The sequence below is a fragment of the Sebastes fasciatus genome, chromosome 4 (genome assembly GCF_043250625.1).
Source record: "Sebastes fasciatus isolate fSebFas1 chromosome 4, fSebFas1.pri, whole genome shotgun sequence".
In the NCBI taxonomy this organism is placed as follows: domain Eukaryota; kingdom Metazoa; phylum Chordata; class Actinopteri; order Perciformes; family Sebastidae; genus Sebastes; species Sebastes fasciatus.
The window spans coordinates 32,237,946-32,367,394 of record NC_133798.1 but is presented as its reverse complement, the minus strand read 5'-3'; the positions used below and the strand labels follow the sequence as shown (position 1 = coordinate 32,367,394).

The 129,449-nt window shown below is 41.1% G+C and overlaps 1 protein-coding gene across 2 annotated transcripts; it reads right to left on the bottom strand.

Annotated features, from left to right (window-relative positions):
* Positions 1-22,128: 22,128 nt before the first annotated feature.
* LOC141766664 (solute carrier family 23 member 2) lies at positions 22,129-110,307 on the bottom strand. 2 transcript variants are annotated; one of them, XM_074633677.1, is made up of 15 exons: positions 109,986-110,307; positions 100,681-100,746; positions 100,442-100,510; positions 75,587-75,659; positions 63,703-63,855; positions 56,764-56,921; positions 54,683-54,866; positions 52,347-52,528; positions 48,421-48,538; positions 38,246-38,402; positions 34,528-34,781; positions 32,313-32,477; positions 28,931-29,039; positions 23,367-23,462; positions 22,129-23,278 (listed from the first exon to the last, which is right to left on the bottom strand). In XM_074633677.1, the coding sequence occupies exons 4-15, from the start codon at positions 75,656-75,658 to the stop codon at positions 23,097-23,099; spliced, it is 1,830 nt and encodes a 609-aa protein (XP_074489778.1). In that variant the 5' UTR covers position 75,659; positions 100,442-100,510; positions 100,681-100,746; positions 109,986-110,307; the 3' UTR covers positions 22,129-23,096. The 2 variants fall into 2 exon arrangements, with proteins under 2 accessions (XP_074489778.1, XP_074489779.1); XM_074633678.1 differs by lacking the exons at positions 100,442-100,510; positions 100,681-100,746; positions 109,986-110,307 and having other exon boundaries at positions 75,587-75,881.
* Positions 110,308-129,449: the final 19,142 nt, after the last annotated feature.

The window sequence follows — 129,449 nt, the reverse complement described above, 5'->3', positions numbered from 1 at the left end:
TAATATATATTTAACCTTCGTAAACACAAACTGTTTAATAAAGTACGTTTGATATACACACCTATCTGCCTTTTAGATTATAATCCAAAATGTCATCTCTGTACACTTAATGCCTCTATGCTATTTTTTTCTTAACACATGAATGGAGACTGTGAGAGTTGACAGCTCTGGAAGCCAGTAAGTGGACATTTGAAGTTGGATTATCTTGTTACATGAATGTTGAGTGGCGCTCACTATAATGATATAATGGTGGGATTTATTTTATGGGTGTGTCATTTGTTATCAGTGCTTAATTCTGATTTTACAGCGACCTCTCTCTGGTTATCTGTTTGATAATTTCAACCAAATGTTGCATGTGACATCGGTCTCTTTTTTTTTTTTTTTACGGCTTGGGACAATTAAAAGAACAACAGCTACTTTCAGTTCCATGAGACCTGAATGAATGAATCGTCATCATACTCAGATCATATTTGTTGCTACATACAATATAAGATAAACTACAGAGTCACATATAAAATGAACACTTTTGTAAATGACCATAAAAAAAACAATGGGCCAAGTTTATTTTTATTTTTTTTTATGATGTGTGTCTCTTCTATTTTTCTATCGGGGCTTTAAAGGGACTGTTTGTAGCTTTTTAAGTGTATAAATGTACCGGGTCGGGACACATGCACGCTCGCGTGTGGCCGGAGCCTCGTCTCCGCTGCCTGCTCGCCTTCACTGACACAGCGCGCGCGTTCTCGGTCTACCTCTAGACGTGAACGCGCGCTCACTACACACTGCAGAAGAGTTAGTTTAGCTCTGAGAATATCTAGTGTACAGTGGACGTTTGTGCAGAAATAAATGCTGCAGCTCCTCCAGACCAACAGAGGTTTTCCGTGTCTTGTGAAGTGACGGAGCTCCGCAGCGAGTGACGTTATCGTCTCCCTCCTGCGCCCGCAGGGAGACACCGGGTGCCGGTGTCACGGTTCACGTTTCGAGCCCCGTCACTTCACAAGACCCGGGACACCTCTGTTGGTCTGGAGGAGCTGCAGCATTTATTTCTGCACAAACGTCCACTGTACATTCACTAGATATTCTCAGAGCTAAACTAACTCTTCCGCAGTGTGTAGTCAGCGCGCGTTCACGTCTAGAGGTGGAGCGAGAACGCGAGAACGCGCGCGCTGTGTCAGTGAAGGCGAGCAGGCAGCGGAGGAGTGACTCCGGTTGCCGGTGTCTCCCTGTGGGCGCAGGAGGGAGGCGATCACGTTTCTCGCTGCTGAGCCCCGGAGGGTGAGGCAAAAAAAGCCAACACTCAGATGATAAGATCTAAATCATGTTCATGGAGAGACCTTCGTCTGGTCAGCTAACATTACCTGCCAAGCAGGTGAAATATAGAGTGATATTGTGGTTTTAGCTGACGTGTGTCGCCTCACTGCTTTGAGCGATGCTCGTTCATGTCTATGTAGAGCGAGCACAAGCGCGAGCCCGACGCTGACTTTCATTGACTTCACGGCCACAGGTGTCGCTGTTAACAAGCATTTCTGAAAGTTACAAATCGTCCCTTTAAGGAGGCCAATTCTATTTACCGTGCCTGAGGACAAACCTCTAATGATAGGATTCGTAACACAAGCATTTGGCAGAGGAGCACCCAGCGCCTTTAGGGGAAAGTAAACTGGTTTGCGAGGGTTTCAAGCACAGTCCTGTCACCACCTGCTTCTGAGGTGGCTCATCAGAGAAGAATGAGGCGGGTGTGTGGTTTTAGTGCAGGTTATCACATATTTTATGCCGATGCTTCCGAAGGCTTTTGTAGTGTGGGTGTAGAATTTGCACCTTGGACCGAATGCAGGGAAATAATACGATTAACAATCAGAGGCATAGTTGTTCGCTGCATGACCGGCTCCCTCACGTAGAGCTGCTGTCTGAGAGGCATAATTGCATAATGTGCTTATTGTGCAAATCTGTCTGTAAAATACTACGCCTCCACTGATATTTATCAATGAATGTAATCCCGACTTGCAAGAAACAGGATTTCCTGTACTTACAATGAGAGTCCCCTGTGGAATGTCTGGAGAATCTGGCCGCTGTATCCACATTATAGCTGCATTAATAGATTTTTGGCCACTATAGGGCCCAGAAAAAACACTCACAGACCTGGCATATTATCATCTTGTAAAGCTGATGTGACTAATTTGTTAGCAAAAGTATCTTACTAACAAATCTAGCAAATACAGAGCACTAATGCACTAATATTCACTCTCCTTTTAGTTCTGTTTTTGTCTCTCGCCAACTCCAGAGAAAAAAATATCTGGCTCTTCTTTAGCTGCTATCTGCTAACACTGTCCGTCTGCAATTGGGTGCTGGGCGGATAGCATACAGTGGTCACTGCCTGCGAGCTACGAGGTATGTACGACGCCACGTTGACACAACACTGTAATGTTAACATAAAAAAATATTGATATGTGGAGCTTTAATAATGCTGTTTTGTGAAACACAACCAGGCGGCAACATCCGGTTTTGAAAAGTGAAGCCAATGCGGAAGTGCCTTAAACTGTCATTCTTTCTAACTGCCAGCAGGGGGCGACTTCTCTGGTTGCAAAAAGATGACTGATTGTATAGAAGTCTATGAGAAAATGAGTCTACTTCTCACCTGATTTATTACCTCAGTAAACATTGTAAACATGAGTTTATGGTCTCAATCACTAGTTTCAAATCTTCAATACAGCTTTTTGTAACATTCAGACTCAAATGGACCATAAAGCAGGGGATGCTTTAGGGCGTGGCTACCTTGTGATTGACATGTCGCTACCACGACGTTGTCCAGTCTGGGTGTTGTCTGTTTTCGTCGTACAACTTTAACCCTTTCACAGTGTGTTTTTTAGTTCATGAAAATTATTTGTAACATTTTTGTCATCTAAAAATGTCTTATTCAGCGTTCGTTTGTACTGAGCTCCGCCCTCTCATGTCACTTCTGGTTCCAAAAAAACAAGATGGTGACGGCCAAAATGCTGAACTAGAAGCTTCAAGACAGTAGTCCACAAATCCTCTTTGTATTTTTTATGTCCTTGCGGCACTAATACTACTTCCACAACTTTCACAGACTATAATCAAATACATAACAGAGACAATGTCAGTGTTTCCAGTCTTGAGTAAGACATGGGCCCCTAACGTGTGCACATACCGTCAATTAAATGCTTGAACAACCAACACTTTAAATGTCAGCATTAATAGCAAGCTTCAGTGCACGGTGGTCCGACAGCTACTACACAACTACACCTGCACTACAGTTTATATATCTCTCAAGTGATACACTTGAAACTTTTGTGTTTGGTTTATCTTTCACACTGCAAAACTCTTCATCTTTAGTCATTTATGGTTATTATTGATTCCTGAAATTCCTATTTTCTTATAATGGGTGTAAAAATAACTTTTGAGAATCTGGTCTTTGTTCTTTATTCTGGTGCAGCTCATTGCCTTAAAATTATTGAAGCAAGTTGATTTTATTATAAAAAAAATGGCTTATGCTGCACTAAAAGATTGTGTAACTTAAAAAAAAAATATATGACCTCCAAGGTAGCATATGAGGTTTTCAGCACATTTGATCATATCCCCAAACTGAAGCGATGTTTGAGATTGAGCGCTTGCTCGCGGCTGTTCTGTGAAGTCTTTGAATTTCAAACTAAAATATGTTATAATGCAGATTAGAGACCATAATCACTACTAGCGCGTCCTGGTTATGACCCTAGTTGTGTCTTTTTTACAGAAAGATCCTTGTCTCATCTTTTGTAGTTCATTAGGTCTAAGTCATTCCCTGCTTTGGCGTCCTTTTCCCCCACAAGGAGGTACCACACACACAAAAATAATAAATCACAGCCAAGCCCTGATAAGACACCTGCAGGTTAAAGCAAGATTCTTTGGATGCAAAGTGAGCGTCCCCATTCATCAGAGGGGTTTGCTGATGCATTCCTGAGGCCCCCCAACATGTGTTTTTGTGATCTGTAAAATGTTATAATTTCTAATAACTTCACCCAATAAAATATCATGCAGCCCTCTGGCTGTATCACAGGGAGAGTTTTACAAGCTGATAGAGGAACTATACAGGCTCATGTCAAACTGAGTCGCGCCAATTAGGATTGAGGCAACCCTCGACGGCAATGTGACACACATGCACACAGCTACACCACATGCTGCTTCAGGCAGTCTTTAAAAAAAAAATTTAACTTGCATCTCTCTGACACTGAAGTTCATTCATAAATACAGAGTTTACTTCTTTTGAGCATCACGGTGGATCAGAAAAATGCAGAGAGTCAAAACAGATGATGAAACCTTTTTATGACTGACAAGGTTTTGGAGTTGGTGTGTAAACCAAATAGACTAAAGTTCTTTTATTTTAATGTTCAACAACATTTTTGGATGAATACAAATTGACTTGGTGTGCAAAGGGCCTTCTCCCGCCAACCCAGACAGCTCTTCAGTTCTCACTAGCCGACCAATACTTGCTGTGTCGTCATAGGTTCCTGTTTAAGCTTCACCTAAAGCCCTAGTGTGTTTTTTTTTTGTCAGACTCGGGATGAATGCCAAGAAGAGATGCACAGGCCTGCTATACGGTAAGAAGCCACAGACTCGGTTGGAACGGATAGCCCAGTAGGAACTAAGTCTGCAAACTGATCCAATTATCTTTGTGATCTTCAATTGTGATGTAATGATTGATTTGGGAATATGCCTGCATCTTTATATTGCTTAATAGATTCAGCATTGTGGTTACTTGCTGTACACCCGGTTTGCACATGGTTTGCATACACTGAATGTCTGAACCCATTACACAGAGACTTAACGCTTACAGCACTGTAGCCAATTGTTTGCATAAGTAAATTAAGGTTGTTACTCAAGACGCAGCCACTAACAGCAGTTCAAGGCTTGCATGGCTTGGTGCCTTCCCGCAAGCTACAATTTATTCATTCATTTCAAGTGAGACATTTTACTGTAAACATCATTTTGTGCGTCACCTACATTCTAACATAGTGCACATGAAAATAAAGTTTTAAAAAAGGAAAGATGTATTGACGCCTTACAGTTAAATGTCTATAAATATGCCAGATTATGACCTATTTTCTCTTGTCAACAGGAAGTGGTACTGCCAGTGAGGCCAATACTAGACGAGTGGCAGGATTAACGGCACACAAATAAACCACGCTACCTTCGGGGCAGGGCAGCAGCAGGTCCTGAAATTCCAACTCAGCATCAGTATGCAATCCTTTAATTACCCCCCAGAGGGTTTTACATTCAGGTGCATGACTGACTCCCCCCCCCAAACTGAAAATAGATTATTACTGTAAGAGTGTCCAAATGAACCAGTTTGGTGCTCCTGTGCCTGAATCAATACACCACTGTTGTCGGTGCAATTGGATTATCTTGAATTAAAGCGACTTAAAACTAAAATAGTCATGAATATTCCAAAGATTGTGCGCCAATTATCTCCTCATTGTGAAGCGTAAGTACCAGACATTTGACCTCCCTACCTCGAGGGAGAATAGAGAGGCACCTGTGATAGAAATGTCTGTTATTTAAATTCCTAGAATGGTTTTGGAAAAGCTTTTGTACTTCCTGATTTCGGTTCTAATCGAGTCCTGGTTCCAAGTCTTCTCATATTATAGGAGTAAGAAAACCAAATCTTTTGAAACCAATAAACACCGCTATTTTCTGCAGGTTTAGACAGTTATTTCTCATAAATCCTGAAGTATTTTTTGATGAATAAAATAAAAAAAATAAGCTGGCCACACACTTTTTGAATGTTCACGGTTTATTTTTACTTCATTCTAGCTTTACCTGATTCTGACGTATTATCACCGTAACATCAAAAATGATGAATTCTTGCATGAAATGCTTTGTCAAGTTAGATGTATTTTTCATTTCTATGAAATTAGTCTTATGTGGTGATTTGATTGAGCTGTAAATTACTTTTTCACTTTGATGTTTGCATCATCACGTTTCACTCTCTTCAGCCTTCAGCCTCTTGCCGCTCTTCTCATTTCTCTACTTTTAGCCTCCTCATCTCCTCCGTCCTCCTGCCTGTGACCCGTAAATCAATGTCAGCGCGCCATCCAGAAGGATGTCTCAAAACCTAAAATGCATCTCAAGGAGAGAGGAGACTTGCCGGAAGAGCTATGAGCGAGGATGCACAGGTGTATCCTTTGCGCTGGTCTTTTCAGACGTTGCGTGACACATAACAACGATGGACAGATAATGCAGCTGTGCCACGCGTCATATTTAATTAACGTCGCTTTAAAAAGATGGTTCCGAAGCAAGGATGTCTCATTTTGTGAAATGCCTATTGCGTTGACTCCTCTCTTCTGTCTCTAGTGTGTTTTGAAGTTTGAGAGCCTGTCATACATCATCTGCCCTCTAGTTGCCCTCATTGAGTTTCTCTCTTCCAGAGATCACCTGATACAATCACCTGCCTTGCTCAGCTGTCCCCAAATCCCTCATCCGCCTCCTACAGCACACTTTTCAACATGCAGATTTACGATAATGACAAGCTGCTTTTAGTTGTCCAGCCATTTCCGGTGTCTGTTTCCTGCCAGACACCTCCAACAGCTCCAGGGGTGCCGTACTGTGTCTGACCCTGCGCTATGACGCCTGAAAATTAATGTGTGGTGTGGTATCTAGGAGGGGTGTGCGAAGAGATGCATTTCAACTGCCTTGTGTGAATTTGCCTGGTGTTGATTGACGAATAAAGCATCTTCTTTTCTTTCAAAAGGTCAAGAATGAACCTTCAGCATTTACATTTTTTTGTGGATATTCCAAAAGAATATCAACTACAATATGTTGAATATCCTAAAATGAAATCTGCAGCATCTTTCTGACGTGACATTTATAAAATACCTTCCCCAGACGCTGGTGTGGCGCCACAGCCGCTTGTGGGCTTACCTGTGAGATAAAAAAAAAACAGTTTTTATTGGCCCATATCACTTTACTACATAATCTACTTCTTTAAAACTGATTGCTCTTGCTGCTTTGTTGTGTTTTTATTTGGCTTGTAAACCGTTCGAGGGAAATCATCAAAGGTATTAGACTAAACTAGTAAAGTTGTAAATAGCGGTCACCATGATAATAAAAAGCACCCAGTGGAGTACTTGACCCCAATTTCTCCAAAAATGTTTGTATCCTTTGTTTAATGAAAAGAAGTGCATGCTGACATCATCGATGGTGAACGGAGGTACACTTAAATCTTTATGATTGGATCACTAATTGTCAAGTAACGGATGTGGGGCAGCAATGTATAATAAATCCATAATGGGTTTTTGAAGAAATATGGTACGTATTAAATACGGTTATTTGGAATAATAAACCTGCCCGCCTCAGAGGATCAATTCTTAGGCTCCCCAAGTCTCAAGGAGGACTAGGACTTCCACATTTCTGCCATTACTTCTTTGGCCTGTATTGTTAATAAGCTGCTTTACTGGATCAATTGCAAACCCTCCGGCCCCTGTCCACCCTGGGTACATCCCGAAATATCTTCCTCCTCTTTCTCCCTGCTCTCTCTGTAATTTACTCTCAGCTTCCCATAGCACCCCACAAATTTTCATTACTTGTCATTAACACAATCAAGATCTGGCATCAATTCAGGAAACAATACGGTCTCCACAGAGCTTTGATTCTTGCGCCGATTTTAAACAACCATCTCTTCTCACCGTCTTGCACTGACCCTGCCTTCCATATTTGGTCTAACAATGGTCTTACAACACTTAATCAACTATACGACAATGTGGTCTTTTCCTCTTTCGCTTCTTTGTAAATTCGACCTGCGAAATAGCCACTTCTTCCGTTGTTTTCAAAGTAGACTCTTCATCCAAAAACAGTTACCCCCATTTCGCCAAGCAAAAACGGATAATATCCATCATATACAATAAAATGTATTCTCTGAATCCGGCCCCGACCACACCCCTCAAAGACTCCTGGGAGCACGATCTGGGGATTGACACATCTGACAGTCAGTTGTCCCTTTTCTGTTTTTTATTTCATGTTAAAGACAATGTGTTATGTTCTACATTTGTTATGTTCTACATTTGTTAATATGAATTTTGCTTGGTCTATAAAAAACCCAATAAAAAAAAAGTTTTGAAAGAAAAAAAGATTTAAAAGAAGACATATGGTACGTTGAGTAGGGAAAACTAAAAACAACTTTTATGTTCAGATTTAGGAGAGCACTGTATATTTCATGTAAGCACCTGCTTTGCCAACCCTTTTATGGGGTTTTGTCATGGAAAAATATGCACTATCATTAACCCTTTTATAGGGTGTTATATTTTCCATAAACATCTCAATTTTGCTCATAACTGTTCTCAAATCCTGTAATTGACTGTCTCACTCTGCCTCAGCATCACGTGTTTCCTTTCCCTATGTGTGGAGCTTTGCCTCCAGCGTATTCCTCTCATGTGTATATAGTATGTCCTCTTTGCAGGTCTTCATGGTACAGGGGAGGTTTTTGTAGACTAGGTATTACCAGTTCTTGGTAGAACCTGGAAGTTACTTGACAACTAGTGTGATCCACATTAACTTAATTTCAAACACTTTCACTATGCCTGAATCTATTTAATATGTTAATATACTGTTTACTTAATATTAGGTTTGTACACTAATTGCACGTGCGCCGATTTCAGGAAAAGGGATCCCTCCTCTGTTGCTTTTCCTGAGGTTTTTCCTTTTATTGTCCCCTTCATTATGATTATTTTTGTGTTTGTGTTTTTCCTCATCAGAATCTTTATGTTTGTTTCTTCTATTTTTTTATTTATTATCTCTTCATTCTCTACTTAACTTGATTATATTTATGACCCCAGAGTCGTGATGAGAGTTCTGATGTTCATGACATGAAAAATCATAAAGAAAACTGAATATGGCCATCAGTCCAGTTTATTTTGTTATGTTTGGATTTCCATGTATACGGATATTTTCGATATCTAGAATGATATCCCTGAATGGTCAAACCAAATGCTCAACAAACCATTTCTTACTTCCTGCAACGGAAGCTTTCTCTGTTATTAAACTATATTAGTAGTATGCTTAGGCGCCACGGATGGTAAACGTGAGAAGCCTAAAAATGAGATTAATATCTAGTTACTCATTCTACTATGCAAAAAAAATAAAAAAAATAACAAGGCTAGATCATCTTGTGCTGTTTTTTTTTAATGCCACCTATCCTATTTATTTTTGTATTTCCTCATTTTCTTTCCAGTTTACTTGTTTGCATTCCCCACTGTGCAGCGTTATCTGCATTTTACTGCCACGCAAGTCACAAGATACTACTATTGCCCTCAGGGTGAGGAGGGATTTCCAGTTACTCACTTAACAGGTAAATTGCCCATTTTAAATTTGAAAGCAAGTTGTAACACACGTCCTTTAAAGACACAGTGAAACAAAAAGTGTGTTTTTATCATACATACTTATCATGTGACCCTGCATTAATTGTTCTGCTCTTGGTATATGTAAAAAAAAACAAAAAAAAAACATTGTTTATATATGGAATTATCTGCCTCCAATAATAATCAAACCACTGACTTTGACATAATCTGGAAGGCCATGTTTACCTTCCACGGCAGCTGGATTCGTGCGATGTCAAGAGATCACGGGAGAATAGCGGGATCAAATATCACATGAAAAACAATCTTTTCAGGCTTCATGTAGTGCGTTTGTGTCCGGACAGCCAGTGCACAGACACATCAGTGAGTATGGGGTCAGATCACTCTCAATGTTAACAAATGCACACAAAAGGATTCACACATGTATTTTGTGATTTATATATATAGTATATGACTCCACAAAAATGTTTTTTACTGCACACAAAAAAGTTATCATTGTATATAAATGTAAAAAAAATCCACATAAATATATAATATATTTCTGATGCACACACAAATATAGATCAAATTTAATTTCCCTTCAAAACAACCTCTCTGCCACATCTCCAGTCGCATAAGGTGTCCCCCAAGGCTCTGTACTCGGTCCACTCCTTTTCATCATCTATATACTGTATTCCCCCTCGGTCAGATCCTCCGCCATTTCAACCTGGACTTCCACTGTTACGCCGATGACACACAGATACATTTCAGCACCAACTCCCCCCACAACCCACCCCTCTCCCATCAACATCAACTCCCGCCTCTCTGCAATAAAAATCCGGATGCAACAGAATTTTCTCAAACTCAACAGCGACAAAACTGAACTCCCGAGCTCCAAATCTACCCTCAGCAAACCCAACAACCCCACGCTCACCGTTGATGGCGCCACTGTCTCCCCCTCCTCCCAGGCACGCAACCATGGCGTGATATTGGATTCCATCCTCTCTCTTGAGCCCCACATCCCTCAAGTTGTCAAAATCTCCTGCTACCACCTGCGCAATATTGCTAAGATCAAACCTTCTCTTGCACGCCCTGCTGCCGAGAGGCTTATCCATACTTTCATCTCCTCCCGCCTTGACTAATGCAACTCTCTCCTGTCAGGCATAAGCACTACCTCCATCAATAGACTCCAACTGGTACAGAACACAGCTGCCCAATTCCTATCTTGCACCAAATCATGGCACCACATCACCCCAGTCCTAAAAGACCTCCACTGGCTCCCTGTTTCTCACCGGATCAACCACAAAATCCTGACCATCACCTACAAAGCCCTGCACCAACTGGGATCCACCTCAGCTGCGAAGGGTGGACTTGTGGGGTGGAGAGGAGAGCAGCTGAGGTGGATCTGAGGGACCGTGAGGGTTGGTAGGGGGACAGGAGGTCAGAGAGGTAGTGGGGTGACGGAGCATTCTCCATGGCAGCTCCCAGGCTTTGGAACTCCCTCCTACAAGACAACAGAGACTCTGAATCCTTCACACTATTTCAAGACCCATCTCTTCTCCTCTTCTCCATTTTTAGTGTGTGTGTGTATAATTGTGCGCCTGTGTGTGTCGTTTGTCTGCTGTTTGTCTCACACCGCTTCCCGTTTATATTGTTAAGCATCTTTGAGTTCCAGAAAAGCACTATATAAGTTGAATTTATTATTATTATACAATTATTGTTTTAAATAAATGTAATAGAAATCCACAACAGAAACAATACCGCTTTTGTCCACAGGGACCGCCAGAATCAATACAAAATTAAAGTGCCAGACTAACTCTTTATATCGGTTGCACTGGTGCGCTTAACTTCTTCATTTAGGTGCACAAGCCCATCATTTTGGTGCACCCAAAATTTTTCACGGTGCCTTTTGGCAATGCAATAATAGCTACATTTTAAGTGCTTTGTCAGTTCCCATAGACCTACACATTGTTAATTTCTTAACACAATCTGTAAATGGTTATACACAGGAAAAAAAATGTGCAGATAAATGTTTTTGCGTCAGATGAAGCCGTCTCAGCCAAAGATGTTGGGTCAGAAGAGCACTGACCCCCAAACACACTTCATGCCACTGTCCCACATTGTGAACGTAGAGTAGATAAGTAAGAATAGTAAGTAAGAAACTTTGATGCTTACAGTACTACCGTGTAGAAATCACCGAGGCCTGGTTTAAGTGTGATCAACATGTAATGTCTAATGTCTGTGTACTGTGTATAACGAGTGTGAGGTCGAGCAATCCTGCCAAATGTCAGCCGCACTAGTGCGACCAATGAAAATTTTCAGTTGTACTTGACAGATATTCGCCTTTCTTATCTAATGTCTTGTCGCAGCACTTCAAACTGTATTCATGTGAAATCATCCTATGCCGTTAAACTTGAACCAGCTGCAGTGTGAGTGTTGTACTGTGGCTGGTGTGCACACATGTCAATAGTCATGCCAGGTCGATTATATTCTTACAGCCCAATATCATAAATCGCAAATTTGCCTCGAGGGGTTTTACAATCTGCACAGAATATGACACCATGTCTTTAGTGGACCTTAATTCGGATAAGGAATAGCTCCCCCCCACAAACCACCCCCACCCCCAATAATCAGGACCTCGCACACCATGTTCCCACCGAGCCGCTTACCCATCATGCAATGGTTCTGGGTCAAATAATTTTCAAGTAGTAGTGGCTTGTTATGTCTGCCAACCACACTGCGTGTCCTTGTGACTGTTTGGCAACCAGGGAGCTTGTTAACAGCAGATGTACTTCATTGTTACGTAGTATTAAGGCTTTAGTGTAAAAACATGTGTCATCTTTTCTGACACTGAAAAGATGAAAATGGAGAAACAACAGGCTACTTTATTAGGGGAGGGGGACTGTTTTTTTTTCATACTCTTTAACTCAAGCTGCTTTTGACACAGTCCAGGATCGGTCTGGAATAACAATTCAGGCTAGAAATTGCTGCCAAATTTAGGCCACTCTGCACGTTCAAACGCTTTATAGACACATAATGTCACTGTTGACTTTCCTTTAAATCAAGGGCAACAGTGATGCTTCCAAAAGCAAAATAGCACACAGATGTCTTCTCAAACTTGCAACACATGCACATTTTAAGGTCTTATTGATAATATTTTTATGTATACTCGGGGTGTAAGGATTCATCTACTACATCGATATATCGATTTATATTCCTATGATCCAACTACATCAATGGGTACTCGGCAAGTTGTGCTTCATGGGGACGTACTGTATATCGATCTAAAATCAATTTGCAAGGTAAATAATCTATTGCATCGATACTAAGAATTTGCACCTTGTATTTAAACACAACAAACATTATATGGATGAATTTTTTTAGCACTTTTATTAATACTGAAATGTTGAACGTTACTCCGTTTCACTCTCCCTGTGTATGACGAGAGCATCTCAGAAAGACGACAACAAAATGAAGCAGGCTGATAGCGAGGAAGAGCCAAACGAGCGAGAGATTTACAAGCTGTGTTTGAGGTCCAGCATGTGGAAACATTTTGGCTTTTTGCAAAAAGGGAGATGTCCGTGGTAAATCACCTTGCTGTTGGCAGAATATGCAAAGGCCAGATAAAATACAACGGCAACACGACCAATCTTTCCACGCACCTACTGAGACGCCAATATTTTTGCTCTACCATTTATTTTGAACATGAGAACAGAAGCAGGTGCTTAAACTACGGTGACCAGACGTCCCTGTTTCAAGCTGGGTCTCCCGAGTCCCGTCAAATATCTGTAAAACACTCAAATTGTTTTGGACTGGACAATAAACACTGACCACCTCTACAGGAAGGGCCAAAGCAGACTGTACTTCCTGAGGAGGCTGGGATCATTTAACATCTGCACAAAACTCCTGCGGATGTTCTACCAATCTGTGGTAGCCAGCGTCCTTTTCTACGCTGTGGTGTGCTGGGGGGGGGGCAGCAAAACTAAGAGGGACACCTCGAGGCTGGACAAGCTGAAAGGAGGACGGTCTGCAGGACAGATAATAATGCACTATACTCACTTTTAACAGTCTCTTCTGCACTATATTCACTTTTTCAATAGTCGTGTATAACAGCTGTTGCCCTGCACTATATTCAGTTTTAACAGTTTTTCTTCATCTCCTTGTATTTTTATATCTGGTATATTTTTTTGTACTTTGCACTACTAACCTTTTTACTGCCTTTTTACTAACATGTTTTCCACTATGGGACTGTGATGCTGGAAACTTGAATTTCCCTCGGGATCAATAAGTTACTATCTATCTATCTATCTATCTATCTATATTTATCCACAACTGTCTCACTTTTAGCACCAAATCTGGGACTGATCTTTGGACCAAAGTTGAAGTCATACATAATTAATCATTAAAATCCAGTTATTGCGTTATAGCCATAATACAGTGTTCTTCAACAAAAGAAATCTCGCAATCCACTTACTATCTAATCACTACTGGCTCCAGACAACTGCAAGGCCTGAGATGCCTTTGATAATAGTTTAATGTTTTACCTGCCAGTTTCCTGTAACTCACATGCTCATGTGTCTGGCAGACTGATGACATCAGATACGCACCCTGTTCCAGGAAGGTTTTCTAAGGAATCATTTTTGCGGTGGATTCCTTGACAATCAGCCAGTGTCTTATCTTATTCGCCCTTTACTGTTCACTTTGAGTTGAGTTAACCACCTGAACTCTTGTGATATCCACATATATTGTGTAAATATAAAAATTGGATAACAAATATGGTAACGGGGTCTCTTAGTTTCCTTATATTTTGTTAAAAAAAGTTTGATGAAAATAGTTATTCTTCTATTATGTTTTCTGGACATCATTTATTTACAGATAGATAACGTAACAAACATATTTTAAGCCAAAACATAAAGTTTTACCAAACCTAACCAGGTAGTTTTGTTGCCTAAACACAACCAAGTAATTTAGTTGCATTTTTGTTTTGTTTTGTTTAAATTTACAACGTTAACCATGTGTTTAAAACTGCGTCTGTAATCCGGGAAAAAATCAATTCCCTAGAAACGCAATTGAGGATGGAGTTTAGTTGTAGAAGACAGGGTTGATTCTGGTTGTAGGAGAATACAAACTTATATGACTCAACATGTAACTGGTGCCTAGTTTTACATGTAACATGTGCACCAGTCGTGGAAAAAAATCTATATCTAATCAAACATAAAGTACAAGGTGGATATCTGATGCACATTTATATACAACTCAGCAATACATGTTTGGGATCTAGACTAGTAAACTACAGTTCAAACAAAGGTCATCCACACTATATGCTTTTATCAAAATAGCACCACTGAATGCTTTGCACAGTTAATGTGATTACGCACTGACAATTGTTCAAATGTTTAGAAATCACATGTGCTACACATTATTGGATTACTCTCTGGTGCCACTGCTTGTGATGGCCAATGACGATTCACAACTGACCATTAACATTAAAGTTGTCATCTGTTATGGTTAAATATTATTAAAACACACACCCTGGCACACCTATCATGACTGGAACTGCTATTGTGAAATGTTTTCATTAACCAAGAACAGAGGTATTTAATGTTTTCATGCATCCAACAGCATTCTGGTTAGCCCAGTACATCTTATCACCCATAACAAACTGGGCAAATGTCAACAACTTGCATAATATGTTGTAATTCATGTTCAAGGGAAAGAGAGTTCCTTGAAACTGGATCTTATCTCGATGAGACGGTGTAACCACAGTGTACAAGGCCGTGTGCTTTTATAATGGTAACCAAACAGGTTGTTTGGTTAATTCCATGTCTGTGGTGATTAACTTATGAAAAACAATGTCAGCGCTTATGTAAAGACTTGTAAACACTTAATTAACAAAGTACCACACTGCAGTGGTATGGCAAAGGAAAAATGTCTGAGACAGGTTCTCTTAAAAAAAAAAAAAACGCCACAAAGTTATCATTACTTATCCCTGATGTTGTTTTCATTCTTTCTTTCTGTTTTAAATATTATTTTTCAAAGTTGTATTGCCTTTATTAGTCTAATTTAAGAATGACAGGAAAGGGAGGAGAGAGGGACTGACACGCAGCAAAAGGGCCACGGGTTGGAATCGAACCCGGACCAATGTCAAGGACTCAGCCTACATAGAGCGCACCCTCTACCGGATGAGTTAGAGGTCGCCCCCTGCTGATATTTTCTTAAAATTAGAGTTGACTATAGCCCCATTTGGCCCAGATTAACATTACATGTGGAGGTGGGGGATAAAATGTTCACCTCGTGCTACTCTTTTTTTTATTTCACGTATTAAAACCTATAAAGTAGGTTAATAAAAGTGAGTCAAATGCCGCGCTATAGTTTCCTGCCTGGGAGGCTGTCAGTGGCACAGAAAGGTTGAAAGAGATATTATAACATCAATATGAATGTGTAACATCAGGCTTTCAGTGTTTGTGTGGGGTGCAGAGTGTAAATGAATATGTAAAACAACTATACATGATACCAGGGTCAGGCCTTTGTTCCCTCGGCACCTATGATTTTTTTCCTTATCTAAATTAGGCCCATGTTACCTCACATCATCCCTGGTCCGTGTTAAAATCTGTTGATAACCTTTTATGATTACTGCGCTAACAGTATCTGACAACAGACAGATGGTCTGGCTACGACTCAACTACTTGTTGCCTTCGTTGGTCGGGTTGGTTTAGGCGTGAGGAGTGAGACTGGTTAGCGTAAGAATATCAGGGTAAGCAAATCAGAGGCAGAGTACGACAGGTCATGCCTTTCGTCATAGAAGGACAAAAAATATATTGTGACCGGAAGGTCCGATGACATCATTCTGCATAATAGTTAGCCATGTGCTTCTGTTTGTTGTATTTTCGGAGCAATGGGCATTCAGAACAATGGCCGTTTGTTTCCAGGATAACAGGTTGTCGGTCCAATGAGACATTTTCGGACTATTGGGGTTTCAGAATAATGGGCTGTCGGAGCGAAGGCATGGCACCGGCGGAGGTACTTATCTGAGGGAACATAGGTCTGAGATAACATAGGGCTGAGGGAACATGTCGTTATCAGCTACATGAGCTGCGTCTCTCTATTGTTGCAGTTGATTGGTTTGTAGACATTAGGCGTTTTCGGTCCAAACAGTTCTGGGGACTCCCTGAGAGGAACTGACCACTGGAGAGCTCCCCTGAGAACTACATACCTTTAAAGTAGCTGTCACTAAAGTACCTTTTCCTATTTCAGCTTAAATCAGCTATCGTTCTTCGGCTCAGTGGAGTTGCTTCGTGCTACTGAGTTAGACTTCGTGCTACTGCGTTAGCTCGCTGAGCAGCATCTCTCACTCGTTCTTTGGTTCAGTGGGTACGTGCTCGGTCCATTTGTCCGTGTTTTCTTCCATTTATTTTGTTATTTTTTCTTATTTTGAGGAAACTCCTGGTTTTATTCAAAGCCCGATGGGCCCTGTCCATGGTGCTGAGTTTCAGTGTGAAGACAACAGTGCATTTTTTTTTTAAAAACTGTACAAACTTAGTATATTTAAATCTAACACAAATGTAAAATATATTTATTTATTTTGTATACTCACCAAAAAATACTTTTACTTTGGTGGGAGACAAGACAGCTCTAAAAGTATTTTAGTGATTTAGTGGAGCAAATACTGGAGCTCTAACACATTTCCAGAGAAAATCAGGGAGTGAACAAATTCTACCCAAAAATGATGATAACCATTTTGATAGTGACCAACTTGGACACTTTCGCATATCAGCAGCTCAGCCTTCTGGGCCCCATGAACTAATTCAATATGGTGTACCTTGGAGTAAAGCTGCATAAAGTAGCTTAAGCAGGAGTAAACAAACCTGCACCATCTTTTGCTCTAATCCTTGATCTATTGGTCTTGGTTGCATTTGGAGATGGATTTCTTTTACTCTCCCCGACTTTCTTTCAACTCCAAATAGTGCGCCGATATCTTCAAATTTCCTTCCAGCTCACCGTGTCCGTTTCAACTGTGAACAGCGTTAAAGGGTATATATCATGAAACTCACTTTCTCAGTGCTTGTGCACACACATTTGGGTATCTGGAGTTCCATGCAGGCTCATTAGAATATACTGCACCGCCCTTCATCTGATTAACTCCACCCACAGCTTGAGAACTACCTTTGCACCACATTTTTCTCGCAAGCCAATCAGAGCAGACTGGGCTTTTTCGAGAGAGGGGCCTTAAAGAGACAGGCGCTAAAATGGAGCGTTTCAGACAGACGGTGAACACAGGTATATTCAGAAAGACAGTATGAGGAAAAAAAAGCAATTTTTGAGTATTAAAGAATGTAAATATGTTCTAGTAGAAAACCAAAAAACAAACACCTGAAAATGAGCATATGTCCCCTTTAAGCTTCAAACGTCTATGAGCAGAGACATTTTGAATTTGCGGTAGTTTTGGGCACTATAATGAAAACAAAGTCTATCTTTAGGTGAAAAATGTTGATTCTACATTTTCTTTTAATAAGTAGGAACATTTAGGATGTGTTTTTGTCGTGGTTAGTTTTCATTACAATCAATGAAAAAACTGAAGCTGATTTTCTTCTTGATTAGATTCTATGAGTTGAAAGGCTTAGTTTAGTATTTTCCACCTTTAACTTCTCCATCCAGATATCTAAAACCTTCAACCCAGAGGTGGCACGCTTCCAAGATGAGTCACGTTTCCAGAGGATGATTAAACCCAGAGCAGGTAATGCCCTGAAAGACTTTCTCTAATACCTCGAGTTCAGAACATTATGGCTGAAGGTGCCTTTTCACTTAATGAACACTTGCATCTGTCGATACAACTAAATCCTGATTAGGATTTAGTAATCCCTTTAGATTTGCGCCAACCGTGTTGCAAGGCTAGACAACCATCTTAAATTTATATCTCTGCAACTGGCCTCGACCAGGTGACAGACTTGGCACTCGTCCCAGCCACATGGCTTTCACATATGGTACTCACTGTGTGTGACACCATTTCTACCTGCTATGTCACAGTAACTGTTGGTAATGTATGTTACACTAAATGCTTCAATTTGCAAATAGTAAGTGAACATGGTAGCAAACTTAATTATGTGTAATTTAGAAAACAATAAAGCTACAAGTGACACTCCTTAATATGAGGACATTTTAGTTGTTGCTACTTTCAATCCAAACATGTGCTTGTTTGCAGTGCTTGGAGTTGGCTGCCTGATAACTTGTTGGCAAGCCAATGAAGATCTAATCTGTCTATGTCTCAACATTTTTCCTGAAAGAGATTCCTTCTAGGGTCTACGGTTATCCATAAATTACAAGAGACATTGCCATATTGTGGGAGGGCATCAATGTACTTTTCTGCATGTTTGTCTTAACCTGATATTTGACCTGTACTTTTCTTTTATATATTTGGCAGATAATATGTAGTACCTGATAACAAAGAAGCAAATCATCCATGTATGGCAGACTTTGACATTAATGCTTGCCTGCTTGCCAAAATTTGAAGAAATTCCCGCAAGGAATTCCTGAGATATCGTGTTCCTGGGAATGGTACGGATGTCCAGACGTACATAAATGTATAAAGACAGATGGACGAACACCCCGAAAAACATAATGCCTCCTGCCACGGTTGCGCAAGCGCGGATGCATTATAAAACCTCAAACTCCAATGGATCATAAGTGTGGATCAAACTAGTAAACCACCTATGATTGTGGAGACGCCATAAGGAAAGATTTGGATGGAGTATCACTTTATAGTCAGGAAATCTATGGTTAAATTATTGTGTTGTATTCATTATTAATTATTTTCTATTATTTCATAGGAACATCGGCTTACCTACGTTTCTTTTGAAGGTGCATGCCTTGTTTGATCCTAAGTATAAAAGATCCATAAATAGCAATGTTTTGCATAGTTGTTCCTATCAGAGTTTGTCATCATACTACAAAGGCACATGGCACGTACAGATAAGACAGCAAATACCACAGAGGATTAAACCTGTGACCTTTGTTGAAAGATGATGTGCCTGATCAGGAGACTGCAGAGACCTTTTTAGTCACCCAAACGTTCTTAAACTCTCCGAGACAAGGCACCCGAGAGGCAAATCTGTACGGTCCGAAGTACTATAGATCCTAAACCCAAGAAAGGTAGAGATTTTCAAGATTATCAATGTCAGTAAGGAATGAAGATAAAGACAAAACATCAGTCAAACAAACTTCAAAGCTTGTTTTTAAAAACAATAATTTTTAAAAGCCAAAAATGTAGACCCATCCATCCAAACTGTAGGCACGTGTTTATTGCTATACTTGTGATGGTCTCTTAGCTGCATTGCCTAAACCTCAAGTTAACCTTTACCTTTAGAAGCCTAATTTTACCAGATTAACCCTCTCCTCAGCCATTATATGAATCATAAAACGGAACCAAAGGCTGCGTGGCAATAAGCGGCTGCTCAAAATCAAATGTCTACGGCGCGTTACGGAGAATTGATCCACAGAACCATCCTCCAAGGCCTGTTAGCAAATAGAAAATGTATTGCAATTTTTGTCGTTAGCTCTTAACATGCCATCACAAGTCGCCGGCATTCAGCAGACACGAGCAGCCCAAAGGCGCGAAAGCAGACAACTGAGCAGACATAGCCTAAAGTATCTGCTGATATATCAATTTAAAACAATCAACCTTTGATATAATTGATCCTAAATTGCCAATCCTCATTAAAAGCAACCAAACCCCCCATTCTCAGTAACCGATGGCATGATGACCACTCAGATAGTATGTAAATTGTCTGACCTCAGACGGCTGCGGTGGAATAGTTTGTCCCCCCAGCAGGGTTGGGTCTTGCCCTAATGTAGGTCTTTAAAAGCAATTCTCTTCACCACAATTGGTGTTAATTCTAAAGTATTTCAACATTTTATTTCATTACGTTTTAAATGGCATTCAGAACAATGCCATTTGAACAAGGGTGGTGCCAATCGACCACACAGAGAAGCCTGAATATCCAGTTCTCCTCCATAGGGTGCAGCTTGATGGGAGGGAGTGTGAAATGATCCCAAACTGTGAGTGCATTTCAGTGTCAGGATGCTGAAATCTGATCGATATCAGCTCCTTGTGCTTAAACAGCTGAACATAGCAGAATGAGAGAGCAAAGTCAGGACGGATGCTAAGTCATTGAGATATATCCAAACCCAGTCTGTAAATCAAGAATACAAATGACTTAGCATTTATACTCACGGTGGTTCAACGGCACATCAGTCACCAGATTAAAGCGCAATTAAGGGCTCTTAAAATGATAATGGCATAATTATGACAATTTGTCTGTGTCTCCGTCTGAGAGGCAGATTAATGATTGCACTGGGTGTGTTGGGTAATAAGCAGCAGGGTGTGCGCGCCTATATGTATGTAGAGGTGTTGTAGGAGTTCAGGTAGAAGGGATTAACATGATGGTTGTCAACAGATATTAAATCCATACACCATGCCACTCAGCTGCCGCAGGCTATACTTCCTCTGTAATAATGTTAAATCAACAAACCCAGAAATATTAAAATGGCTATAATTGATATTTTAATAATAATATCATATCAAATGACAATGTCTAGTGTGAGAGGTATCGCTCGCTGTGACGAAAACAGACAGAATTATTACCCGGCTTTTCAGTTTGGAGTGGAGTTTAAGGAGCTTTATAGTGAGTTTCAGCCAGCCCCGTCGCCACGGGTATATACGGATGTGCCATCTAAATCTCAAGCTGGCAATCAATCATCAATCATAAAAAATGTGAGTAGCAGAGCTTTCCGTAAGTGCCGGCTGCCGGCCACAAAGCCGACTAATAATTTAAGTCCAGCCGGCAAATTTATTATATAAAGTTTTGATTCTAATAAAATAGTTTTGATTAAAGGTGCTAAATTCAAAATTCTATAATATCTATTGCCACAACACGGCTCTCGACAAAGTCAATGCCTAACCGTAATCATTCAAGTCAATGTCTCACCTTTCCCATTCAAGTCAATGCCTCACCTTTCCCATTCAAGTCAATGCCTCACCTTACCCATTCAGGTCAATGCCTAACCTTAACCATTTGATGTCAGTGTGTCGATGTTATGGTTACAACTTGTTTATACTGCCCCCAAGAGGCCAGCATGTTTAAGATTTACATATGGGATGGATTGCAGTGAAATTTTGTAGGGGCATTCATGGTTCCCAGAGGATTAAATTTACAGACTATGACGATTTCCTGAATTTTTCTCTTGTGTCACCAGCAGGTTCAAATATTTTGGTTTGGATTGAAATGTCTCAACAACAATTGGATAGCTTACCATGCAAGATTGGTACAGACATTCACATTCCCCCGCAGGATAAAGTGCAATTACTTTGGTAAGCCCCTGACTCTTCCCTGGTTTGTGATTAGATATTAATGACATTACCATCAGCCTCAGCTGTTCTTTGTCTTTGGTGTTACTTAACAAATGTTTGAATGTTACCACACTAATAGAAGATATTGAACATTATATCTCAATACCTGAATTTCATACCCAAAGAGCTCTTTAAAATGCAACAAGATTATTGAATTTCATGGATTTGTGGTGTAGTTTTCATTCTCAAATGAAAAAGTAAAAGCACACACACACACACGCACGCACGCACGCACGCACGCACGCACGCACGCACGCACGCACGCACGCACGCACGCACACACAATCATATGAATGTAATTAGAAAACTGTGGAGATAAATACTTGGCAAAAACAAACTTAAACCCAATCTAATATCGTAGTCTAATATCTAATATCTAAGTTGAAATAATTTTGAGAAGCATGATAAAAGTCTATATTAACTTCAGAATTTATTTAACAACAACCCGTCACAGCTTAGGACTGATTGAAAATTATAGTGCAAAAATTAGTAAAATTGCATATATATATTCTTAAATGTAAAAGCATCATATGTAAAAATTTAAATTTGACTTCTATACAGTGACAAAACAAAAATGAAATGTATAAAGCAGTAACCTTAATAATGAAATGTTAATGAACACAGACATCACATAATATATATATATTTTTTTATGAAAAAGCCTTTTAATTAATTAGCTGTTTCTATAAGTTACTGTTCTTGATGAGGTAGTAATTATCCTATTGAAAACGTATGGGTTACTACACATTTGTAACACCTGAACAGTGGGTTCTGTGCAGCTTCATGACACATTAACCGAATACTAACTCAGTCTTTACATCTGACTCTGAATCGGAACAGTGCACCAGTTTATTGAGCATATCTATTTCAAGGTCAATCGGCTGATGTCCAAAAAAGACGAGTGAAACATGAGTAATGCAAAGACTTTGTGCATGCTGAAAGCCTCAAAAAGCTTTGCACATCCAAGAGATGTTACATTTTCTTAAATTAACAAAATGTTTCATCTTCAAAATATCTTTCACAAATTAGACGTGTGTCAAATTAATGTCTTCACAACCTCTTTCAGGACTGATGATTATTCATAAGTGTATCATGCTGATTTTTGCTTGTTCAGGCACTACAGATGTTTTATTAACCTAGACATTGAATATTTAGTTTATTGATTTCAACTGTAAGGAGACGGTAACTCAACTTTGTTTTTGAAATTCAATAAAATGTTCAAATCAATGTTTTACTCTACATAAGGACAAAAGTATTGAACTTTGAGTCCTAAAGAAGATGTAAGGTTTAGATATTATTTGTTTAACAGAACCTCAACTACTGTTTTATAGGGCTAATAGACCAGCATCAATGCCACCCTATAAGTAAACACTTCATTACTAGGATGTCCCCGGTTGGGTGGTCTTGTAAGAAGGGAGGAAGGGCAGGTACTGGAAACATCTAAACCGTTTCAGAAGGCCGTTGCAGAAAGGGATGTCATAGCACGACTCGTCGCACATGCTTTTGCTTCCCTGTTGCACCTTTTCTTGCCAGCTTTTGATGCCCCGCTCTTTGCAAGTGCCTGAAAAAGAAAAGACAAGGTTAGCCGATAGTGATGTTGTAGCTTGTTTTTATCATGTCTTATAATTACCACAAGTATTTTGTCTTACCTGGAATGGTGTTGTCCAGGATAAACCCAAAGAACCCTCCGATGAACATGTGTGTGGTGAAGAGCACGACAATCACTTGGTCCAGCTCTTTTATTCCTTCAAACAGAGAAGAGTAAAGAAATAGCATTTGTTACCCAGTCAGTACAGCTTCTGAAATAACAACTATAAATCTTCTTAAATCTATTTGCTCCTCCACCTCCATACAGAGGTCAGAGGTTAGGTTTAAGTTCAGCCTACTAAAACTGAAAGAAATGTAAGCCTCCTCAAACCAACAGCCAATGGGGGCCTGCTCGTAAATCTTGTAGGACCAGATGACAGCTAATCCATACACAGTCCAGCTCTGATACATCTATTGGATGGATCTCAAACCTGCTTTCTGTGTTAAACCAGTCATATACTTTGAATTTGAATTCCCTCCAGATGTCCAAAAATGACATTGTCATCATTATCAAACTTTTTTCTAACTTCAATAATCAAAATGCATGCAACATTTCCTAAAGTTTGGGTATGTAACATTGGAGAAACTAGCAACAGTAAGCTAGATTTTAAAAACTCTCTACCAACTCTTTTCCAATGAAAGTAACTAGCAGCACTATAGCTCTAGCAAAAGTCGCCATGTCGGCAACATTGACAGTTCGTCCCTTCAGGCCTCCCTCCAACGGCACTCACCCAAAATCATCATCATAAACATAAACAACGAACATGGTTATTGTTAGTACTCACAGCTGTCAAGCTAGCAGCTTGTGGAAGACTCCAGTGATGCGCAATGAGTGCACGGGCAGAGAGCGCACAGGCAGGCAAGTAGTTAGACAGGCAGGTAGGCAGGCAGGTTGTTAGACAGGCAGATAAGCAGGAAGGTAGACGGGCAGGTAGGTGGACCATTCAATCATTTCAGATACCATATATGTTTTCTTTTTTTTGTTAGTGCATTGGATTTATTGATTGCTGTCAGTATGTGAAGAGAATCTAAGAAATATAAGTAAAATGTTCCTAAAATACATTACACACCTTATCGCTTTAAAATGACATATTCATGAAGCAAAGATTCCCACATCCCCACATTACATCCAGTGACAAATTTTCACTTTCTAGAAGATCTGTGCATGGCAACTACGGCATGGTTAGGGAAAGATCATGGTTATGGTAGATAAACTATGGGTACGGTATGGTTTCAGGTTAGATGACAATTACAAACATAGTTAAAGTGGTTACAGTTAATAAAATGGCAAACGTTAACTGCAGGTCTGTAATGGGTCACAAACTCCTGAATTAAAGTTGGACACGCCCATCCACAACTCGTAAATTCACAGACTTACTTTCAGCTCTAAACAGTGTCTCAGTGAGGCTTTAACACTGTGTAAAAAAACACAGACTCTTCATTCATATGAATGAGATCTTTAAGGCGGTGGGGGTGCCAACGCAGAGGGCTACTTAATCTGGACTTTCTGGATCGTATTTCATAATCTCACCAGTGCTTGAAGCAACCAACCAACAGCCCACTTCTAATCGCTCACTAAACTCTGGATAATCCACAGATTTCACTGAACAGTTTTCATTGGAGCTCAATTTTTAATCGTCATTTTGCAATTCTGTAATCACCACTAAACAAAATTCCACTCGCCTCCATTGTATTTGGCTTGCTGCAGATATCTCAGAGAAAAATATCTCGACCCTTTGCCGAGCAAAATTAAAACTATCTCCATGGCAGGATACCACTAGGGTTGTGTGAGGCTTAAGTAAGTAAGGGTAAGTATTCATGACACTTTTGAAGTGACGTTTCAAAGAGAACTGGTACATTGCATTGAGCTTCCCTTAGAGGCCACATGGCAGGTAGGCTTGCCGCGGTAGACGGTGTTACCTGTGTTGCACGGTGGTCGGGCACACACCCATTACATTACGTACCCACCGTCGTTTTGCTTTTTTTACAGAAATAAAACCCATTTAGTTCATTTTCACGTATCAATGCCGTGTTATCAAATACATAGTCGTACGATGGACGCCACAAACTGAAAGTGAATGTGTCTGCTCCGTATGGAGTCTCAGCATGGAGTCAGATTTCACACACACGGGACGAGAGAAAGTTGACAGACAAGACATCTGACAGACAAGCAAAAACGCCTATTTGCCAATATTCCAGATATAAACCCAAAGATATAAGGGAACCATAAAGTTAATGAGGTAATCGCCGTGAAGAGGACGGTGCGGTTATAGCCGGTGTGCGCAGCGGAGCAGCGCCGGGTGGAAATCTGCTGCCCAAGCAGTGAAAGCTCGACCGGAGAGGCCAGACACACAGCCACCCGACGTTAAAGATCAAAGTAAGCGGCTACACATGTTGACCGTAGTCTTTTCTTGTAAAATGTCCCGTGTGATCGGTAACACAGAAAATGTCCTCACCGTCACATCTCTAATGGCAGGCCTGGCAAAGTTACGGAGTCGTCAAAATGGAGAGCATTAGGTCAGCATTGCACGTCAACAGACGTCCATAAATTTGGACTGAACAGTTTTGGTCCAAATTGACTTCCTGTCAGCTACTGCATTAACAAACACTGCAACAGGAAATACAATGTGGCCCATTTAGAAGTTAGTTTGATCAGTTTATATTGCCAATATGTTGTTTGAAAAGGTCTATAAAGGTTGCTTGGTGGCTGAGGGGCAGCCTCTGTAATCACTAGACCACCGTGTCACCTCAATTTCATGAGTCCTAAGTTAGCCTTTCATGTGGCACCCGGTGGTTCATGTGTAAACTACAGGCTACAAAGGAGGCCTGCTCACTGTTAGGCTCCAAATAAATAGTTTATTTCTCTTTTTTTAAGGCAATGTTTCGATCTGCAAGATCTCCTTCAAGTCATGTGTGAACTGCCTAATGAAGTTGAAAAAACGTAATCAAGAGTTGCAAACAGCGCTGACATAGTTTTACAAACACACACAGGCGCACACGCCCACACATTTCCTCCCCAGTGAGGATGCAGTCAAAAGTTCAAGGCACCCACTGAGTTGGTTTTAAGTCCCACATTCTGTACATCTAAAGTAGTCTGGTAGAGCAGCAGTGTGTTTACAAAAAGCGTTGACAGGCCTCCTCCTGTGTGGCGCTATCAGCTGAGTGTTGAGGCTCGGGGACAAACTCGGGGGGGAAAGAGTGCTTTATCTGAACCGGGCAGATTACAGCCAGTGACATGGGGGTTAGCCAAGAGGATTGGAAGGTAAGCAGCCTAGACCTCAGAGACCCAGACAAACCCTCATGCCCAGTGTTGAACTCTGGATTAGCACTTTCCTGGGAGACACTCGCATCACCCGACTCATGGGATCAAGGTCTTATATGTCTGCAGAGAGGAGCTGTTTAATCTTAAGGATTGCTCTTTTGAAGGTGCTTCAAGGCGGCGGCCACAAAGATGCTCCACAGCCGATCAATGTGTCATCAAAAGTAGGGAATCATCAGCTGATGGCCGGTGATTGATCTCTGATTGGTTCTAAGATCTCTGATTGATCTGATTTGTAAAAGCTCCACATGGTCTAATTTCATTTGTTGGATTAATGTTTCGTGGCTGGATTAGCGTAATTGGGTTCTACGTGTTGCGTATATGTTTGTACGTGATTGAGTGCATGTGTGTTTTAAGTTTATGTAATGTGTGTAAAGTGGAGAATTACTTGTGTTGCAAAACAATATTTCACTTTTTTTTCTTTATTTTTTCCTCCACAGATTGGTTTTCCCAGTATCCTACTGGTTTCCTCTACCTACCTGATCAACCAGTAGTGACACTAATAAAGTGACATAATCCACGACTTTTCACCCTCAACCACTGCCATTTGTGTATACAACCAACCCAGACTAAACCCAGAATTAACCCGGATTAAACCCGGATTAAACCCAGATGGGGATGTTTGAGAATTTTGCCCTCGGTCACCCGAACACCCTAATTTTCTCCCTCTGTCCTTTTTCAAGAGCTGCCAGGTTACAAATAGATTTCACGAATAAATATTAGAGTGGTGACGTAGCAGATCATGGCAGAAGCATGGCAGCTGTCAGTCAAAAACAAAATGCATTTTCAAAGTTTTTCATGAACATGAACAACATTTTTCTGCACTCATAAATTTAAGAATTATTGGCAAAATAAACTGAGACCAGATTAAAGAAATCCTGCAAGTCAATCAGTGAAACCTGTAATCTAAAAATGAGTGAACATATGATAAACAATTATGACAAGTGATCCTACTTGTATATTATTAATGTCCATGGGGTTGCTTTTTCAAGAATGAACTTCCTTTTTTGGCAATAACCAACAATTTGCACACCCCAGCTGCTGTAACTGTCGTTTCCCCAGGTAGCTAATGTCATGTTTAATCAAGACAAGCCTGTTTGAAACGCCCTTACAGTCACACTCTCAAAGGGACTCACAACCACCACATTATTCAACTTTAAATGAATATGACAACCTCAGCCTTATACCCCAGGCAATAACAAGCACAAAGTGTGTAAAGACTCAAGATCAAGAGTGTAAGAAGTGTAAAAGGTAAGCTACAACTGTGGCAATGGTCCAGGTGAGTGTTTAGCTTTTTAAGCTATCCACCCAACAGGACCTAGAATATAGGATAAGATTGTGTGCCATGTGGTTTGACCCGACAGCCTGACCAACTGAGATACAAACCGACCGACATTTCTATACCTAAACTGCAGAGTTCAGGATCAGGTAAAACAATTAAAAAAGCTCTCCATGCCACTATCAAATCTAGGCTAAAGACTAAAGGTAACCAAGTGTTTGCCATCTGGGCCTGTGGGATTTGGGAACACCTTGGCTTTAGAAGCTTAGGCTGGCAGAACCGCTGCCACCTTTTCAAGGGTAATCTGTAAGTGGAGCTGTGAGAGCACACAGCCTTCTAACTCACTGTCAGAGGACCACATTGCTCCTCTGGATTTACAGCTCGGATGTGTCAATTTCTGGCATTGTTTGCTGATTCTATATCTTTGATTTTGGAGGGGAGACCCAAGATACATTCCTCAGCATCAGTAAAAAAGGGTTTGCACGAAATAAAGGCACACCAAATAAATATATATAAAACTAGAATGGCACTCGTAGAGTGCAGACCTCCGCCAAGGTGCCCAAGTACGATTGCCCCCCCCCTCTCCGTTCAGCTTGCGCCATCATCCACGCGTATTTTTGTTTATGTTGAGATCAGCTGTACGTAGCGGAGCATCGTAAAACACTTCTTTCAAACTGGACAGAAACACTGGTTGAACTCAACTCTAATTTCACAGTTTAATGTGAAAATATGCCGAATCTACAGTTGTCCCCCTCCCCGCTCTCTCTCTGAAGGAAAGAGGCTGGGTCATGCGTCATCACCGCGCCTTCAGTTACACTGCTTATGTGCTTTCAAGACTAAAGAAATGTGTTAATAGCGGTGGAAATAGTTGTGTAGATTTATTAACATCCTGGAGGGCTGTTCCCATTTTAAGGGGCCGGGTCAATGAGAACACTTTGTGTGCGTGTGTGTGTGTGTGTGTGTGTGTGTGTGTGTGTGTGTGTGTGTGTGTGTGCGTGTGTGTGTGTGTGTGTGTGTGTGAAAATCACCTGTGTCAATGATGCCGGGATTGGAGTGAAACCAGGTAGGTAAAACAAGACCGCTGAAGGTAGAGAAGCCGAGGATGAGCAGGTTACGAGACGAGTTAAGGTCCACATACTGGAGAGAGAGAGAGAGACAGACTTATTAATATTATAATTATTACTTTATTGTGTTATTCAGCTTCACTAAAATGTTTAGGATGATCAGGAACCTAGGGCTGCACAATTAATCGGATATTAATCTTGATTACTATTTTGGCTTCCCACAATTAAATGAACATGATCGACTGCGATATTGACTCCGCTCATAGAAAACTGTGCTGCATATAAACTCAAGCGCTTCCTAAACTAACAGCCAGCCGCCAAGGGGCGATCGGGATGGTTCGGTTTCACTTTTGGGGAGCTGTCATGCCCTGCTGTGTGTACATCCTGTAGCGTCAGCCTGTGAAAACCTTTCCTGAATTGTGCAGCTGCAGTCCAGAGTAGAAGAGTAATATACTGTATTATAGTACTCGTTTTGCTCGTCTGCTCTCTGTCGTATAATACAAAATGCTCTGAATTAAAGTAAAGAAGAAAATTAATTTGAAGTCTAATTTTGATGCAAAGATTTGTTAATTAGCAGGAATGTAGCACAACATGGAAGTGAAAGCAGTGCTCTGCTTCTTTAAGTGAAAGTGCAATTAAAAAATGGTTGTCCCTTAAATTAATGAATAATCGGGATAAAGAGTCGTGATCTTAATACTGATAAAATAATCGTGCAGCCCCCATCGGTACCTCAAATGAGATTTGTTCCAGGATTCACATCTATTTGGTCATGACAGGTCAACTCAGACCAGCCCGAGGGCAACCCTGTCTATAAATGCTCTCTGACTGATTAATTAAAGTATACAGAAGCAGCATTTATCCAGCCCCATTACACAACATGACCGTGATGCTGTATATCTGAGGGTGGGGGGTTGACACAGTTCTGCTCTACTAGCTTTCAGCTCAAACATATTTTCTTTCATTAGTCTTTCTGAAAAACTGAAATATGACACCAGGGTTTTCCGTACATATTCTAAGCTAAATCTGAGCTTGTGATTGCAAACTCTTCTTTTTTTTGTATGTATGCTATACTGTAGCTCCCATGAGGTTTTGACACCTATGACAAAGACTCAAGGGAGCTGTAGTTGTTCAATGCGAACAAAATAATCATTGAAATACGGACACTAAATCCTAGTATAATGTTTCATCTTTTTACAAAGACTAATGGGAAAAACTTGATGGAAAAAAACTGTCTGGTTGGGATTTTTGCTCTCTAAAATAATGATTTAGTGATTGCAATGTTACAAAATACATAAAAAATTATTTCTGTACTTTCAGTTTAATTTCCTGGTAAATACTCCCTTAAACTCCCAGCTGCTTGGAATCTAAAGATCCCTGCCCACTGAAATACCTTTGTGGTGCTCTTAAAGGATTAGTTTGAGTTACATTCTGAAGCCAAAAAACGTTAGAACGATTTATATTATTAAGAATAATATTTTATCAAATGTTTCTGTCAGATTTCTGCTCCAACTAACTTCCCAGTGTTTGTGTACTGGAAAGGCACGGGAGGGAAGATACTGTCAGATTTCTTTCGGAAGAGATAAGTGTAATACATTTTATTAATATGTTTATCACTTGCTGTTAAACGTCAATAAATCCCTTATCACTCTGTATGATAAAAATAAGGAACCCTGTTGACGTTTTTACCAGGAAAATTTCTTCACCTTAATCCATCCATCCATTATGTGTAACCGCTTATCCTGGCAAATACTTACACAAAAATGTCCTTTTTTCTGAACTTATATCCAAAGTTAAACATATCTTCTGATGATAACAATGTAAGAGATATCTTTGTGGGTTGTTTTAATAGGCAAGAGTGCCAAAGACTTGCCCCGGCACTCCTGCTTTAATCACACAGATATCTCGTGCCAGGAAACAGGATCACAGTTGACCATAGCTCGTTTGGTTACTTGGACGGTTTCCCAACTACACTGCCGACTAAAAGTGTACCATCCTGAGAAGACACCCGTGGATGCATTATGAACTCAACCTATAGAGGGCCAGTAACTGCCATGCTAAATATGCACGCGGAGAGAGCAATGGTATGGTATTTAATATTTGACATGCCACTGGAAATGATTTAATTCCTTTGAGAAACAGCTGAGCTTTGATCTCTGTTTTAAATAGTCACTTTGGTATTTTTTTTTCTTGTTTTTTTATATTATATATATATATATATATACACACTTATATACTGTATATATATACTTTATTTATATAAATATATATACTTTCAGCATATTATAATTCAAATGTTCTGAGAGAAAACTAAACTTCTGCACCTCCTCATGGCTCTGTTTTCAGGTTTTAAAAAATCTAGCCCGTGACGGGAGACTTTGGCCAATCACAGGTCAATTCAGAGAGAGTGTTCCTATTGGCTGTTCATTCAACGGAGGCAGCTGTCAATCACTTGCAAACTCCGATCAATTGGTCAAACTAGGCTGCGCTGATCAGAAACATCTTGTAGTGTACGGTTTAGCTGTAAAATGAGAAAGTTTGTGACCGGGTAGCCATGTTGAAATCAGTTGAGGAAATACCAAGCACCGCCCACCAGTCGGAGCAAACTTTCTCATTTTACAGCCAAACAGTACACTACAAGATGTTTCCGAAAGCATTTGAGGAGAGAAATAGGCATTACAGTAACAGAATATTGAGTCATATTTGATCAGCGCTGCCTAGTTTGACCAGAGATCGAGAGTGATTGACAGCTGCTCAGAGACGGCAGGCTCCAGCTCAGCTCTGATTGGTTGTTTTCCTCCGGTCTGTGAAATCTTGCAGATGCCTTTAGGAGCACCAGAGGACACCGGAGGACACCGAGGAACATGATTTTTTTCAGATTACCTGTCTCAAGCACTACTGTCAGGATATAGTGATCGTTTTAAAAAAACAAAACTGTTTTTTAATCATATTTGCTCCAATCCTACCCACTGCTGCTTTAATTATACTGATTTATTTTTTTTGTTTTGTTGGATTGTGATTTGCTTGTCTGCAACTATTTAATCTGTTTATTTGGATATTTTTTTGCACTTAGCGCTACCCAAATAAAGGTTATTTTTATTAATTGATCTCCATAGGAATCTTCTGTTTTTGCTTGTATTTCAGGTCACAGGGTCAGTGCCAGAGCAGCAGAACCAGCTGGAACCAGCTACTCAGTATCTAGTTTAAGGGCCCCGCAGCAGGGTGGATGTTCTGTGTGTCAGGGTCTTGATTTTCACAAGGAAGGGGGTCATCTCAATACAGGAGGTGATTTGGATAAAAGTGTCCATCAAATGAAATATGATACGTCACGATACTGAAACATGTTTACCTGGAGGTTGGATATTCCCACTGCTGCAATCATTCCAAACATAACGAGGAACATGCCTCCGATGACCGGGTCTGGGATGGTGATAAAAACTGCTCCAAATTTCCCAAAGATCCCTAGGACGATCATCAGAAGGCCGGTCGTCTGTAGAACCAGTCTGCTGCCAACCTGGCATAAAATGAGCACAGGGACTAGTTATCCTGTGCATACAAGATGGGTTAATGGGTTCCATATCATTCTCACCATGCCGGCTTTATTTTTACCCGAACGCTGTGTGGGGAAAAGCATGCAGATGTCTTAACAAGGACACTCTCAATCACATCTGTGATGGTTTTGAGTTGGATGTAGACGTCAGACAACAGAATAATGATGATTAACTTACTGCTACTCAAAAAATTAAGAATACAATTTTAATTTATTTTCATTTTTTAACTAAATAATTTACCTAAAATGTAAACCTGTACATATGTTTTATTTCTTTACAATCATTTATCGCAAAGATATGAGTGATATAATGTGCCGAGGGGCAGTTAACCATCACAACGATCTGCTACACTTAAACGGCTTTAAGTGAGAAGCATTTGTCTGTCAAGACTCAGTACATTGTTCCTGCTCTCTAAATAACCAAAAAACAGAAGCATTAGGTTTGGATGTATGTAAACAGGAGGCCATTAGCTGGTTTAAACTGTCATGTTAAAGGAATACTTCACCCATAAAATGACCATTTTCATATCAATTACTCTCCTTGTGTTACTTTGAATTCTTGAAGAAAACTTTCTTTTCTCTCACGCCTCCACAGTGAACGAAGAATCCAAAATGGAGTAAGTCTTGATGATTTGAAGTAAATGGGGGCCTCGTTTAACAACAGCAAAACTATATCAATACATCTGTTTACAAACTGTCAAATAACTCGTGCAGTATAATCCAAGTCTCATTCATCTAGTCGTATGCTCACTACTTCCCAATCACATTTTTGCTAAAACTTTACTATTCAAAACACTTCTGCATTAAGAGTCTCACACTTGCACAGGCGCACTACTCGTCCGTGTGAGTCCGGGCGAGTCTGAAGTGTTTTAAACAGTAAGGTTTAAGTGAAGATGTGTTTGGAAGTAGTGAGCATAGGACTTCAAGGGAACACTGGGTGAGGAACTGATATACAAATGGTAATTTTGTGGGTGAAGTATTCCTTTAAAGTTGTTTGAAAATGTGTGTGTAATTATTCAAGTTTTGGAGTTATTCGGATAGCATAAGGTTTTGTTTGTAGAAAAATTAAACCATCTTTGTTTTGCATTCAGCTCATTAGTCAAAATTCTTATTTGCCAAAGTCATTGTTATTCACCAGCACCAGATGATGCAGATGTAAGGGATTTTCAATTCCCACACAAAGTGATGTTAAAGCTGCACTAATCTTTTTACTAATAACTGTGAGTAATGTGACAAACCCAAACAGAATTCTAACTAACTCTGCAGCTTTACAAAGATTTTAAGCTCTTTTAACTCGTTGTTCTGGGTTCACGTAACATTTACTTTATGGTTCATTCTCATCATTAACCCCATTTCCAGCAGCGGCAGGCAGCTGCAAACTAGAGCAGATAAACCAAGTGAACTCTTCCTGCCCAGCAGAAAATTGCAGACAAAGGCTGCGGACGAATAGTATTTTTTGTTCAGGAAGGTTCCTAACTGAGTGAATCCAGGATACACTGGACCATCCTTTATGAAAGGAAAGGAGATAATGCCGTCCCACGATGTTTAATTGTGGTGGCATCCACTTGGTACCGAAGTATACTTCTTGTGTCATCCGAAGTTATTAATAAAGTTACTTTAAAAAACCAAACAAACATCCGTAGCCTAGTTTAAGTGCAGTTGGATTCACTTAGCACCGCGGTTCTCTTTTCCTTATGAATTCTCCTTCACATCTTTCCTTGACCACATGACTTTTTCCATTTAGGTTAGGGCAACTATTTGACTCGATCACAGACAAATTTAGCAACTAGCTGGTAAAGAAAGTGGAATATCTAGAAAGAGCCAGATATTTTTCTTGGGAGTTGGTGGAGACAAAAACAGAGCTTAAAGAAGAGTGAATATTATATTCATAAGGTCGGCAGAGACTCCAGATACTGTAAATAGTAATGTAGCTTGTCTAACTGACGTTCCCAACTGTTTGCTAAAATGTTATATTGTACAGTCCTAAAACACATGAGACTATTATGACATGTACCTTGGTAATGCCAAGTGCAGCGATGTTCTGGCTGTAGGAGGTGGTGCCATTTCCAGTCCCCCACAGTGCAGCCAGGATGCAGCCGATGCCCTCCACTGCGATACCTCGGTTTATGGCGTGAGTCGGTGGAGGAGGGGCGCCGGACAATCGAGCACAAGCGTAGTAGTCACCGATTGATTCCATGGTAGATGCCAAGACGCCTGCCATCATACCCAACACTGAAGACACACTCACTGTGGGCACACCCCATTGACCTATGTGTACAGAGTGGACATCGGTTAGTTTCCATATCATACAGAAACACAACTTTACACTTTAACACTGGATTTCTGCCAAAATCCTTTTTTCATCATTTATATTTCAGAGGTTTGTTCCAGCTCCGGGTGACACATTAACGGATTGTTCTACATTTAGTTTTGACTGAGGGAATGGCTAGCAGACTGCTACCAGATGACGTGAGAGGCAAAGAGGGTTCATACGATAATAAAACAAACAAACCCTTCCTCCTAAACCATTGAGGGATTTATAGACAAGCAGCAGTAGAAAACATCTGCCTGACCAAAGGTTTACATGACAAGATTTAATAACTCAACAGGTGAGTGTGGGATCACGGGTCATGGACCCCCCATGGTAACGCTTACCCAACAAAGTTCAACAATGTTTTTGGCTGGCTTCCATTTTATGACATGACATAAATTACGTTACCATAATTTACGTAATTTATTGAGCATCAGTAACTCATACATCAAGGCTTTGAATTGTAATTTCCGCTTACAGGGAAGTAACATGCCACATGGTTCTCCATCTGGACTTGATCTAGGGATGCTGCTCTCTTTACAACTTAATTTTTATGGTCTCACTTGTGGTGTGGAGGCCTCTGGCAGTGGGTTGCAATATGATGTGAATGCTTCATCTACGGTGGAAGAAGCAAAGGCAGGTACTGCAGGATCCCGGTGTATTAGATAAATCTGTTTTCATCAGCGATTATTATTACATTTCCGCCTCAGCCAAGGGTAAAACTTAACTTATTGAAATATTGAAATATCCCCTCAGGATTTTCTATGTACAAATTGCACATGAAAAAGGTGGATTGAAATATAACGAAGGTTCACTCCTTTTGTGGTTGGGCGATAGTTTCTATTTTCATATCGTCTAATTGTGGTTACTCAAGATCACCGATAAGCGATGCGATTGCCAGGGGACGCGGAGCTTTGAAATAGAACCTTTTATGCTTTTTGCAAGCAATACAGTTAAAGTTATGTGAATAAACATTTATAAAAGAGTGTGAACATTTTATTTAAATATCTTAAACATTTAAAACTATCTATTTAATACCAATGTCTCCTCTATTCATCAACGGCTCCCTTTTAAAAGTCTCTGTGTCTGTGCTTGGTGCAACTATATCACAGCTTTGTGTTCCATTTAACATCAGACTATTATCTTATCTTGAATAATCCAAATCCTATCCGACCATAACTTGGGCTCTAGCGAATAGTTCGAAGCTTCATTCATAATGTTGACATTCAAATTATTATTATTAATAACTTACAGAAACTCTCTTCCCCTCTCTCTGTCACTCTCTCAAACACACAGAGCGAGCGACGCAGCTCCTCGTCTGTGTCTCCGTCCTCGGTCCAAAAGTATAAATTAAATTGTGTAAAAAAGATAAATGTAATCGTTTCCAAAATCCACGTTTTTAATCGAACAAAATGATCTGTTTCAATCTGTATTTGTTGGCGTTTAGCCTTTCAAAAACAACATTTTCACTGCAAAGCTGATTAATGGCTTAAATCCAGAACCTTTCAAAGGTATGCAACAACATGCATTCACACAAATTGCACCAAGACACACATGAATAAACATCCATGTGTTCATATTCATAAAACCCTCTTGCTATATGTCACACATGGTAGAAGGGGTTTGGGTTCATACTCGGATAAGTGAGTGAAACCAGCAAATTTGTGTTTTATTTTATTGTTGTTGTAAATATCCTTACTCCATATCCGTTTATGCACAATGAGTAATATAACGTCCTGCCAAAAACATTGCGTACAGACATTTTAAGAGTTTGTTAACGGCGAATGTGTTTGGCCTGCTATCATATAAAAACATGTGATTATTTGTATCATTGGCACAGTTGTTCCTGTTATCATTGTAGATTGTTTTCTGGCTAAAATGAAGATTACAGGGTCGGAGTGAATGTACCATCTGCAAACAGCAGGGGCCATGTGCAAATAATCCAAAAGTCATAAAACGGATTTTGTCTGTAACATTTATGAATAAGAAAACTGACAAAAAAAAATAACCATGCAATTGAGTTTTCCAAACACCACAAATCTGGCAGAACAAAAGAAGATGTAGGGAGAAACATCACTCTTATAAGATGAAAACCACGAACCTCTAAAGGGATTAGTTTTGAAAAAGTTTCAAAAGTTGTATAATTTTATTATAGCAGCACATGCTCCATGAAAATAAGGAACACATGCTCCACATGGACATCCTGCATGAGTTGTTGCCAGTTCAACTTTAAGTCACTGCCAACTGACTAGCAGGAGGCTTCTTGTCCCAGTGTGGTTATGAAAATCTGTCATTTAATTGATCTATCATCATCATCATCATCATCCCAATTTAGAGACTAAATTATCAGGAGATGCACTTTAAGTAATTAAAGCAAACACCCCAAGAGATTCAGCGACATTTTGGCGGTTCATTAAAGAGCAGTTGTGCAACCGTCAGCTGAGCTGCAGAATGTCCTCCGTTTGCATTTTGGTTTGGACGTTTGTCAAAGATGAAATTAAAGTGAGGCTGGCAGACAAGTTGAATAAACTGTATGAACCACAGTACTCAGCAGTTTCAAACGACTGCTGACACCTGGAACACGGACGTTTATTGCAGCAAAAATTGACTGATTGTTAGTTAGTGGCACAACTTTAGGCAGCACTGATGTACCTATAGTTATTGTAAAATGCATCCTGTATATATATATATATATATATATATATATATATAAAAATAAAACAATTTAAACTTACCATGTGTGTTGCAACTAGTAAAATTACACTTCAACCAGGATAAAAAGTATGTGTTAAAGGCGAAATATCATGAAAAACTCACTTTGTCGGTGCTTGTGCTCATAAATTTGCGTAGTATCTGGAGTGTCTACCAACCCACAAACTATGAAATAAGACAACCCAGTTTTTTGTGGGCTGTCCAGATCAGAAAACATGTGATTCAACAAGCCTTTCAGATTTTGCTCCCCTTCCTATGTCACATGCAGGCTCATTAGAATATACCTCCCACAGCTTGAGAACTACCTTTGCAAATGTGCACCATATTTTTATCGCGAGCCAATAGAAGCAGACTGGGCTTTTTCAGGAAGGGGTCTTGAAGAGACAGGTGCTAGAACGGAGCGTTTCAGACAGAGGGTGAATACAGGTGTATTCCGACAGACACTATGAGACGTTAAAGGTCTCATTTTCATGTAGAAAAAATATATTGATTGTGAATTAATCATTTTAAAAATGTTGGCAGGTCCAAAATGAATGTTTTGTTTATCTCTAAGATATCTGACATTTTGTTCCCACTTCTAACGACGCTTGTGAGCCAATAGTATAACGACATTGGTATCATGGTATCTCTGTTCTAGTAGAAACCCGATACAAGTATGAACCTGAAAATAAATATGATATGTACCCTTTAAAGTATGATATGCACTTACCTGGGTAAGGCACATGGAACCAAGGGGAGTTTGTCACAGCATCCAGGCTGATGTCTGTCCTGGCTGAGAAGCCATACTCATCGGACTTTGAAGGAAAGACGTCAAAGATGGTCAGTAAGAAGCAGACCAGCCAGGCACCACACATCCCGAACAAAGCCTGGAATTAGTTATCAGATACAGAGTGTCTTAGTACATTTAAACTGAAATTCAACCAACATAAAACATTACTGAAGTTCTTTTAAAATGTTAAAGTCACCTACATGCCTAGACTCACACAGCCAACGTTATCTGATTTTTATCACAAGCCAATGACAGTCCAATCCGTCTTAAAACCAATAAATCGGTCCACTCTGACCTGCAACCAAAGCTTTTGAGTAAGAATCTTCTGGAGCATAGGTTTTTGCAAAGGAACTCCTTTATTGCATCATTTAAATAGTACAAAGATGATGTTTCCACAACCATGTTTTTTTTTGTTTTGTTTTCTTATTTTTGTTCTTTTTTTCTTATTTGTTCTTTATTTATTTATTTATTTATTAGGGCTGTCAAAGTTGATATGATAACACGATAATGCAAATTCGTTTAAACGCCACTAATTTCTTTAACGTATGAAAACAACTTACAATTTGTAGGTTGTAGCAGGCTCAGTTTTAAAGCTAGAGTGAAGATACTGGCATCGTATGAAACAAGAAAACTTAAGGAATCCACTGGTACCAACCATGTCATACTAGCTTGTCGCAAAATTTTGGCGAGGAAAATCTGGCATGGTCATTTTCAAAGGAATCCTTTGACCTCCGACCTCAAGATATGTGAATGAAAATGGGTTCTATGAGTACCCACGAGTCTTCCCTTTACAGACATGCCCACTTTATGATAATCACATGCAGTTTGAAGCAAGTCATAGTCAAGTCAGCACACTGACAGCTGTTGTTGCCTGTTGGGCTTGAGTTTGCCATGTTATGATTTTAGCTTATTTTTTATGCTAAATGCAGTACCTGTGAGGGTTTCTGGACAATATTTGTCATTGTTTTGTGTCATTAATTGATTTACAATAATAAATATACACATACATTTGCATAAAGCAGCATATTTGCCCACTACCTTGTTGATAAAAGTATTAAATGTTTGACAAATCTCCCTTTAAGGTACATTTTGAACAGATAATCGCGATTAACTATGGACAATTATGCAATTAATCGCAATTAAATATTTGAATCAATTGATAGCCCTATTATTTATACTACTGTACATATATTGTGCTATATATTGTGGCATTTGTACATAATTTACATTTTATATACTCCTTTATTTCTATTTTTCTTGTATTTTTTTATGCACATATATAAGAGCAACTGTAATGTCACAATTTCCCCCCAGGGAACATTAAAGTATTTCTGATTCTGATTGATGCTGGATTATCGCATTTTTCTGATTTCACGCATTCAACTTGAGCCTGCATGTTTCCTCATACAACACGCCTTGGGCACCGGTGTGGACTTGTGATTGCATTCATACAGGGATTATGTGGGAGCAAAGAGTTGTGAACAAGAATACTTTTATCATACGCAGGGCTCTTCGAGGAGAGTTAAACAGTAGCTCAGGGGCAGAAAAAATTGCCATCTTGACACCTTCACCTACAGGATCCAAGAGGAAGATAAATTGAATAAGATCCATAAAAGCGTCATATATGCACTAAAACGTATACATCCAAGTGGCAGAGTATGTCATATCACCACTTGATGAATAGTAATAATAATAATATATCACAGCTAAGGGGCATTGTTCAGCCCTGAGGGGCTTTTTAACAGTAGACTATGGGAAAAGGTTGAATCATACGCTTCTAGAGACTTTTAATTTGAAAAGAAATCAAATTTTATACATTAAAATGTTTGATTTTCAGCATGTATGTAGTCAGAGATGTCCTGAAGTCAAATATATCAGTCATTGTCAGGCATTATTGATTACATTTTTTCCAGCAACCCAAAAATATAATAAATGTCAGTATATGGGTGCTCTACAGTTGTAGCGTTGGCCCATTTGACCACAAAGATGCGAGTGGCGGCTGGCTTGACCGCACGTTACGGCAATACGATAACGTTTCCTGTTAGCATGCAGCTTTAGCCGTGATGTCTTGCTCTGCTTTTCCAGTCATTGTGTGAAACTTAAGGTTACTTAACGTAACCCCGGTTCTTTGATAACAGAGTGAGGTGTTTCACTATGGGAATCGCCTCGGCGTGACCAACTAAGGAAGCTCCAATGACACAACGTCTGTCATTGACAGACAGGTCGACCTGTGTTAGGGCTACGCCCCCTCATATTAACACAGTCGACCGCCCCTTACAAATCATTCTAGAACGGTTTCTTTCCGTGTCTATGCATGTAGGGACGTGCTGGTGAAACACCTCACTCTGTTATCAAAGAACCGGGGTTACGTTAAGTAACCTTAAGTTCTTTTTCTAACTTCGTTCGGTGTTTCACTATGGGAGATATAGACCACTCCCGTATTGCATACGTTTCCCGAAGCCATAAACAATAAGTCAGACAGTGAACATCACACCGACCCTGGCGTGTTTGCCTCTAGCACAGCCCGTGCCAAGGATGGCCCCGAGACATCCAGCCTGTAGAACCTTAAAAAAGTGTGAGGCGTAGCCCAGCTCGCCGCAGCACAAATGTCCTGCACTGACACTCCCTTGAACAGGGCCCATGAAGTGGCCATGCTCCTAGTGGAATGGGCCTTTAACCCCTGTGGAGGTTGCAGACCTCTACAGCCATAAGCCAGGGATATGGCCTCCACAATCCAGTGGGATAGCCTCTGGCGGGAAACTGGCTTGCCCTTGTGGGGAGTGGCCCAGGACACAAACAGCTGATCCCCTTTCCTGAAACCTGCTGATCTACTCACATACACATGCAGAGCCCGCACTGGGCATAATGTGTTAAGCCTCTGCTCCTCCACTGAGGAGAATGGAGGTGGGTGAAAAGCCAAAAGCTCCACTGTGGGACATCTGTAGGTTGACTCCACCACCTTAGGCACAAAAGCTGGATTGGGCCGTAGGCAGACTTTGGTGAGCCCTGGGGCAAACTGTAAGCAGGAAGGGCGGATGGATAAAGCCTGTAAATCACTCACACGCTTTGCTGTGGTTAAGGCTAAGAGCAACACTGTTTTAAGTGAAATAAACTTCATCCCCACCGCCTCTATAGGCTCAAATGGGTGATGAGAGAGGGCGTCCAACACGACCGACAGATCCCACAGAGGAACCAGGGGCCTGGAAACTGGAAGCTTGCGGCGTGCACCTTTCATGAAGCGACAAACTAAAGGATGTTGCCCCACCGGCTTCTCTCCAAAGCCTACATGACAGGCTGAGATGGCCGCTAAATACACTTTAATGGTAGAAAAGGCCTTACCCTTATTTACCAATTCCTGCAGGAAACATAGCAGGTCAACCACCGAACACTGAAAAGGAATGGTGTGCCTCGAGTCGCACCACTCCTCAAAAACCCGCCACTTACAACTGTAAAGAGAGCGAGTGGAGGAGGCCCTCGCACTCTGAATGGTGTCAATGACCTGTGCGGGCAGGCCTGCCGCGTTCAGGTTCCACCTTTCACGGGTCAGGCCCAGAGCGCCATGCGGTCTGGGTGTGGGTGGTAGATCTCCCCGCGCGCCTGGGATAGAAGATCCCTGCGTATGGGGAGATGCCACGGTTCGCCCACTAGAAGCTGAATTATTTCTGCTACCCAGTGCTTGGATGACCACCGCGGTGCTATCAGGATTAGCGACAAGCTCTGCTCTCTCACCCTGGCTAGAGTGGGGGAGATCAGGCTGAGAGGGGGGAATGCATAGAGCAGCACGTTTGGCCATGAGTGGGCCAGCGCATCCACCCCCAGAGGTGCATTTACGTCTGACAGGGAGAAAAACAGTCGACAGTGAGCGTTTTCCTGCGAGGCGAAGAGATCTACGGCTGCCCGGCCGTATTTCTGCCACACCTGCTCCACCACCTGCGGGTGGAGAGTCCACTCTCCGTACAGGGGGTTTCCCCGGGACAGGAGATCTGCGCCCCTGTTCAAAACGCCCGGCACATGAGTCGCTCGGAGGGACATTAGCCTCGAGCTGCTCCACATGATTATCTTCCGAGCTAACCTGTGTAACTGCAGTGAGCGAGTCCCGCCCTGGCGGTTGATGTATGCTACCACCGTGGTGTTGTCTGTTTCCACCAGGACGTGGCGACCTTGGAGAAATTGCAGAAAATGCTTTAGTGCAAAAAACACTGCCCAAAGCTCCAAGAGATTTATGTGAGCCTGAGCCAGTCTCTGGTCCCAGGTGCCATTCACTGTTCTGCCCAACATGGTCGCTCCCCAACCTGACAGGGACGCGTCCGTTGTCATGGTTACCCTGGATGACACCGCCCCTAGCGGGACACCTGACGCGAGAGCCGTCCGGTCCTCCCACGGGCGGAGCGCCAGCACACAAGCTGGCGTTATTTTCACTCTGCGGCTGAGGTGACGGCGTGAGCACAGGCGTGAGCACAGGCGTGAGCACAGGCGTGAGCACAGGCGTGAGCACAGGCGCAACGCCGCGACCCAGCGCTGAAAATCCCTCATCCATAGGAGTCCCAAATGTACGACAGAAATCACTGACGCCATGAGGCCGAGTAGGCGCAGACAGAGTCTGAACGTCACGGCTGTCCCTACCCGGAAACGGGAGAGACACTGAGTGAGGGACGCTACTCTCCCCTCCGACAGCGTGACTCGATAGGAGAGCGAGTTTATGTTGAGACCCAAGTATTCTGTACATTGTGCGGGTTCTACTCGACTCCTTGCCCAGTTTATATTGAACCCAAGATCCCCGAGATGATTTATCACCGCAGCGGAATCCCTGACTGCCTGCTCCCGTGAGTGGGAGCATATCAGGTAGTCGTCTATGTACGAGAATATCCTGATGCCGCTGTTCCGTAACGGAGACAGAGCTGCCTCCACACACTTTGTGAACACCCTCGGTGCTAATGACAGCCCGAACGGGATGGCTTGGTATTCGTAGGCTCTGCCTTGATACGCAAACCTGAGAAACTTCCTGTGTGCGGGATAAATGGCGATGTGAAAATACGCGTCCGAGAGATCGATCGTTACAAACCAATCTCCTGGACGAATAGATCGACAGAGCACTTTGTGTGTTAACATCCTGAAAGTGTACTTTCGTAGGTGTCTGTTTAACACACGGAGGTCTAAAATGGGCCGTAAGGCTGAGCCGCCCTTCTTGGGAATGAGGAAGTAACGGGAGTAAAAACCCCGCTGCGCTTCCTCGCTCGGGACGGCTCTGATCGCCTGTTTGTTTAGCAGGGATGCTATCTCGTCCTCTAGGACTAGTGCTGAATCCCCCCTGGCTACTGAAACTAACACACCGTTGAATCTGGGTGGTTTCATAGCGAACTGTAGCCTGTAACCCTGGGTAACAGTGGACAAAACCCATGGGTGAACTGCGCATGCGCGCCACTGGTCTGTCCGCGCAGCGAGTGGGCTGTGCACGCCCTGCGGTGACGTCACCTCCATCACCTGGAGGGAGCGGCCTCCCCTCAGAGGAGCGTGAGCTCCATCTGCTGGGATTATGAGGCCATGACCTTGTTTTGTTTTTATTTTGTTTTGAGGGGAGCATTTCACCCTCGGCCCTTGGCCTGGCTGTGAAAATGCACACTTTATTTCTTTCAGTGTTGAACTGGGTACAAGTGCTTGGTGACACTGTGTTACCTGCCCCCTGTTCTCTTCCCCTTGAACATGAGGGGAGAGGAACTGAGAGAGGACCTCTGGAAAACTGGAACATACCAGGGCCTCTGAAGCCTGAGCTTGGGGGCTCTGTTCCACCTCCATTCCCTTTCTTTTCTTTGAGGGAGGGGGGGAGGGAGAAGCAAGGGGTGTTAGGTCGCACGCCCCTTCTTCCCGTCCCCGGGGTGGGATGGGCGGTTTCTTGCTGCAACTGCAGCGAAAGAGCGTTTGCCCCATGGCTTAGCTTTTTCTGACCGGGGCTGCTGGCTAGTCTGTTGACCAGCTGCCTGTTTCTGCGGTCTGCGGTCCGACCCCTGTCTCTCCCTCACTGCTGAGGCTGCGGCAGCAAAGCCAGCCCTTGGTCCCTGAGGGGGGCGAGAGATGGGTCGTCGGGGTAGGCAGAGGTCAAAAGCTTCGCCCTCTTGTTTTCTGAGGGTGCTGGTCTCTCTCATTTTCTCCAGAGCTGGACCGAAAAGACCTTTGGTGGGGTCATATGCCGCATCCATACCCTCTGCCTTCTGAGCATCACTCAGGCCTGAGAGATTCAGCCACAGGGCCCTCTCACCTGAGACTGCAAGTCCCATTACATGACCGCAGCCCTGCACAGCGCCACGTGAGGAGCGCAGGATGAGGTCGTTCACAACACAAATCTCATCCCAGAGAGCAGGGTTAGGTGAACCTGAGTCCAGCTGTCCACCCATCTCCTCCAGGATTTCCGCCTGGTACGCAGAAAGCAGTGTCATTGCATTAAGAGAGCACACTGATTGCGCTGCGTACTTATACATCCTCTGGAAAACAGACGCCGTGAGGCGCTCCATTTTACTAGGAAGAGAGATGTTGGAGGAAGCTGAGAGAGAGCGACGGTTTGGGTGGAGGTGATAAGCCACTGAAGGCTCCACCGCTGGGGGTTCGGCCAGCCCCAGTTCCCCCATTCCGTGGATCTCAAGCTTTGAGTAGCCCTTGGTGGGAAGCTTACTCTTAAATGGGCTGGACCAGTACCTGCTCATTTCTTTCATGCAGGCAGGCACTGCTGGCAGGAGTTGTTTAGATGGTGGTTGGGCTGGTGGGAGCCTCTTACCATCATATAGATCTCTCTCCGCCCCTGTGGCGTCCTGGGCTGCGGGCCATTGAATCCCCAATTTGGACGCGGCCCGTTTGCAGACCTCGTATAAGTTGCTGTCCGCTGTGGGAACAGCATCAGATACGCTGGGGGGTCTGGACTGTTGAAGAGGAAATGTGGAGTCATCCTCCTCATCCTCCATGTCGTCCGTGTCGAGGAGGTCAGAGCTGGCATCGCCCTCTGCGTCCTCGCAGCCCGGCTCCACCTCGAGGAGCTCCTCGAAAAGTGGAGGCATGTCCGGGCAAACAGCGTCCATCGAGTCCGCCCAGCCGGTTGAGGCTCGCGGCTGATGGGTGCTGGTTGTGGCTTTTGAGATGGCTCCAGACAGGCACGGGTCCTGACTGCTGGCCACTGCCACTCTCAGCCTCCTTTCCAGGATCTTTTCTGGCATTGACGCACAGTGGGTACATAACTGGGGGTTAGCCAGCGATGCTTGAGCGTGTTTAGCGCCCATGCAAGCTATGCACATAGGATGAGGGTCCTTGCCCGAGATGGAAGCCCCGCATGACGCAGGGCACAGGCGGGATGCAGCCTCTTTAACCTTCGGCTCAGACCCTTTGGTGGGGGTAGCAGCCGAAGACATGGCGACTGGAAAAGGAGCGAAAAGTATAAATATTCAGCCGTATCAGGCGCGCCGCAACGCGTTAGCCTGTCGGTTAGTAGCGTTAGCAAACGGGGTTTAGCCCGAGCTAACAGCGCACCGTTAGAGTCTGCTCGCCGTGACACGTTAGCTGAACTCCGGGTACTCGGTTCGGCTAACAAGCTAATGCTAACTGAACCTAGTAGGCTCGCCTTAACGCGCTAGCCGTACGGTATAATGTTACACAGTCACCGGCTACGCCGATAAACAAATACAGGTTAGCCGGACAAAACAGCTCGCCTTAATGCGGACACTGCTCGGTTAATTATCCTGTGTAACACCACAAAGTACACTTCTCACGAAGTACTTACTCAGCAAAACCAAACTAAAGCCGGGAACTGCGTTCGGCGACGTTTTCCTTGACGGGTCGTCTGTGAACTGTTAAGCAGAAAAACCAAGCTAGCTTAGATGAGCTGAGGGAGCTATAGTTTCTTCACGGGAAGAAAAGCGAGAATGATTTGTAAGGGGCGGTCGACTGTGTTAATATGAGGGGGCGTAGCCCTAACACAGGTCGACCTGTCTGTCAATGACAGACGTTGTGTCATTGGAGCTTCCTTAGTTGGTCACGCCGAGGCGATTCCCATAGTGAAACACCGAACGAAGTTAGAAAAAGAACCCAAAGTGTTTCCATACTTTACTGTATGTGTAGTGTTTACCACGTTGGATTTAAAATGTGAGGGTGCAGGTCGTATCCACGCGAACCCTCCGCTGTTTTGTACTTCCTCGTTGCGGTCGGCTGCGGTTTGTTTTGGTTGACGGATACGGAACGGATATGACGTCACGTTACTCAGACTACAACAATAAAATACGATTCTAGCATTAAAAAATTTATTTCAAAATCATTAAACATTTTTTTTTTAAATGACGATATAAAGGTGAATCGATTTTTTTTTCTAACCTTTTTTTCCCATACACTTTTTTTTGTGTATTTCTGCTGCGTTTTCGCTTGCTCGCAACGAACTTCCACTTTACGTAGCTCTGCATGTCGTTTAGAAGGTGAATTTTTTTCGGGTTTGGTCAGCCAACTTTGTTAATTTGTATCTGTAACCTGTTCCACGTTGGCGGAGGTGATCCCCCCGTGACCCCGTCGCTAAGCAGCTATGACAACACATTAGTCTAACGTATTTTTCTCAGATGTGGAGTGATACTGAAAGTGCAAAAGAATTAGATGTCATAGCACTGGCATGTGGGTAATACATCACTGCTATGTACCAATTGGATAACATGACTTGAGCTACCCGTTATATAATACAGGGTGTTTGCTATCTGCATACAGTAGATGGACTCTTTCCATGCTGCTGTATAATCCCTGGCTTCTGCAATTTATGCTTTGTATGGCTTCATTTGAAGATTGGACAATAAATACTGATAAATAGTTTTAAAAATGTTGTTTACTGTAAGATTAAGAGACCTTCAGGGTGTTTTGTTAGCTTTTTAGGCTTTCACGAGCTGTGAGTCATTCGGCCAAAATGTGTAGAGCTGCCGTACATAAAGCATTCCAGCCCTGAAGCCAAACTGACTCAGACACTTTTAGTTCTCTGGAGGAGCCTCAGCATTCAGCTTTATGTTTTATTAACTCTTTTACACCATTATTTATTGAGTCTGCATGTTATTAGCATGTACTTTATGTTCTCTTTTATCACCATCCCTCTAATCTAATCATTCCCACAATTTCACACCCAGGAGCTTCATAGCATGGCCTACCAACATTCAGGCTGCTGCCACCACTTGTTTATTTTGGCTGTTGTTGAAAGAGAAAAAGAACTGTATTAATCCTCACTTTAAACTGAAGTCATTTACTTCACTGAAACATTTAATTACGACGACATCACCCAAATACGTCAATTAGGGGAACGAAAAAAAAACAGACTGGACAGCGAGTCCTTCTCCCCACAGCGTTCAGGCAGCCTCTCACTGCAGATTCAGACCGTGCCAAAGTAACCAATGCTATAGTATTCATCGCTGCGTATGTGTCCACACTCGATCGTAGACAAGACAATATGCCAGTATTTGAGTGCCTTAACTGTTAAAATAAGATTTATGGCAATAATGAGCAACTGCTGAATGTTTATAATTCTCAAAATAAATTAAGAAATAATTTATTTTCTGCATTTTCTTTGTTTTCCCTATTGTACAGAAAAACGTGATCCAAAAAAGAGGAACATACCGAACCGGGAATTTGTGTACCGTTAAACCCCTACTGTACACATTACTTTTTACTGGCATGTACTGTAAGATGAAAGCAACGATATCTCTGCAAAGGCTTCAGGAACGGAGATAAAACCACTTGCACTTGAAAAATATCTGATAAGTAAGGAGGTGCGATGTACTTTATTTAAAGTAAAAATCAAGTTGTACTTGTTTTGAGTATAGAAATATTATCTAGCACACTATCTGACTTAATTCAACCAAATACAACTTCCCTTCTCTTGTTTAGAAAAGTCTTAAAGATCCACATCATCACTGAAAATGTTTAAGTCAATTTTGCACGCTGGATTGACAAATGTTGGCTTGATAGTGGACGATACTTTGCAGTTATTAAAATGTATTTTTTTGAAGCAAGGCACAGATGTTATAAGCAAGTTTTATGGACCATAGGTGCCGGAATTTTAAATTGTATGTTTTTTTCCATGACAGAAAATAACCTGGATAATGTCGGCAACTCACAGAAAAGAGCTTGAAGAGTGGATACTGGAAAACCTTCCACTTCTTGTCCTTGTAAGCAATCATTGGAACATTGACTTTGCTGAGATACTGAGAAAATAGGAGGATCAGACAGACCGTTCTGTGGGAAGACAGAAGACAGAAGACAATGCATCACTCACAGATGTTTGACCCTGATCACAGCTATTAGTGTAGTTCTGCTCAAGCATGGCATGCTTCCATACATCAGGGTTAGGGAGAGGTCAGAGCAAGTGGAAACATGCCATGTTACACAGCCGGTCTGCCTACTTGATACTTGTCATCTGTAAAGTGTTACGGGTAAGGAACAGAACAAATGTGGCAAAAGTGGCCATTTGGACATTGTAAAATACTTTAATCAGTTCCCTGCCTCTGAATGGCACTTCATGCTGCGCGTGAAGCACTTTATGCTGCGCATGAAAACGCTGCACACTGTGCATGAAACACTGTTCTGGACCGATGCAAGTGTCATGGTGCATGGTGTTATTTCAGTGGGATAGTCTGCAGCCTGGTGAACACTTAGTGTAGATCTACTAAACAAAGTTACTGGAAATAATAATTATTATTCTACTTTGGAGAAAAGAATAAATTCCTTTCTGTATCTCTCAGCTCCACTGTGTTCCACATAATATGCAAGTCACTCAAATCCGATTTAAACATTCACATTGTAGCTGAAACACTGATCCAGCTCTAAACATTTAGATGAACATAACGACAACATATAGAATGAAAACTACAGTATGTGCTTGAACTAAAAAAAAAAATATATAGAAATTCTAAGACATCTTAATTGATCTTGTATGAAAGACCGGTGGCCTGAACTACGAAGCGAGTTCAACATTCCCACGGTATCTTCTCGTTATCGGACTTAAGTAACCCTAACAAACGCGATCCGATCAGCAGAGCGGCACATTTTATAGAGGAAGAGCAAACTATAATATTAGACATATACGTAGAAGTTAAACACATAATCCAGACTAAAAGCAACACAGTTGAAACTGCAAAATGCAGGAAGGACTGCTGGCAAAAGAAAAAATTGCAGACGTGTGAACGCGTACATTTTATTGATTAAACAGAATACTCAAAAGTCGGATATAGCCGCCGAGACGGGACGGTGATATTATAAAAAACTTCCAGGATACAATAGATGAATAAATCACACTTTACTATGGCCTTTGACAAGGCTGTGGTGTGTATGACTAAGTCTGTGAAACAGACTTGAGAGCAAGTAGAAAAATTAATATAAAAACATAATTCAAAGCGAAAAGCATCCACAGCATAAAGCCAGCTGTGCTTCCTGCATTTGTCAGTTTAAACTGTGTTGCTTTTAGCCTGGATTGTGACTTAAACTTCTTTGTATTTGTGTAATATTATCATACGATCTGCGCACCGAGCTTTGATTGGTCAGTAGGCATTGCTTTTATACGAGTTGATCTGTTATCTCGAACATAACCTGCTCTGGAACAGGCTAGCTGTTCAGCATCAGTTACCATGGCGATCTACCCCGGTAAGAAGTGAACCGCCATCGTAGGACTCAAAACCATGAAGAGTTAACCCTGAAGTTACCTCGCTAACCCCAAATCCTGCTTGGTAGTACAGGATCTCCTGCAGTGTTTTCAACATAAAACCCCTCTCTTATTTATTATAATGATATTAATGATATATACTATATTAATAAGAAATCATGTAAAACTTAGCATGTAACAAATAGAGAGCCATTCATTGACATCTTATTATTTTTGTAATATGTACTTCTACATTTAAAGGCTGAATTGTGTGCAAGCTTAACAGCGTTTAATAAAAGGATATCAACATTTTCTTTGATACTTATCATACGGATCATGTTTTGGAAATGGACTTATTCGTTTCCCCTGCCCTGTGTCTTCTGACTGGCAAAATCTTAGTAGTTTGTGTGTGTTGGGAGTGATGAGGGTGTCTGTGTCTCTGCGCCTGTAAACTGCTGGTTATCCTGCACACAGGCTGCTGGGGGGGAATGTCAGGGCACTGGGGCTAAGAAGGATATATGACCGATTACCATCCATATATGGCACCAGGAGGTGGATGTGCTGAACCTTTTAAAACCCACAAGGATCAATTTATGTAATGACTTCAGTCTGCATTATCTGGAGATGGCGGCGGTAAATGAAGACAGATTTCATGGGGCTGGACAGGTCAGGAGCAAAGGTAACTCAAAGGATCATTACTGTGGAACAGTGAGCTGCAGTGGCAGCAGTTGTGGAGATTAGATGGATTAAAATTGTGGACATGACTGCTTTGATAAAGAAACAAAGTGGATGGAAAGCAGACAATTAGATGTTGAATGAATACAGACATTTTGTTGCATTTAGACGCATTTAAGTTAGACGTCTGTTTCTGGTAATGTTATTGGTTTCCCATGCGTCTTATCTTACTGTACTATATTTGTAAATGCTAAAGTTGGTATGTTGAAATACATCCACATTAATCTTATCATATAAATCAAGTATTGCAAATGTATCATTACTGCTACATGTTATCTCACTAAGCTATAGGAGAAACGCACAGTACTTTACATACAGCCTCAGACACAGACAGATGACAAAATACGGGACAAATCTGAATAAATGAGTTGAGAGATCCAACAAATACAGATGCTTTCATACAGGGTTTTAAGTGTTCTTTGTTGGATGAAGTTGATGGGAATCATACGCTATGGTCCTAAATCCCCAGACCTCAACCCAATTGAACATGTGTGGGGGATTTTGGACATGGCCTGGGGACATCATTAAAACACCAAATGAGGGGATATCTTTTGGCAGTGTTCATCCCGTCACAGAAGTTCAAAGACAAATTGAAGCTCTGGAGGTTTGTTGTGGAACAAGTTAATAAGACACTTTATGTTGGTTTTTCCTTCAATCTGTATACGATTCCAGTAAATTAAAGTAAACACACATATACTAAGAGACCTGTCACAATATTACTACATCGACTTATTGTACGATGTATGGACATGACCTCAATCATGTTTTCGTTATCGATTTATCGTACATGATATGGACATGACCCTCGATCCTTTATACGTTATCAACTTATCGTATAATATATGGACATTAACTTGATCCTTTTTACGTTATCAACTTAAAGTACAATATATGGACATGACCTCGATCCTTTTAATGTTATCGACTTATCGTACAATATTTGGACATGACCTCAATCCTTTGTACGTTATCAATTTATCGTATAATATATGGACGACCTTGATCCTTTTTACGTTATCGACTTATCGTACAGTATAGGGACAAGACCTCCACCCTTTTTACGTTATCGACTCAATGTACAAGCGATTGACATGACCTCAATCATTTTTAGGTTATTGACTTAACATAAAATATATGGACATGACCTCAATCATTTTTACGTTAATGACTTATCGTACAATATATTGACATCACCTCGATCCTTTATACGTTATCAACTTATCGTACGATATATGGACATCACCTCAAACATTTTTGCTGACCTCGATATTGCCTGTTGCGTTTACATGCGTGTTTGTTTACATAAGAATGTCACCAAAATGATGCCAGAATAAACAGCAGGGTTTTTCCTACCATTATAAGACTCGGTTATTGCGCAGACCTTGTTGTTAACAGAGCCCCTTAGTCCATTTATTGCTTTGGTTGTGTGGTTTTATTTTATTTGTTTTATTTAATTAGAACATTTTAATATTTTTTCCACATTCCGATTCCAATGTCTGAATATTCTTAAGAATTAAAAGTGCATTGCTCTTTTAAAAGGATGTACTTGCATTATTATGCTGTTATGTTATGATATCAGTGGCATAACATGGTACTACTTAAATATTTTCACTATGAGAATATGTTCAAATCTTTTGTGCAAAACACAGGTGTATAACACCATTCACTCACAGAGCAGCTATTCCCCAGTGACCTCCAGACTTCTTCCCAGCTTCGATGAACAGTGACAGGCCGATGAGGTTGATGGTGGGAGCAATAGCCAGCGGACCAATGTATTTCAGCACAAGACCCACCAGTCCAGAAAAACCCAGGACAATCTGGAGCAGAGACGCCACCAGGATAGCTCCCTGGATCTGTGGACAACAAGGCAAGAGGGACACAAATGAGATACATATGCCAGGTTTTTGGTACTCAACTGTGAATCATATAGCATACACAGCATGGTGTTCCTGGAGCGTGACATGACGGTGAATGAAAAAACAACAATTGGAGAAACATGCTGTGTGTAACAGAAATTGAGCACTATAGAATTTGTGATATGCAATTTTCAGAAATTGAACATTTTAATATATTTTCCTTTTTGTTTGGAATTTGAATTAATAGAGCTGTGAACCAAGAGACACATTTAAGATCATTTATTTTCATTATTATTATTATGGAGATCTAAGTGAAGGGTGAAAATAATAAAATAATAATTATGTGAACTTTGTTTTATTTTCCGTAAATATATGTATGTTGTCTGTTTCATAAAGTTGTGTTTTACTTATCATCCTCCTTATAGAGCCTAGATTCTAGAGAATGGTATGTTACTGTTCCATTGGCTTCCAGCCAATCCCATTATAACAGTAGCTACACATAGATGTCATAAGTTGAAGTCAAACTGATTTTTTAATTCAGAGCATGTCAAAGTGGTAATATATACCCTGCTACAGAAGCTATAGCACTTCATACATCTCTCCTACTGAAAGCTATGTAAAGGTCTGGTAACTGTACAATTAGTCCCCTTTAGAGGGCCCTCTTTTGAAACATACATCTGTCACGGATGTAAACGTTCCCACAGGGAAAACCCTGCTGACAAGGAGGAGATATATGTACAAAATATTTGACAAGCTAAGCTGAAACTGAACAAGAAAATAGCCATGTTAGAGCAATACATCTTACATGGTGGAAATTAAGTATGTACTGTTTTATTATAATGAAACTAATAATTTATGACTGCTTGGATTATTCATTATTATTAACTACTTATTAATTACTTTTGATTACTACTTGATAAAACCCCTAAATTTCTGAGACAACTTAAAGGGTTTGGGGTTTTTATCTGAAGGTATCTGACACTCTGGGCTGTACTTTATCAAACTTCCCTAGGTTGTTTTTTTTTTTTTTTTTGTTTTTTTTTAAAGAAATTTTGCCTTTTCAACACTGTTAGTTTTTACCAAAATGTATTTATTTTACCCAAAGCTATGCGTTTACACAGAACCTTTGCATTTGAACACAATTTGGGGGTACTGTTTCATCAAAATCTGAAGTTTCTTACCCCAAATGTCCGGGTCATGTATTACTGTTTTTTTAGGTTTTTGCTCACACTACCAGGTGTTTGGATAATACTGGATTACCAGTTTTCTTTTATAAATGTGGCCTTTTTAACAGTCTGTTTTTAACCACACTGAAGTTTTTATCTTTTTATCAATTTGTTTCACCTTGGGGATTTTTACCACATATTTCTGCATTTGAACACACTTAATGGGTCCTGTTTTAAATTTTTTCAGGTTTTTGCACCAACATTTGACATTTTATCAATCAAAGAAATTTCTAAATCATTTGCAATAAAATAAAGATTAGTCTTGTCTGGTCCCAGTTTATGAGAGAACAATATAGAATATTTACTGTAATAAAATCTTAAAAGTTCTCTATTCGACATTCAGAACATTAATATGGATATAATATAGAGGAGTAATGTCTACCTGAGCAGAGAATAAAGTCACTCTCCATCTGTGTGTGTTGTAATCCGAGCTTCTCTGTGCTATGTTTTCCACTTCTGATCCGGCATGTATGTTAGTGCATACGAGTCCCTGTTTGTGTGTCCTACTAGCTAGCTAATGGCCACCGCTCTGCACTGCACTCATGCGACGGTTGCCGCTGATAATGCCATCCCGACCACCGGCGTCGTCGCAGAAGCGTAGCGCCCACCCTCTGGTTCCCCCCTACGTTAACACTGTTAGCTCTGTTTGAACTGTTGCTTGCACTGTTTGTGTTGTTTACACCGTTAGCTGTAGGCATGTTGAGAGTCGTGTGTAGGGAATCCCTCAATCATAGATTTGCTCTAAATTTTGTATAGAGCTCCTTAAACTTCAGAGCTTGCTAAGTTTGGCATGCAAATCTCTTAAAATGGTACATTTTGTTTGAGCTTTGTGGATGCACTCAGATAAACAGAAAGTAATGAAACATGGACTGTTTATGCAAACATTGAAGTGTGAAAATTAATTAGATTTTTTCATTTTACATACCTCACGCATTCGTGACATCCAGACCTCATCAGAATTTTCCATTTGCAGCGGGCTGGTGCTGTTCTGCAGCTGCATGGACAGCATCACAGTTGCTTTTGGGGCTGGACACTGCCACTTGGGCAGAGCGAGAATGGCCAGGGTCGGAGTGATGAAACTGAATGTCCCACCCTGGAGGATCGGTAACCTGCAAGTCATTAAGGTGACGGGGTTAAAGGTCACAGGTCACTGGAGCGCATGATGTCAGGTCTCTGTGGACTAGGATGACCTGGATCTGTTTAAAACAAACTTGAAGGGAGAACTGAGGATTTTAATGAGCAGGTTGTTTTTCACACAGACCTGGAGTCTGGTCAGTCCAGTCAGGAAGCAAGCACTTTCACAAACAGTTTGGGCTTATGACCACTTAAAAGAAAGCAATGTCTACTTGTGACCCATTTTCACCACTTCTATATGTTTTTTTGTTACGAGTAGGTCAGCAAAAGAGGGATATTTTTCACTGTTATTATTTCTAGAGGCCTGAAGAGGGAAATCTATTACATGTAAGAAATAAAATAGAGGAACTTTTGATACATAAACATATCATTTTGTGTAGAGTACATGTTTTTTTTCTGCTTTCCTATCCTGGCAATCCCTCTTGCAAACCTTCAGATTTAACTCGAGACCCTTGGTTGGGAACCACTGACCTACAGACCATAATTTCAACCTTCGTTGCAGCAATGCCCCTGCAGGGCATTTTCTCAACATTTACTGTAATCTGCACTAATCCCGTCCTTTGCGTGGTTATAAATTTCCTCTGTACAGTATGTTCTCTTTCTGATTTCTGAGGTTTAATCTCATTATTTTTTTCCATGTTGAACTCTCTTTGCAGGTTAATACGCCCACGTTTTCATTTCAAGCACTATTTGCGTTCAAGGACTAAATTGAATCTGAGGTGGCTCTACATTTTCAATTTAACCTTTGTTACAAGTTGTTTAAAACATAAATGGAAACACGTTTTCACAGTGGCTTTGCATGAAATAATGTGGACTGTGCATGTATGTATTATTTTATTTTGTTGTGTTGCAGCGTATGTATTTCTATGCACTTTTGTCTGTACGTCTTTGTGTTTTTATTCTTACATTCTCTTGTTACACAAAACCCTTCATACCACAGTTTTTAAAAATAAAGATTAACTTATTTATTATTCAATGTCAAAGTGTTTGCTCGGATCCCACTGTTGTCCCTTTAAGCCTTTGCCAAAGTGTGTAGGTGGAGAACTCAAACAAAAGCATTTCGCTATTTGCTCAGGATTACTGTTACAGCAGTGGGGGTCAGGAAAGTGTGTGTGGAGCACTGTGCTGTATTGTACTGTACTGTATGTGTGGGAGGCAGCTGCACTGCGGTAAGGCATAGAGATTGATGCACAAGTTTCAGAAGGATTTTCCTTTCAAAGTGTAAAACATCTCCCAGGATTTCACAAATCTCTATTATGAAAGGAAAGACACAAATTAAGCCACGTAAACTTTGGAGATCAAAAGGCTTTAAGGAGGAACTTATCCTGAAGGGTAAATCTCATTTCCACTGTTAGCGTCACGTAGAGCCCGGCGGTGGACTGACTCACTGTTTAACTCCGCATGAACCACCACAGGATTCTCTGCGCTAGCTGAGCTGAGCTTCAGGCTGTTGCAAATACAGCTCAGCGCTGCTTTGGCTGGGCATGACGTTTGTGAAACCATCACAGGACCATTGCAAGGAGGCAGTGTATGTAGGACAAGTGCTGGAGGACAGAAGTGTACTCTCATGTAATCACCTATAAATTAAGATTTGAGAACTTCCTTGTCTTCATCATCAGAAGAGTAAAACAGTCAGGGCAAAGGTGTGTGAAAAGTGTAATATACTGGGGTTCCCGTCATCTCTTAACAGAGGCATTCCTTCAGTTTCTACCTGCTGTAAATCTTAAATCCACAGCGGGTAAGAATACCTAAGAAGTTCCAGAAGTTGATCTCACATGTGTATGTGTAAAACTTCAAAGTATAAATCACTATCTCTGTCTGGCATTGTACTTCCCAGTTTACCGGTGCTGCGAGACAATAAGGGGGAGTTACCTGGTACCGACAGCCGTCTGCAGTAGCGTACATAATCCAGACACAAAGAATATGGTGGAGATGAGCTGGCTTTTGGCGACGTTGTTGTCCTTTATGCAGAGGGGCTCGGCCAGGATCAGTGGGATTGCGATGATGCCCCCGAACGCGAGGATGTAATGCTGTGGAGGCAGATAAAAATAGTTAAATTTGGGGACTCTTTGAAGGGGGTTAAAAAAAAAAAAAAAAAAAAAAAAAAAAAAACATTTCCCTTTAACGCTGAATTAATCCTGGTTTCTTGGTTTCCTCTGAATTTAGCTAGTCTATATTTTTATATGTAAATAGGAAGTATGTATGTTTCTCAAAACCAAGATGTCTTTCTGTTGCAAAGGAGGTGTTCCAAAACCACACATCATTCCTTGCAAGATATGATGGAAGATATAAGATGCTAAAAACCCTTGCAAATGCAAACCTTTGGTACACTGTTGTTTTTCAGTTGTCATCATTTCATTTTCATAGAAAACGGATTGCTCATTTTATATCAGTGCTTTCCTGATATTTTCTTCACATTCGAGCCTTTGACAGTAAAGATAAGGAGGGAACATGGGATGAAGAGGACATGCAACAAAGATCCCCGGCCTGAACCAAATTAGGGATGTTGCAATTATAACCACTAAGCAACCACACGCCCCTGTGTCAATGCTATTTTAGTTCAGATTAGGAGGAAAGAGGCCACCCTGTGTAGCTCAGCAGTAGCTTGGGAAGCTGTGATAATACTGTACCTGGCACATCAGATCATTCCAGATCACATTGTGTGGGTGTCCTCCAATCCACACAGCCAAACAAGTCATTTGTCATCGCCTTCTAAAACAACACCTATCAGCACCCCGATCACCACAACATTGTTTGTCAGTGCCTTCCTAAGGGCTCAGAAGCTGCCAAACCAGCTGGAGAAAATTGAGAGTGCAGACTAAGGAATGAGCGTGCGCATGATCGGGACTGCAAGCTCAAATCTGATTCTGCTCTTAAAATCTGTGCCTGTTTGCTCTCAAATGTTGGCTTGCATACCGAGTAGCGTTTAGAATTTCTTTTCAGCTCTCTCAAATGTTTTGTAGTCAATATACTTCCATACATTGATCCAAAAAGAATTTGGATAAAGGGGGAAAAAATTCAAAGCAGATGTGGATGGGCTCACCAGATTGATGGGGTATTTTCAAACCTGTAAATGCAATAAATCAAAGTAAGATGCCTATGGTCAGCTTCATGCTGGGAAACTGGGAGGAGGATTCCTTCAGGAGGAAGGTTGCCTTAATGGCCTCATGTAACCTACAGTGAATGTACATTTATCTCAAATTGACAGAAGTTCCTCTGTACAGCTGTATAAACTTCAACCAATTTGAACCCTTTGAACTCTGCAATAGAAATGGTCCGCCTGCGCCTACACTGGTAGTGTATTTTTGTTTATTGTGGTTTAATTTCTTGGAGTATCTTCAAATGCTTCATATCCTTAAAAGCTGTACAACCTAAGCTAAAAAGTAAGTCAATATACCAAAATAATTATTACAAATTAAATAATAAATAAAAATACAAAAATCTGAAATGTGTTTTTTTTTCATAAAATGTTACTAAATAAGCACACGAAACATAATGATCCAAAAGATTTCTAAATATAGAAAACATGAACAAAATATTTCTTAACACTCCATAAGTTATTTGAACGATGCACATTTTTTAGTTTTTGAGATATGCTCAGATTGAGTGCAAAGGTTTTTTGATAGCTCTGTTACGTTCGTCACGAGCAGACAACGTGATGACGCGAAAGACAGAAGCCTGTCAACCTCAAGCCTTTCATTGCAAAAACAATGAATACTCTCCCTATCATGGTTTTATTTTAGATTGATGCAACAATGGCAAAGACCCCAGATGCCTGTAGGCATATGTGTGTGTGAAATAATATTTGAAAAATGGATATCAACTGATAATGTAAACACACAAATGCAAAAGGTAACATTTGTTTATGCTTAAAGTGGCAGTAGGCAGTATGTTTTTGGCATCATTGGGCAAAAATTCCATAATAACCTTTCAGCATATTGTAATTCAAGTGTTCTGAGAGATAACTAGACTTCTGCTCCTCCTCATAGCTCTGTTTTCACGCTTTAAAAAATCTAGTCCGTGACGGGAGACTTTGACCAATCACAGGTCATTTCATTGAGAGAGCGTTCCTATTGACTGTGCTCCGGTCATGTGACCGGAACTTGGCGTTCCTTCACCAGATTTCACAATGGCGGCGGCGTCACAAACTTTCTCATTTTACAGCTAAACCATGCACTACCATATGATTCTGTTTCTATTTATTCCTGTCGCTCACTTTGAAAGCGCCGCAACTAGTTACCTATATGATACCTCCTCCTCCTAAATAAGGTGCCAGTTGTCTGGAGGGAAATTGCCTGACAGTTTCCTACTTCCTGTTGGCTATATGTAAGTAATTTCCAGTAAATATCACAATATTAAACATGTGTTTTCTGTTTAAAAAGTACAAACGTCAGAATATAGCAAGTACTACTCAACCATCTATAAGTTGTTACGCCTCCAGTCTAATCTCCAGAGTGCACAGCTGATAGGTACGTGGTTTGTTTACATGTTTTACGTAACGTAACGCTTGCCGACACGGTGTCACTCACTGTGACACACACTGTGGCCAAGATCTCTGCCAACATTATGGCTGTTGTTGAATTATTTCTCATTCAGCTTGACCTAACGTTACATTTCATTTTCATTTAATGAAATTGACGTGGTGCGGTGCATTCAGGGCGCGTCGAGGCAGACAGCCACGGTGCTAAAAAAAAAGTAGTTAAAAAACTATTCTTGTAAGTTGTGAATCGATTCAGAATCTTAGAAGATAAGAATCGCAATTTCTTACATGAATCGATTTTTTCCCCCACCCCTAGTTGTAACGTTGGTATGTCCAGCAGCAAAAGCGAACTGTGTGGAGGACAGGCTCAACTCAGTCCGCAGAGCCCTGAAGCCCTGTCCCCGCTGCTGCACAAAGCGCTATCGCTTGTTTATTCAAAGTTAATTAATATGGAATGCAACGCTTGTCCAAATTGCACCAACACCAACCCCAGCAATACACACGCAAAGTGTGAAGTAGGTCGGATGAACGGTTCTCAAGATATGTGACAGACATACACACACAGATTCCTTGCTTTATAGTTGGACACGTGTTCTTTTGACTTTGTTTCAGTCAACCTGGGAATTTACAGCTCGTCAACTCTTCACCCTCATGTTTTTCCTCTTTAGAAGAGACAGTCTTTAAAGTGCCCAATAAAAGATCAGTTTCAGCCATAAAAGTTGAGCCTCATCATTAAACTAGCAGTGCAGTCCCAGTAATAGATACAGTGGCATCATGTTTCTAAGCCAAATTAGGGCTGCAACTAACAATTATTTTAATTATTGATTAAAGTAATCCCACAATTTGATTCTGGATTTTGTTTGGACTACAGAAAATTGTGAAGTCCAAGATGCTGTCTTCGAAAAAAAAAACGTCGTTATGTTCGACAACTTTGGTGGCTGGGTACCACATAGTCCGTTTCCTGGAAGTCATGATACTACTTTCTGGGAAATGGAGCTTGTGCTCAAGTAAAAAAAGTGAGGTGACAAAAACAGATGCAAAGGGCTCTAAAAAGGGAAAAGTAATGATCCCTGTAGGGGAAAAATAGTTTGTTCCAGCTATAAAAGTAAAGGGTGCCATTGGGGAAAATAAAACTTTCTTTGTGTGTACTACTTCTCTTCTTTGTTATTTTTCATTTTTGTAGTTTCAGCCAGTCTTCAACTTGTACTGGGGCCCACTATTCTTTTATTTTTACACAAAGCCAGGTGTCATATCACACAGCACGCTCCAAAACAAATATTGCCATAAAACAAAGAGTACGGTGAACAGAACTAATACAATAATGAAAAACATGCAAAAAATGTATTATATAAAACTGTAAATTTGTCTCTCAAGGGTATGAGGCTATAGTTTTTATCTTTGATGTGTTCCAAAATGTGAGTTGACTCAATGTTTTCCTCAAAGAAATGCACAATAAATAATAACAAAACACTGGAGAAAACAAGAAACTAAGCACTCAATGGCTATAATTATCTCAGCGGTCTACAGACATGTGTCTTGTTTCACAATCGCTGGAAGGAATAAACATTGATTTAAAAAAATGTTAAAAGTAGGACACATCCCAAACACACTATGTTCTTTGATTTTACTTTGTATGTGGTTCATCTTAGGGCCTTTAATGCACAAGAACACTGAAAATATCACACTCAAATATTTAAATTGTTGATTCATGACCAAGGGCATAGGTGTGCATATGGACGGTAGGGACATATCCTTTAAAACTTTAAATAACTTTAAATGTGCAGAAAGTTTTGAGCAGAAATCTTGCCGAAACACATATGACCTATAAATTCCAAGGGTTTATAAATTAATTAAAATTAATGAATATATCATTGAGGTGAATAGGTGCCACATGCACATTTAAAGAGGCTACTTCGACAGAAAAGATGAGGTAAGTGTAAATCGTGCCTACATGTGTGCTGACTCAGCAAATAAAATTAAATGAAAAGTTGATCTAGAGGGGAATAAATATTTGAACACCTGAATTTATGTGTTTCCCTTTACATAAATAGACATTCCCACCATAAATTGGTGCACACAAATTCATCAGAATGCAGGAAATTAAGTTATTTGATGCTCAAAATTTCATTGGGGAGGTCTTCCCAGACCCCCCCACTTGATATGTGTCCCCAACAATGTTGATAAGAAACCTATGCTCAAGTTCGTGATCAACTCTTCAAAGTTTATCCATTTTGCAGGGCTTCCTTGTAACTAATTTCACTGCATGATTCTAATGTCATGGCTGCTCAACCTCAAACTCATGACCTTCTGGTCTTCTGATTTTCTTATGACGACTCAAGCAAGACTTTTTTATCGTGCCCCTTTTCCTGTACATTGCTAAGTATATTAGAAATATTCAGTGGAGAACACTTTCACTCACTCTGGATGTCCACCTATAATAAACCAAATAAAGTGCTCTGAAATGAGTTTTGTCCTCCAACATGAAATTTGGACGTGCAATTTAATGTCAAATGTTGATAACTGCTGGATCAGAGGATGTCAGGTTTAATGTCAAAGTCAAATCCCTGTGGATTACTGACTTAATGTTAGAGACAGCTGCTTACAAATGGGCTCAACATTTTCAACATCAAGTGCTTTGAATCACATAAAAGTACTGTAACTTATTTTTAGTACTGTATAACAAGTCTTAAACAATTTAATATGAATTACCACATAACTTGACACCTCATTAAACCTTTTGCTGAGAGCAGGACTGACTTACTCTGAATTTTACACTGAGAGCCACCGGATTGGATCAGCTGGATTGTTTTTAGGGTAAAAAGCAGGAAGAGGGGGCTCTTCTTCCAGGATGAACAAAGCTAAGTATTTCATATTTCTTTATAAAAATTTTTTAAAAAAGCAGGAAATTCCCTCCAACATCTTATCTTTGTCCAGAAAAAGGACTAGCCTCCACATGCTGGGAAACAGCTTGGTTGATAAAATAGGATTTGAAATTCGAGAAATGCCACAGTCATGGCTCCCCAGCTGATGTATTTACAGTAAATAAAAAGATATCACGCTGACTTGACAATAATGTGTTGTTGCGGAACACATGGAACCGTATACTGTAATGTAGCAGAGTAATATATTGTGTAAGTATTTATTTAAAATAGTTGTTTTTTGGCGCATTATACTGTACATAGCCTAATCACTATAAAAACTATACTTCAAAAATTACAAAAAATTGCAAACTCACAACTTAAAGGGACTGTTTGTAACTTTCTAAGCGTATAAATGTAGCGGGTCGGCACACATGCGCGCTCGCATATGCGCGCTCGCGTGTGGCCGCTGTCTCGTCTCCTCTGACGTGTGTCGCCTCACTGTTTTGAGCGATGCTCGTTCATGTCCATTTAGAGCGAGCACAAGCACCACGAGATTTCACGGCCACAGGTGTCGCTGTTAAGAAGCATTTCTGAAAGTTACAAATAGTCCCTTTAAGATTCGAATTTTTTCACCCAAATGCATAATGTTTAAAGCTCCACTAATCAATAGTGTTGTCAAAAATATCAAAGTATCAATACAATAATGATACTGAATATTTTAAACGCTTTCATTACTCATTTTCCGCGGTATCGATATATCGGTACCAGCTGCGCTTTCTGCTCTCTCTTCTCCCCGACAGCGAATTGACACAGACAACGCTATTTATCTTTTAATAAAAATCATAAATTGTATGCCCCTCAATGTAATCTATTTTTTTCTGTGGTATCGAAAACGGTATCGATCATTTTCAAGGTATTGTAGTAGAAGTCAATATTATTTCTGCTAACTTTGAATTAAATAACTTCATGAAACGTTAAAAAGGGTCACAGAGAATTATCACCAACTTGGCAACATTACTGAGCTTTTTATTCTCTTTTAGGTCATGGGCTTATCACTCTCATCAACCTCATTGCCAGTAGCAGCAGGCAGCTGTTTTGGCAAACAAGCTTTGATAAACCCACAGTACGCTACACGCCCAGCACCAAAGGGCGGGCAAAGTTAGCGACCAGATAGCTGATAGAGAAACAATTAGCATCTTGGAGTCCAAAACAGAGCTAAGAGGAGAGTGAATATTTATATTTATATAAACATTTCAATACTAATGTCACAGTTTAGCCATAGCAACTTAACAAAGCGATAATTTGTCAAAGATTTTGTCAATTTGTTTTTGGCATTCTTCTGTAAAAAATCTAATATTGCAGCTTGAAAGAAGGATTGTTGCAGCACTATTCAGATTATAGAGGATAATAAGAGGACTTCTAAAATGAATACTATCACACTGGACCAAACAAGTCATGAGATTAATTTACCTGGAAGCCGAGCAGTATGCAGAGGTACCACGGAGGTCTGTCATTGAGGGAGTAAACCAAATCTGCACCTTTGTCCACAGTCTCGTCCAGGGCCTCTGTGTGTGGCTCCCCGATGTCAACCGACAGCTGTGGCTGTTCATCACTGTCTTTGTCCTTGGAGAGAAGCAAAGCAAAGTTCAACAAGTCATCAATTCATTAATGTCCATCTATTCAAGCAACATCAAATAAAGAACAATATTTTCTAATGAATCCTGGTTTCATTCCGCCCAAACTATTTGGACACCAACACCCAGACCATTTTCTGACAACAAAAGCATACCTTAAAACCAATCACTCATTTATTGTTGCTGTGAGCATACCAGAGACTCTTACAAGGCCAATGGTTTTGAAACTGTGGGGAAATCCTTCTATCTTCACTTTAATCTGGAGCCGTTGGTTTACTTTAGCTCAGATGACAGGCATAAATACTGATTGTACGCAATGGCGTCAATGTGGGTGTTAACAAGCAGATCGGAACATCCGTGTGGGCGATAATGGAATGCAGGTGCGGGTGAACAACATACCTTCTCCCGAATCCTATCAAGATGGTGATGATGGAGGTGCTTAAAGATTAACTGCGCAGGTGGTACAACCAATTTCGTGAGAAACTTGAATGTTTTTTTTGAAAGAGAGTGGAAGGGAATGTAATAATGCAACAGAAATCACTGTCTTCAGATATCACAACATCCTTGTTATTGTGTTACAGTAAATGAAGATGTGGGGCTTTGACGAGGAGGCAATGAGTGTGGTCCTTACTGACAGTGGTTGCAACCAAAGCTGTACATAAAAACATGAAGAGAGGATGTTTTGAGATCATAAAAATATGTAATAGCCTATGGCTCCATGCGCTTGCATTTTTTGTCATTGTTAAACTTAAAGGGGCTAAATGTGGGATTGCATATCCAGGTAGTAACGAGTGTGCATGTGACGTAAATTTTGTCAGCTGCTCAGGTCCACGGGTCTATAGGGAGTCTGTCAATTATGCCTACAAGCACAGCAAATGCATCGGCTTCGCATTTGGATTTCTAGTATGCATATGTGGAACGTGTCTGTGGAGACCCAATATTGTATGTGCATAACCACAATAAGCATGTTTGCAGTCCATGACTGCTGTCTCTAAATATGTTGTATAGTTTACCAGCAAAGGTTGTATTCTACTATATCTTATGATCATTGTGGGAGTTCAACTTCTTCCCAAAACCAACTTGTAATTCTACAGATTAATAAAAGGCCAGCTATCAATTTCCTAAACCTTATGCAGCAGCTACTAGTAGTATGAAAAGTAAACCTTTGCCGAAGGGATGAGAGAGTGTACCCAACTCAGTTGTATTCAGGTTTAACAAGCAGGGGGAATTTACCGACGTCTGGACCTCTTATGGCCCTTATTTATGACGCCAACAGCGCCAGAGATACTGTTCCCATCTGAGGGACAAATGTGTGCAGTGGTGATATAAGGTAGCCTATTTTACATCGAAGTGTCGACTAAATAAAATGAATTATGCCAATTGTAACTCCCTCACCGTTCAGGTTGTCAGTGGCAAAATCATTAACCTTTGCTGACCTCAATATACTACAAATACCAAAAGAACCTTGAAACCGTAGATCTTAAATTCCTTCTACTACTTGAAAGGATCTTGTTCCAGGAAAGATATTTTTCTTTGCCATTTAAATAATTTTGGTGAGATCATGGACAAGACATATCGTGGAAATGTGAGAAAAATGTATATTACAGTATGTGTGGTCCTCTGGTCTTTAGGTATGCAACACTGAAGATTCTGGCTTTCCTCCTACTATACAAAGACAAATAGTGTAGGTCATGTTGTTAGTATGGAGGGAAAAACGTTTCAATATGAGTGACACGTGACACAGAAATAGAAGCAACTTTTATAAATATATTTGATGGTTAAATAAATTAATTGTGGACAATTAAGCATGTCCATGTACATGCACTGGTCAGGATAGGGGCATAACCTCTCGTTGAGGTGACAGAAACAGTACCGTCAGTGAAGCTGTCAAAATAAAAGCAATGACACTATTCTGTTCATACACACTTATACATTGTCTTTTAGGGAGAAAAAGCCTTTTCCACTTGGAAATTGTATATAATTTACTGAAAAGCCAGATGTCCAAGTTTTCCACGGGTCACTAAAAACATTTATTTGAAGGACCAAATGAGTCTCAAACCTCCAAATCTAAATGTAACGAGATCCACATGTATTATGTGACTCGTGCTCACCGATTCAGCCGATGCAAAATGAAAACTAGAAAAGTGCTCTTAGTAGAGTGCAGATCTCTGCCAGGCGTGTCAGCAAATATGACGGCTGTAATTTTTGATTGTGGGGTCTGTTTGTCTGTGTTGGTCTAGACTGCAAGTGAATCAGACATGCTTTTCACTTGCACGCAGATACGCTATCATTTTAATCTATGAAGCTGTCTGCACCAGCTCTGTGCAGCTTAACTGCAATTCACTGTATAACGATTCATGTTGACTGATTAACGTTTCCTCTGAACAGAAAAGTCAGTCCAGCTGTGTGTTTAGTTAGCCAAACACACTGCAGGACTCTGCTGCCCACCGTCTGCTAACAGCTAAATAGCTCTCCTGCTACGGACATGAGAAGACATGCTTCATTGTAGTCAGCGCGTAGTTCAGTTTGTTATTTGCTAAGTGTTTCATTCAAACTCACCAAAACCATCTTGGTTATTCTCTCCACTGTTCCAACAATCACCCAAATAAACCCTTAATTCACAGAGTTAGATGTCAAAATATGCTGGCTCTACACGCTCTTTTTCCCGACTGTCTCTCTCTGCCCGCTGAGCAGCTCTCGTTCTTTGGAGGCAGACCATTAAATTATCAAAATAAAATTCTAAAAATCTTTGACAGAATTTTTTTAACAATGACGGAAAAATATGAAGGCCATCCATCATTTTAACGAACTGGACAGAGCGGTGCCGGTGCAGCTGCGCCACTGGTGCAGAAGGAGCGCATGCTTCGTGATATATTCCCTCCCGGTGAAGCGAGTGCTTGTATGTAGGATCGGGAAGTCCCACGTTCAGAGAGTCTGGGACTTCCAGTCTCCAGTGTGGCAGCAAAGTTCTGAAGGGTTCATCCTTCAGAACAAAATGACAATGAGAAGTTGTCTGTCCGAGGCAAAGATGCAAAAGTGAATGACAATCACCTCTGCAGCTATCTCCCTTGGTACGTTTGATTATGCACAAGCGAACACCCAGTTTAAGTCCATGGGACCAGGAGGAAGGTTTGAGTTCAGGCGAGGCTACATCAGGTCAATTGTGGTCAATTCTTGTAAATGGTTTGTACATATTTTAATTGTAATTGTCTAGTTTTGTGAAATTGCATTTTTTTATATTTGCCTATTTAGGCACAATAGCCTCAGTGTTTTTAGAGGCCTCCGTGGTCACTGCAGAAAAAAATCATTCATCCGCTTCATGTGTGTTGACATGAAAAGAGACTGCATGGTCAGTGTCTATGTTCATCTTTGTACTCCATGCACTTATAAATGCATAATCTATAAGTTTGTTCTGTATATTATTTACCAAAAAGAACACACGCATACACACAGCCTAGTCTAAATTTATTGAAAAAAGATAGATGTAATCATTTCCTTAATTCACAAACTGCTTTTATCTAACAAAATTTCACTGCGGTTAAAAAAACTGTTTGCTCTCCCATTTGCCGCACACACACAAAGGGAGGCTCGCACCTGTAGCCTATTCAGACATTCGAGGCTTCATTTGAAAAATCCCAATAGAAGCTTTGAATGTAAAAAAAAATGACATTTGGTACAGTCTTAGTCACTTTGTCTTAATTTACAGACCCGTACAGTGTATGAACACTGGATTTTTTTTCAGCACACGGACAGCCAGCGGACCGTGAGGACATATTCACTGAATATGACAAAAAAGTGTATTGGATAAGAATCACAGACGCCACCTTTAAATATGCCTATGACTTGTTATCATTCAAAAAATTCTAATTAAAAATGACGATGACAATGACAAAGACAAAGTCTAACGCAACCACTGGCACACACACTCATGCGCGCGCGCACACACACACAAGACCGAATACATGATCACCTGGTAAAAATAGACATCAATATGCAGAGATGGGATTTCAATGCAAATGTTAGATTGGATTCATGAACTTAACGTTCAAAATATGTAGCGTGTGTAAAGTGCTTGACGTGTTCAAGTTTGGTGGCATTTGTTAGTGGATAGTGAAATATATTTGTGATAATTTATTAAAAATGCTATATGAAAATTTCTGAAATTCTTAAATAGTAATTGTGATTCTTGTTTTCATTTCTTCTTCTTATTATTATTTCTGTATAATCAAACACACATCCATCACATCCATTTCTCTCCATAGGTTAGAGACTATATTTGCGTACAGGGTTTTAATGGGATTTTCTTTGGCATCCTTTGGTAAAAAGTGACGATGATGGATGTGAACATGACTTGTATAAATGACTATTAAGACATAGTGACCCTGCCACTTGATATATGTGGGACCAGGACCTGTTGTCAACTCCCTCTTAAAACCGGCCACATGGGGCAGATCAGCTTCCTGTGGGTTTGTAAAAACACTTATGAGGATGTTTGAAGTGTAAGTATTCCTGGTTTGGTTGTTACATATACGCAAACCCTGTCATAGAATTACACATTTGGCTGATATGTAGCAAAAAAAATCATAATATAATTGGTATCATAAACTTCTGACTTCTGTTTTCAGGATTATTTCTATTGTATATTTGTGTGCAGAGTATATTATGAGACGCCCCATGTGACCCATGAGCCGTATTCAAATGCAAAGAGGTCAGTTCCCTCTTAACACCGTCCACATGGGACAGATCACTTTCCAAAGGGTTTGTACAAACTCTATTGAGGATGTGTCTGTTTGAAGTGTCGGAGGAGTGTTTTCCAAGGTGGAACAGGTGGGAGATCAGGTAGTGACATATAAAATGGCATTGCAAGGACAAGGTGTAGCAAATTTGGCATTTTCTAAAAAAAAGAAATTTAAAAAAAGGGTTAATGTTTTAAAATAAAAACAAATTTAAAAAAGAAATGTTAGACTTTTTCAAATTCGATTTTCCTTTTTTTTTTTTTTAAGTTCGCAAGGAGCCAAGACTTGGTTTAATATGAGTGTAAAAAGGCAATAATTCAGGTTATTTCCTCCCGAATCATAATGAGAAGAAATTACTACTTAGACTTACTTCATTCAGAATGAGGAGCTATGTCTTCAGAGAAGCTAAACTAAAAATATCAGCTACATTATTAACATTATAAAATACTTAGCGGTTGAAGATGTCGATTAAGAAGCCCATATTATATTATGTAGCCTACAGTCAGTTACATAAAGCTGACAGTATATAGTGTATATATACAGCATACAATATGCTGGAACTGGGAGTAGAAGACAAAGTTACATCATGGCTTTAATTTTGACCGACTTCCGATTTTCAAAAACAGCATAGGAACTATGAGAAAGGTTGAACTTCTCTCTGTTATGCGAGTCCGAGACCCACAAACACACCCCTTACCGCAAACTCAATTTGAACCCTCGATGAAGCGACAAAGAAACTGATAGGTTACTTTTCTGTCCTGTGTACTGTATATCTCTGCCTTATTTGGCCCCTGAGCCAAGTTTACATTTTTACCACAAAATATATGACCGCAATAATTAGAGTACAAAACCTTAAATTAGCTTTTAAAACCCAGCACCAGTAATGTTAGGTCTCTCAGTTCACTACAATTCTTCACTCGTCGCAAGATAGGGCACAGAGCATAGTGCATACACTTGCAAAGGCAAAGCACAGCACAGGTATAGGTCATAAACAAGTTAGATTTAGCTAAGTTCATAAGCTATATGCCTATTTACAAACCCGGTAGCCATCTGACTGCTGACATTTCGCCATGCGTTACCTTTCCTGGCAAGATCATGGTATATTTTTAAATGTTGTGTCGTATAGAGTACGGAGAATTCTTTCATCACTCTCTGCCTCCCCTACTTGCATGTGTTGCTTCCGGATATACGCCATATATCGGTTGCGCTTTGAAAGGTTGAAAATATTTCAAGCTTTAAGCGCTGCGGCCTGTGACAATTTCGAGCAGAGCGTCACGCCAAAGGTAGCGCTTCCTCCTAGTTGGGCACCACCACTCTTCCAATAGGAAAATAATGGCAATGCTGATCATGTGTGGGAGACTAAATAACCCTTTAAAACTAATTTTAACAATGACTTTACTGGTCAAATCAACACCATCAACCAAAGTCTTAGATAAGTTAAATTTTAACTGTAATAGACTTTTTATGATCATCCTTCCCACTGGGTTTGTCAAATTTTACACACGAGAGCCAGGACACAAGAAGAAATCCAGACTCCAGTGAATCTAAGGATAATTCACACCGAGGTCCCACGACTGGAAACAAAGCCATATGCTGCAGCCGTCGCTCTGAGACCTGCTGTGTCTCAGAGGGTGAATTTGACATTCAATCAGCACATCAAACAAGAGAAAACACCTTGTTCTATGGATCCCACCATTGCAGCATCTGTTTCCCACAAGAGTCACATGACAGAGACAGACCATGCAAATGCCGACCCCTCCGCATCGCATGTCCTCTCTGTCTTTGATTAACTCTCACGTCACAAAGTTCATCAGCAGGTAGTGTACACAGACGTTTGCTTCGGTGGTTACATGGCCATTTGCTTCCATCTAGTGGTTATCTACCTGCACTCCAGTAACCACCGGAGAGGAGGGCATTATGGTGGAGGGATCCACATAACCAATGGTGGAACTACTGTTTCTACTACTTCCCTTACACAAAGGGATAGTTCATCTAAATAAAAAAAACAAGCTTATTTTATCAGCTTACTTTTTGCTGTATGTGGAAATGCTGGATGGCTGCTTCATGGTTTTATTTTTCTAGGTTTCGAGGATATTGCTACTGATATTTTTAATTACTTTGGTGGGGTTTTTTAAATTTTTTTTTTTAAAGAAAACAAAATCACCAGCAACTTGTCTATCCAGAAACACTGTCTCTGTTACTCTAGACAATAAACAGTCACTACTTTCTGCAGTTGGAAGTAGTTTTGGTTGCATGTTAATTGAGTTAACTTTTGCTTATTGACTTTTTCAATATTAAACCAGGACCATCATCTTTCCCTAACCTTAACCGCTATGACTGCCTAAAAATAACTATAAATATGGTAATAATGCTCCAAGCAGATATCAACATTTTGCGACTTGATACAGGTTCATTCATTAAAGGTACAGTGTGTAAGATTTGGCGGCATCTAGCGGTGTGGTTGCAGATTGCAACCAACTGAGTACCCCTCCGCTCACACCTCCCTTTCCAAGAATCGCTAGAGCCAGTGTTTGGTTTGTCCGTTCTGGGCTACTGTAGAAACATGGGGGAGCAACATGGTGGACTCTAACCTATGTAGATATGATAGGCTCCTGCTTAGCTAACGAAAACACAAATCTTAGTTTCAGGCGATTAGACACTAATGAAAACATTGTAATGAATATTGTATTCCATTTCTGCTAATAGATCCCTCAAAATTGTATACACTGTTCCTTTAACAAATGAATACTCATTGTTTATCAGTTAATTTCCTAACTTGCAAAGTAGTCACCACAGCACAACACCAATTAGCAACACTGTTTTCCTCTAAAATGAAGCAAAATTGGAGTCATCCAAAAACTTACTCAAGTGGAGTACCAGTACCTCAATAGATAGACAGAAACAGATGGCACTAAAAGTGTGGTTAATCATCACTGATGCTGGTCAGTGTGATTATTTAGGGCACAGCATCATGTGCTGCGATGTGTGCCTTCCACGTCACAGTTGTGACGATATGGATGGATAAATTCAGCGTGGGAAGACCAATCAGTTTGCTGGCTGCATGGATGAACTTCAAGAGGCTCTTTTAGTCAGTGACTGTAAAGCATACTGAAGGATACTAAAGAAATGGTTCAATGACACTGTGATGCAGCAGGAAGACAAGTGTTTTAGTTTCTGGATGACTGATTGTCTCTGTTGGCAACATCTGTGAATTTTTATGCTGATTCAAACTGAGATTATTGTTTAATCTAAAGGTGAGATGCCTGAAAGCCCGAACTTTAGACTTATCCTTAACTGGTTTAAGGATGTTAATGTGAAGAATGTTATTGTCCCAGCATGAACTATGAAGTGTTGGTTGAATATAATGACTTTGCAAAGCAACACAGCAAAGTCAAACGCATATTTGAAACAGAGATTAAAGAAAAAAGGGAAAACTATACTTAACTACTTCCCATGTTTTCACATTTTAATCTAGAGGCCAAAATGGTTGGCTTATTCTATCACCAGGACGTTAACTTGTTTTTCCTATTTTCCTATTTCTCCAAGTTAAAGTTACTGTGAAGAACTTTTAACTGGTTATGAAACAGTATCAATTTAATACTCCTGCCTCTATATGACCTACATAAGTAAACGAGACCATCAGTGAGGAGATTGGCTATTTATATATAGTTATTCTTAATGCTCGTCATCGTCGCCACCTGGTCGGATTTTGCACAAAGTCAGATAAAATCGGATGAAATCATGCAGGTTCACAAGAAACACCCTCAGATCAGACTCCAGCAGGGCCTCCAGCAGCATCCAACCCACCACGGAGAGACTCAGATCCAGCTATGCTGCCACCTTCGACCTGCAGTTGGAGCTCCAGCGGGAGGTGGAGAGCTCCGTGCCTAGCAGCAGCAGCTCCTACTCCAGCCAAGAGCAGAGCTTCGCCTTTCTGCTCAGCGGGTCCACGTTGGGAGCCAACACCGACACCATGCTGCTGGAGGCCCAGGCTGTATTACTGGGCCCGCTGGAGGGAAGGGAGGCATGGGAGAACCAGAACCAGGACTGTGCGGGTGCAGTAAAATGAGGTTTTCTAAAGAGAATCTGGTGCATGGAAACACTACCACTTTTCTCAACAGGGGCTGCCAAAATCAACACAAAATTAAAGTTCCATGCAGTAGCTTTAATATTTACATATGTAGACTAGTTAAGTATTGGTTAATGTGGTCGGTTCCTAGTAGCCTGTACCAGAAGTGTTTGTTCTTGAGTCAGGGAGTGCACTGTTTGTCCGGAAATCCTCTTCGAAACAACCAAGTTCACACCCGGACACTCATCACACAACTTGTTATCATCAATCATCAAGCCTACTCAGGCACTGATAAAGTCAATAGCAAATGCAGCAACATCAACTCACTGTTATTAAATATCACACATGTATTTTACCTATAAAAACATGCCATCAACCTGGCTTACCTAGTCTACATGTTCTTCCACATTCACTGTGATGTACATATCTACAATACAAGTAATGCTAATCCTTTTTCCAAAATGTCCACGTGAAACTGTCTTTACCAACTTCAACTAAAGGTTGAAGACCTGTTTGAGGAAGACAAGTCAAGCAAACTGAGCTGTTCTTTCTTTGACCCTCTCTCTGTGAGATTGGCAGACTAACAGGTGACAGTTTGTATTTATTGATTTCTACACTCCCATACAAACATGCATGCAACAAACATACATACATACAGTACTTGCCATATTCAATAACACCAACTACTATCCACTGTAAGACATACTGTATTTCCTTGACTTGTTTTAAATACTGATACTTATTTGCCATTACTTTTGGTTTTGGGGTTTGGGGGTGACATACTTTGCCGTTTGGTTTTCTATACGGTACGTCCCTGCCCATGAATGCATCACTTTCTAGTAATAAATTTAGTTTGCAACAAAATACACTATAGCACTATAACTACTACTTCTAGCACTGTTTTTCACAAACATGTACAATGTGTCCCTTATTTCCTGAATCATTTAAAATGCAAGTAAAATCCTGAGTATAATCACCCACATTAAAAACAATAACCAGTGAGGAGATCAAGGGTCAGAGTTACTGTACCATGACAGTGTTCCAGTATCCAGAGTATACTAAGCCCACTAAAAAGAGATAAGAGTCGCAAAGAGAGTTGGAAGTTTTGCCTCACGTGAAGCCAGCCTTTGTTTTTAGAGTTTAGCCTCCATCCTGTGTTGATACCTGAAACCTTGAATTGTAATTGGTCCTTGAACTGGACCCAAAGCTGCACTGACGAACAAAAGTTCACTTGTACAAGAAAGAAAAAATGCCCAAAAACACATTTTCTTTCTCATTCCATTGCTCTGCAACAGCGAGTCCTAAATGTAGATTAGACATTCTGTACCAGGTGAACTGTGTATAAAAGGCTTGTGTCCATTTAAAGTCACACAATTACAATCCAGGCATCTATATGACATTTGGGAAATCAGTTCATTAGAATCTTAAGTTATCAAATTATCAATTAAAAGCATCCAAGAAAACACGATTGCTGCATTTGCTGAAATTGTTTGTATCCGTATCTGCTTCCATTTTATCGTGGTTATCTACTATTATCAGCCTAAAGAAGTGACTGCTGGGATTTCTCCTATGCTATACAGGTTTGATGATTTTAGCTCTCAACACTGTATACAATCTTAAAAAAGCACTAAATATGGAATTAAACTGTTAAGATATATCTTCCATAGGATATGAATATCTTCCAGTAGGATGATGCATCTTGTATTTGTTTGAAATGCAACAGAATGTGTCTTCAACAGAATGAAGTGACACCATTACCTTATCAAAATGTTGTTCTTCAAAAGCTTTAGCACTTTTCTAGCATACACAACTGTAACAATGGAGGAAATATCTCTGATTCAGTATCTAAGAGATTTTAATATACCGTACATCTCTGTAATTTGGGGTGCTTTCGTTCCATAATAGCCTAAAAACACCCGGCAACTCCAAGAAGTAGACTTAGTTTTAGATGCATCTTAAGGACAACATACTTAAATGTGACTCCAACTGATTTAAAGAAGAAAAAAGAAGCAGGGCCCAAAGTTCAAAAGAGGTTATTGTGAAATAATGTTACATGCTGAAAGCCTAAGAATGAAGTATGAAAACTTAATCTGGATGTCAGAGTCAGCAAGCTCGATTGATGTATTAAATGTATAAATCCTAGTTCAACATCTTTGAATTTATTGTATAGTAGAAGTTTCATGTTGGGCCTTTGTATAGGAGTGTCAGGTAATATACTACAAGGGCAATAATAAAAGAGGCCCCCATTCCTTTGCCTGTATTATTTTGCAGATGCTGACAGACGGATGTGTTTGCCCATCTGCAAACGAAGCTGTGTTGTTTGTTTGGTGTTCCCATTTTTCCAAATTCTTCAGTTGATTGGGATAGAGAAAAAAAGGGGAAAGCATCAACCCTGGGCTCAGCTGTGACAACTTGCACACCCCATGCGGCCAGACCTTTTTACCATTCTCACACACAAACTACACATCTCCGCTTCAATATCCTTTATTCAGTTTCTGTTTCTTGGTTGACGTTTTATCAAAGAGCATTTCTAGTTTAAGCCTGGAGCTCTTTGATCCGACTCAACTACACTCAAGACTGACATTTGCCACATACTTTGAAACCATGCAATCGATTCCACTGAAATATCCCGTCTTTTGTGGAACACATTCACACTTTGGTCATTTCACATTCCACAGTGGCTTACATTTAGCTCTTACTGCTGTTAGAAAATAGCACTGTACTTCTTTTTCCTCTTAGTCTGTAAGTAAAACCAAAGTAGTAATAATAAAAAAACAACTTTTATATCATGTATATTCAGAATAAAAATATTTGAATCAGTTTTATCTCAAACCCTCACCCAGTGTTTGACACTTTGATTTTGTTGGTGTCACAAAGCCAAGCTGAAGAGAGAATTAAGATGACACTACACTTACCCCAAATGCAGGATTGATTGTCCCCTGCTCCTTGAGTCCCAGTTCTATTTTCTCCTCTGTAGTAAGACGCATTCTGATAAAAATGAGGCAAGGTGGTGTATAGTTGTTTCTCGACCGAAGTGGACTTCACACAGATCAACAAACGCACACAGTGGGAGCAAAACTCTGACTGACTGCAGACCTAAGAGGACGAACTTGACCGCCTCACGTCGCCAAGGAAACCGAGTATCACAGTCAGAAAGAGAGCGGCTCAGTTATTTTGTAATCTCCTCGCCGGCTCGGAGACATTTCTGGTCTGCTGCTAAGCTAATGTAGGCTTTAGTTACTCTTACTTGCGGTCATGTGCCTACTGTTGTGTGACGATGGATCCTATGAGAGGAGACAAGCACGTTTGTCACATGAATCTTTAATTTGTCATACTCAAGATCTTTTCTTATCAAAAGTTTGGAGTTAAGACATTTTGGGATTAAGAGTCATTGATTCTTGGCTATTTCACCATTTTTATCATGATACAGTAATACCTGTACTACAATGGACACCTTGTTATCATCACGAGTCACATTATGATACTTGACATTTAGGTAGGATGACATCGTCATTAGTATCAGTTTATATCCCTAACAGATTATTGTGTTATGCTCCAGAACTTAAGCCTGCAGTAATGCTGCATTCAGGTCTTTTGCTTCCAGCCTCCTGTACATTTGTTATTGTGCACCTTTGTTACAACTTTTAAAATTGTATTTAAAACATAACAATACTGGCTTTTACCTAGGATCTTTTGTTGTATCTTCCCTTACCACCAGTTGTTATTGCTATTTATTAACTGCTATTTTTATGTATTTTGAAATGTCTTTACTTTTTTGTTGTGTCATTTCCTAAGACGTCCTGGAGAAATTACATTCATGCTCTAATTTGCAAAAGCATACGTCTTTCCCAAAATGTAATGCTGACTTGATGACTTATTAGAAAGTGACAAACATGGGACCCTTTATTAATGACTTAAGAATGACTTATATAACTAACAAATAAAGCATAAGTAAATATTTTTTTAACCACTTCAGTTTAATTGCAGCTTATAAAGTCATTATAAAGGATACCAAATTACGAAGTGGTAGCAAAGTTTCATAGTACAGTACTTGTAATAATAATAACATGTATTATTATTATTATTATTATTATTATTATTATTAATAATAATAATAATAATAATAATAATAATGTTAATATCAATAATAATAACAGCCAACAGCCTTTACTGTTGGTAAAAACATTTTAAAAAAAATAAAACTTTCTGTGCCAACTTGGGTTTCAGTAATTTACTTAAAGAGCTTGTTGTTATTGTCTACATGCAAAACAAATTTCCATTGGTAATAAATTACCATTTTTGGATTAGGCTGCATTCTGAGTATTGATCCGATGCTGAATATGTCTTTTTCTGAGGATTTTGTTAAAAAGGTTAAGAAAGTAAACAACTAAATTTTGTTATCAATATCTAATACTAATAAAAAAATGTAAAAAAGGTATCTCTATGTCAAAGGGGTATTTTCAAAGGGGTATTTTCCTATTTAGGCTGCCGTCTTGTTAACAAATGTTCATGAAGTATGTTAAAAAAAATATATATTTTTCTCCATCCTAAGCTCTTATGTAAAAATGCAAATTTGAAATGCTTTGTTGATGCAAAGCACCATGGCAAAAGAACTGACCCAAACATTGACCCATAATTTAACACTGAATTGCCGAATTGTATTATCAGATATCCGCAATGCGTAATTTAGGTTTTGCTTGAAGTTAGTGGCACATTATTTTAAGGTGACTGGATGTCCTTAAATACACTCTTACCACACACACACTGAGAGAGATGGAGACATTAAATACAGTTTTGCTGTAGAGAGATTATTACAAGGACCATCAACCGACCAAAATGTGCATTTAATTTGAATTTTCTTTTCTTTTTTTTGCCAATTTTCTGGAAGTTCGGTTAAAATGATACGTGGTCACAGTCTGGAGACTGGGGTCCTATCCCCTCACATTTCAACTACTGGATGTTAACCGTTTCTAAACCTTTAATTCTGTCTTTACAATCTTTGAAATTTGTCCACAATTGAAACCTCATCTGACCCGAAAAGCACTTATCCTCCCTTTTCTTATTTCCATGCATGCTCAGGAATTGGACACGCTCTGGGGTATGTGAAAACCAACACTATGTATAAACACTATAAATACTATGTTTAACATCACCGTCCCGCATACCAAATGGGAACCCGTTTTCTTGCTAAAGGAACGAGAAATCAATTCACTTCTATGTCATGGCATATTTAGACTTGTCATGAGAGTGGCAGTCATTGAGAAAAGGTTCTGCTGGGCTAGGATCAGCTGAGGGCTGATGCTTTTCTAAGCTTGGTAGTTAGAAAATGTACATTTGATGTAAGGAATCATAAGCTCATGTCAAAGACGTGAGGAATTTGAACAAAATTTGCGCAGACAAAATTGAACAGAAGCTTAGACCATGAGTAACGTAAGTAAGCAAGTTACAATATCAGCATACCTACCTAATCATGCAAGGTCTTAAGACGACAAATTCAGAACTGTGAATTCCTTTTCCGTGAGAAACTGCTCATTCAGTCCGACTTTTCCTTCTTTTTAGCTGTTTTCTCTGAGGGGATAATTTGATTTTCCCCAACAAACAAAACTCATTTGAAACTAAAATTTCGTGGTGGTCATTGATATCATAGACCCTTTTACAACCAATGTCATCAGAAATATACGTACGCATGTTAGCAACGAAAGCAGCATCTTGCCCGAGCCATCCACATGAGTTAAGCGAGCTTTAAACATTGAATTAAAATGGTTACCAGCATCAAAATAGTTGTTGCGTGTTAGTTTGTCATAATCGATATTCAAACAGCGGACTCAAGTTCTAAATAATTCTGACAGGATCACGACCATTGCCGAGTAACAGGTGTTTTTACGAGTACAAATGACCATGTTTACTGGTGACTTTCAGCCAACTGCGTCTGTGGTTGCTTGTAGTAACTTGCGTAAATGCTTGGCGTAGATAAAAACCCATATAATTAAATTGATTGAAGGCTTTTATGAGAACATCATGTTCTGTTCCTGCTGCCGTCACTATGAGGAAACAACGCATTAGGCTGAGAGTCACCAGTTAACACTAGGGATGTCACGATACCAGAAATTCTCTCTGCAACAACACGTGCAAGCACCGGAGCCGGACAACCTTTCAGTGGATCACAGCCCGGTCTCATTGTCATGTCTGCACATACAGAACCAACGTTTTTTCACAGCCCTTTGGGATCTGATACCGACGCAACTGGCTTTTAAACTCTAACTCCAATATAAACCCATCCGCGGCAACATAGACGCTCTCTCAGCAACTGCTCCAGCCATTCACTCCGTCCGTGTAGGGAGGAGCTGAGGTTGGGGTGGAGAGATGGGTCAATAAGCACAACACTGATCACATAAGAATATCATTAGAGTGATTAATTGCTCAGCCCTAATTTTGTTTGGAATGACAATCAACATAACACTTTGTGATTCTAGTTAATAATCTCTTACAAGCTTATTTCATTATAGCAGAAGTAAAGCTTTCATGAACTTAGCTTAATATTATTATTATTATTTGAAAGTAGCCTACCTTTCTGTAAAAGGCTTCATCAGCTCTTTGAGTGGCTTGTTATAGATCCATGACCACAAATACTTGCACAGGTTTAGTTACAGCTCAGAGCTATAATTGTATTAGCCTATAATAAAGCTCAGGAACCTGAAAATAATAATACACATTGTTGCTTTGTGCAAAAAATCACCTCACACTAACTCTAATCATAATGATCCATGTTACTTATCCAGTCACTTCATGCTGGGACGAAACGAAAACACTTGTAGTTTTCTCGTCAATGAAGTGATGCGAGTTAACTCACATAGTTTATAATAAATAGTTAAAGGGACTGTTTGTAACTTTTTACACGTATAAATCTAGCGGGTCGGGATCCCATGCGCGGCTAGCATGTGCGCGGCTCGCATATGCACGCTCGCATATGCACGCTCGCGTGTGGCTGGAGCCTCTGCTCCGCTGCCTGCATGCCTGCCTTCACTCACACACACCACGCGCGCGTCCTCGCTGTCTCGCTCCACCTCTACACGTGAACGCGCGCTCACTCCACACTGCAGAAGAGTTAGTTTAGCTCTGAGAATATCTAGTGAATGTACAGTGGACATTTGTGCAGAAATAAATGCTGCAGCTCCTCCAGACCAACAGAGGTTTTCCGTGTCTTGTGAAGTGACAGGGCTCCGTAGCGAGAAACGTTATCGTCTCTGACCGTGTGCCGGTGTCTCCCTGCGGGCGCAATCGGGAGGTTTCTCTTCCTGCCTCATCCCCGGAGGCTGAGGCAGGAAAAGCCAACACTAGGATCAGCAGTGATTCATGGAGAGACCTTCGTCTGGTCAGCTAACATTACTGCCAAGCAGCTGAAATATAGAGTGATATTGTGGTTTTAGCTGACGTGCGTCGCCTCACTATTTTTGAGCGATGCTCGTTCAGGTATATTTAGAGCGAGCAAGCGCGAGCGCAACGCTGACTTTCGTTGACATAATGGCCACAGGTGTCGCTGTGAACAAGCATTTCTGAAAGTTACAAATAGTCCCTTTAATAATGATAAAACTATATTTATTATGTAGAATGAAAAAGAAATTAAAAAAATTTGGGACATTGGTTGTCAAGCCTGGGACAGTTGAAAGTTGAATTTGAGACTTTTGCGGGACACTTTGGAAAACAGTTCATTTCGAGCCCTCTACCTAGATCTACGTGTGATTAAATATGTGCAAATCTCTTGTCCCTTTGAGGTTATAAGATTATACAACACAAAATCCTTTTCTTTTCTTGCTTTTTGTCTTTAAATTTATGTTTGTCTTACGCAGAGCCAAGAGAAGTCTGTACTCGTTAAAAAGAAAAAGTGCAGCTGTTTGGATTGAAGCGAAACTGAATGAAGAATACTAAATTCTGTTTAGTTTGGTGCACCACTGAGCCTTGTGTATATTGTGTGTCATTGCACCATGTAGAGCTGGAACTGTTGTCAACGGAGATACAACAGTTTGTGATTGTTTGCTTTAGAAATGCTGCCTGGTGTGAGACTGAATCTCTGAGCCAACTTGGTGAACATCAAAGCCGTTCGATGTTCTGCCCTAAACAGACACCCTTTGATTTTCTTCTTTATCACTTTCTTCATATAGCTACCTACATCATCACCACAAAGAGGCCCCTTTGCAACTGTAAAAAAGTATTTCACACTATGTTGTTTCTGCTCATGTGCAAAATTGTCATTCATGTCTGTTTTCGAAAGACAGCAGTCACAGATTCTGTAAGAATTCCAACTCCAACAGTAAATCCTTGATTAGTTTTACACATCTCTATACTCAGGTTGCTGCTGAGAGTCTGTACAGCAAGTGTTTGAAGGGATTTGACATGGTAGTACTTGCACTGAAAAGATTCTTTGTACCTTCAGCCTCTCACAGTTCACAACAATGTTGCGAGTCTTTCACGTGATAAAACCAAAGAGGTGGGAATACCTCGATCCTGAAAAAGCTAACCTTGGTTTCATTTAGTAGCTTCATTAACTGAAGACACGGTGAGAGCCGAGAAGTGCCTGATACTTTAAATACAGTATATTTAAGATAAAAGATCTTTCAGATACTTTACACATCGCGGAGCTGGTAGCAAAACTAACTACAGATGTGTTTGTATTTGAATTATGAAACATAGCAACCTAATATTACCAACCACTTTTAACAATCAGACAGATACGGTAGACAGTTACTAATAAAACATGTGAGTAGATGTCCATCGACAATAATTGATCAGAGCTTCATTTCCAGGCTTTGATGAACCGTGGACCCTTGTGACGGTGTGACGCTCCGAGTAAAAGGAGTAGCTATTGACCCATGTGCAAGCAAGTGACCAGCATGAGTGTAACTGGTGTCTGCGGAAAGACACAACCTATATTGGCATAGTGGGAAGTAACGTGATGTTCTGATAGCGTAGCAAAAAGTCATAAGGAGAAGGTCAGGGTGGATGATGTGTGTACAGAGCATCCGATTTTGACTCTGATTACTCCCGACAGGACTATATTTTCCCAACCTTAGCTTTGACAGGTTTATTGCCTAAAGGGTGGGTCCATTTGCGTTCTTTTCCTTTCCTTTATTCCAATAGAAACGCCCACTCGGCCGTTAGCAAAAAGCAATGACCTAGGTTACTAAAGGAAGCTAATCAATAAAGTCATGAATAATATGAGCGCGAGCACACTAGCTGAGTGAAAGTTAGCTGTGATAAGTTTGGAAATAACTGAAAGATCGTCAATGAGCCATATCAGCCGATACCGATCGTTTTGTTTTGTTTTAGCAGCTGGTATACGAGGCTCCAGACGAAGTTGTTTCCATCACTATCCCAAACAAATTTCAACTGTCTATGTCAAAAATTCTTAATGTTATCCTTTTACTTTGTTCTTTTCACCTATAGTGGTTATTTGCATACAAACAAACAATTAAATAATTAGGAAATAAATGATAAACACATTTTTTTAATAACACATTTTTTATCTGTTCAAAATGTACCTTAAAGGGAGATTTTTCAAGTATTTAATACTCCTATCAACATGGGAGTGGGCAAATATGCTTGATTTATGCAAATGTATGTATTTATTATTGTAACTTAATTACCAACACAAAACAATGACAAATATTGTCCAGAAACTCTCACAGGTACTGCATTTAGCATAACAAATATGCTCAAATCATAACATGGCAAACTCAAGCCCAACAGGCAACAACAGCTGTCAGTGTGCTGACTTGACTATGACTTGCCTAAAACTGCATGTTTTTAAATATATATGTTTCAAAAGAAAAAAAGAAAGAACTTTGCATACATTGGGCCGTGACTTGGGGGGTAAGACACCGATCACGAGTTGCAATGCATTACCTAATATAGGCATAAAATACCCCCCAAAATTATTAATATTTACATGCATTTATGTTCTTACATTTTATTCAAACTACACTGAAACTAGCCAAGTCAATGAAAGGGCTATCAGAGAAATGCTAATTTATTGATACTTAGCGCATGACTTCGCTCATTCGATGAGGTCAATTCAGGATGAACTACTGACTAACACGACATGAATGGGATGTGTTGTGCTCTCCATTGTTCAAGTTTTACGCTACTGAAAACAAATGATTTTCAAACCCTGTTATTATGAGAAACAGAACTTAATCTTTGATAATAACATGACTACACAATCACATGTAGTTGTGAACCTTTACTGCCACGCTGTATGATCCGTGAACTAGACTAGACTGATCAAATCTGCTGATAAGGGGACTGTTCCTGTACGTGACACTAGCTGACCTAGATGATCCAGTCTTACAGAAATGGTTTGACACGGTGATCAGTACTCAGAATTTGTTGAAAGGGGGTTTCACAGGGGTCAGTCCTGTGTTGGAGGAACATTAGTCATCCTTCATTTGGCTAAGTCACTGTGAGGAAGGTAAAATAAGTAAAAAATGAATATGAATGAAAGTTTTTGCTTAAGTGTAAATTTGCTCAGTAAGGAGGCTTACTTTAGTCAGGTCACTGTGCTTGAGGACTGGTGACAGGCAAATAAACTGGAAATGAATGTGGCAAAAACAAAAGAACTTAAAGAAAACCAAGTGGAACCAGTAACATCATCCCTCTCATAATAACCAGCCTATGGAACATTTATATACTTGGACACAATTATTGATCAGACTCTAACTTTTAGTACTAAGACAAGACGATGACAAAACAGCACCGACGTCCTTAAACACTAACGGTGACAATATCAAATATGCAATAGAAATATATATATATATATATATATATATATATATATATATATAAAATATTATAAATATATATATTATATATATATATATATAATATTATATATATATATATATCTCAAAGTAACTCATCCCAGCTACTGTGCTTGTCCAAAATGGAAAATGTAGGCCTATTAAAAAATAAATAAAATCAAAAGGGACAAATAATTACTAAAAATTATTAAGATACAAAACAATTAATGCAATTAATATGCTCTACTCAATTGACAGACAGTCATTTTACCTTTTACCTTGCTGATCATTGTAAAACGCAGTTCATTCGAACTCGACAGAAAACACAAAACTCATCAACGTTAGTCATGTTAAATAGCGGTCCACTTCCGTGTTTTGGTACGGTTGGCTTTCACACCTGATTCGAACCGTACCCGAGTACACATGAACTCTACTCCAGACCACCTTTTCAAGTGGACTCGGGCACGGGAGTACGGTTCAGAGTGTTCACAGTAATCAAACGAAGTGTACTGGGATCCGGGCTCGGGTCCCTAATGTGACAGCACCCTAATTTAATAGCAGACAAAAAAAAACTCCTACTGGTATGCTCTGATAATGATTACACTATCTGACAACTTTTCATGAGTGCATCAAACATGGCGGACCTTTAATAAGAAATTTAAATAAAAGATTATATTGTAATATAATCAAGGCAAAGGAAGCATAGTTATTGTATTCACATTGTATCCAAACAGTCTTGTCTCCAAACCAAAATTCATTCACAGTGCAATGTTGAATTTAATGGATGTATTGAAATGAACTAATTTTCTTTGAAACAACTTTTCAACAGAAGGTATATTACTTAGGTATATACTTAAAAGGCTGTAAACTCTTTTCTCCACTAGATGGCGGTATATCCTAAGCCAGAGTGATAGTTCTCTGCTAAACTGCCTGAACAGCTGAATACAGAGAAACACAAACAAAAATAGTTCAGCATCACATCTGAACAATTGGGTACCAGGTAAAGGGAATGGAAGCACTAAAGCAGTCAAGATACAAAAATGTGCACAAACTAACATTTGTGCACCCACTCAAATGTTTTCACTCATCTTGCCTGATTAGATCTCTTCCCAGGTAGTACTGGACCCTGATAGACTGATAATACGGGTCTACAATATGCGTTTGAGGGATATATCCATGATGTTAAACTGATTCAGCAGCGAAAACAGGTTAAAAAGATAAAGATAGACGCTAAAGTCTACAGATCACAGTGTAAAGTGAACCACCACATCACCTGGAGATCGAGACACATGACATGAAATTAAGGAGCAACACTGTTAATGTAAAGCCTGATAGGACTTTATGCACTATTACAATCATTAAAAAGCAAAAGCAGCATGTGTATACATTCAGTATACCTTCAATAGCTACCACAACGCTAGTTAACGATGTGCTGTACTCTCGCTTATTCAGGCACTTCTGTTGAATTACGCCAAAAGTCAGATATCTGAGCTTTTAGAAAAAATGGATGGATATTAATGTGAACTTTTTTTTAAAGTCAGAAACTGTTACGGCAACTGTGACATGAAGTCAGCATCAAGGAATGAATGTATTTTACTGTACTTTTTGTTTTTAAAGATCCTCTGTCTCACCATTGTCTGCAATGTAAATGTAAAATTAATCTTTTTTTAGCTCCTATATATCTTCCGCATTCGCTTTGTGGGACATTGTCTATGAAAAACATACTATAAAAAAAATAAACAGAGTTAATAAATCCCTGCATAGCTCCACCCATTTTCAACATGAGCAGAGGTCTAATTAGTCAGAATGACTGTGGGTGTACAGGGCCTTTATCCCCTACAACAAACACACTCCCCGAATGAAATCCATACTCGAGTCAGAGAAAATCATTTACCTACTTCTCCAACAGTACTTAAAAAGATTGAGTATCACAGTGTTCACAAATTCCCTGTTTGTGTAGATCCCTTGTAATCCCTTTCATTGACACGCACACACCCCATTCATGCATTGGTTAAAGTTTACAAAAGGTACATTCATTGGACAAACATGGTAAATCCTAATCTGTTGCGATAACCCCTTGAGGTCATTACATCTCACTGCAGTGCAAGATTATCTGAGGTAATCCTACACTGAGACCCCTGGATTTGGACCATGTAGATCCTGAGTTAAGCCATTCATAAAAGTGGGCTATCACTCCCCGATGTGTTATGACTGCAGCAATGACCCAAAATAACCAGAGAGTTTGAGAGCTTCACAGAACTTCAGAAAACTACCAACAACATCAAACAGCTTCATTATATTAATCCCCAAGATCGGTACATCCCGACCTCTGTACCTTGCCTACTTCTTCGGGTCTGTATGTGCGCTGTGTGCTCGGAGGTGGAAGTTGACGCAATAGTAAATGGACTGCATTTATATTGCGCCTCAATACTTTACCGGACAAAGCGCTTTACAATTTGCCTCTCATTTACCCATTCACACACACATTCATACACCGATGGTGGCGCAGCTGCCAACCTTGTGATTAAAGGACGACCCGCTCTACTTTCTGAGTCACAGCCACCCTTCAATTCACCCTGCAATGCTACTTGACACTGCCCATGTGTGTTGCACTGAACCCTGTCTCCTAAAGATTATGTTCCCATACAACAAAGCTATGTGTAAATAGTTAAGTATTGGATTATGTTTGTTTTTGATGTATCACAAATCCGTTTGTAATGATAGTCTGCAGAAGTCCGCATAGATAGAAGGTCGGGTTGGTGGATGGGTCAAACAAACACAGGGCTTACACCCAGGGGGCCGCTGTTCGTGCGCCATGTGAAACTAAAAGTCAATGTTCACTTATTTTAATTTACGTCCATAACTTAAAAAACATCACAAACATAGTTATTTAAAATCAAAAATACAAATCTACATGACATGTTACTGCAGCTAATAATTGCTTATTTCTAGAATCTTGATTTATCTCCCTTGGGGTCATCTTCTCCACTTTCACAGCGGTGAACAGTGAGACAGTGCAGACACAAAATGACCAATAGGTAAAAACAGTTGCATTTGTTTAAGTAGTAAATGTGGACAATGTATAGTGTATTAACTTCTCAGTCAAGTCAACGGAGGGACACAGCAATGAGATGCTACTAATTAACATTTCAAGCAAGGGTAGTCCTCTAATGGCTCAGCATTTACCTAAGTTCACAGGAAACGGGCTGAAGCCCAGAGACAGGAGCGAGCGACTAATTAGGGCCTCGCAGCAAACAGAGATCGGCTAGCCACGTGAATGGAATTGTGTTTGTGTGTCAGCACAGGTTTTAGTGCATGTGTGTGCTGTTGTGTGTGCGAGGAAGCAAGCCGACTGTATAAGCGTATGTGTGTTTATGTGTCAATTGTGTGTGCAAAAATGAGGGCATGTTTGTTTGAGCACTGTGTGTGCATGTGTTTGCACTTGTTTGTGTGTGACTATTGGTATTGAGGATGTGCCTATATGTGTGTGTGTTCCTGTTTATCGCTGGCTTTCCATTAGTCCACCGATAATTCTCTTTCACACACATGCACCATAAACACTCAATTGTATTATCTGTAGTGGTATTCTCAATGCTAATGGAAAGCCGGAAAGACATCAGAGAAAGTGAACTCTCACAAAAACACACAACTCACTCAAAACAGTTAGTGCTCTTTTGTTCCTATTTAAGCAAATATTTAAAATCCCCCCCACCCCGCATCTCTTTCTAACACACAAACTCAATACTGACGCAAACACATGGGGAACAATCCATTTAACCCCAACACTGACACACACACACACACACGCGCTTCCTGACTCCTGCTCTGACCTATGGTTGTACACTGTGTGCATGCGTGTGACCGAGCACTGGTGAACACAAATGGCCTCAGGCCTCAGTGAGTTTGACTGACCCAGTTTACATTGATGTTTTAGGCATTTAGCAAACATTAGCGCACTCTGGACTCAATGAAAGGAGCCGTTCAGAGTATATTTCAATTCCTCGCCCATCTACATTAGAAGCCATTTTATTTCAACAAGCATGATAAGAAACAAGACTCGGTCAAAACCGAGTATATGGCTGGACCGTGTACAGTCAGTCTGTGAATTTATGGCTAAATTGTTGTACAAATAGTCAGGAGTCACGTCTATAATGATGAATCCAGCAGTACATGTCCACCAAGTCTGGTGAGGACACTAGGGGACACGCCGCTCCACTCAACTGCCCATCCTTTAACATTTCATTGGCTTCTAAACAAATATGCATGATGCTGAGAAACATTAGAAATATTGCTGTCTCAGGTTTCTTTAATTTATTCTGCACATCACTGGAATTTTTGTGTATAATCCATTGCTTCCTCTTTTGTACATCACTGTCTCCTTTTATCACCTGTTCTTCTTCTGCTTGTATAATTTTTAGCTGAAAATCCTCCCTCGTTCGTTGCATCACTCTCGCTGTCTATCTTTTCCCCTCCCTCCATATCCATCCACTGCATTAAAAAAACTGGGATTCCACTAAGTTATTACAGCTTGCTGTTGCTATGAACCCATTTTCATATCTCTCCCTTCTCTCTTTCTCTTATTCTCTCTCTCTCTGTCAAACCCAGTTTTTTCTGAATGGGTATATCTCCTCCAATGACGGCATGCTTTTCCCCTCCCGTTCAGGCTCTCTAGTCTTCTCTCTCCCTCCCCCCTCTTCCATCCAGCTGCTGTTTTCCTGAATGAGCAGTGAAACCATCCCATGACCTCACCATCGGCTCAGCTGTGCCCCCCTCCTCCCATCACCCCTCCTCCCCAAACTGAAAGATGGAGCGATGATGATAATGATGCTGGTGCTGATGATGATGGAAAGGGGGGTGCGGAATGGAGCAGCGGCCATAAACCACTGCTGTTGCCATGTTATAAGGCAACCAGAAACATCCGGTCCTCTGCAGACAACCGTGCATGTTCACACACGAACAACGCATGCGCCGCTTCCCTGCGCTTCAGGATTACAGCGCTTAATCTGCACGGCAACAGCCCCCATGCTGCTGTATTGCTGAGCTAATGGGCGAGAGAAAGAGGAGAAAGAAATGAAAGAAAAGCATGAGAGGAAGATAAAGAGGAAATGCCAGAAGAGAAAGCGCAAGACAGAAAAGCTAAAAATGACACAGGGAGACACACAGATCACAGAGCGAGAGAAAGACCCAGAGACAGAGGATGTGAAGGCAGTGGGGAGAGAGAGACTAGATTAAGAATGGCTGCTTATTCATTCATAATTTCCTGTTCATTCAGTTCGTCCATGGGCTCAGTGGACAGCTGCGATCACCCTGTTACGCAAGCAAGAGGGGGGAGGGGCAACAGGAGGGGAGATCAGGTGAAGTAAGGTGGAGATAGAGCAAAAATAAAGAAAGAAAAAGACAGATACAGCCGGCTGCAGTAATCCCATCCTTTTACTGCTGGACCGATCACCTTCGCATCACTTTCATGATGTGATTCAGGTGATGGTTATTGGTGATGTCACAATGGTTACAAAGCTGCAGGGGGGAAGAGGTGCATACAGCACAGATGCTGTCGTTGTAATGATGGTGCATTGCGCTTCAATTAAAAAAAAGAAAAGGAAGCCCCAACTGCATCCACTTTGACTGAAACAGAGGGACGTAGAATGTTTCCAGTCCAGATCTATAGTATTGTTTATATTATTATTAATTTGACTTCCCACGGAACAAAAAAGCACAAGGACTCCTCGATGACTACAGTAAAGTGCAAGAAGGCACGGCAACAAACCTCGTTTCAGGTGAACGGAAAAACAGCAAGAGGTGCAGAAGATCATGAGATGGCATACAGTTCAACTGAAACTGTGCACACTGTTCCCACACATTCATCACCTCTCTTCACGCCTCCTAAATTGCTACAGACGACTAAGCAAGGACACAATGTGCATCAGTCTGCAGTCTTTTAAAGGTTACCAAGGGGAGTATGTTGAAAAGAGACAAAAAAGGACGGAAAAAGGAAAACTTTATGATGGCAGTATGGAAACCACTACACCCCATGAGGACACATCTAATTTGAATTGTTCCAAAGTCTATATGATGTTCACAACTTGATGTTTACAAAATCATTTTACCATTTAATAAAAATTAGTAATAATGCAAAGTATAGGATTTGAACACATAACACAATGGTGATTCAAACATGAAAAGATTTTTTGATAATCAGGCTTTGTCAACAGTCTGCTCAACCTTAGCTGACAAAGCACCACAGGCTGGCCTGGCTATTGTTTGCAAGCTTGTTAACTTCTCAGCATAGATACCGCTGTCCTACTCACACCTCAAGTTGCCTATTTTCTCATCTCTTTTCTTAAAATAAACGGTCATTGAATTACATTTTTGTTGCAATAACTTGGCCAGGCTGTCTTCATTAAGGCTCAGTTATAACTGCAAACGGACGCATACATGGACAGCTGCAGACACCAGAGACGCAAATACTTTGTGTGTTTATACTGTCCACTTGGAGGACGCCTTCCACACATGTGCAGTAGATCGCTACGCTACCACTTGTAGCGCAGAAGAGTCCGCAGACATCCACCCAGAGCCTACACCTTACACCCTCTGATGACGAAATCTACATCACGCAATACTTGAATCACGTGGAAAGTATAACTTCGGCTTTAGACTGTGTCACAAACACTTCAAGATTAACTCACCTGTATTAATTGTGGTTAGACCAAATATCAAGCGAATTTTCAAGGTGGTTCGATTGGATGCAAAGACACTGAAAGACACAAGGTGACTCGCGGGCACGCATCTATGTGCAGAAACTGTGCACATCCCGAGGCTGTATGACTTTAAATGTTGAATGCATCAAAGCATAAAAGGAAAAAAAAAATAAACAATAGAAAAACAACAGAAATTGTAGTTAGTCCCACCAACAAAAGCTCTGATTGGCTCAGTTTCTCCAGCCAGGGAAAATCAGCCATTCATGAGACAAGACCTTTTTGAATCACTGACAAAATTAGAGATGGGGGTGGCGAACCGGAGGTCTGGTACGAGGCAACTACAAGATAGCAAAACCATAGCAACGGAGAATGAAATATTATGTAAGAGGAAAAAACATTAACAATGTTTATTTTGAGATCTACCATTTCAAAGGTACATGTAGTCATGTGGTATCATGTCATATAACCTTGCCCTATGAATTTGGTTTCCGTCCTCTGTAATAGGTTAATGCCATCCATTCAACTTGGGTGCAACTTCAAAGCACACTTCTGACTTATTAACTTGCTTAACTCAGTGACTTTTCCATCTACAGTGAAAAGAAGCCAGTGTCTCATTCTGTCACCTTCTGTCCCCCCCAAAGAGATATGAGAAAGAAAAGAGTTTAAGAGTGGTGAAAGGGGTGAGAGAATAAAAGAGAGTGAACCAAGACATGAATCATGCCATGATGACTAAAGTCTTGCATAACAGTCTGAGAATCCTTCCTATTACTTGTCAGCGAGCGCCCACAAAAACGACACTTGGTCAGCCTCCCACTGCGCCCTCCTCAAAATACAGCGCTGTGCAGACACACTTACACCATTTGTTACCTCATAGGTAAACATTGGCAGGTCTAAAGCCGAACTGGCACATGGTGCTGGATTCAGTTGGATGTGGGTGGCAGAGTTTTGCAAGTCGCACTGGGCCCTACAGCACCTCAGGGTATTGATATAAGGTCCGAGCCCATGTTCACATTCACATTACAGGAATACTTCTCCAACAAAATGACCATTTTTAAATATCAATTACTCACCCTGTGTTGGCTTGAATTCTTGAAGAAAACTTTTAGACGTGGCCCCCATTTACTTCAATTCATTAAGACTTTTCTGAGTATTTTTATTCTTCTTTATCATAGGGCCATTTTAAACTAACACACAAACAAAGCTGACAGCTATCTAATGAGAAATAAGGAAATGTGTCTCTGACACTGTCCACTTAGTGTATAGTTTCTTAAAGATCGATTTTACACATCAAAGTCTGTTTACAGGTCTTGGAAAATACTACTGCATATGTAAAAAAACTAAAAGTTGTATAAAGCCTTTTGTGAAATCTTATAAAGTTGCTCAAGGGGTGTCACTTGAGTCAGTATCAGCTGGGGCTGAAGACTACAAGTATCACCATTTTTTTTGTTTTAATCTGGGGATGTGGAGTTGGAAAGAAGTGAGCTAATCAGACCTCTGTAACTCCTCCTAGAGGCTCGAAGCGACATTAGCAGCTACTAGCATAACACACATGAAACTGACAGACCTGCCGGTGGCTGAGTTGCATTGTGACAAATGTAGGTGACGGGTCTTGACAAGGTGGAAGAATGCATCTGTCAAATGTCAAACTATTCCTTTGAAGTTAATACTTTGCATGGAAGTTATTCAGTTTCTCCCATGCCCTTTAATTAAAATAAGTTTCTATAATGCCTTTCACAAAAGAACAATTTAAAATGCCTCACAAAGAAACAAAGTCAATAAAATGTAAAAGCCATCGAGGAAGTGTTTATGTGTAACAAACTGTGTCCCTGAGTTCAGCTAGTTCAGTCCTTGTCCCACATGAGCAGAAAGTACAGTGTAAAGACCAATTTAGAAATGGGCCATCACACGAGAACACATGACTGTGGGGGAGTGTTATCCAGTGGGAATGAGGCCAGTAAATAAATGTAGAAATATATTTGTGTGTATTTGTGTGCATATATACTGTTAAGTTTGTAAAAAGATGTTATTTTTTCAAACAAATGACAGACAGCAGAATTTTTAAAACTACTGTATTAATCTCTGCAGGCTGAATCAATAAAAATGAATGACCAATGTGTAAAAAAAAAAAAAACGCTCACTAAAGAATAACATCTAAATCAGTTTTAATCAGTATAAGTTATAGCAGATACCGTAAATGCACTGTACATAAAAAGTGCTTCCAGTGGGATAAACAGATACGAGGTTATGTAGGTTGCGTGAACTGCAGGTAGGTAATTCATGGAGTTTTTTTTCCTGTGCAGAATTGTATCTTATGGATTCCCTTATTTCAAGGCGATGGCCTACTTGTGTTTTTGACTCCCCCTCCATCACCCTCCCAAATACAGACATCCCTTTGACGTCATCCTGCAGTGCCATCCAAACTTCCCTCATGGATTTTGCTGTTCCATCCAACAAAAATAAATAGCCTAAGGGAGTGGATGAATCAGACACCCCGCACCCCCACCAAACTTCCTCCTCCATTTCTGTCTCCCCCTACATCACTTGTGCGTGTCTCTCATTAAAAATAAAAAAAAATAAAAAAATCATACAGTACGTATTGATTTTAATTCCACCGGAATTTCCATTAATATGAGGACTTCATTCTTTAGATAATAATAAAATACTTGATGGCAACGATTCCCGCCCTACTATGATGCACAAGAAGCAGTATCATAAAACATTTCATGTTCAAAACTTGAAAAGCCTTATTCTTAAGTCAAAAAAGCAAAGTACAAAACAATGTGATATAATCTCTGCATTTGAGTTCTGCAAAGACATGAAGCGAAGACTTTGCTCTCATTTTCTTTTCCTTTAGGGCAATCTGTGTCCATTTGCACCATATCACATGAAATTACACTTGACTCAAACCTAACCCAAGCCTTAAACCGAATATAACAAAACGGTCCCAATCTGACCCAAAAAACTTTGGAAAGACCTGCATGTAGGTCTTACCTCCAATTTATCCAACTACACAACTTCAGTTCCATTGTTTCCTGATGGTTTTGTTTCTGCTGTAATGTTAGTCTGCAACAAGTAGCTGAAAGTGTCTCTTCTGAAATTCCTTACTTTTACCTGTTACCACTTTCATCCAGAAAATTCACAGTGAAAGTATAACAAATACAGCATCACACACATTCACAGCAACTCTTTGAATTGTCAATTTACACCATTTGGTATAATATTCTTTAAAGATCACCAAGATCCATATGACTTACTATCAGTTATGTGTGCCAATACGCAGCCAAGCAGATCCAGAGAAAGAACCATAAGAGAACAGAAGTATAATGCAAAGGCTTTGGTGGTGAAAGAGTAACTTTCCTCGCAATTATTATATATAATATATCTAATTATATTTGGATACCTCATCTAATGTTTAAGTCCTCTAATATGTTTTTCTATTATGGGAACTGCCATAATTCCACTTAATCACGTCAGTCTGAATCTGCTTGGGGCCACAACTGATGAACCAGAGTAGCACTGTGTCACAACAGTCTGCATGTTATCCGTAGGGATGAAACGGTTACTGGTTTCACGATAAACCATGGTAAAATACCCAATGGTTAGTATTACTGTTTTTAATCATCATTTAAACCGTGTTTGATTACCGCGCTTTGTCCACTGTCCAGCATCAACCAAAGTTAGCAACAGTCTCCCAGACGCAGGCACAGCATGCAAGGTTGGATTGTTTTGCATGAATGAAAACATGGCGAAAGGCAGCCAGTGACAGCAACACAGCGCTCCGCTCGGAAGCTCGCACCACTGCATGCTGTGATGTGCCATAGATTGTATATATAGATGTCTCAACTTCCTCCCACTGTACAAAAGTGAAAACAAAATATTTGATATGTACTTTGACTTTTTAGTTTGGCACATGTCCCATCCGCTAACATGGAGGGGGTGGGATTTATGACCTATACTGCAGCCAGCCACCAGGGGGCGATCGAGATGTTTTGGCTTCACTTCTGGGGAGCTGTCATGTTGTCTATCTTTATATACAGTCTATGTGATGTGTGCTGAACAGCGGCATGTCTCAAGTGTGTTTACATAAGGTATCGGCTAGTGCATAGTGCTGCTAATCTTATTTGTGGTTTTCAAAATAAAACTTGGTGAAATGATTTCAGTGCGTGTGTATCAGGATTTTCCATCTCTAGTTGACCGCTGGGTAAACATGGCAGCCAGGTGTGGGTACACACATATGATGCAGCCCCTGGCCCAGACGGGTCCTGTTTACCAGCATCAGGAAGGCGAGCTGACTGCAGAATGCTTTTGATGTGGTATGTCTCTCGCTTGGTAGTGTTCAGAAAGGATGAGGACTGTGCTACTGGCACAGGCAGGAGGCTTTCCCGTAAACCTAAAGGAACGATTTGCAATGTTTTCCTCTACTGCTTTGATCGACTCCCTCATTCAAGTTAACAATACATACTCTTGCCCTGCGGTAAAACTGAAATATTTTACTCTTGCCTGCCTTGCTAGTACTGACTTTGTAATTTGCAGCACAGAACTTGAAATTGACTAAACTGAAAGTGATCAAAAAGTAAAACAATAGTTCTCAAACCAAATTCAACCCGGCTTTACTCCATTACTGTCTATCAAAGCTAAACTACTACCATTTCCAAATACAAAATGGAAAGCAATAACAATCTTCGAACATCTCTGCTCAGTCCATAATAAAGTTTGCTTCCCATCAGTACATTCCCATCTTTCAGTTTTGCACATCCCTTTTCAGCCCCAGCCTCTAATTTATGGTGTATGGTTGACCACAGTAATACACACACTTACACCTTACCCGCCTACTCAATTTCATGACCTTTCACTAGATATCACATATACAGGTGAAGTGACAGGCCGGGTGAGACGGTGAGAGGAATTCAGTTCTCTCCCACACACATACAGTACGCTTGGACGTTGATGTCTGTCTCTAAGACTTTTCATCAGCCTCTTGTGTTTATTATTGGGGGTGAATGAATCAATAAACCATTTATGTTTCAGTCAAGCCAAGATTGAACTTTATTAATCCCAAAGGAAATTCTTTTGCCAGAGATTGCTCAAAATTATAACAATATACTAGAATTACCACCTCGCTGTTGTATGCCTCCGCCAACCAGTCAAGTTGCAGTATCTATGTTTGACTGAAAATGCCATCACTTCATCGTTTAATCCTATTAGACGTGTGTGAAATTGTCTTAATTAGCGTATCAATTATTGAGTTATGGCCAAGAACGTGTTTTGTGAGGTCACAGTAATCTTCATCTCTGACCACCATATTCTAATCAGTTCATCCTTGAGTCCAGGTGGATGTTTGTGCCAAATGCGATGAAATTCGTTCAAGGCGTTCCTGAGATATCGCGTTCACGAGAATGGGGCAGACGTGAGGTCACAGTGACCTTTGACCGCTAAAATCGAATCAGTTTATCCTTGAGACCAGGTGGACATTTGCGCCAAATTTGAAGAATTTCTCTCAAGGCATTCCTGAGATATCGCATTCACATGAATGGTACGGACGGACGGGTGGACAACCCAAAAATATAATGCCTCCGGCCATGGCGGAGGAAGTTGTAAAAGGAAAGTTGTTTGGAAGTTGTTTACCATATAGCCGATTTGGGGTGTTTCCTTATTACCAATGTCGTGCACAAGCACAGCCAGGAAGTGAGTGTGTGGGATTTATCATTGCTCATCATGGCGCACAGTTTGCATACGCGCTGCATACGTCAACGTGATAAATACTGCACATATTTAGAGCTCTTTCTACGCATGCTTTTATTTATGCTGTTGTCAGAGTCTGCACTTGAAATTTTAATGCTCTTCTAATATATTGGTCAATAAGATAGCTTTCCTCTTGACATCCTGGTGAGAAATACAAGCACGCAAAATGAGCTACCATCCCATACACACACACACAGACACACTGAAGTATTAATGAGAATGAGTAGATAAATATTAATATCAAAAGTTAAGCACAGCCCGAACAACAAACCAAGACAAGATCATCCATTATTCGGCACTTTGCTTGCTCATTCTTAAATCTTACATACACTTTTATGAAGTCATGACTACATATTTAGAGCCATTACAGTCATTCATCATGAACTCACAGCTTGGGACGGATAGCAGACAGAAAGTATTAATTCTTTATGACTATTCTGGGAACAAATGTTACGTGACGCTTACTGCTCAACATTGTAAAAGTACGAATGAGGATCACTTTCTTGTAAGCAAATGTTTAAGTTAATACAGTGGTTCTTAACTTTTTTTGTAGTTCTGATGTGCTGCTGATGTGATTTGTAAAACGCCTACCAGAAAAATAATAAACAATAAATTGCTTTCCTGTATAGATTCAACTTCCTTTATCTTGGTGCTGTTTGAGTTGACATTAACACATCATGATAGAATATACAGTGGGGCATTGCCCGATGAAAAACACAGAACTAGTTTTGATTTTATGGTTTGGATGAATTGCCATTAAATTCGGTGAAGATGTTTAAGGCCTCCACAGGATAAATCGTTAAAACTTGTGATCCCCTGACTTGTTCTCCAATGCCTTCATCACACCTAAATTTCAGTTTTTCTCAATACTTTGGTTTATATAACTTAAAACTAAGATGGTGAACATGGTCAAATGTACACCTGCTAATAGGATTTCCCCCTCTTAGGCGATTAGTTGACTAATCGGTCATTTTGGTCTTAGTCAACTAAGATTTCTTTAGTTGACTAGTCGTTTTTCATGCTATTTTCATGCTAAATGACTTATTTCCAAGAAACTTATAAGCATATATATCTCTGGTAAACAGAAGATTTTGAAGTGGTGATTTTGTGTGATTATTTGTGGAGAAACTGTTGATTAAATCAACTAATTGATGAGTCTACCAAATCGTATGAGTGTTAGTCGACTAGTCGAGTGTTTTGTTTCAAACTGTAATTAATTTTAATGACATTAAATCTACCATGGGGTAAACAATGGACAAAAAACAAGAATTGTATATTGGTCAGATCCACAGTTAGAACTAGTAAAAAATGTAATTGTAGAAGTTGTAACATTAGAATTGGCACATTGGATCTCGCTTTGAAGTTTTTAAGTGCTTGAAACAGCAAAATGAAATGTTTAGCTTTAAATCGAGCATGGGAATTAAATACAATTTAACCTAACATAAGAAATATGCACCATTTATAAAAGTTATCACCCTTCATACAACTTGTCATATTTTCTCATGTGAACCTGAACCACACTGTCAGCCAGCACAACCACAACCAAACAGCTCTGAGCCTCCATCAATCGGAACTGTCACATGAGGGCCCATGTAGGAGTTTGTCTTTGACGGTGCGTTCTCACAGGCTTCAACATCTTGGCCGTGGGCTTTGATGTGGTACAGAGAAGGCGTTTTCCTAAAAAACCTCCACCCAAGTCCCGTGCCACACCAAAGGCCAAAGACATCTGGTGTCTCTCTAATGAGGACCTCAAAGGACTTCCGGCAGCTTCACGTCAGCAAATACTGATACTGTACTAATAAATTGTCATGATTCAGCTCAAAGGCCATGTTGTTAGTTGCTGTTGGGCTACTATTGACCTCACAATGCTTAATATGTGTTTATGGTAATTTGGGTAAACATAACTTCATTCAGAAACATGCATAATATGACTAACATTAAAATTTGATTTCCGAACAAAACTGAAATGGCTCAAATTACCAAAACCAATAGATATGCAGTGAAACTGAACAAAATCCAATTTTCAACTTAAAAAATATTAAAACATAAACTGATAAGTTGAGCATCAAAGTTCACTGTTGATATTGGAAATAGCAGTTTAAAAAAAGTCTTAACATCTAAACTCAAGGTCCACTCTCTCCAGTTTTCCACTAGCTATTCATCAGAGAAAGGAGTTTGCTCTGTTGGACCTTTCAACTGCATCTTCTGGGCTTCATCCTCAGAATATGTTCATTTTGCTCGATCGCCATGAAACTTCAAATTCCATCCAGCGATGAAAACCATGAGTTTAAAACACATGTTGTAAATTGAAACCTATGTGGGTTTTACCTGTTGTGAGTTTTCATAAAAGGTGGGTTAGCAAAGGCATCCGGTGGTTTCAGTGACCGTCCCAAAGACAACATGATAAGTGATAATTTACTAATCCTTTGAATTAAAGTAAACATATATAATTACAGAATCCACTCTCCATATCCCATGAGTCTCATATCTGTCTTTTGTGAGTAAAACAAAGACAGATTATGTGAAAGAAGAGACATTTGGGTAATTACAGGTGCTTACGGTCTGTGTGCTCATATAATCTGACAAAAGAAGGTAGCAGGAAGTTTGAGGCCACTAATTGTCCTTAAATTGCTCCTCAAAGACCACATGATGACAGCAGGAAACACCCAACATTTGACTCAGACACGCGAACAAACAGTGTGCAGATTACCAAGTCTGACTAGTTAGACTGCACAGAAGCTGAGACACGTTCATTTCCTAGTCTTACTGTTGACTTTAGGTGCATCAAAACAGTCAGAGAGTTTTCAACCATTCTCTCACACACACACACACATAGCCAGTCCAGCATGTTACCTCAGCACCTTGGTTCTCACCAAAGCACCAGATCATTAAAAACCCATGAGCCCCTTTTTTCTCTTTTTTTTGTTTTTACAAATGGTTGTTAGAGCAGAACGCTGCAGACCTGACCTCACTGCGAGTCAGGAGGCTAAATTATATATGGGCGCCTTGAGATGACATCATTCAAGAGAGTCCTCTGGAGAAAGCCCACGTCACCGGTGGTTCCAGCTCTGCGTTAACGCTGTGAGTTTGTCATGAAAATACTCGCACATTATGTGAATCTGGTATTTCTTATGATAAAGACATTAAAGAAATGGTTATAACAAACTTTTATAGAGTACAATAATTAAATATGTCTGGCTGTACTATCGACTCGTGGAGGCAAGGAGGTAAAGTCAAATGCTCAAATGCGCAGAGAAAGTACTGAGAGATTCGGAGATGAATAGGATGGACATTTACAGTATTTGAAGCATGATGCATCATTAATAACATACTGAATAAATAACCACAAAGTAAGTGGTAATCAGCCCATTAGGCCTGTATGTTTAAGATTATTTTTCTTTTCAGTTTTTCAAGTCAACATTTGAGCTTGTTGCAGGCTTAGATATCCTCAATGATATTGTTTATCCTCAATGATATTATTTTCACGCCTGTTTCAGATTTAACTATAGAAAATGTACTTATGACAGTTGTGCATTCTAATTCTAAGTAATTCACGCGTGCACGTAAAATGTTGCGCGAATGCACGGATCTTGTGCGCATGGCTACGTTATGTTATTAAAACAAATACCAGGGCCACTTTCAAGAAAGCATTAAAAGCGTATTTAATGTAATTAACTGCATGAACGAACGGCAAATGATTCTTCTGGCGTGCTGATGTTTTTGTTTGTGGTGTCTAAAGGTTTGAAATACCTCACTTCATGGAATTCACTAGCATCATTTTTATGTAAGGTAATGTGAGGACAGGGATTTTGGTGTGTAATGTGATGTTTGAATGTAATAAACTGTTTGTGATTTCAGTGTCGGACCCCAGGAAGGCTAGCTGGCGTCATGGCGTCAGCTAGTGGGGATCCTAATAAACTGAACAGTATGAATCTTTCTTTAAATAGCTCTTGGCTGATTGTAGCTGCAGAAGGGATGCGAGGTGGTCATTTCACTGGAAATCCTGTCTCATTACTCTGAAGAGCCGATCAATGTTTCTGCGGTGTCTGCGGCCCTATATGGCATGTAATTAAATCGTTCTTGAGTTTGTCTGCGAAACCTTTACAACTCTCCGTAGACTCCCCAGAGATTGTGTGCAGCTTCCAGTCATCCTTGTGATAGTTTTTCCAGTTGTGAGAGAAAATGAAAACTCCTTACTTGTGGCTGCATCACCTTAAGCAAATTACTGACCCCTGAGACTTTTGCCCCTGTACCCCCCTGCACCTCCTCTGATCCCCCTTGACCTTCTGCATGCATATTATATCATTTGTCACACACACATAAAAGAAAACTCTTCATAAACAACTTTAGGGCTTGTTGATGGTAGATATGTACATATATATAGTATACTGGACTGGAAACCATGCGTCAATACACTTAAAACTGAGACTTCTGAAAGTGTTTTATATATGACGCACTTACTAAATTGTAATTGTATGCCTATAGCGGAAACCATCTATTAAAGGAGTGGAGTAATAGGAAAGTATGAGTAACTAATTACCTGTGGCGTCTGTCAGCTTCAATGACCTGGTGAGCCTCATTCTCTGACGATTGTCCTCACGGCGCTCAGCTGAAAAGTCAGATAGTTGTGTGAAATGAGACAACCAGTGGTGCGTCACCAAGCATTAATGGAGTATATACACTGATAATGACATTTTGAAAAATATTCATAGACTAAATAGTAATATATGCCTATAGTGGAAACCATGCATGAATGGGTTAATTGAAAAGTTTGAGTACCTGTAGCCTCAGGTGGCTCCCATGACCTCTTCCTCATTTGCTGCAGACTGTCCTCACAGCGATCAACTGAAAAGTAAAAATTCCCAATGCGATTTTTATGCACTTAATTTGAAATTAGACCCACATAACCAAGGCCATGTTAGGCCGTGCATGAAGAAGATGGTGTACGTATATGATAATTGTTACTGTTGTTACTGTGGGATGAATCATCTAGACAGCTATGTACTTTATGTGCATGGTAATGCAAGCAGCTAGCTAGGACTGCGAACCAGCAATATGTTAATGTTTATTAGGTAATGTAATGTAATTCCGTCAAAATGCGCTAAAACGGAGCGTTTCAGACAGAGGGGAAATACAGGCATATTCAGGCTGACAGTATGAGGAAAATAAAGTTTTTTTTTAACATTACAGCATGTAAACATGTTCTAGTAGAAACACAAAATACAAGTATGAACCTGAAAATGAGCATAATATGGGACCTTTAATGCAGTAGCTGACAGGAAGTAAACTTGGGCCAAAGCTGTTGCCCTAACAACCGAATAACTTGGGCCTTTTTCACAGCACATTTTGGTTTGTCATAGTTGGAAAAGTACAGGTGTAACTAATAACACCAACGATAGCTGTTCTATTCAAGTGTCCCAGTGAGAGTGACAGTAAAACAGTATGTGTTGTGCCCTGAATAGGGAAATATTTGTATTGAGACTCTTGACACGATGCCTCCTCTCTTTCAGTCTCATGAGAATCTTTAATTTCCACAAACAATATCAACAGGGACATAAATTCTTATAACAGATGAAATATTACTGTAAACAGCCTATAAATCAATAAACATTAATTATCTCAGCAAAAGGAATTAAACAAAAATATCCTAAATGACACAAATTACTCTAAGTTCCCTCTGTCCTAAACAATCACTTTATAATTAACACAAATACATCATCTTTACCCCCAAACACACACATACACTTCACCGGCCCATACTGTCTTCACACACACACACACACACACACGAGTCGCGCCGCACCGCCATCCTGTGGCGCTATCAAAGCGGCAGGATCAAACACAGCTAACTAGCTTGAACCAGTGCTCGAACAATGTCAACAAAACACACAAAACACTCTAAACTAGGTCATCATATCAATAAAACACAACTCAACAACTTAATAAACACATCTGACAGCTTTGAAAATGAAATACTTATTTCTATACCTGAATAGGGAAATATTTGTATTGAGACTCTTGACACGATGCCTCCTCTCTTTCAGTCTCATGAGAATGAGGCACCGCAGTCGCGAGCTTCCCCTTCAGGCCTCAGCAGGTACTACTAATCAATCTCCGAACAGGCCCAACAGGTAGATCACAGATGGACAGGGAGATAGGACATATTATGACATTTAGAGAGGTTTTAACCAAAATAATGTTTTTATGACCCATTTCACAATTAATTAATCTTTTATGTCACCACAATTGCCCTTATTACTCGAAGTTATTTATAGCTGATCAGCTTTCCTCATATAATATTCTACCTATCACACACTCTCCTGCAAAATTAGATGTCGTCCCGACATCATTACTGTTGTGGAGTTATGGTTCTCAACCTATGTTCCTGTTTTCTTAACTACATCTTAAAGGGAGATTACTACCGTGACAACTTTACTTATAACAAAGTACTGGATGTACTGCATACATGACCCAACTAAATCTAGAGAGCTTTTCTGTTAAACAATCTCTTACTGTACTCAACAGCTTAAATCTTTCTTATGCCTAATATCTCTGTATAAATAAAGGTTGGTAAACCTGATGTGGGCTTGTCCACATTGGTACTGGCTGAACTGCCCTGTATACTATCGGCTGATACTGGTAATGCATGTCATTTGCATGGGTTGCACTGTAACATGTAGGGGTTCCTAATTGGTCATAGGTGAAGATCTTAGGAGCTCGTCTTTCTCTCCTTAACAGGTCATGTCTCTGTTCTATGACATCTCCATCTGAATCTGGATGCAGGAGTTCCTGAATCTCATCCTGTGCTCCTTCATCTGGTTGTTCATCTTCACTCTGATCATCGTGTTCTGGCAGTACATCTTCCTGCTGTACCTCAAACTCATCTGTGTCTATTATGTGACCTTGTTCAAACACTTGTCCGTCGTCACTTAACACTGATTGCTCTTGGTCATTTTGTATGTCTGCATGCTCAATGGTTCTTTCTACCATAGGTATCTGAGACTCTGTTGCTGGTCTGTAGTAGATTAGACATTCATCTTCATCATTTTCTTCGTCCTGTTCTGTGTTTCCTGTGGTTGTCTTTGTTATCCTTTTGTTTTGCTTGGATGCTGCTTTTGGCTGGATTTCCAAGGGCAAGTGATCACATTGTAGCAACAGGTTGCGATGCAGGGTTCTTGATCTTCCTCTTCCCTGCTCAGGCTTCACTTCATAGACTGGGATGTCTTCTCCAACCTGGCGTACCACAACATGAATGTTCTCTTCCCAATGATTGCGAAGCTTTCCAGTGCCTCCTCTAGGTGTCAGATTCCTTACAAGGACACGATCACCGGGGTGCAGCACTGAGCTTCTCACTTTTCCATCATAATGTCTTTTACTTCTCTCTGTTGACTTCTTTGCATTTTCTCTGACGATGTCATATGCTTCCTGCATTTCTCGCTTCCATTTCTCCATGTATGTTCGATGGTCTACCTTTCCTGTCTCAGAAGTGAGTCCAAACAGTAGGTCGATAGGTAACCTTGGGGACCTTCCGAAAAGGAGGTAAAAAGGGGAGAAACCTGTGACATCACATCTTGTGCAGTTATATGCATAGATTAACTTGTTCAGAGTATCTTTCCAGTTTGTCTTCTGTTTTTCAGTCAGTGTTTTGAGCATTTGTAGTAATGTTCTGTTAAAGCGTTCAACTTGTCCATTTCCTTGCGGGTGATAAGGTGTAGTTCGCGATCCTAGAACACCACAGTTCTTTTTCAGCTGGGAAAAGAGCTGGTTCTCAAACTCGCCACCTTGATCATGGTGTATCCGCTTCGGCAGTCCAAACTTTAGAGCATAGTCGTTGAATATTCGGTCAGCAACTGTTTTTGCAGACTTGGATGTGGTGGGGTAAGCCTGTGCAAAACGAGTGAAGTGATCAACAATTACCAATATGTACTCGTAGCCACCCTTACATTTGTCCAAGTGGAGGAAATCGATCGACACCAGTTCAAATGGCTGTGTGGTTACAATACTGGTCATGGGTGCTCGTGTTTCTTTGCTTGGTGTCTTTTGTTTCAGACAACTACATGTCCTGGCAACATAATGTTCAATTTCTTTCTGCATGTAAGGCCAGAAGAATCTATCTCTGATCAGTGATGTTGTTCGATCGATGCCTTGATGGCCCATTTCATCATGTAACTCTTTCAGAACAGTGGCTTTATACTTCTCAGGTAATACAAGCTGTGTTTTGTTTGTTGTCTTCCTGCGAAGAATTCCATCTTCATCAAAATGAAGTCTCTCCCAGCTGCGCAGTAAACACTTGCTTTGCATACTGAAGTTTCTTAGTTCATGTACTGATGGTTTGTTGTCGCTCAATACACACTGCATTATAGGACCTATATTTTTGTCATCTTGTTGTGCTTGTCTTATCTCATCGGCTGAGAATGGTTTGTGTGTCTCTTCACTTTCTGTACATTGGAGAGAGTTAACTGCTGGACAGACCCATGATGAGCTGGAGTCTTGAGTCTCGACGGCTTGGGTTGTCGCTGCTACACAGTCTGATGTCAACTCTTCAGTACATTGTTCCATCATCATGTCAATATTTAAAGGCATTCTTGACAGGCTATCTGCATCCACATTTTCTTTACCTGGGCGATATCGAATAGTGAAATGGAAGTCTGCAAGCTCTGCCACCCATCTGCATCCTGTTGCGTTCAGCTTGGCACTGGACAGGACATATGTAAGGGGATTGTTATCAGTAAACACTGTGAAAGTTGGAGCATAATACAAGTAATCTCTGAATTTTTCTGTGACTGCCCACTTTAATGCGAGAAATTCCAATTTTCCTGAGTGGAGATGATAATTTCTTTCAGCAGCAGTCAGAGTTCGCGAACCATAGGCTATGACACGGAGTTTATTATCCTGTTCTTGGTAGAGGACTGCACCAAGGCCTTGATTTGAGGCATCTGTGTGGAGGACAAATGGCTTTGAAAAGTCTGGGAACCCGAGAACTGGTGGCTCTACCAAGCAGTCTATTAGCCGCTCCAATATGCGTTGATGTCCTTCATTCCACACAATTGGTGTGTGTGACGGCACTCCTTTGTTTTTCCCTTTAACTTGCCTCGAGTTTGTTTTCTTTTGTGGCACATTGTTGTCTTTTGTTGTCCCTTTCAACAGGTTGTAAAGTGGTCCTGCGATACGGGAAAAGTCTTTTATGTATTGCCTGTAATAGCTTAATAAGCCCATGACAGATCTTAGCTCTCCAACATTGCTTGGTCTTTTGTCTTTCAAAGCTCTCACAGCGATGGTGTCTACTGGATCAACTTTGCTTCCTTCGTCTGAAACAATTCTTCCCAGATAACGGACTTCATGTTTAAACAATTCACATTTGCTGGGTTTTAGCTTGATGCCGTATTTTCTCAGCAGCTGGAGTACTTTTCTGACATGGTTAACATGATCATCAAATGACTGGCTGTAAACAAGAGTATCATCCAGGTAGGGGACGCAGATATTATCTCTCACTTCTTCCAGACACTCCTCCATGCAGCGTTGAAAGGCTGCAGGTGCGTTCATTAGCCCAAATGGAATCCTTATCCATTCATAAAGGCCCCATGGAGTCACAAATGCAGTTAAGGGTCTGCTGTTTTCATCCATAAACCCTTGATGGTAGGCTTTTCCTTGGTCGAGCAACGAAAACCATGAGTTGCCACCAAGACTGTCAAGGATGTCCTGCACTCGAGGGATCGGTTGTCTGTCAGGGTGAGTCTTTTTGTTCAGTTCCCTGTAATCTATGCAAAGACGCAGGCTTCCATCTTTTTTTCTTACACAGACAACAGGCGATGCATAAGGTGAGTTGGATTTCTTTACCCATCCCTGAGCAATAAGATTGTGCAGATAGTCTTTCATTTCTTTGTAGAGCAGCTTTGGCACTGACAGGTAAGTGCATGCAACAGGATCCATGTCTTTCAATGATATGCTCAACTTTAACTTTTCAACACATCCGATGTCATTGTCTGACTTGGAAAAAGAGGAGCATTCTTCACGCAGCATGTCCTGTACAACTTCTTTTTCAGGTTCATTCAGATGGCTTAGGTTAATCGGTGGATCCCACGAAATGTCATTAGCTTGCTCACTTTGTGCATTTACTTGACTGACTGACACTTGAGGGCAATGATCGGGTTTCTCTAAAACAGTAGCTGGATACACAGCCTGGACATGCTGTAATGTACCAATAACAGTTTTTCCTGACAGTTCAATATCATGGTCAGTTGGATTTTGCACATCAAGAACAATGTAAGTTGAAACACCATTTCTTAGCTTTACCAATGTCTCACAAAACTCAAGGCCTTCAGTCCACTGAGGATTTATGTCAGGTTCAAAGAGAAGTGTGGTGTCTTTTTTTAGTGGCCGTGTCTGCACCTTACAGTCAATCTGAACAGAGGTGTGTTTGGGCACGATAACTTTCTCTTTTGCCGTTTTCACAACATAGTCACATGAATGTTCAGTAGTCACAAGATCAATGAAGGCAGTGACATTGTCGCTCTCAAGACTGGGGAAAGCAGTTGTTAATGTCTCATTAAGTTGCTCTCTTCTTGTTGTATCCAGTTGTTCTGTGGTGCTGGCTTTTATCATTTGCTCAATGACATTAAAGCCTAAGATGGGCTGTGGAAGTCTTCCACCTCTCATAACCAGCATGGGGACAATAAGCTCTTGAGGGTCAGCTCCATCAGCAGCTAATCCAAAAGTGACTTCAATGAAACCTTTATAAGGCATGCTCTGTCCGTTTGCGGCTGTTATTTTCAAATCATCAGGTGCATCCAGTAACTCAGAGATATCCTTTAACTTTTCATGTGGCAAATGTCTCCGTTTCCACTTCTCATCAACAATGCAGACTTGAGAACCTGTATCCCACAATGCTCTAGTTTTACGGCCTTGTATATAGCAGTCAACTATACATCGTTTCCCTACAAGAGCAACAAGGCGGGAATGACTGTCCTCTTTCTTTGTTTTGGTGGCATTTGTCTTTGTGTGAGAGCACTGATTTACTGGTGAGTTAGTGGGCTTGTTGCATCGTTTCTTATGTTTTGGCCAGTGTTCAACTTGACAGGCTTTTGAACAGTAAATGTCTTTTTTACATGATGCACACTTTCTTAAGCTTTTGTCTTTCCCAGAGAGACCACAGTGGGAACAGTGCTGTTGGGACGTTATACTGTTGCTGGTTACTCCTAGTCCCGTGGGGGTAACCCTCTTTCGTTTAAAGGCCCATCTTTGTCTTGTCTGGTTCCTCTCACTTTGCAACCTGCGAGGAAGTGTTCATCACTGCCGCATCTGTAGCAATGAGTGCAATATTCACTTTCACTCTGCTGGCAGCCAATGCATTTTCTCAGGCGTGCACGATTTGGAGCACGATAATGTGGCTGTGGTGCAAACCTCTGTTGATATTGTGCTGTTTCTCCTCTTCGTCCTGGTCCTGGGGGAGGCCAGACGCTTTGTGGTGGATACTGGAACTGAGGAGGGGGAAGGTATTCCTGTGCAGCCACATGCTGTGTCTGTGCTGGACTAGGCTGTCGAATTGACTCTCTGATTTGTGCAACTTCAGCACCAATATTTTTCAGTAATGCCATGTCAGAGCGCAATTCTTTCAATTCATTCAGTACATCAGGCTGGGTTTTGCTGGTTTGTTCTGAGCTTGGATTTTTCCTCCCTTTATCCACAGGTGGGTCAGACTGAACTGAGTGCACAGTTGTTGGTCGCTGCTGGCTTAGTAGTTTCTTTTTATTTTGTCGTTCTGCTTCATTTGCACAAGCAATGTTAAGTTTTTCAAGAAGCAGCTCATCACTTGTCGTTGTTTGTTGCAGGTAAGGCTGGAGGTCACTTCTAATGCTATCATTTTGCAGGCCTGTCAGAACGGTATGAAGAAACATGCTCTGTACGAGGACAGGATCATATCTTAAACCAGATTCTGCTTCTTGCGATGCAAACAGGATTTTCTGTCTCAAATCTAGGGCTCGGATAAGGAAATTTTGTGGGGTTTCCTTGCTACTCTGAACCTCTGAGGTTAACTGTTTGTACAGTTCTGTTGCACCTTTTTCTTGGTAATGGGACCTAAGAATCCTCCTTAAGGTAGGTAAGTTAAGATTACTCTTTCCCTCAAGGTAACTGCGTAGTTGTAAACTTGGTGCTATTGCTCTAATCACTGCATCAACTATTTCTATTTCAGGAAATCCCTTATTGATGCCTTGCTCAATCTGGTGTGCTAGACTGGAGAAGGTAAGTTTGTCCTTTTGACCTGGCTCACCTATCTGGCCTGATATTTTAAATTCTCTGCCCCACTGTAGTGACAGGCGGGGTTGGGAGGTCTGTTGAGCAGGTACATGGTCTCCTTTAGCGCTGTTACTGTTTTCACTCGCTGACTTTTGATTTTTATTGTTTAGGTTTGCTTTCTCCTGAAGTGACAAAGCTAATGCTAATTGCAGTGACTCTATCTCTTTTTGTAACCGCTCTCCTTCTGGAGGCTGAATAATCTGCTCCTGCACAGAATCTGTCTGTTTTGCATCTGAGTTTTTCTGTTCTACTGCACTATTTTGGGCAGCCTGTTGCAACTCATCTATCTTGTCTTTTAAAGTCAGTAGCTCTACCATACCCTCATCTTCAAGCTCACTTAACTCTTCTCTTTCTATGTGCCTTGTGACATGTACGATAAGAGAGGAGCGACTTTTGCCTGACACTATTTCAAATTTTGACCCAGCAATGTGTAGAAAATCACAAACTTCAATCAAATCATCTCTTGTCAATGTGTACAGTGCACCACCAACTTCGAGTTTCAAATCCTCTCGCTCCGACGAATCCATTTCAGTCTCTGGCCGTGGGACAGTGTCAGTGTGAAGCGGAACTTTTCCTTTGCAGAATAGACGACGCAGCTCTCCGGGCACCAGCGGTTGACCTCAGGTTGCATGCAAGTCTCTCTGCGCAGTTGTCGAACCACCACACGCTCTCCTCCACCTCGGCTGTAGATGTGATGAGTTGAATGATGATCGGGGACGTCTATCTGGAACAGCTTACCCTCGTCACATTCTTCCCAGCGGTGCCTCCAAGATGTTGTGCCCTGAATAGGGAAATATTTGTATTGAGACTCTTGACACGATGCCTCCTCTCTTTCAGTCTCATGAGAATCTTTAATTTCCACAAACAATATCAACAGGGACATAAATTCTTATAACAGATGAAATATTACTGTAAACAGCCTATAAATCAATAAACATTAATTATCTCAGCAAAAGGAATTAAACAAAAATATCCTAAATGACACAAATTACTCTAAGTTCCCTCTGTCCTAAACAATCACTTTATAATTAACACAAATACATCATCTTTACCCCCAAACACACACATACACTTCACCAGCCCATACTGTCTTCACACACACACACACACACACACGACGAGTCGCGCCGCACCGCCATCCTGTGGCGCTATCAAAGCGGCAGGATCAAACACAGCTAACTAGCTTGAACCAGTGCTCGAACAATGTCAACAAAACACACAAAACACTCTAAACTAGGTCATCATATCAATAAAACACAACTCAACAACTTAATAAACACATCTGACAGCTTTGAAAATGAAATACTTATTTCTATACCTGAATAGGGAAATATTTGTATTGAGACTCTTGACACGATGCCTCCTCTCTTTCAGTCTCATGAGAATGAGGCACCGCAGTCGCGAGCTTCCCCTTCAGGCCTCAGCAGGTACTACTAATCAATCTCCGAACAGGCCCAACAGGTAGATCACAGATGGACAGGGAGATAGGACATATTATGACATTTAGAGAGGTTTTAACCAAAATAATGTTTTTATGACCCATTTCACAATTAATTAATCTTTTATGTCACCACAATTGCCCTTATTACTCGAAGTTATTTATAGCTGATCAGCTTTCCTCATATAATATTCTACCTATCACATATGCACAATACCTGGATCCTGAAATCAAAGCAGCTAAATTGTCATTATTGTCATTATTTACACCTGTGCTTTTCCTACCATGACATGTCAAAATGTCTTGCGTGAAAAAGGCCTGTTTTGTCAATGAAAAGTGATCATATACTCACTCAGAAACTCAATGCAAAATGTGTTTTCCCCTCACACACTCTCTTCTCGTCCAAGCTCTAGAGGGCGACAGTTAATTAACGTTAATTAGCAAACGTCCACAGCTTGGTTAATGCGTTTGCGCCAATTAAGTGAAATTACTAATAGAAAAAAGCTCTAAAAAAAGGCTTATTTTTCCCGTTTTACAGGCTAACAAACAATACAAGACGTCGTGCTTTTAACTTAAATAATAAACAGCAACTTAACAAACATTATCGACCTTAAAACAACTGTTTTGTTCAGCAGTTGACGTTCTTCTCGCGTTGACTTTAGTCCCGCCCACGCAAATACAGATGATTGACATCTGGCCCAACCAATAAACAACAGCGAAATAGACCATGACAGGTTCAAGGGCCTCTCTAAACGTAGACGATTTCAAATGCTTCAGAATCAGCTTTTTTTGACCAAGCATGTTTGCACATACAAGGAATTGGGACTCCAGTTTTTGCATTGCTCTTAATGTACTTGAACAGAAATGTAATTGTAACAACTAAGGAATAAGGACAAGAAAGCTGGACAAATACATGTAGGATATAGACAGGACTATTCACAAAACAAATGCAAGATTATTATTCATAAGTTATCCATACATACAGTTAACGTATGCAGTGAAACCAAAACAAAGAGCTGAAAGAGATAAACTGCTGAAAGCTGGGTGATAATTCTGTGGGTTTGTTTATTGTTTATTTATTTAGATCCCCATTAGCTCTTGCATAGCTGCAGCTATTCTTCCTGGGGTCCACATAGTTTACATGGTGACAATACAAACATTCACACTACTCATCATACACTAACATAACACATCGTAATACACGTCAACTGTAGATAAAACAATAACAACTGACACAGTTTAAATAACAAAACACAAAGAAAATAGAAACTACTTGCAATCCCTTTCACACTACAGATGGTCATTTAACTCATTGTTATTATAAAAACATTGATTAATGAAGCTTAAAGTTACTGCGAGGAGCTTTTAACTGGTTATGAAACTGTCTCAATTTAATACTGATGCCTCTATATGACATATATAAGTAAACAAGACCATCAGCGAGAAGATTGGCTATTTCTATATAGTTATTGTTAATGCTCCGGCCAGGAGCAGAGCTTCGCCTCGCTGCTCTGCCGGTCCCCACTGAGTCCACACTGACACCACGCTGCTGGAGGCCCAGGCCGTATTGCAGGCACCATTGGAGGGAAGGGAGTCACAGGAGAACCAGAACCAGGACTGAGCGGGGCAGACTGTCAGACCCTGCTGCAGTAAAATGAGAGGTTTTCTAAAGGGACTCTTGGTGCTTGGAAGCACTCCCTCTTTTGTCCATAGGGACAGCCAAAATTCAACACAAATTCAAGGGTCCTCATGGTAGCTTTGAAGTAAAAGTTTTAAGTGGAATGGTTTGATGTTGCACCATTGATTTTATTTATAACCAGTTACCAGCAGAAATAAGACTATACGTACACCATCAAACGTAGCCTACAGGGTCCAGAAATGCCTGGTACGTCCTTATTGTAAATAATGTTTTCAAGATTTTAATTATATATCTAAGACAAAGCAGTGCGTTTCCTTTCTTGCTGTTAGAGAGTAGAGAGCCTGCATTTTGAAAGAAGTAATAATATTGACTCACAACAGTGTCAAATTCTTTCTTGTGGTGTTAGCGGGTGTAACTTCTCCACTATGACTCACCCTCATTGAGCAATGTTACAACCTGGAGGTCACGAAAGGTGTTTGCACAACATAACTTTATAATGATGGTGATTACGGGCACATTATAAAGGATATGACTCACCTGACATGTTTACAGCTCTGTGTGCCGTGATTCACAGTCTTTCCATCTTCAAATTGGTGTTTTTTCCATCATGCTTCTTCACAGATCCGATATGATTCATTGTTCCAAAGCTCCCTAAGATCGCAGTCGAATCCACATTTACATACACTATAATTAGATGAGTGCAGGAGACTGCTGGGTGCAGTGGGTGGACTCTGTTACGAAGCTTTCACACCCATACCGGCCTGATGGTACAGTGGGTTTGTTGTTTACTGTAATGTAACATTTTTTGTCTGCTACTCACGATTTTTCTTTTTTACTGTCATTCAGACGTTACAGTCTGTGTCTAACAAAAACAAAAGATGTGATAGAAAGGCACGACAGTCTTTCAGGGCCAAATATGCAAGATTTAATTATTTTCAAAAAAAGGCATGAATGATTCTTGTAAGCTTCATCTCATGCAAATGGTTCCCAAACATTATGTGCACTCAACCAGTCAAATGGGTGTTAATGGGCATAACTCGCTGCCACGGCTTCTGGTTCTGATCCTACTGAAAACCTGTATCATACAGGCTGCTGCTATCCATCTACTTTAATCTCATCACATACTCAAATAGCATCCTAAAATAAAGAAAATGGTTTGCAATATGACACAATTAATACAGCCACTTTAGCTATAACTCATATCATAAACATTGTTTATTGGCCCAAACTGGATAAACACACTTTGAAGCTGATGCTCCGAGACACTCTTTGTTCATTGCTGCTGGTGAAGAAGAGGCAACAAAATTACAGCATTGTTTCACTTGCCATGATTTCTGTGGTTGCCATGGTCACAGGGCGAGCAGCAGCAGCAAGTTGCAAAAAGTTCAACAATCATCAACTCAGATGGCGGCAGAAAATACAGTAGCTGTGTGCGTTCAGGGGGGCAGCCGTCGAGCTGCTACTGCCTAACTCGGCTGCATGGCTTGGGTCGCGTTTACACTGGAAGGTCAACACGTTCTCATCCCAACTCGTCACCTACCGAAGCCCCTTGGCGTCACTTTATTCTTGGCATCAAAACCACTATAGTTACCCTTCGTGTCACGTTAGCATTAGGTTTAGGAAATATCTACATGGTTGGGCTTAAAACTACTATGTTTCATTGTGCGTTTCATACTGGCGTTAGAGGGTACCTTGTGCAGCAGTTCTGAACGCCGACAGCCTTGACAAAGCCTCTGTATTTGATGCCCTGGGAATGAGAACGGACTGAGAAGTCTGAGAGTATTTTAACACGTACACAATGTTATAAAATGTTACATATATTTATTACAGGTATGTTTTTCTGTATTATAAACATATTGTTTGTTACTAGAGCATTTAGAAACATACGCTAAAGAGCATCTTATCAAAACTAGCGTTACAAAGCACAATGTAAGAGAGGGAGGAGAATACAGCAGTAAAAAGGCACATAAGAAGAACATGTACTGTCACATAATAACATGCACTAAAGCCTGATTGTATGATGTGTACTTAAAAATCAGCACACGAGTGTACTGCCTCTCTGACCAATGAGATTGTTTGGTTGGAGCTACCTGTTGCATAATATGAAGACATCTGCATCAGCGCAGGGGAACATGGACAGACAGAAGTAACATGTATGACAGCTGAGGGAGTCGGGTGTTGCATTAGTTATGAGTCGTGATGTAACTGTGTGGAAGCCGCGTGAGAGGCTCTGCGGGGACTTAAAACATGAGACCGACTGCCTTTCATAAGCCATCTTACATGCACAATCTCTTTTTTCACACAACTGCTTGCACAACACAACACCTACAGTATATCTAACTCTACACACATAGAACACACACACACTGTTTTCATTAACTCTTTCTCCAAAGCCACTCTGACTCATTCGGTGTATTATGCAACGTCCCATAAGCAAATGATCTTCTGGAGAGGCTTACGTATAATCGTCTTCCAATCCTGTGTGAATGGATCTGCTTGTTTACATTCATGTATTCCTAGAGAACAAAAAAAACAACACAAAAACATACATTTTCAGTGGTGCTTCTGACTTGCTGCTGAATGAAAAACACCTGTAAAACAGTTGCATTCTGCAACCACATGGTGTCATGAGTTGTGTGGCCAACATGCTGGTTTCCTGAGACCAGTCCAGTCAGGCATCTGTCACTTGCTTTCCCAGACTCAGATAACAGGGACTCTATGAATCAGGGAGAGTTAGTTGTTTTTCCATAAATCACAAACCTCCTTCTGTCTCTAAGCAACTTATTATTTCCAGTAATCAGCTGGTCAGATAAGTTATCCCAGTTGCTGTTTTTTAATAAACAAGGTTTGCAACCATGCAATGTGTCATTTTGGCACTGTTGCCTTTATCTTAGACTTAAAGCTAGGGTTGGTAGTCTTCTTCAAAAACATTATTGTGTTATGTTTGTTGAAATTCTCATTACATCCCGAAAGCAATTATAAATCAAAAGCTTTGACAAAAAAAAAAAATCTGGTATCTGTTGCCAGGGGCGACTTAATATGACTTGAGGCCCCGGGGTCTGAAGATGTTTTGGTGGCCCTCCCCAATCCTTCACAATATGCCAGAGCAACTTTAATTCAGAACCAACCGTCAATGGACAGTGACAAATATTGAAAGGTGCCCTCCTAATCAGTGAACAGAATATGAGAGTCATTATTACAAGACAATACAGCGGCAACACAAGATCAGTCTTTTCAATTAAAGACCTGCAAACATCACACGCAAAGAACTGGTATGCATTTGGGGGTCATCCCCAACTATGCAATTTCACACCATTTTGGACCATTATTTTTTACTGTAGCCTAGATAACGCCCCACAACACGTCACCTAGCTGGTTTGTAGAAAATGCATTATGTCCCTGGTCTGCATCCGAGCACAGGAAAATCTGGCAACTCACGCCTCCTTTCACAGCATCAATATTTTAGTCCCTCACAAGCCTCTGCTTCCGCTCAGCAGTGATGCTATGTTGAGTCAGATGTTTGACTTTAGCAGTCTTAGATAATTTTGCAAGGGCTGGGTTAAAATAGGTCAGTGAAGGCAGCACAGAAGAATATCATACTTGTTCTTTTCCTTCTACTCTGTTCTTTGTAAAATGAAAATATGTGACTGCGAAGGTTTAGAGTGAATGGAGGGTCAAAACTTTAGTCACCCCAGCGACAAAATCCCCTCTTGTGATTTACGACAGTCCTATTTAAAGGCCGCAGGAAGCTGGAGTTTAACGTTACGGCCTTGAAGCACAGTTTTCCACTGTCAAGTGTTAAAAGTGAGCCTGTTTTATGACCCTGTTGGTGACCGTATTCATGGGCTGTGGCAGCCATTTTCTTCTGCCAGTATGTGATACCCGGCAGGTACGTTACCACGGGTGAAAGTCTTGATCATTTGCATGCAAGAATTAATAATTTATACCCTCAAATTACTTAATATGATTAATTGAATGACTTAAATTATTCATTTAAGGGACCAAATTACTAATTTGTGCACATGAATTATTATGCACACTATCATTATCATTCTTTTGTTGCTGTGTGGTCGCTGGTCAAAAAAGAGTTCAAAGGTCATTGAGACATTCCCAGTGGGACAACCCGTAATCTGCTGCTTATCAGGTGTGTGTGAGAAGGCGGCTCCACCCCCCGCCCTCAATCCATGGTGACCTTTTGGACTTCCTGTTAGGACGAGGTCAAACTCTGCGGTGTTTACCAGGATACACTGGAATTTTTACAACATGAAAGGTCTGCTGGGAATTCCACAAGTGGCCCACTTCAAATGAGAGCCGTTCTGCCTTAAAGGGCCAAGCATGTGACCCCGGCTCAGAGGTCAAGTAAATGAAGCTTTATGGCGGCCCGCGAGGAAAAAGAATGTCAGCTTTTAAAGCACTTTGTGCAGCACAGTTCTGCAGACAAGCTTCATAAACCTTTTGTTTTTGTTCTTTGGTGGCCGACTTCTGCAAAGCAATGATTTCTCTGCTGTTTATTTGGCTTTTATTGATACTGTCTGTAGAGAAAGTGATAATATCAATAATATTCATTCATTTTATTTCCTTGTGGTTGCTTGTTTTACTTGGTGTTATTGTTTTGAACACAGCCATGTGACTGTCTGCAGGGTGGATCTTAACTGCTATCATTATGTCATCTCCCTGGGTAGTTATTTGCCTATTAGTTTTAAACAGTTTTATTATAACAGTCATAGTGCAACCACACTAAAGAGTCACTTTAATTCTCTTGCTCTTTTTAAAAAAAAAAGAATTATCTATTTTTTATTGGTGCAAAAACAAAACAGTAGTGACTTTACAGATGGTACAACGATGATAAGAACAGAGGAGAATTACCCGAAAAAGACTAAGAAAACAAGGTGACGTACAGAGCTTGACATGATACATAAGAGAACTGTCTATTAAGGTGTGTGGAGGTTGCGTAACTTTATTTTCATTCTCGATCTAGACAAATTGTTATGTCTAAACTTCACAGTTATCAGATGTCAGGCTTCTAGAGAGTTCATATGCAAACGAGTGGCTGAGCAGGCAAATAGAAACTACATTTCTACAAGCCCTCACTGGGGTAAAAATATGCCTTTCCTAGCAGTATTATTTATAAAAATGCTCATGACAAAGTAGTACACAGGACACACATGCACAGTGAAACATGCTTGCTTTAGTGATACTCCTTCCTGAATGGCAGCGTTTGTTGAGCGGTCATGTGAACTGTTGTGGTTAAATTTGGCTTCCTCTCTGCATCCCATGACATCCTCTGAGAGCAGGCGATCTGAGCCGGGAGGGAGAGGCGGAGGAGATAACCAGCGCACCGCAAGCTCAGTGATGAACATAAAGACGTTTCTGATCGAGGGCAAACTGACAACAACATCTCATGTGTAGTGCTGGATGAAAGCAAGGATCATATATCCGGAGCAGAGTTTCCATATATTGACACTAATCAGTGTCAGGATGTGACGGCTGCCTGCTCACTAACCTCTGAGTCAACATGCAAAGTGGTCTCATAACACCATGAACGCTCAGCCGCTCAGCTCTGCTCACGACACGGAGGCGCATGCAACAAATATATCCATGATACATGGAGCACACATGCACAAACATATTTTACATAAAGTTACATTTTAGTCAAATACTTGTCACGTCTCTGGCCTTGACTCCAGGAGTTTTTCAGTGTTCTGCTTTCCCTGGGTCTCCCCCTCCCCTGCCTGTGGGTGTGGCAGGGGCGTGGCTTCCTCATCAGGCACCTGGTCTCACTCTCCACTCTGCACTCTGCACCTGTCAACAATCACCTAATCAACCCACAGTACAAGAACACCAGCTTTCCTGCCAGTCCTCGCCAGATTGTTCTGCCTACCAGTTGGTATTTTCTCGGCCGCTCTGTATTCTACTTACCAGAGTTATTCTTATGTTTCCTAGTGCTTCTGATATCTAACCTTGTGTTCTCCTGTCTTCTGGATTCCAGTGCCAGCCTCCCATCGAGCCATCCTCACGCCGCCGCAGCTCATTCCTCCAGCTGCTCCACCCTGCTCAACAGCCTGCCTGTCCCCTGCCTTCTCCAGCGCCCTCACCACCTTTAATTATAATAAATCCACCTGACTTTCAACCACCATCCAGCTGTGTCTGTGTCTGCTTCTGGGTCCTAAACCAAAGCCCTCACAGAACAATCTGGCCACCATGGACCCAGCAGACACAGAGTCACTCCGCCATGCTTTAGCCTCCCAGGGTTCGCTGGTTGGACAACATGACAAGATCCTCCGTGAATTGGTGGAGAATCTGCGAGCTCTTTCCTCCAATGTCATCCAACTCGGCAGCCAAATGGACCAGGTCAACGCCCATCTCACAGCTTCATCTGCCACAGCAGCTTCACCAGCTGACCCCCCACCAGCGCTCCCAACGCCTCCACCAGGGCATGCCACCCCAGCCCCACTAGCTCGGGAGCCTTTCATTCCGACTCCAGAACGCTACTCTGGGGATTTGGGGGCTTGTGGGCGGTTCCTTCTCCAGTGTTCTCTCGTGTTCCAGCAGCAACCTACCACCTACGTTTCAGATAAGTCACGCATAGCATTTATGTTGGGTTTACTTACTGGCAAAGCTTCTCAGTGGGCTACAGCTTTGTGGGAGAGGCAGTCTCCTATTTGTAATTCTTACCCGGTATTTGTAGCTGAATTGCGAAAAGTTTTTGATCATCCTGTTCAGGGTAAAGAGGCTGCTAACCGTCTCCTCTCCCTCCGTCAGGGCTCTGGATCAGTTGCAGAGTATGCAGTTGAGTTTAGGATCCTGGCAGCAGAGAGTGGGTGGGATGAAGTGTCTTTACAAGGAGTGTTTGTTCATGGGTTAGCTGAGAATATTAAGGATGAGTTGGCTGCAAGGGATGAGACTGATAGTTTAGACTCCCTCATTTCCCTGTCCATACGCTTAGACAACCGTCTTCGTGAACGCCGTAGGGAGAGAGTCAGCCGCCCGCATGCCCCCACTTCTCCTTTCCAGTCCAAACCTGCCCCCCGGGTGATCCCTGACAGCCAGTTCTTCACCAGCCAGCCCCTCAGTTCCTCAGCATCACCCTCAATGGAGGAGCCCATGCAGTTGGGACGAGCTCGCCTCTCACCCTCAGAGCGCCAACGGCGAGTCAAGGCTGGTGTGTGTATCTATTGTGGCACGGCTGGCCACTTCCTCGCTTCTTGTCCTCACCGGCCAAAAGATTAGGCTCATCCGGAACTGGAGAGGCCCTGATGAGCCACACCTCCACCTCTCCATCAGCCCCTCACCCCCGAATGCAATTTAATGCATCCCTTGTGTGCCAGGGTGACTCTATCCCCCTTCTTGCTCTGGTTGATTCTGGGGCTGATGATAATTTCATTGACTCCACCCTCGTTACCCAAGCTGGGATCCCTGTTGAAGCCCTTCCTGCTCCTAAGGATGTCAATGCGCTGGATGGAAGGCTCCTGGCCCGCATTACTCATCACACTGTTCCCCTGAGTCTCATCCTGTCAGGTAATCATCACGAATCTATAAAACTGCTAGTTATTCCCTCACCTCATGCTCCTGTGGTCCTAGGTCAGCCCTGGCTTAAACTCCATAACCCCCATATTGATTGGTCCACCGCATCTATTGCTAGTTGGAGCAAAGGTTCAGGCGGTGGCTGAGTGGCCCAAACCCACTACACGGAAACAGTTGCAGCGGTTCTTAGGATTCGCCAACTTCTACAGACGGTTCATTCGAGACTACAGTAGAGTGGCGGCCCCTCTCACACAACTCACCTCCCCAGCCATCCCCTTTACTTGGACGCGGGAGGTTGACATAGCATTTGACACTCTGAAACAGTTATTCACTGGTGCTCCAATTCTAACTCACTCTGATCCCTCTTTGCAGTTTGTCGTGGAGGTGGATGCCTCTGATTCAGGTGTGGGGGCCGTCCTCTCTCAGCGGTCTCCTAAGGATCACAAGCTGCACCCCTGTGCCTTCTTCTCCCGGCGCCTTTCTCCGGCGGAGCGCAACTACGATGTGGGAAACCGTGAGCTGTTGGCGGTGGTTCTGGCACTTGAGGAATGGAGGCACATGCTGGAAGGGGCTGAGCAGCCATTTGTAGTTTGGACAGACCACAAAAACCTCTCTTACCTCCGCTCTGCTAAACGGCTAAATTCCCGCCAGGCCCGGTGGGCTCTGTTCCTGGGAAGGTTTAACTTCATTCTCACTTACCGTCCTGGCTCACGCAACACCAAACCTGATGCCCTCTCCCGCCAGTCTGTCCCAGAGAAATCCTGCTCTGAGCCAGAAACCATTCTACCTCATTCCTGTGTGGTGGCCGCAGCTACATGGGAGATTGAGACCTGCATACGGGAGGCACAGCGCTCTCATCCAGACCCAGGTAATGGCCCTCCTAACTGTCTGTTTGTGCCTGATTCAGCCAGATCTCAAGTTCTACAATGGGGCCATTCATCTAAGCTCACCTGCCATCCTGGCTTCCACCGCACCCTCTCCTTCATCAAACGGCGGTTCTGGTGGCCATCCATGACCCGCGACACCCGTGCCTTTGTGTCCGCCTGCTCCGTCTGTGCCCGCAGCAAGGCCTCCCATCAACCCCCAGCTGGTCTCCTGCGGCCTCTGCCCGTCCCCAGCCGACCCTGGTCCCACATAGCTGTGGACTTTGTCACCGGTTTACCCCCGTCAGAAGGTAACACAATCATATTGACTGTGGTAGACCATTTTTCCAAGGCTGTGCATTTTGTCCCTCTCCCTAAATTACCTTCAGCCACAGAGACTGCGGACCTCCTGGTCCTCCATGTGTTTCGTCTTCATGGCATCCCCCAGGACATCGTCTCTGACCGGGGACCACAGTTCTCCTCCCAGGTCTGGAAGGCTTTTTGCCAGGCTCTGGGTGCCACAGCTAGTCTCTCCTCTGGGTACCACCCTCAAACGAATGGGCAGACGGAGCGGGCAAACCAAGATCTCGGGGCAGCCCTGCGTTGTGTCACTGCTCACCACCCGTCCTCCTGGAGTAGACAGTTACCCTGGGTTGAGTATGCCCATAACTCACTCACCAGCGCCGCCACAGGTATGTCCCCCTTCATGGCCTCTCTAGGCTATCAACCTCCCCTCTTCTCAGTCCAGGAGGAGGCTGTGGCGGTGCCATCGGTCCAAGCCAACATCCAAAGGTGTCGGCGGATTTGGAAAGAGGTCCGGTCTGCCCTTCTCCGTTCAGCTGTCCGGAATCAACGCCTTGCTGACCGCCATCGATCCCCTGCACCCACTTACCAACCCGGTCAAAAGGTATGGCTTTCCTCCCGTGACTTGCCCCTTCAGGTGGAGTCCCATAAATTGGCTCCCCGATACATTGGACCTTTTGAAGTTGACAAGATCATTAATCCCACTGCTATCAAGTTAAAGTTGCCTTCATCTCTGAGAGTCCACCCCACGTTCCATGTTTCGCTGCTTAAGCCTGTGTCTTCCAGCCCCTTGTGCCCTCCAGCCGAACCCCCTCCACCCCCCCGGATCATCGACAATCACCCTGCCTTCACTGTTCGGCGGATTCTGGACGTCCGTCGCCGAGGTCGGGGGTTCCGGTTCTTGGTTGACTGGGAGGGTTATGGCCCAGAGGAACGCTCATGGGTCCCGCGCAGCTTCTTTCTGGATGCCTCCCTCATTCGGGACTTTTATCGGGAGCATCCAGACAAGCCTGGGGCGCCCGGAGGCGCCCGTTGAGGGGGGGGTCCTGTCACGTCTCTGGCCTTGACTCCAGGAGTTTTTCAGTGTTCTGCTTTCCCTGGGTCTCCCCCTCCCCTGCCTGTGGGTGTGGCAGGGGCGCGGCTTCCTCATCAGGCACCTGGTCTCACTCTCCACTCTGCACTCTGCACCTGTCAACAATCACCTAATCAACCCACAGTACAAGAACACCAGCTTTCCTGCCAGTCCTCGCCAGATTGTTCTGCCTACCAGTTGGTATTTTCTCGGCCGCTCTGTATTCTACTTACCAGAGTTATTCTTATGTTTCCTAGTGCTTCTGATATCTAACCTTGTGTTCTCCTGTCTTCTGGATTCCAGTGCCAGCCTCCCATCGAGCCATCCTCACGCCGCCGCAGCTCATTCCTCCAGCTGCTCCACCCTGCTCAACAGCCTGCCTGTCCCCTGCCTTCTCCAGCGCCCTCACCACCTTTAATTATAATAAATCCACCTGACTTTCAACCACCATCCAGCTGTGTCTGTGTCTGCTTCTGGGTCCTAAACCAAAGCCCTCACAATACTGGAACTATTTATTGTCAAACAACAGTTTTTCCAACATCATGCAACATCTCCAGCTCTAAAATATACTTCCATGTTCACAGGAAACGTACAGTATCCGTTTGTTCCATGCATAAAGTCTCTTTTCTGTTGTGGCTCAGAGGTAGAGCGGGTCGCCCGGTTGTATCTAGAAGGGAGCCCTCAAACTGCGAAATCTGATCTGAGATCTGCAAAAACTTGGAAAAACACTTGCGAGACTCGCTGCCCAACGACTTTTCCTAACCGTAACCATTCGGAGACAATGCCTAACCGTAACTATTGAAAATCAATGCCTAACCATAACAATCTCGTGAGGGTGTCCCCAGTTTGCGGGCTCCCTTCTAGCCATTATCAGGTCCCCATGTTGCCAAATTGCCAAACTGCTCCCCGAAGGCTGTGCCATTGGTGTCTGAATGAGTATTTAGATTAGATCCTGATGGGCAGGTTGGCACCTTGCATGGCAGCCTGTGATAACAGTGATGATGAATGTGTGTGAATGGGTGAACGCTGACGCTAGGGTAAAGCGCTTTGAGTGGTTGGAAAACTAGAAAGGTGCTATTGAAATGCAAGTCCATTTACCATTTTCAAAATAAACTTCCAACATAGGTTTACTAAGGTTTGAGGTTTACTTACGCAACAAAATGACTTGGTTAGGTTTAGGCAAAAAAAGGTTAGGTTTGGGATAAGATTGTGGTTTGGGTCAAACTAACTACGTTCGTTATGTAAAATAAGTACATTTGTTACGTATCTGGCATAAGTAAAATACAGACGTTACGTAACAAAACTAAGGTAAAATAAGTCAACATTGACTTGGTTTCACATTTGACAGGAACAGCGGTCTCCTGGGTGAAAGTCCTGTGTTTGTTTGACCCATTCAACCTCCTCTCTGTCCCACCCTATGCACATTTTCTCACTCTGTATACTATGTCAGTTGCTCTGACCCTCTAATAATAATGTGGATAGGTTTACATTGGAGTTAGTTGAAAGCCCAGTGCGTCTCCTACAGGCGCTAAAGTGTGCCTCAGTGCCTCCGTATCAGACACCAAGGGGCACTGACCAGTATTTCAGGTCAGTATTTGACGAGTTGTAAGTGAGAACAGGTTGGGAATAGCATGAATCAGTATGAATGTGTACCGCATCGTCTGCATACTCTCATGTGAGGTACGTTAATCCTGACACACTACAATCATTTGTAATTTCTTTTCAAATGTTTTACATGTCGTCTGTTGACCACAACATTCTTTATATGTGAACATCTGAGGTATCATCTGCATGTTGGTCTGCATTGCCAAATTTTAGGTTTAGGCTTGATTTTAAGATTGAGATTTTGATTAGCGAGTGGTCTAATGGTCTCTGAGACTAGTTTTAGGGTTCAGGATGGGGTTGCACCAGCTATTGTCCTTTGCTGAAAGCATGTAATCCCTCCTCACAGTTGTGTTCATTGAGTGGTGAACCACCAACTATCCGTTCACAAGCTCCCTGAAAAGCCCCTTGAACTAAACCCTCCTTTTGGTTTTCTCAGCTTCCTGATCGCTAATCACAGCAGAGAACATTTCAAACACCCCATTGTTGCCGCCGTCTGTGTCAGGTCCCGGCGGGTTACGCAACCCACGTACACCCGACTCGGTTCGTCCGCCGCGGCGGATGTGGCGGCTCCTCTTAGCCAGGCCTTGGCATTCTCGGGTTACTGAGTGTGCAGGCGGACAGGTCCTTGTGTGTATCCCTTACACTTGCTCAGGCAGGCAGGAAGTTCCTGTTGACATGAATGAACTGGCCTTTCAATAATGCAAGAGGAGCTCAGGGGAGAACGGCTGCCTCTCCCCGAGGACCATTACCTCAGTAACTGTCCTGCTTAGGCTGGCCCGGAGGCGCTGTGTGTGTGTGTCAGGAAGAGAGAAAGAAAGAAGAGAAGGAAGCAGCGTGTTTGTTTTATGTTAAGTGGATGCATTAGAGTGTGTCTGCACTTGTGTGTTCATTCTTACTTACTCTGCTTATGTGGACCACACAAACTCACAAGGAGAGAAATAATAAGAGTAATCCACTGCATCTCCAAGGCCAAATGTCAGGTTGGGTTTCAAATTAAGATTAAAATGACGTAACGTGATTGATTAGAGTATGGGTTGATGTTAAGTTTTCAACAAAAGAGCGATCTTTTCCTAAGCTTTTTGTCACGTAACTTCCGTACTTTAGTTACAGCACTTCAAATGTTATTTAAACCTAAGTAGTTTTGTTGCCTAAGCCTAACCAAGTCGATCTATTCCTAAACCTAACTAGTTTTATTTTGAAAAGACTGGAGTGGAAATTAACACGTACGTCAAGAGTTGCTGGGCATTCGTAGGAAAAAGCAAGAAAAATACGTTGTTGAAAGTCTTACTGAGCGTCACAAAAAAAGGGAAATTTATGTCTATGTACACAAATCAAATAGATTCAATATTGTGACTATTTCACAAACTGCCTTAAAGAGACTGTGTTGGCTGAACAGGTAGAAGCTAAAAAGCCAGATATTTCCCTAACTTGTCATAGTTTGACAAGTGATAACTCCAATTTGCAACATTATTAGAGAGCATTTCAAACCAAATGTCTAGTCAATCATTTCATCCATATTCCATATTAGCCTTGTTCACACTTTCTAGGTGGTAGTTTCTGGTTTGATACCCTTCTCCTCCTGTCTACACTCCCAAGTGTCTTTGAACAAGACAATAAACTTCTGAATTGGTCCTAATATATGTGATTAGCTTCAGAGTTGCTTCCATTTTAATCTAGTGACTTGTAAATCCCCACTTAGTAAACCTCCACTTAGTGACCTTCATCATAAAAAGCCAATTTACAAGCAGCTGATGCAATCAGCTGCAAGTTAGAACTGGTTTTTAAGTTAGATCAGGGTTGAGAATAAGCATTTGACATGCAGTGTTGAGGTTATTGTGGGTTAGAGAATGAACGGAAGGTTCTCACAAGTATAGTAAAACAAAATGTGTGCGCTGAACACACGAAAACTGCCCTTTTCTGAGCGTTTTGTCTTCTCAAAATATGACCTCTGCTCTTGTTTTCTCCACCAGGCCGTTCATCAAACAGACCTCATCCCAACAGAGCCATTGTAAACTCTCCTTGTTATCTGACCAGACTAAACAAGCCAGACTACACAAACATTCTTGTTTGGCCATAAAAGACCCAGAGTGGAGCCTCTCCCCTCCTCTCAGCGCTGCCTCCACACTACACCGCTCTACACTCCTCAGCAGCTCTTTTGAAGTCGGCCCCCGCAGCTCTCCACCATTAGCCGGCCTCCCATCTGCTGTGCCACAGCTACTTCATTACCAGCCTACCGCTGCTGCCATAATCGGAAAGAGAACAGCAGGCTAACGTAGCCATGGTGCTTCCTGAACCCCCCCTCCCTCCTCTCCTCACTCCCATTCCAGCTTCTTTAATTAGCTGTCGGCTGTTTGGCTTTTATTGACCTAAAACATCCCTAAACCTTATTCCTCCACACCCTGCGCTAGCTCATTAAGCCTCGCAAGAGGAACAGTAAAAGCACATAGTCCCCAAAGAACACACACCTCCACATTAAGTGCAGTCAGTTGATGGTTCAGAGAGAAATAAATGTGACAGATGCAAAAACCACTTCCAAAAGTACTTTGATATAGAAGTAAAACCTTTTTGCAGTTCAAGTTATGATGTGTCACGTGACTGTGGCGTCTGTCTCTTGCGTCTTTCTATGTGATTTCTTTCTTCGCCTTGACCCTGGGCAAGTGATTTGCCCTTAAAGCTGCAGTGGGTAGAAAACAGATTCACGAGGAGGTGCAGAAGTCTAGTTATCTCTCAGAAGTGCTTGAATTACAATATGCTAAAATGTTAGTATAGAATTTTTGCCTGGCGATGCCAAAAACGTTCTGCCTACTGAAGCTTTAATGAGAGAGAAATTGTCTTTCATTATTTGTGTCTGTTATTGTGTCTTTTATCATATGTATATGAGAAAAAGATGCCCCCAAAAAGTTAAAGGTTACAGGTAAAGTTACAAAAAAACGCGTCTCCAAAACGTCAATCAATCAATAAATCAATCAATCAATCAATCAATCAATCAATGTGTGATGGGAATGTTCAGTCATCAACCTCCGTTATCTGACCTGATGTGTTTTTATCCAGCGCCTCCTGGTCTTTTTAGCAGCCGGGAAGCGAAAGAACGAGCGAGACCCGTTGCTGGTGTGAGCACATCCTAGTATGAAAGACACAGGCATTACGTTGTCGTCTTTCTAATTATGTATTTTACACTTATACTTCAACAGTTTTACAACAAACTGCGACTTTCTTGACTTGCAAAATTATCTTTTAAATTGACAAACAACATATGTGTGATTCATGGTGTAATTCAAATGGGATGAAAAAACTATTTGTCTCTTGCTGTTGACGATATTTTTTCCGAAATAAGGTCCCATGGCGGTCCACCGGAAGGGGCGGGACCTGGCCTCTCTATAGTGGAGCTCCAAATTGTCACCTATTGAGAAGGAGATAATATCAAAATCATGTTGCCAGAACAATATTGGTCACCACGATCCTTTCATCAACCAGGAAGTCGAATGTTGCACGGCTTATAAAGCCCTTTCAAAGAAAATTAGTTAATTTGATTTTGGGCTATATCAAAAAAAAAATAATTGGCTTGACTTTCTCTTCAAACAGGTGTCCAGTTTTATAAACGTACATACCTGTACCTTTGCTCAGCAACTAGGTTTGTTGTTTTACCATAATAAGACCAAAGACCAGCGTTTTGAGGTGTGCAGTCATCATTAAAGAACACAGACGAATGCACTCGCTACACAGGAGGGACATCTGTTTCCAAATCAGAAAGCATTAGCCTACCACTCAGCTATCTGGCGTCCAATATACTGTTCCTGTCTTTCTTGTTTTTATACGAGGGGCTGTAAACAGACAGATAGCCTCTGGCTTTACTGCTCCCCTCCCTCTCCCTCTCCCTCATTTAGTGACTTCCTCTCAGTGTGGCAGTAAAAAGAGCTTTATTCCTCATTATTCCTCTGGTTTGTTGTATCCCCAGACAGCAGGATCAAGTTGAGGTCAGCCAGGCTCTTGTTTGCATGTGAGCGGAGGTTATATAATGTACCGTCTCTGATGCTCCAGACCTCTTCATGTAGATTTTACACAGATATCGGCTGATTAGAGAGATCGCATGCTGGGCTGCTTTGATGTTGCTTTCAAAGGTGAAAAGTGAAGAGGGTTTGCACAGTGAAACAATGGGGCTGACTCCGTTTTATGAAGCTATAAGCTGAGACGTCAAATAGAGTTTGTGTCGACGAGGTCAGCGGTGCCGCTGGGAATCATAGCTGTGGAAATCCAACTAAGATAAGTACGTATGCATATTTATTATCTATATGTATGCATAGTGTGAAAAGATGCAACACACTATTAAAACAATAAAACATTTTCTTTTTTTGCAGCTTTCAAAGGAGAAATGCAAATCAAGTGCATTAAAGGGCCAGTGTGTAGCATTTTGGGGGATGTATTAGCAGAAATGGAATATGATATTCATAGCTATGTTTCATTAGTGTATAATCACAATGAAACTAAGAATCGTTGTGTTTTCGTTAGCTTAGAATGAGCCGTTCATATCTACATAGGGAGCGGGTCCTCTTCACGGAGTCCTCCAAGTTGCTCCGCCATGTTTCTACAGTAGCCCAGAATGGACAAACCAAACACTGGCTCTACAGAGAACCTTTCACGTTTTACCTGAAGGCCACCGTAGTTTTCCGACACACTTATAAAACTACAGTAATGTGAGCCGCAGAGTGCAAAACAGTGGTACCGCCATCTGACTTCCGTTGCTCCTAATTTCACTCACTCCCAACTCGTCAAATACTGCCGCTTGGTCAGTGCCTCATGTCATTGGACGCCTGAGGTACCCCTCTTGCATTACCTCATCCTTGTAACGTAATTTTTCCTTTCAAAATAAACTTCCGTTTTCACAGGAAGTCAGGTTTAGGTAACACAACCTCTTAGGTAGGGTTAGGAAACGGTCGTGGTTGACGTTAACTTCGCTAACTAGTGACTCATGTGACTACTCATGTCACACATGGGACTGGCGATACCGATGAGTCCCGTGATTAAAGACTGACGCGACAAAATAAGTCAACGTTACTTTTAGTTTCACACGGGACACAAACAGCGGTCTCCTGGTTGAAAGTCTTGCGTTGTGTTTATTATTTACTCAGTTGGTTGCGAACTGCAATCACACCATTAGATGCCGTCAAATCCTACACACTGTACCTTTAATAAAAAACATCTGTATCTTTAAACATCACCATTTAGACAGCTAAAACACATCTAAAAGTACGAGGAAACTCAAAAGAGATAATGGTAATAATTCCAAAACACATAATAAATTAATTAAAGTAAAAAATGACAGTAGAGTACTAACAGCATATTCTAGGAAATATAGAGTTTTTAACACACACTTGCTTACTCAGGTCAACTCTTCCTCATCTGTCACCCAAGTGAGCCACATCACACCTCGGTGCTGGGCATGTGGTTTGTTTATGATGCCATTCGTCACGTGGAATGCACACCACTTCCTCTCCAGCGGGGGTCACAGCGAGGTCGTCACATCACAGATGTACACTAAAGAGACAAACTAAAGTTTGTCGTCGTAGAATACAGATGACACTGTTGCCCGACTCCCTCTTCACCCCCTGAATCATCACCACAGAGCTGCACTACTCGATTTTTTTTCGAGCACTCTTCACGCGTCCACATTTAGACACATACAGGTATTTTCTGCTGTATTTGCTCACTTAAGTGCACAATCAGTCTGAAAGTATGAATAATAACAGCACTCTGACTACATGTCACAAGTTAAGGTGCTCCAAAAATGTTTCAAATGCTGCTTAGGGCAACTTTTAAACATCTAATTTTGATTTCAAGGTCCCTGTCAGTCCACTTAATAGCATCTTTTTTAAAGTTCATTTTTGCCTTTATACAACAGTCTGCAGGAAAGAAAGAAAGAATTGGATATTTTCTTGGCCAAGCATCAACTGACAGTGTACTCATCACAAAGACAAGAAGACACTGTTGACACCTGAGTCGAATTCTTGTTTTGTTCTTGTGACAAAAGCATTCAGAATGAAGCATGAAAGGACCAGAGCATAAAGAGACGCTTCACACGTGACCATGTGGGAGTGGACGCAAAATGTTTGTTAGTGCCAGGAACCATTCAGACCCTCACGCTTTGGCTGAGATCCAGAGACCTTCAGTATCCTGTTTCACACTGCGTGACTGTGTGTGTGTGTGTGTACCTGAGCGTGCATGTCCGTACTGAACTAACGGTCCTTATGATCCGGGGTTGTGTTCATTTACTGTTTTCACTTTGTTTCACAGTGTGGGTTTTCTGGAGCCAGTTTGGAGTGGATGGAGCTGTGATGAAGAGCTGCTGTACAAATCTACTTGACTTGAACCTTTTTAGGTGTGGGCGTTTTTGTTTTGCTTATACAAAAGTGAATGTGAACAAAAGTGCATACTCCCGTAGAAAAAAAATAGATTTACTGTTTGAGCTTACAGGAACACGGATGTGTGATAGAGCACATGTGTGTGTGGATATGAGGAGGAAAGAGAGAGAGAGAGCAACTATATAGCAGACTATATCCACACGCAGCCCCGTCTCCTACAAAATTACATTCCTATAAAACACAACTGTATTGTGAATTCGAGGAATTTTGTCATGGATTACGTTCCTTTTTGACATATCACAAATACGTTTGTAATGACGGATACAGAAGGAGGTCGGGTCGGTGGATGGGTCAAACAAACACTTTCACCCAGGAGACCGCTGTTTGTGTCCATGTGAAACTAAAAGTCAACGATCACTTATTTCAATTTATGTCTGCAGATTAAATAATGTAA

Coding starts and splice junctions, on each gene's coding strand:
- LOC141766664 (XM_074633677.1), bottom strand. CDS start 75,658: ATGCGTCTTACTACAGAGGAGAAAATAGAACTGGGACTCAAGGAGCAG. Junction 63,856..75,586: donor CAATCAATCCTGCATTTGGG/GTAAGTGTAGTG, acceptor CTTCTCTCCAAG/GACAAAGACAGTGATGAACA. Junction 23,463..28,930: donor TCCCGGCATCATTGACACAG/GTGATTTTCACA, acceptor CTCTGTTTGAAG/GAATAAAAGAGCTGGACCAA.